Source organism: Neophocaena asiaeorientalis, unplaced genomic scaffold, assembly GCF_003031525.2.
Source record: "Neophocaena asiaeorientalis asiaeorientalis breed wild unplaced genomic scaffold, Neophocaena_asiaeorientalis_V1.1 scaffold45, whole genome shotgun sequence".
NCBI classification, from domain to species: domain Eukaryota; kingdom Metazoa; phylum Chordata; class Mammalia; order Artiodactyla; family Phocoenidae; genus Neophocaena; species Neophocaena asiaeorientalis.
The window spans coordinates 8,066,685-8,189,746 of NW_020174642.1; the positions used below are offsets into that span (position 1 = coordinate 8,066,685).

Sequence of the window (123,062 nt, forward strand, 5' to 3'; positions counted from 1 at the left end):
ATACAGCAGGTTCTTATTAGTACCACATATTCTTTATCCATTCATCTGTTGATGAACATTTAGGTTGTTTCCATATTTTGGCTATTGTGAATAGTGCTGCTATTCTATGAACATAGGGGTGCACGTATCTTTTCGAATTATAGTTTTGTCTGGATAAATGCCCAGGAGTGGGATTGCTGGATCATATGGCAACTCTATCTTTAGCTTTTTGAGGAAACTCCATACTGGTTTCCATAGTGATTGCACCAATTTACATTCCCACTAGCAGTGCAGGAGGGTTCTCTTTTCTCTACAACCTCTCCAGCATTTGTTATTTGTAGGCTTCTTAATGATGGCCTTTCTGACCTGTGTGAGGTGGTATCTCATTGTAGTTTTGATTTGCATTTCTCTAATAGTTAGTGTATACCTCCTTTATATCATATACATGGCATTATGTTGGAGTTTTTTATTTTGAAATTTAGGTATGTAGTAAGTTACATTATCTATAAATTTAATTTCAGAAAAGTAAAATAGACATTGCAAAATAATTGTTACTCATATGCAAAATAATCTTTACTCATATGGCATTGCATTTGAAAGTGTAAGAGCCTTTAGACTCTCTGCTTCTGATTGTCCTTTTAGCTTTAAAATATCTCTGTGTTTCCCCCATTCCACAGAGTCACATGTGGCTTCGGAAGGAGATTTGGCAAAGGGAAAAGAGAGGAATCCCCCAAACTGTTTAGGTATGTTCAGGTATTCATTTTGTCTCTTCCCATCTGTTGTTTTTCTTAATTGGATATTTACACATTCCTTGGAAGTTTTTTGACCGCTAGAGAATTATCAGTGATATCAGAGCCTCGTGGTAATTATTGTGCTGGGCTTGACATTGTGTTTTTGCAAAATGTGTTTCTGCTGGTGCTGAATTCAGCATTTACGTGCAGCAAAGGTGCCACTTAAAATTGGATGTGGGTTCCACTCCTGCCTAGGATGGAGAAAGCTGGAAAGAACATCACCCAGACGTCCATGAGAAGAAGCCAGATAAGCTACAAAATCATAGCTTTTCCTGAACCCATCAGAGGGGTAATCGAGTAGCCTGAATTCCCAGGGGGCAGAGTCTCTCCCCTGAGAATAGTCAGGACACAAGTGCTGCATCAGAACAGAGAGAAAGTCACCTCGGCCATAAAAGTGTTTCAAAGAAATCAGCAAAATTTTGACTAGTCATTACAGGCCTAGTGTGGACTAGCATGGTAGCAGAAAGACTCCCAGACATCATGGAGCTCGCACTCATCCCCAGACTCTCTCCTATGGAGCTCCACCTGGGACTCTCCAGGTGGATTGGGTGTGGGGCTGGAAAGAGCCTCCTTGGTGATGCAGGCCTGCAGACAATCTAGGTATCATTGCAGGGGTAGAGTGGGCAGGAAGTTGGGGGGAGGGTCAGGAAACCCCACCCTAAGGCCTGATCCTTCACTCAAAGCCTTAAGCTTCTGGAAGAAGAGGCAGTGGGATCTGTAGCCTCCAAGGTGCAGGTACACACCCATTGCTGCTGAGGGAAGGAGAGAAGACAGACCCTCTACCCGGGAGAGGGGCAGAGAAAGCCGTGGGCCCGGAATCCTACACACGCTACTAGGTGGGTAGGGAGCACTCTTGTGTAGGACTCCCTGAAGATACAGAGCAGCTTGACCTTCATGGGAAGAAGGCTCAGGGTTACCCAAAAAGCTCCACCCTCAAGTCCCAAGCACACAGGACCATCTGAGGCTGATGCTGGGCTGGGTGACAGAGATGCCGGGCACATCCTCCTGCCAGCCCAACAAGTACTGAGCAGCCAACAGCAGGCTGCAGGGGAGGGAGCGAGAGCTGCCAGAAGCTCAGGAAACTCAGAGAGGCAGCTGCGCAGGGCTGGGTGAAAGCTGAGGATGGGGCATGAACACAGAGGAGAACCTTTCTGCACTCCAGCCCCGACCTGAGCACAGAGCATCTTAGGGAAGTCAAGCCTTTGGTTCCATGAAGGTAACTGGATCAGTCAGCTTGGGCTGCCATAACAAAGGGCCACCGACTTGGGGGTTTGGAACAACAGAAGTCATTTTCTCACAGTTCTGGAGGCTGGAAGTCCGAGATCAATGTGTCAGCGGGGTTGGTTTCTCCTGAAGCCTCTCTCCTTGGCTTGCGGATGATGGCTGTCTTCTCACTGTGTCCTCACGTGGTTTTTCCTCTGTGAACATGCATCCCTGGTGTCTCTTCCTCTTCTTATATGGACATCAGTCAGGTTGGATCAGAGTTCACTCTTTTGACTTCATTTAACATTTATTATCTCTTTAAATGTCCATCTCCAAATGCAGTCATGTTCTGAGTTACTGGGGGTTAGGGCTTCAACATCTGGCTTTTGGGGTGAGCAATTCAGTCTACAACAGTACCAATAAAAAAAAACCAAAAACTGAAACCCAGTTCGATCCTAGCTAGATTTACTCAATTCCTCACACTTTAAAAAAATCACCTGCCATTATATTATAAATTCTTTCCCTGTTGCTGTACAATCTTTGTAGTTACCATGTTTAATGGCTACATAATATTTTTCTTCATGTGGTTTTGTCATCCTTATGCTCCTTACTGTTGTTGCACATTTTAAGTTAGTGCTGTATTTTTTTGCTTCAAGTAAAAATCTTTATGCACATGTTTTTCCATGTGCATAAATGATGATTTTAGAATCATCCCTTAGTATAGATTCTAAAAAGAGACATTATTGCATCAAAGGGCATAACCCCCCTCATGGGCTCCCATGAATTTAATTGTGTCTCCCATTAAATTCATGTGTTGAAGCCCCTAACCCTAATATAATAGTATTTGGTGGTGGGGCCTTTGGGAGGTAATAGGGTTAAACAAGGTCATAAGGGTGGGGCCCTAATCCGAAGGGATTTGTGTCCTTATAAGAGGACGAGGAGACACCAGAGAGCTCTCTCTCTCTCTCTGAGCAAACGTCCACAGAGGAAAGGCCATACAAGCACACAGTGAGACGGCAGCCTTCTGCAAGCCAGGAGGAAACATCACCAGGAATCAAATTTCCTGGCACTTTGATCTTGGATTTCCAGCCTCTAGAACTGGGAGAAAAAAATTTCTGTAGTTGGAGCCACCCCTTCTGTGGTATATTGCATGGCAGACTGAGCAGAATATTACAACCCATTTCCACACATGCATTACTTATCTATAAATGCCCATATTAAAAGTTAGCTGCTTTTCTTCTGGCTGTTTACATAAACGTCTCTGTGCCTACCCCTTCTGAATGGACTTTTCTGTCATCTGTAAACTTAAGATATTCAAATGCACTTCTCTCATTTAAATAGTTTTTGAAAATCTATGTCAGATCCTAACACTGATATCCCATAATTCAAAAGTATATATTTTGTAACTTTAAGCTTATCAGTAACAAAGTGGTACCCTAATTCTGACACTTATATTTCTCTTTTTTTTTAGATCATCCCTTTCGTGTACCAGGAAACAAACACATGAGCAAATGAACAAATAAGCAAAATGAAAAACAAAACCAAAAACACCCAAACGCTCCCCAAACAAAAACACTCTAGAATTATAGAAACTCATGCCTAAAGCTTATAAATATTTTTTAATATAGAGATTTTTCCAAAGTATATTTTTATACATTAATACATAAAGACTGTTACTTAAATACTTGTTGTTATGACATGATTCCTGTTCATTTAAAAAATAGAGGAAAACTTTAATAAAACATTTTTCTGTCATGTGAGTCAGCAAACACTGTGAGTGAGAGTTATATAAAAATTACAAATGAATAACTGAGGAGAGATTTACCACTGCTGGATGATTTGACTTTTAAGATAAACCCTTGATTTGCTCTGGGACATAGCTTTTCTGGAACTACAGATGTATCCTGCCAAATTTGCTTCAGAACCTTTATTTTGCTATCTTCAGTTGAAGAGTCAGTCAATAAACATTCATTGATTTTCCAAGGTTCCTTAGGACACAAAGAATAAGATACAGTTCACATCCAATTTTCAAGTCATTTGCTCGTTAAAGTCTTGTTTTAAGGCTGGCTGCTGCTTACGATGGTCTCCCTGTAGACTTGTGTTTGGGTTCTCACATGAGCTAATATTTTCTGAGAGAGAGAGATATCTTTGCTTCTTGGGTCTGTCTACTTTGTGTTTCTTCAAAGACTGGCTATTTTGCAGCCAATGTACAGGCCAGGACTTTCTGAGGACTTAGGGAAATTTTCAGATGATCCAAAATTGTCACTTAACAAAATTGGCTCATAAATTCAGTTACCTCCTCACCCAGTTTCTTGACGACACACATAGCAAAATTGATGGGGTAGGGGGAGAGTTTTAGTGTGAGTCTCCTCCCCTACCAAAGGCCAAATAAGGTGATTCCACAAGGTGGGAGTTAGGGAGCGAGAGAGGGAAGCAGGGAAGGGGTGAGCCAATGTGTGGGCATGGATGTCACCAGTCTCATCTATAAAGCCAGCGGGGATGCTGTTGACCCAGTGAGGGCTCCTTGAGGAAGGGTACGGGAGCCCTCCGAAAGAACCCCCTGAAGGACAATAGGCTGCATCACCTGTCACCTGCTCCATCCCAACTGATGGGGACATTAATTTCCTTCTCCTTTTCTCTCAGCTTCTGAGAAGACCCTGCAGCACAAATGGGAAAGACTAAAGGTGGCTGCCTGAGTCGGGAGTGGAAGGGGGCTGCAAAGTGCAAGATGAGTTTGAGGGCTCCCCTAACTCCTCACATCAGTGGACAGTGGGTCGAGGAGGTGGTACTCAGGGCACCAGAAAGCATCTGCCTCAGGGAGCCTCATCTCCCTTTTCCTTTTCCTATTGATCGATTGACTCCACAATCAAACATGCGAAGATAGAGGAGGAGGAGAAGAGGAGGACTTGAAAAAGCTCAGATTTGATGAATATAACTTTGGTACCCAGATTTGAAGACTAAGTCTTTCTGCTTTATTGGCAAACCGCTGAGAAATTGTGCAGAGCTTGCAGCTGCTTTTTGATTCTGATAATTATAAGGAAATGAATGAATGAAGAAGACCAGGGGTATAGATGAGCATGCGTCCCTTGTCACTGATATGCAAGTCGTCCTCTCCATGGTCTATGGGAGTAACTAGACCTAAAAACGAATGAGTGTAACAGGCTCTAAACTCATGCATCTTTTCAGGGCCAATGTGGGCAGGTGCAAGGGAAACGTGAAAAATGCAAAATTTAGATCTGTTCTCTGGAAAATGCACGACTCTAAGCTTCAATGACCAATGGAAGATCGTGGTGAGAGCGCGTTGGCTACAGCTGGTCATGTGTTCGGTTAGCATCAACGTACCCTTGACTTTTATTTCATCACTAAGATAAAAATAGTTAATGTCTGTCTGAATGTGACATGCCATGATACAAAGATGTAATTGATACCTACTTAAAGGATTAAAACATGGAACAGACGGCTGAAGTAAGAGACTAGATAATGTAGCATGAATTGTGTAAATGTTTGAATGAATGTTTTGAAAAGTGAGTTGTTAGCCTCATTACCAAGTAGCAAGTTTGTGATTGAGGACAGTTGACTTCAGGGAGTGGGGTCTGGAAGATTTTGCTGTTGTTTTCATATAGCAGTGAGTTATTTGGAAAAAATGCATCTCAAGGACTTTTCACATTTAGGAAGAGATAATGCTAAGAGAGGCAGTCAAGGATAGCGATACTGGGACCCCAAAGATGACTCAGAGATGGGACTGTGGTCAGCAGTCCATCATACATGTTTTCCAGAGAAGAACACATCCTTTAGGCAATTTAGAAAGAGTTGTTTTCAGAGGGCAGGCTGTTAATAATGTTGAATGAATGAGTAGAGAAGATGGTGTGTGAAGCAAGGAAGCCCAGGAAAGGTTATACAAAGACAGTGATGTGGTGGATTGTGTACTGATTCACAGTGTGAGGGAAGGAGGATTCCAAGGTGAGAGAAGTCCTTGGAAGAGGAAGGAACATTACCAGTGGGCTAGTGTGTAGCCCAAGAGATGATCAGGCAGCACACAGGTGGTCTAGGGAGGAGCAGGTTCCAGTGAGGAGCAGGCCAGGATCTCCTCACATGACATTGACCACAAATCTTCTTCCAGTCTGTAACCAAAGTCCTGAGTTTCACCTCCTGTTTTCTTGGTAGTAAGAGCTAGTCACTGGTGACCTGAGCAGAGTCTGCCTGGTCAGAGTCCCTACAGCCCCCTCCAAGGGCACAGCCAGTGATTCCTGCAGGAGGAGCTGCCTCTTTTGGGCTCATGTGCCATTGAAATATTTAAGGGGACCTCCCTACTCCAGCCTTCCTGCCCGAGGATGGAATTAGAGCTGCTTAGTCACTTTCTTCTAAAAGGCCATCAGAAATCATCTCATCACTCTGTATGTACATCTCATTTAGGTCAGTCTCCACCAGAATGCCAAGCCTTTAAAGTGGTCTTTTTCAACCCTTATTTGTGCTCCATAAATTTCTTTATATCCCTTAATAGGATTCAGTCTCCCGTCCCTTCCTTACCACTCAAAACCTTCCAGTGTATCCTCTGCAATTGAGTCTGTCATCCTCAAAATTCCCTGAACCTTCAATCTTTTCTCAGAAAGCTCCCTTCTTTCCCAGAATAAGATCTGCTCTCCCCTGAGGACACTGCCGTCCTTTTGAGTGGTGGCTGTTTCTTCTCCCATTCCCCATGGAGCACAGGTTGGGAGCTGGGGTAGCATCCTTTCTGCTTCATGTGGTTTCTCCCTGACCATTTTCTCCCTGCTTTCCTCGAAGATTCTGGCCTTTTGAGGTAATTGCCATTACCATATGAATTAGTCTTGGATTTTCCAGAGAAACAGAATCGACAGAATATATTTGTATATTTATATCTATTTATATCTCCTATAATAGGATATATTATTATAATACAATATAATGTTTTGTATATATTATATATGTTTTATTTTAAATATATAGTATATATTTCTCTCTATATATATATACACTAAAATTTACTATATATATATATATTCTAAAATATGTATATATATTTACTCTAAGGAATTGGCTCACACAATATATAGTATATATTTCTCTCTCTATATATATACACTAAAATTTACTATATATATATATATATTCTAAAATATGTATATATATTTACTCTAAGGAATTGGCTCACACAATTATGGAGGCTGAGAAGTTCCAATATCTGCAGTTGACAAGCTGCAGACCCAGGAGAGCTGATGGTAAAGTTCTAGTCTAAGTTCAAAGGCCTGAGAACCAGCAGAGCTGATTTGTGCAAGGTCCCATCTGGATCCGAGTCTGAAGGTAGGAGTAGATGGCTGTTCCAGCTTAAAGACAATGAGGCAGAGAGAAAGGATTCTTTCTTACTCAGCCTTTTATTCTATTCAGACCCTCAACAGATTAGACAAGGCGACCCATACTGAAAGGGCAACCTTCTTTACTCCCATCTACCGATTCAAAATTTTTTTCATTTTCTCACATATACCTTTACTTCTCCTGTCCTATATTTTTTTATTGGAGTATTGTTGATTTACAATGTTGTGTTAATGTCTGCTGTACAGCAAATTGATTCAGTTATATACATATATGTACATTCTTTTTTTTTAAAATCTCACCAAGAAACACCCTTGCAGACACACCCAGAATAATGTTTAACGATATGTCTGGGTGCCCTGTGGCCCAGGAAAGTTGACACATAGAATCAGCCATCACACCACACTTACTTGTCACCATCCTCAGCTCATCTTTTGGTCACATCTCCTTGCTTATTGAAGGTTTGAACACTTAGTTCATTCTTATTATCTGGGCAACCCTAGAGAAGATATTTTTATGTTTCTGTACAGTTAGGGTTTTCTGAGCAAATTTTATTGAAACTCGGGACCTGGGCTAAAAGAACAAGGCTTGGAAGATGAAGGGTGATGAGACAGTGAGAGGTTTTCTTGAGAGATCTACCTGCCTGGAGGTGTGTGTTTACATTTCAAGGTGGGGATGGGACTCAGCACATTTGCATGTCCCTGGGTTCTCAAGGTGGAGACACTCACTTCCTCTACTTCTTGGAGTCATTTATTTACATTCCAAATGGTAAGAACCCAGGATCCTTTCCAAGGGGAATTTTTTTCCCAAGGGAGTGACAAAAATTCTTTCCTTGACCAATTTCAGTTGGGCTCCTGCACATTCTCCTAGACTCATCTGTGTACTTCCTTCTAGAAGCCAGTTTTGGCAAGACCCTTGCTAAGTCAGTTTAGCCAGAAGCCCCATCCTTGATATCTGAACAGGTTCCTCATCCTCCACCATCTCCCAGATGATGTCTGATCACTCTGGGCTGCCTCTAGCAAGAGTCTTGATAGGTTAGTTTACCCAGAACCCTCCCTTACCCTTGATGTTTCCTCTCAGTAATTTCACCTCCACTGTACCCACCCTGCTCCTTGGTTGTGATTCCCAATTGCCCACTCTGTACTCGGAGTTGAACCTGGTCTATACTGAGGTCTCTTTTTCCCTTTTGCAATAGTTCTGAATAAAATTTGTTTTTTACCACTTTCCCATCCAACTTTGTTTTTTCTTAAATAGGAGATAAGTTTTAATTTTCTTTTTTAAGGGGAGGAGGGCTACGATACAAGCCATCCTATTAAACTACTCAGATGCATATTTCCATTTGCAACTGCAGTACGTGTAGGGGAACATCTGATGTAGCCTTCATTGCATCACCCCAGGGGCAAGAATTGGAGTGTGGGATGGGGAGGGGTGTGATTATGATAAGTGAGTAAAATTAATTTATTCTTTCTCTGGGGACTCATATCTACCTCCAACTTCATATGAGAAAATATAGATATTGAACACTTCACATTGTCTTCAGTGCTGTTCTAGGTTCTCAGTGATTCAACATTCATGACAAACCTACATGCAGCTCCTTCTCAGCTCCTTCATTTCCTCACTGCTCACACACAGGTTTTCTCTGTTTCACCTCAAGCACTTGCTCTTTTGGTCATTCTTTAGACCTCCGTAATTTTAATTCTAAATATATTCATCTCAAACTCCTCACTTCTTATCTTTACGTACTTAAGTCCTGTGTCCCCACAATGCGTAGTCTACACCAGGACCACTGGTTAGGGTTATGTCCTCCTTTTTCACTGAGCATTACTCCTTTGTTTTTGTTTTTTTTTTAAACACAGTTTAGAGTTCCTTGTCCTTACCTATAATCACTCCCTTGTGAACGCCCTCAGCTCTTTTCTCTTCTCAGATTTGCTTGGCAACTTCAGCCATGGCTGAAGTAAATTTTCTAACTATTTCACACCTGCTTCCAAGCAACCGAATGTGCTAGAAACAACTGCCAGCAGTGCTGACTGGTCCCACTTTGAATTCTTTACATCACCTCACGTAGTTCCTCAGCACTGCCCAGCTATCCTGTCACTTCCTCCATTCAATTCTTTCTATTACATCCAGAGAGAACTACTTCACACTTTCTCCTCTCTCCTTGGAACTGCCAATATCCTTTTGCATCAGTCAGTTTTTGCTGTGTAACAAGCAAGTACAAAAATCCCTGTACTTTCATACAACAGTAAGAATTTGTGATCGTGCCTATCGATCTATGGATCAGCAGGTTTGCTTGTTCCATGTGTCCCTTCTTATTCTGGAGGTCAGAGAAACATTCTTCTCATGACAGTGGGAGAAGTAAAGAGACCAGGCCCAGCTGGGCAAGGTCATTTCAATTCTCTATTCATCTCACATTCACTCACATTCCACTGGCCAAACTAAGTCATAAGACCAAACCCCACATCAACATGGAGATGTTGGGGGAAGGAAGCAAGTATTTGCTGAATGATAATCACTCCCAATTGATGATCATGTTTTATTTCAATTGCCAGCCCAACAGAGTCTCTGTCTGACTCGTGCCCTCTGCCTTCTCTCTTGTGATAAAGGATCTGCTGTGTCTAAACCCCACCCTCCAGAGTGCCCTGGATCCTTCTCTTCTGGTTACTGCAGGTGGCTTCCCTGCACCATCAATTTTTCTTTCTCTCCTGGGTCACCCACATCAGCAGACATGCTGACCAGCTCCCACACCAAAACATTGTCCTTCTTTGATTTTTCATCCCACTCTTGTCCCCAACTCAACTTGCTGTTCTTTATAGCGAAATTCCTCAAAAGAGTTGCCCCAAATTACAGTCCACAGTCTCACCTCCAAATTCCAACAAGCTTTTATCCTCCCGTTAGGATCACAGTGGTCAAGGTAATCAACAACCACCATGTTATCAAATCCAATGGATATTGTGGGATTCATCTTGCTTGACCCATCAGTGAGATTTGGTAGAGTTGCTCACTTCCTCCTTAAAATTTCTCATTTGATTTCCATGAGGCTCCCTTCTCACCCTCCTACTTTACTAACTTCTCTTCCCATGTTTTTTTCTTGTTGTTTGTTTAGGCTTCTTCTCTTCTTGTCATGTCTAAATGTTGGTTCATTTTGGACTGAGTCTTTGATTTTCTTCTCTATCTACAATCTCTATCTACAATCTCTCCATAGCTCTCATGGCTTTAAAAACCAGGTGTAAGCGATAGTTCCACATTTTTATATTTGTCCTTGACTTTCCCCCTAAGCTTCAGACTTGTTATCCAAATTACTACTTGGCTTCTCACTTAGATGTTGAATAGACACCTCAAGTCTACCTATCAGTGCTAAATTTCTCCCCAAGCCCACTGTTTCCCATGTCAGTAAGTGATGTCACTTGGAGTCAGGCCATCTGGGTTTGGTTCTCCTTTTCACATCTTTCATCCATTGTCTTTTTGGAAATATCCTTCAAATACATCTGGAATCCATCTATTGTCACCACTTCTGTAGTTGACAGCATAATGGCTCCCCAAAAATGTCCATGCTCTAATCTCTAGAATCTATGACTGTTACCTTACATGGCAAGAGGGACTGTGCAGATGTAATTAAGGTTGCGGACCTTGGATGGGAGATTATTTTAGATTATCTGGTGGCCCAGTCTAGTTACATGAGCCCTTCAAAGTGGAAGCAGAAGGCAAAAGGTGAGTAAGAAAGATAATATGTGAGAAGGACTCAACCACTGTTGCTGGCTTTGAAGATGGAGAAAAGAGGCCATGGGCTAAAGAATGTGGCAGCTTCTAGAAGCTTGGCACAGCCTTCATTTTAGAGCCTGAAAGGAAACAGAGACCTTTCAGGTTCTGTACCCACAAGGAACTGAATTCTGACAACTCAAATGAACAGGAAGTAAGTTCTTCCCTACAGCCTCCAGAGAGGAATGCAACCCTGTCAACACCTTCATTTTAGCATCATGAGACTGTATGGGACTTCTGACCTAAGGAACTGTAAGGTAATAAATCAGTGTAGTTTTAAGGCACTGAATTTATGGTAACTCATAACAGCAGCAATAGAAAACTAATACAACCTCCATTACTATCACCCTGTAGAAGGCACCATCATCTCTCGGCAATAGTCTTCCCGTTGCTTCTACTTTACAAAATAACCAAAGTGATATTTAAAAATATAAACTAGATCATTGCCATTATCTTGTTTCAAAGCTATTCTTCTGCTCTAAAATCTTCTCAGCACATTTAGAAAAAATTCTAAAATTTTTTTATCATGACACACAAATCTCTACATGTCTGATGTCTATGTAACTTTATAACGTTGAATTCTTTCATGTGTCTTCTCTCTCATTTTGCTTCAAAGACACTGATCTTGTAATTTCTAGAACATACCAAGCTCATCCCTGCCCCAGGGCTTTTATCTTTGCAGTAACTTTTCCCTTGAATCCTTGCTGTTTTTCCAGATATTCATCAGGTTTGTCCCCTCATTTCATCCAGTTCAATGGTAACACAGCACCTCCACGGACAGGACTCTTGGTCGGCCATATCTGCAATCATCCCATGTCCCACTCCTGCCACCTCTATTCCTTCATCTGTTATACTATTTTTGATAGCATTTATTAGTATTCAAAATGGGCATTATAGTCTCTTTCCTTTGCTAGTTTATTGTCTGTCTCTGCCACTAGAAAATAAGCTTCATGAGGGCCCCTAAAATTTTGCCTTGTGTGTTGCTGTTTTGTGCATTGTTGGCTAGAACAGCTTCTGGCCAGTAATAGGGTTTTAATATACTTTTGTTGAATGAGTGAGGAAGTGCAGAATGTAACTAGAGTATCTGAGTCTTTGAGTCAATGAATCCATCTCTTCTGCACTTCAAGGGCTTGGAGAGGGAATGGAGAGAGATGCTCTCCGTTTTCCACATGATTACTTCTTTATCAGACATATCGACACATCAGTTGGCTCACCGGGTGAAGTATCTCTGCAGAGCTTGGAAAGAAGTGGGACTAGGTTGGGCTAGCATGTTGCTCATGTTCCAGCACAGCAGAATCAGAGCCCAAGGGGCAAGGCAAACAGGGGAAGCATCTGACAGTGTTGGTCAGCTGCTGTCTCAGAAATCTGGTGCTCAGAGATGCAAGAGGCCATGGCATTTTGCTTGCTTCTTTGTTTTTTGGCTGAACTCACATGCTTTATGAATATAATGATGGCAAGAAGAAGATTCTCCTCTCCTCGCATGTACAGGATGCTCTGGTACCATGCTGTTACAGCCTGTGGGAGAAGTCACTAAGCGTGATCTTCCAATTAAGTCACACATCTAGCATCTCTCATTTCTTTTCTTTTTTTTTAAAAAAACATCTTTATTGGAGTATAATTGCTTTACAATGGTGTGTTAGTTTCTGCTTTATAACAAAGTGAATCAGTTGTACATATACTATGTTCCCATATCTCTTCCTTCTTGCGTCTCCCTCCCTGCCACCCTCCCTATCTCACCCCTCTAGGTGGTCACAAAGCACCGAGCTGATCTCCTTGTGTTATGCGGCTGCTTCCCACTAGCTATCTATTTTACATTTGGTGGTGTATATATGTCCATGCCACTCTCTCACTTTGTCACAGTTTACCATTCCCCCTCCCCATATCCTCAAGTCCATTCTCTAGTAGGTCTGTGTCTTTATTCCCGTCTTACCCCTAGATTCTTGATGACCTTTTTTTTTTTTCTTAGATTCCATATATACATGTTAACATATGGTATTTGTTTTTCTCTTTCTGACTTACTTCACTTGGTATGACAGACTCTAGGTCGATCCACCTCACTACAAATAACTCAATTTCGTTTCCTTTTATGGCTGAGTAATATTGCATTGTATATATGTGCCACATCTTCTTTATCCATTCATCTGATGATGGACATTTAGGTTGCTTCCATGTCCTGGCTATTGTAAATAGAACTACAGTGAATATTTTGGTACATGACCCTTTTTGAATTATGGTTTTCTCAGGGTATATGCCCAGTAGTGGGATTGCTGGGTCGTATGGTAGTTCTATTTGTAGTTTTTTAAGGAACCTCCATACTGTTCTCCATAGTGGCTGTACCAATTCACATTCCCAGCAGGAGTGCAAGAGTGTTCCCTTTTCTCCACACCCTCTCCAGGATTTATTGTTCCTAGATTTTTTGATGATGGCCATTCGGACAGGTGTGAAATGATATCTCATTGTAGTTTTTATTTGCATTTCTCTAATGATTAATGATGTTGAGCATTCTTTCGTGTGTTTGTTGGCAATCTGTATATATTCTTTGGAGAAATGTCTACTTAGGTCTTCTGCCCATTTTTGGGTTGGGTTATTTGTTTTTTTGTTAGCTGCTTGAGATTTTTAATCACAGTTTCAATTTCAGTGCTTGTGATTGGTCTATTCATATTTTCTATTTCTTCCTGGTGCAGTCTTGGCAGGTTGAGCATTTGTAAGAATTTGTCCATTTCTTCCAGGTTGTCCATTTTATTGGCATAGAGTTGCTTGTAGTAATCTCTCATGATCCTTTGTATTTCTGCAGTTTCAATTTTTACTTCTCCTTTTCCATTTCTAATTCTGTTGATTTGAGTCTTCTCCCTTTTTTTCTTGTTGAGTCTGACTAATGGTTAATCGATCTTGTTTATCTTCTCAAAGAACAAGCTTTTAGTTTTATTGATCTTTGCTGTCATTTCCTTCATTTCTTTTTCATTTATTTCTGATCTGATCTTTATGATTTCTTTCCTTCTGCTAACTTTGGGTTTTTTTGTTATTCTCTAATTGCTTTTGGTGCAAGATAGGATTGTATTGCTATAAACTTCTCTCTTAGAACTGTTTTTGCTGCAAGGGTAGGTTATTTATTTGAGATGTTTCCTGTTTCTTCAGGTAGGATTGTATTGCTATAAAATTCCCTCTTGGAAGTGCTTTGGCTGCATCCCATAGGTTTTGGGTCGTCGTGTCTCCATTGTCATTTGTTTCTAGGTAATTTTTGATTTCCTCTTTGATTTCTTCAGTGATCACTTCGTTATCAAGTAGTGTATTGTTTACCCTTCATATGTTTGTAATTTTTACAGATCTTTTCCTGTAATTGATATCTAGTCTCATAGAGTTGATCCCTTCTAGAGTGTTTTTAACATCATTTATTGTGTTGTTCATTGTTGCTTGTTTCATCTTTAGTTCTTCTAGGTCCTTGTTAAATGTTTTTTGTATTTTCTCTATTCTGTTTTCAAAATTTTGGATAATCTTTACTATCATTATTCTGAATTCTTTTTCAGGCAGACTGCCTATTTCCTCTTCATTTGTTAGGTCTGGTGGCTTTTTACCTTGTTCCTTCATCTGCTGTGTGTTTTTCTGTCTTCTCATTTTGCTTATCTTACTGTGTTTGGGGTCTCTCCTTTTTTCAGGCTGCAGGTTTGTAGTTCCCGTTGTTTGTGGTGTCTGTCCCCAGTGGCTAAAGTTGGTTCAGTGGGTTGTATAGGCTTCCTGGTGGAGGGGACTAGTGCCTGTGTTCTGGTGGATGAGGCTGGATCTTTTCTTTCTGGTGGGCAGGTCCATGTCTGGTGGTGTGTTTTGGGGTGTCTGTGGACTTATTATGATTTTAGGCAGCCTCTCTGCTAATGGATGGGGCTGTGTTCCTGTCTTGCTAGTTGTTTGGCATAGGGTGTTTAGCACTGTAGCTTGCTGGTCGTTGAGTGAAGCTGGGTCTTGGTGTTGAGATGGAGATCTCTGGGAGATTTTCGCCATTTGATATTATGTGGACTGGGAGGTCTCTTGTGGACCAGTGTCCTGAAGCTGCCTCTCCCACCTCAGAGGCACAGCACTGATTCCTGGCTGGAGCACCAGGAGGCTTTCATCCACACAGGTCAGAATAAAAGGGAGAAAAAGTAGAAAGAAAGAAAGAAGGAAAGAAAGAAAGAAAGAAAGAAAGAAAGAAAGAAAGAAAGAAAGAAAGAAAGAAAGAAAGAGGATAAAAGAAAATAAGGTAAGATAAAATAAAATAAAGGTATTAAAATAATTATTAAGAAAAAAAATTTAAGTAAAAACAAACAAACAAAAAAGGACGGATATAACCCTAGGACAAATGGTGAAAGCAAAGCTGTACAGACAAAATCTCACACAGAAGCATACACATACACACAAAAAGTGGAAAAGGGGAAAAATTAATATATCTTGCTCTGAGACTCAACCTCCTCAATTTGGGATAATTCATTGTCTATTCAGGTATTCCACAGATGCAGGTACATCAGGTTGATTGTGGGGATTTAATCTGCTGTTTCTGAGGCTGCTGGGAGAGATTTCCCTTTTCTTCTTTGTTCGCACAGCTACTGGGGTTCAGCTTTGGGTGTGGCCCGGCGTCTTCATGTAGGTCGTCAGAGGGCGTCTGTTCTTTGCTCAGACAGCACGGGGTTAAAGGAGCAGCTGATTCAGGGGCTCTGGCTCACTGAGGCCGGGGGGAGGGAGGGGCACGGAGTGCGGGGCGAGCCTGTGGCGGCAGAGGCTGGCGTGCCGTTGCACCAGCCTGAGGCGCGCCGTGTGTTCTCCCGGGGAAGTTGTCCCTGGATCCCGGGACCCTGGCAGTGGTGGGCTGCACAGGCTCCCAGGAGGGGAGGTGTGGATGGTGACCTGTGCTCACACACAGGCTTCTTGGTGGCGTCAGCAGCAGCCTTAGCATCTCATGCCCGTCTCTGGGGTCCGTGCTGTTAGCTGCGGCTTGCACCCGTCTCTGGAGCTCGTTCAGGCAGTGCTCTGAATCCCCTCTCCTTGTGCGCCCTGAAACAATGGTCTCTTGCCTCTTTGGCAGCTCCAGACTTTTCCCCGGACTCCCTCCCAGCTAGCCGTTGCGCACTAACCCCTTCAGGCTGTGTTCACTCCGCCAAGCCCAGTCATTTCCCTGCGGTCCGACCAAGCCCGAGCCTCAGCTCCCAGCCCCGCCCACCCCGGAGGGGGAGCAGACAAGCTTCTCGGCCTGGTGAGTGCCGGTCAGCACCCATCCTCTGTGCGGGAATCTCTCTGCTTTGCCCCCCGCACCCGTGTTGCTGTGCTCTCCTCCGCGGCTCTGAAGCTTCCCCCCTCCGCCACCCACAGTCTTCACCCACAAAGGGGCTCCCTAGTGTGTGGAAACCTTTCCGCGTTCATGGCTCTCTCCCACTGGTGCAGGTCCCATCCCTATTCTTTTGTCTCTGTTTATTCTTTTTTCTTTTGCCCTACCCAGGTACGTGGGGAGTTTCTTGCTTTTCGGGAGGTCTGAGGTCTTCTGCCAGCGTTCAGTAGGTGTTCTGTAGGAGTTGTTCCACATGTAGTTGTAGTTCTGATGTATCTGTGGGGAGGAAGGTGATCTCCATGTCTTACTCTTCCGCCATCTTCCTCAACTCCCGCATCTCTCATTTCTGATGACATTGCTGAAGTGCTGAGACATCAGGGCATGCGATGTTAAAAAACAAAACAAAACAAAACAAAGCAAAACTTATTCACAGAATAATACCTTCATCTAGGGAGGTGTGGACTTGGGTCTACATGACCAGCACAACTCCTCCAAATCACTGTGCGCTCCTCCCACCCATGTTTCAGGACCCAGTTGGCACATAAGGACTCAAGCTTTTGTAGCTTCTTCATTTACATCATGTATTTTCTAGTAGTTTTGATCATCAGTTTTTCACTATGATTGGAAAATAGAAATTTACATTTTTTTTAATTAAAAAAATACTTTGTCCTAGTCAAGTTCCTCTGCTGGTACCCTTTATCTGGGTGATGTAGCATCTTGGAGAGCATGTTAACTTTAGAATTTCTGTCTGTAGCAATCTACAGCTTAGGAGTCATGTGGGGCTGCAGAGGAGCCATGCCCTGTGATGCCTAGTGATACACCCTATCATTCATTGGAGCTTACTCTGTGCCAGGCTCTGTGCTAAGAACAGCACTTTATATGCACAATCCCTCCTCCTCCATTCTCTTTTTGATTCAGTCCAGCTTCTGCCCCCAGCACAGTATGGAATCAGCTCATGTCAAGGTCACCAAAGACTACCATTTTGTCAGGATCAAAGACATCCACATGGGTTACCTCACAGGTCCTCTTGGCAGTGTTAAATCAAGTTGACCACTTCCTTCTCTTGGAAGACTTTCTTCTTTGGTTTCCAAGTTGATTCATTTTCTTGATTTTCTTCCTCCCTCAAACTGCCTTCATTATTTCTTGTTTTTACCAGATGACATGTTGGAAAACTCCTGGTGGTTGACTGTCCTTCTTTCTTCATTTATGTTTTCCCCTCAGGTGTTTTTTTATGGTCTCATGACTTTGAATAACATCTAAATGCTGATGACTTCCAAGTTGATGTTCATCCCTGACTTCTTCCCTGAGCTCTAATCTCATATATGCAACCACCCCCTTGACATCTCTATTTCAAGGTCTACTAGGCTGCTGAACCAAAAAGTTTAAAACAGAACTTTTGATCCCTCACTATAAAATGAAAAAAAAATCTAGACATAATAAAATGAAAAAAATAATCTAGAAGTAATCTTTGCTTCTTCTCTTTCCATTATAGACACATCCAAATGCATCAGCAAGTCCTGCTAGCTCTCCCTCCACAGTGTACTTCCCCAACCCATCCACTTGGCTCATCCCCACAGCTCCCAAGCTGGTCCAAGCCATCATCACTCCCTCTCTAGACAACTGCCCTAGCCTCTTCACTGGTCTCTTTGCTTTCACTCTAGCTCCAGTACACGTCATTCTCCAAATAGCAAGGAGAGTCTTTAGAAATGTAAATCAGATAATACTTTTTCCTTTGTTAAAACTATCCAATGACTTCTCATTATGAAATGGAGCAGAACCCTATGAGGCCTTCCTGGGACAAACCCCTGGTCCCCCTGCCCCATGTCTTCTGCCTGCCTCTTGTCTGTAGAAAACTTTAGCCAAAGAATAAATTTAATCAGAGAAGTGAGAAAATTCAGAAGTGAAAGAAAATAGTTGAACAGGACAAAATAATAATAGTTTAGTCATTACACAAAGTGAAGGACTTTTAGTTCCTCCTCAAGGGCTATAGATAATATTCTGAGCCATATCCTTTGAGCTGCTTTGTAGATACTGAAACCTCCACCAGGTGGAAGAAGTTAACTACATGATGACCAGACTGTAGCCATGACATAGCTGCTCTACCTTACACAATTTCAAGAACTGGCCTCAAGGAAATGGGAAAAAACCAACCCTGGAACTAAAGATTAACTGTAGTTGAAACAATCAAGATGACATTGATCAGACCATCACCTGACCAATTTCAAGATGATTGTCAGAGCTGACTGTGATGCTGTGCATGTAGCACCCTACTTCTGCCTATATACTCCTGAAACTCCCCTTTAAAAGCTCTTGTGCCCTAATCAGCAGTGGGGAGTGGGCTATTGGACATAAGTCCAGCTTCTCTCCTGGTTGGCAACCTCTGGAATAAAGGAACCTTTCCTTTCCTACCAACGCTTTTCTCTTGAGTATTGGCTTTCAAGCAGTGAGCAGTTGGACCTGAGTTCAGTAACAATTACACTTAAGAAAAAAATCCTCCAAGCTCTCTTAATCTGGCTCTACCTTATTTTTCTGACTTCAGTTGGCACTCCTACCCCTTCATCACCCATCGACTTACTTATGCACTGGAATACCATGCTGCCAACTTCCCGGCCTACTTGTCTTCATTGGTCAATTTTGTTTCTATCTCAGGACCTTTGTACTTGCCGATCCTCTGCCTTGAACATTGTTTCCGTACATCTTCACATCACTCAAGTCTCAGATTCATATCACCTCCTCAGAGAGGACTTCCTTGCCAGCTGAGGCTCAGAGAAGTCCAGTAACTTGTGTGAGCCTGCTCCTCTAGTAAGTAACACGTTTGAGATCTGAGCACAGGTAATTGAAATCCACATCCTGTGTCTCGACCACCATCTTCTCTGTCTTTATTCTTTCATAGTAGGGGCCAGAGAACACAGTATGATGCAGGGCTTGTTGCAGAAGGTACAAGGGATGAAGGGAAGCAAAGGAGATGAATAAGGAAGAAGTGGTCCTGTGAGCATTTTTGGCAACAGCAGCAGAACTCAGTAACAGAGCAACTGGATGTTGAGTAAAATGAAGAGTAAGACTTTTAACTCCTCAGTACAGCCAAGAATAAGATGCTAGATCATAATTCATGGATTACAGGATCAGGACTACAAAACTAAACTGCTGTCCCCAACTAGAGAATATTATTTATTTCCTAGGAAAGTAAAATACAGGTAAGAACCTAACTCATATTTGTATTGTGGTTAGCGCCTTATACTTAGTTTAACAACTTAGTAAATACCCTCAGCAATTTATCACAGTGTGGTGGTTATTCTCAAGTAAGTCCTTTAGTTTAACCTTACTATTAAAATAATCCCAGTGGGGACTGGTTTGAGTAGAAATACCTAAAACTGGTGACCAACATTGTCACAGGATTGGAATTGGAAAAGACCAGGGGAATAATAATAGGACCAGTGAATGTATCAACTCTTGTGTTAGATCATTTAGGTGTTCCTTATGGGTGCATCTCTACCCCAACCTTCCTGGGAGAGAAAGACATGAGGTTTCTATAAAGGGGCCAAGAAAGGTGGTAATTTTATAAACACTCTGAAACACCAGCTACGATCTTTAGAGCATGTCCTGAGTTTAATAGTGTCCTCCCCAAATTCATATCCATCCAGAACCTGTGAATGTGACTTGATTTGGAAATAGTATCTTTGCAAATATAATAAACTTAAAATTATTTGGTCTTAAGTCCAATATGACTAGTGTCCTTACAAAAGGGAAAATTTGGACACAGAGCCATACACATAGGGAGAAATCCCTGTGAAGACAGAGGAAGAGATTGGAGTGATGCCTCTGAAAGTCAAGGAACACCAAGGATTGCTGGCAAGCACCAGAAGCTAGAAGAGCTGGAGGGATCCTCCGCTAGGGTCTCCAGAGAGCATGGCTCTATCAGTACTTAGATTTCAGAGGTCTGGGCTCTAGAACTGTGAGGGAATCTTCCTTTATATACATCTCATTTGTAGTGATTTGTTATGGGAGCCTCAGGAAACTAACACAGTGCATCTAAATAATTAGACATTATCAGGTGCTCAATATAAGTAAAAATACCCCATAATCACTTTTTTGGGGGGTTATTGTTGAACCAGCTTATTCTTATTTTAAAACGTGGTTTCTAGCAATCTATATGAACAGATGGTGCATTCACAGGGTTGTCAATAAAAACTTAAACAGGAAAACGTGAAAAGCCTCCCTCCTTTCCCTGCTCCATTTCCCTTCTCCCAGGCAATATTTTTCATTTCTTCCTTGTGTAATCTTCCAGGGGAGTTTTATGCATATACAAATCATTCAAGGGCATATTCTCCCCCCATTTTTAAAGCAAATCATAGCATACTATATACTCTGCTTTGTACCTTGCTTTTTTTCCATTCAGCTATTTATCTTGGGAAATTTTCCATATGAGTATATAAAGAACATCTTGATTTATTCTTACAGTTGCAAAAGTTTCCATTGCATGCTTGGAAAGATGATTTATTTAGCTGGTGCTCTCATGATGACCATTTATATAGCTTCCAATATTTTGCTATTATAAATGAGGCTGCAACAAATAACTGTATACATATGTAGTTTCATGTGTTTGTGACTATATATGTAGGATAAACTCCACAAAAGTAAAATGACATAATCCTAAAGGCATGTGCACTTATTGTTTATAAAAATTGTTTCACTGTGGTAAAATATACATACCATAAAAGATACCATTTAAATGATTTTTAAGTGGCACTAAATATAGTGTACATTTCAGTGGCATTTAAGTACATTCACATTGCTGTGCACCCATCACCACCGTCCATCTCTAGAATTTTTCATTTTCCCAAACTGAAACTCTGTACTCATTAAACACTAACCCCTCATTTTCCCCTTTCCCTAGCTTGGGCAACCACCATTCTACTTATGAATTTGACCACACTTGGTACCTCATACAAGTGGAATCATATAATATTGTCTTTTTGAGCCTGATGGATTTCATTTAGTATAATGTCTTCAAGGTTTTTTCCATGTTGGAGTATGTGTCAGAATTTCTTTCCTTTGTAAGGCTGAAAAATATTGCATCGTATGTATATACCACATTTTGTTTATCCATTCATCCATCAATGGACACTTGGGTTGTTCCCCCTTTTGGCTATTGTAAATAATGGTGCTGTGAACACTGGCGTACAAATATGTGTTCGAGTCCCTGCTTTCAATTCTTTAGGGTCTACACTCAGAATTAGAATTGCTGGATCATATGATACTTCCTTGTTTAATTTTTTGAGGAAATACTATACTGTTTTCACAGCAGCTGCCCCATTTTACATTCCCACCAACAGTGCGCAAGGGTTCCAATTCCTCCACATCCTCACCAACACTTGTTATTTTATTTTCTTCTTTTTTTCGATAATAACCATCTTAATGGGTGTGACATGGTATCTTACTGTGATTTTGATTTGCATTTCCCTAATCATTAGTGATATTGAACATCTCTTCAAGTGCTTATTAGCCATTTGAATATCTTCTTTGGAGAAATGTATTTTCAAGTTCTTTACCCACTTTTTAATTGGTTTGTTTATTTTCTTGTTGTTGGGTTCCTTATAATTGCATTTATATATTTAAAAAATCATAATATTTTTGTGCTATTTTTGTCAAAACATATATAACCGGCAGTAGTTATATCATAACCACTTTCCAGTTCATTAACTTAATTAAAATTTAATAAGAAGCTGCTATGTAGCAGTTACTATTCCCGGGTTGATGAAACAAAAATGAATTAGAAATCATCACTGTCTTTGCAGAAGTGGCAGATGAATAAATAAATGATCATAACAATGTTCAGTACGGGCTGCCTGTCATGGGGGAACACAAGGAGTCTTCTTGGGCATAAATTAAATCAGGAATGTCTTGGGCTCTATTGCATGAGCCCAATAGAAGAATGTTACTCTATTAGTTAGTCATATATAAGAACCATAAGAAAGGTTATTTGCAATGTCTCCATCCTAAAATGATCACTTTCCCATAAACTCTTCAGCTACAAAATGGTACAGAAAGTGTGGCATGAATCTCACCAAGTGAACATTACTAGAGTAGAGATTAATTAATCTAATTAAAATTTTCTTGAGCACTTACTGTATGCCCAATACTGGGCTAAGGCAGGGTCAGAAAAAAGCTCCTCTGATCTTCCCCATGTCTGCCTTGTACTAATGTCCACCTCCTAGGGCAGGACTGACAAAAATATGGCATGTGGCGCCCATGGTGCCTGTTGCATCACTAATTGGTGGTGGTCTTTTCCCACTTTGCATATGGCACCCATGACTCCAGGCAGACACTACCAGCCAGTAGGAGTGGGCTTTGGAGACTAACCCCATTTTCTATTTGGCTGTTGATGGTCTCTGTGTATAGGAAATTTAGGGGTTCTCTATTAATGTCTGCTGTTTCGAGGAGAGAAAAACTGGGGGTTACCGGAAGTGAAATCAGAGAGCCTATCCTCTCTGGGCCTAGATACTGGTGAGTCAAGATTGTCACCTCTTTTGTTTCTCTTCCTAAATTTATAATTTCTGTTTTCATATTGCATTTTTTTCATACAAATGTATAATTTTATTTTTTTCTTTTAGTTTTATTGAGGTATAATTGACATATATAGCACAGTGTAAGTTTAAGGTATACAGCATAATGATTTGACTTACACACGTCGGGAAATGATCACCACAGTACGTTTAGCGAACATCCATCTCATATAGACACAAAATTAAAGAAATAGGAAAAAAAATTTTCCCCTATGATGAGAACGTGAGGGTTTGCTCTCTTAACAACTTTCAAGTATAACATACAGCAGTGTGAATTATACTTATGTTGATAAAGGTATTTTTTTTTCCTACAGGTCTTTCAGAGTTTTTATTTTATATTTTTTGCATTTTAAGAGTGAAAAACTCAATGTAATTACCTCTGAAAAAAAAAAAAACTATTGGAAGGCAAGCTTTGATTTGATTGATGAGTTCACACATTTGTTTGCATCTTGTTCATCTTTCTATTCTCAGCGCCTGAGACGTGATAGGGCCTCAGAGAACATGAGCTGGATGAATGACAATTTACAGGAAGCTGGAGTCTGGAGCCTCCCCATTTGGTGAAATAACTGATGTCCAGGCAAGGAGGAAAACTCTGAGACTCAATGACTTCTCCTTGGGAAGCATCATTCATTCATGTATTCATTCAGCAAATATTCTCCCTTTAGACTAGCAGCACAATCCCCAGCCTCTTGGAGCTTCCAGGCTAGCAGGGGAGACAGATCTTAGACAAGTACACATGTAACTACAAACTGATCAATCAGGAAGGATGCAGTTTAGATGGTTCCAGAATTGGCTGGTGCAGAGGTGGGTGGGGCTCTGCGCTCAGTCACTTACTTTGCCGTCCTCTGAGCCCTGACGTAGTTCCCCTGTGGGAAGGACCAAGGGCACAGTGATCAGCTGCCCAGGCTGCTTTAGAGGCCACGGGTTTTTAAGTGTGAATGGCTCTCCTCCACGAGTGAGAGGTCTGTTATCCAACACTCTCCATAGACACAGCCAGAGGTGAGACCGGAGTGTGCTTTCTAACACCATTAAAATTTTATCTGCTGAGACTCCGGTTCCAAAGAGGCAATAAACTAAATAAGAGCACCTGAATTAAAATTGACAGATGGACCCAAAGAAGTCTCCTACTTTGTAATTATAAAAATTAGTGTAGTTTCCACTTCATGAAAATATGCACTTACAGGCTTTATTGGTTTTCATTTTATGGTGGCTTAACTAAATCTGAGCCCTTAGAGTTTGGATTTTTAAAAATTTCATGAAAATAGTGACTTCATTCTCTTCTTCTTTTTTTTTTAACATCTTTATTGGAGTATAATTGCTTTACAATGGTGTGTTAGTTTCTGATTTATAACAAAGTGAATCACTTATATATTCTCTTCTTTTTAAAGCTGCAATTTCTTTTCTCCTTTTTATGAAATGATGGGCCAGTTTCCAAATCCTCCTAAGATTTTGAGATGCTTATTCTGTTCGATTGGTTTCCTTTTTTGAGTGCTCTCTTTCTCTCTCTCTGCAAAATATAGAATTTGAACCCTACAATAAAATCCCTAAAATTAAACGCTAAAAAAAAGTTAGGGGCTTCCCTGGTGGCACAGTGGTTGGAAGTCCGCCTGCCGAGGCAGGGGACACGGGTTCGAGCCCCGGTCCAGGAAGATCTCACATGCCACGGAGCGGCTGGGCCCGTGAGCCATGGCCGCTGAGCCTGCGCGTCCGGAGCCTGTGCTCCACAATGGGAGAGGCCACAGCAGTGAGAGGCCCGCGTACCGCAAAAAAAAAAAAAAAAAATTTAGAACCTGTATTTTCTTTACTAACACATTCCATGAAGTATTTGGAGGATAAGACAAAGGATACCAACTAAAGCCCTCTCTACCAATAAGGATGTTATGAAGATCAAAATGTTTAAACATTTAGTTGTTAGTAATCTTCCTGTCACGTGACCGCAATATTGATTTCAAGGAAGTCAATATGGTTAGTTTCCCACTTGCTGTTGTACAGTCGAGTTTACCCCTTGTGTATTTTTCCTGCCTGATCGCTGATGTTTGTGGTCCCCTCATTGCTTCGTTGGCTTTGGACAGTGTTTCCCAAATGTTTCTCTCAGCATTCTCCTTGCAGAAGAGAGAGATGTGTGTCCCTGCAGTTCTGGGGGATAACCCAGAATGACTTACCAAAAACACAACATTTTTGTGTAATTTTCTATTTCAGTTTCCCACTTACCCCTATGATTTACGTTCTTATCACATTCCCACTTGTTTTAACATAAAAATGTCTATTTCCCCAAACCCTCAAGTCACACTGATGCTTTGGGATGCTGTGTTGAGCAGGTGTGCCCTACAGGGGTGTGTCTGAGGGACGGGGGGTACTTGACCCAGCTGAGCTGCACAGTGTCTGGGGATGGGATTCAGCATGAGGTGTATTGAGCTTTCCATGCAGCAGGGTAAGGAACAGACCCTGACCTTCTCTTGTTGCCCCAAGAGCCTAGCAACTGGTTGTCCTGATGGCTTTTTCAATCTCCTTCTGCATTTCCAAATGCTTTGTCCTTCCTAAGGTTTCCTTTATTATCCCAGCTAGAGGCAGAATCTCCCCTTCCTTCAAATCCACGTGGCAAAAGCAAAGCAGAACAAAATGAAAGGAAGAGACAGAATTAGATGGAAAAGGATGGAATTAGAAAATCCTTATTTTGCAATCATGACCATAATGGAGTCAGGTGAAGGTCATGGGATGAAAAATTGTTGGGGAACAGGATAGACACATGGTCTCAGAGTAACACTCCCTGGGTTATTCATTAATTACGAGGGGAAACTTCCCTTCCCAGCCCAGCCATCTGTCAGCATCAGGGTCATGGGAAAAGCTGACTTCACTGGCTCTTGCTCTGATGCAAGATGAAGGGCGCAGCATCAAATATTTAGCATTCTGGCCCAAGTTGTTTTAACCTGAATCTAACATTGAGGACACAATCAGACTCAATCAGACTGTAGGACATTCAACAAAGCAACCGGCCTGGCCTCTTAAAAAGGATGTTGCAAACAAAACAAAAATAAAAACACAGGCAAAGGATCTGTTCTAGGTAAAGGGAGGCCAGAGAGCCATGATGATAAAATACATTGCATGATCCTTGAAAAGGTCTCTGATGGCTGGGACATTTGAATACGGACAGTATATTTGATAATATCATTTATCGGTGTTAAATTTCTTGGATGTGACAACGAGATTCAAGCTATGTAGAAAAATATCCTTTTCCTTAGAAGAAATATTTGGGGATAAAAGATTTGGGAATGAAGTGTTATGATGACTTCAACTTACTTTCAAATGATAAACAAATAGGGAGGGGGGGGGACTCAAATGTTGGGAGGATTTAATTGGTGAACTGGGGTCAAACATACATAGATGTTTGTTGTAATCATTGACTTTTTCTGTAAGTTTGAAGTTTTTCAAGCTACTGCAGGAAAAACAAATCCACATATCAACATAACCATCTACAACTCTCATTTGGCAATTTTAACCTTGCATTCTAGTTGTTTCTGGGTATTCTACTGCCCCTAATGAGCTGTTGACTTTTCTAAGATGAAGTCCCATATTGTACATTCCATAGGCACCCACAGAGGCTAATTCATGGCTTTCCACACTATATGTGTTCAATAAGTGTTACTTACATGAGTGCCAGAGTACTAATCCCTTGTACACTGAGTGAATAAATGAACCTCTCTGCTACTCACCCTAGGGCAGTAAAATGTTCAGTCTCTGTTGCAAAGGGTAAGGAATTTTAACCTTCGAGGGTCATGAGCACCTTGTGAGTGCTTCTGGTATGCAAGCCTCACATTTAGAATGCCGGACTTCTTGGCCTTGAAAGCCTGACCTTCATCTGTACAAGACAATGGGATTTGTGTGTGTGTGCGCACGTGTGTGTGTCTTGTGTGAGGGTGCTGCCCAAATAAGTTGAGAGCTCTGCAATAACAATGCTTTTATAATAGAGGAGAATGGTACAAAAAGTTTCATATAATAAAGCTTTTACGAAGTGATGTTTTAAGGATATTGGGCATGAACAATAGGAAGGACATGCACATTGAAGTTAGAGCAATCATATTTTTCAGAATTACACGTTTATACAAGGTTCAGACTGCTGTGTATTTTTCTCATGTTCATTTGATTTGGGAAGCACTGGTTTATCTTCTAGAGGGGCTCGGTGATGGAGAGGAGGGGCTTTAAATCTTCACATGGCTTTAACTATGTTTTACTGAACTCATCATGGATGGGGATGGAGGCATAGTTTCTTCACTGAAGGGTCAGGTCGATTTCGGGAGACTGCTCCCCTCCCCTTAAGAGGACGGACTTTCTTCAGTGTGGTCCCTTCATGAGGCTTGGATGCTGAGAGCTTCCAGGTTGGTCTGGTTGCTGGTGGAGAAGGTTACTGCTGTTGAGACCCCAAGGGGAAGGGTCAGCATTGTCCAGGGGGTGCTCAGGAAAGCAGACTCCCCACCTCTAGTTTGGTCCAACCACCAGCCACATGGGCAGTTGACCGCCTTCCTAGCTCACCTGCAAAGCCAGCACCTTCCCAAGGTGAGTGCTATTTCTACTTGGTGACAACGTAGTTGGTCTCACCCAATGAAAGCATGTCATTCCCATTACACGACCTTTCATTGCCCCATGCAAAACAATGAGCCCTGGCATCATTGTGTCCAGGAGTGTCTGGCTTCTTCCCAGGACCAGCTTCCATTACAGGCGCCTCCTCGCTGGCTGTGAATGGGTCTCTCTTTGCCCACAGGGAGGAGGACACTGCTCTAATGAGATTGTTTTACTTCCAAATCTTCCCCAGTGATTGTGCAGTGGCAGCCACACAGGATACAATAAAGTAAGACCACAGTTCTACACTATGTATCACTCTTTGTTGTTGTTTTTCCATTTTGATTCCATTTTGATGTGTTGATTCTACTCTGGGGCATGTAGAGATTCTTCCCTTCTCTGCCCCTTTTGTGGACCAACGGGGCGGGGGGGCAGGGGAGGAGCAGATGGGTGTAATTCCTCTCTTATTCTGGGTCCCACTGTGTCCTAGTGATTGACTTCCTTGAATATTTAAATTCTCCTTTATATTCATTTATTTGAACAGGAACCTCATTTGCATGACTTGAATATGAAAGCAATACAAAAGTGTACACTGAGATGTCTTCAACCAGCCCACCTCCCACCGGCCCTGTGCTCTGCACTTGCCCTCAGTGACCATTCTCCACCACCCTCTTCCTGCCTGCTCAGCCTGGAAGCTGCCCCATGGAGCACACTGACCAGGCCTCTTGACTCCATTTAGTCAGAGGGAGATGCTGACAGAGTTTCCTGAAGTTATTCATCCTGGGTGGTTAACTTCCTCTGCTGCTTTGTTAATCCTGCCCACACTTGGGTACACAGTCTCGACAGTAAACTCTTTTCTGTTAAACCCATCTGAGTGGACCAACAGCTTGTGGTCAGACCCAGGTTGACTGAAGGGTGAGAAAGTAGGGCTCAGAGAGGCTACTCGGCTCTCTCAAAGTCACACAGCTCACTTGTGGAGCAGAGCTCTGCTATGGACTGGATACTTGTGTCTTTCCCCATCCCCAAGTCACATATTGCAGCCCTAATCCACAATGGGATGGTGTTGGGAGGTGGGGCCTTTGGGGGGTGATTAGGGTTAGAAGAGGTCATGAGGGTGGGGTCCGTGATGGGATTAGTGCCCTTATAAGAAGAGAGAAAGACATGAGAGCTCTCCCTCCACAGGCATGCACTAAATAAAGGGCATATAAGGATGGAAGAAGGAGGTGGCCCGTGCAAGCCAGGAAGCAGGTTCTCACCAGTGCCTGATCTTGGAATTCCAGCCTCCAAAACTGTGAGAAATCAATGTCTGCTGTTTAAGCCACCCATTCTGTGGTATTTTGAGGCCTCAGTAACTAAAACAACCCCAAAAGCCAGGAAGTCATGTGTTTTTGCCTGACTTAGGACACTCTGACTTCCTGAGGAGGGCATTGGGGTCAGCAGGGTTTTGGGTTTCACCATGAGATGGTCTATAATCAGGAAGAAGCCTTCGCCCTGGTGGTGGCTCCGTGGAGATGCGAGGCCATCAGCAGGAGGCTGCAGGGTGGATTCTCAGAGGGGGCAGCGATGGGGGAGGTGGAGGGGACACCTGGGCAGGGCTTGAGGACAGCTGGCCCAGGTTGGGGGCAGACTCCAGGCTGAGAGACCCGCTCATGGGCACAGAGGGAAAGATCTGTTTGGGCGCATTTCCCCTCCTTCTGAGAATGAGTGTCTTTGATCCCAGTGGGTGGCTGCACTCTGGCTTCACCTTTGCAAATCTTTCTCCTCTGCCCTTTGGTCTGTAAGGCTCGAGCCCTGGGGAGTCCTCAGTTCTGTGACCTCAAAATGTGCTGGGGGTCCAGCGGAGCAGCTAAAAACTGACCTACATTGAGGTCTATCAAGTGAAAGAGGATGTTTTTGCTATATTCGACCCAGGTTCTAATTTATTCATGGGCTGGGTGGCCTCTCAGCATGTTGCCATCTGATACGGGCTTCACCAGAGGATCTGAAAGCCTTTGACCTCCCCACAACCCCCATTTTCCATTCTCAGTGGCTGACTTACTCTTATCAAGTAAACGTTACCAGTTCAATTTTCCATCCAAGGAAAGAAAGGAAGGAAAGAAAAGGCTGGTTCTGAAAAAGGTGAAGAATGTCTCAGAAGGAGAGTTTGGAGAGAAAAGAATCACAAAGTATAAATAACACAGGAAGAGGGGTAGAGAAGCATTTCTCTCCACTGGTCAGCTCTGCAACATGAGATCTGTTAAGGTGATGAGAGGAGAGGTCGCCTTGTTTTCCTACCTGGGAACATTTTTCTTTGAGCTCTAGCAGCCTCTGAATGTGGAGAAAATCCTTCCTGACTTTGCGGTATTCCTACCTGCATTTAGAAAGCCAAGCTCTGTGGGGGGCAAAGCAGGGATAAACTTAAAAAAAGAATGATCTGGAAGGGAGTCTAGTGCAGGACCTGCTTCCTAAGGTGACCAGCCTGTCAACAGCTTCCCTTTCCACTGGGGGACGTGCCCCACCTCCTGAAGTTTTCTATAAAGGGGCCTTTAAATCTTGAATGCTCCAACAGGAGTTGGGTATGGCTGCCCTGACATTCAAGCTTCCTGAAACCCAAAGGGGAGAGTAGGGGCAGAGGAATACTTTTATCATCACCCCTTTTCTAAACTGAAAGAAATAATTATCGAGATCTTTTTAAAACACATTAATTCCCTTGTCTGAATAGAGATTGAAATTTGTTAACCAATAATTAATGTCTTTTTTACCTTTTAATTAAAAGTTAACCGCAAGTGGAAAAGTGCCAAGGAAATTTCTCCCGCTGTACCCAGGCAATTCACACACTCTGGGCTTTCCTGACCTGCTGGCCAGTTGAAGGGCCAGAAGGTGGCCTTTGTATGCAAGTGATGAGGACCTTGGGAAGCTTGAAAGAAAAGTTATTTCTTTTATGCAAAATGATGCAAAAGGTAAGGCTGAAACAAGAAAAATGAAAATAATCTCCAAGTCCACAATCCCTTCAGCTACCAATAGCAGCCCCACTTCCTTGCTTCTGGAGAGGAGAGGAAGGCTTTGTTTTGTCTTCCTGGGGATGACTGTGGAGTCATCACAGGTGACTTTCTGTAGCTTTCTCCAGCATCTCCTATAAACGGAGGACAGCTGGCCACCATGTTCTAAGGCTCCACTGGGAAGGTGCCTCCTTTTCGCTCTTCCGATTGTCACGAGCTGTCACAGATGGCATTTAACTAAAATTTCCCCAAAGGATACTGTCTTCCCATCATTGTTTATATCTTAGTTCATGGCATGTGCTATATATTCTGTCCAAGGTTGGAGGATGGGACACAAAGTCCTTACCTAGAAATTATTTTTTTTTATTGTATTTTGCACAATCCAAGTTTAACTTACGTCCTTGTAGGGTTCATACTTATCATTTATTGAGCTCTTCTTAGGTGCCAGGTGCAGTGCTAAAGCCCTGGGGTGTTGGTCTGAGCCCTGTGAAATTGCCGATATTCAACTGCAATTGACCTACGAGACCAGACGTTTCCCATGGTTTAACCTAATACCTACTTTCACTTAATCCTCACAATACGTTTATAGGGCAAGTGTCATTTAATTAATTTTTTGGATGGTGAGGAACCACAGTTCAGGGGGGTTAGGGTATTTGCTTAATCTCGCAGAGCCGGTAGGCTGGCAGAGACAGCTGTCTTATACTAAATAGCTTGCCCTATTTTGCACCTTACTTAAGGGCTTGGGAGCCGTCCCTGTGTGTTTCAAGAAGTTTGGACTGAAAATCAGTGCTTTTCAACAGGATGCAGTGCTGTGATCTGAGGAGGTACTTAAAGCAAAGTGGACAGGTTCAGAGTCACAGTGACCAGGAGGGGCCCCTTTGGCATTTACTGGGTGGGCCAGGGGTGCTAAGCATCCTGTAAAGTGTGGTGTGGTCATGACCCAGGATCAGTCATTTTGCTCCAGGGCCAGTTGCTTCCTCTTTAGGAACTTGGGCTCCACAGGGCGTCAACCCCAGGTTTCTTTGGCGTTAGGATCCAATCACTCTGAGGCTTCAAATGGGGCGTTTATTTCTGTGAGTAGCTGACAGGCTGTCTGACCAGCCCCCTTTTGAGGATGTGCTGGCTCTGCCAGGCTCAGGGAGGGCTCCTGGGGAACGTGATTCTGGTACGTGACTGCATCCCAGGCATAGTTGATTCATCCAGGGGTGTACCCCACGCTGGGCTGATTTCTGGGAAATCTGACCACATGTACACACAGAGACCGAATGTGACTGGAATCACTACACGTGAACTTGGGCTTGCAGCGGTCATCTTCCAGCCACGTGGGCCTTGAGTAGCCGAGAAGCCCAGTTTGCAGTGCAAGAGGGTAGAAGCCAATCACTAGTGCTTCCTGGTTCCCTGGCAGCCTCCACCTCCCACCCCCAGCCTTCTTTGTTCATCCTCATCTTGCCCTTGACTTCTAGGAGGCAGGCTGCTTCCCTGCAATCAATCCTCTTGGGCTTAAGCGAGCTGGATATGGTTGCTACTTTTCAAAACCAAAACAAGCCTAAGCAAGAGGACTCTCTCTGCTCTACCTTTGCACACATGGGGATGTAAAAATGAGCATGCTTCAGACTCCCTCTTTAGAAAATAAAGTTAAACTTCACGCAAACGTGAAGGTGCTCATCTAAATTTGAGTCCACAGGAGGTTAATATTTTTAGAGTAGAAAAACTTAGCTTTCATGGATCAAGGTGAATTTTCCATACTTAAAAAGGCAAATTACTTGTGACACTGAAAGCTGTTATTAATTAAAACAATTTATAAAGGAAAAATTCTTGGTTTCCCAACTTAAACACATTTTTTTTTCTTGAAATCCTTCTTTGAAATCGGTGTTGTTATTTAACTGGAAGTGGATCCAACATTCACCCGTTTATCATGTGTGGCTAATTTTAATAAAATGGACAAGCATTATTATAATTGAGCTACAATTCACAGTAAGAACATGGGTGCACTCCACATCAAATAACTATGACCTGTGAATGTTTTTCATCCCACTGATTTTTTTGTGGGCACGAGGAGCAGCTACTTCCCTTGCATTCAGATTTTTACCGCTTAAGTATTCTAGCTTAATTATCTTCAAGGTTTCATCTTCATAAAAATGACAAAACTACTTGGAAGTAATAATTTCAACATCGACTAACAGAATTATATGTGAAAAAGTTCCATCCTCAGACGCTGAAAGGAATGATGACAGCAGGAGACCTCTACACTACACTTCTTTTCTTTTTTTAATTGTAAATATCAGATCTCATTGTTATGAAAAAATAATATACTTAATTTATTTAAAAAATGGATTGTACCTGTTACACAATGGGACTCAAATTCTCAGGTCATCAGGCACTTAGGGAAATTCTTTGAGATATGAGAATTTTCTGGAACTTTTCTTCTGGAGTTGACTTTCAAGGTGGATCATCAGGAGTATATGATGGCATTTATGCATTTTTAAGCTTCCTTCTCTGCAATTATGTCTTAGTCAGAATATCTCATCTATGAGCTTAGTAACTCTGCAGCCACTGTGGGGAGAACATTGCATCTGTCCTCCCCACCCGGCCAGCTGCTTAATTAGGGAATTAAATTTTTCTAAAGGCTTTATTTCACTGAATTGAACTGAGTTTTTTTGTAATTTTTACTATATTGGTAATAGGTTCTTTGGTGGGATTTAGTATTTGGAATTATTTAAAGCAAGTGTTCATATTAAATGGAATGAACTTATTTTTTATGCTAGTGTTTTCCTGTCTTGAAATGACTAAAATGACAGGAAAGTTTTGCAGGAGATCAAATGTGGGCAACATTTTTGCTTTCATCTTGAAAGATTCTAGCACAATTTCCCAGGATCTATTGACATATGCATTAGGTCCAGAGAGTGGGCACCATATATAATTCTTTCATGACCCATTTAAATGCTGTCTGACTTAGAAGGTGCCACTGGGAATATGTTATGATTGTTTACTTTCTGTCTGCCCCTTTCTCCAGCCCTTGGGACACAGACACACGTACACACCGCCCGCCCCTCCCCTCCAAATCTTTGTCCTGAACAACCCTTGGTACAAGGAAAGGGCTCTATTAAGGGGTTTGAGGGAATGAGACAGTGGTATCCACCAGGTTATACACCCAAGAAGAAATGTGATCAAAATTTTAAATTTTACTACCATATAAACTATTATTTTTTTTCTCTCTTGAGGGAAAATAGGTGGATTGTCTGAACTCAGGGAATTGAAAGTTATATCGTGGGTGAGTAACAACAACTAAACCACCTGTTCCCTGGTATTTTTATTTCCGGATCACTTGGGGTTTCTCACGTAGACACTGTCTGAGATGCAAGACTCATTTCATCCCACATGACCCCGAGGACTTCTCCTGGGTGCTCTCGTGATCACGGGCTGACCGTGTGTAGTATTTACGAATCCTCCTAAGCCCTCTCTAGCCTCATGACGGACACTTCCCCCGATACCAGTGCGTCCAGGCATGCTATCATTACAGGCTGCCATGCAGCAGCACACACATTTTGGAGTCATGCTGCTTGTTTCTAAAAACAAGCCTTTACAGTTACTAACTGTGGGACTTCAGGAGAATTACCAATTTCTCTGAACCACAGGTTCTTTATCTGAAAAAACGAGCTTAATAGAATTCCCTACCTTATTCAGTTTCATGAGCACTAAATGTAATGAGGCACCTAAGGGGCTATCCAGGCGGGCTTTATCAGGAGGCAGAAATCACACCAGTTTTTGCTCAGATTGGAGTTGGTATAAAAATTGATAATGAGTAGAGTTGTTGACTAGGGACCAAAGGAGCAAAAAGAAAACATTAAGGTATCCTAGAGGAAGGAAGTATGGGAAGCAGCTCCCACCCTTGGGGCTGAGGGAACAAAGGGAAGACTTGGGATTATTAAAACTTAGAAGCTTAGAGGAAGGGCCTCGCGGAGCTGAGGTTCAGACCTCTGAGGATGGGGGTGCAGCGTGGCTCGGGCTGGTGTGTCTCGAAGGAGCCCGGTGAGGCTTGTTCTGCAAACGTAGGCAAAACCACCAGGGAGATCCAGCCAGGAGGAGTTGCGCTGCTGGGGTGAAGAGGTGCTGCCACCGAGAGGAACAGGAATCAAGCAGGAAGAGCAAGAAAGAAACGGGAAGGAACACATCTCTCCTTCCTCCTCCATCCTTGAAGCATCTCTCCCGTGCTCCCTCGTGGCTGACTCTGGAAACGAGTGGCTGGCCAAGCTGAAGTGTGCATTGCAGAGTCCCACATAAAGGATCGTGGAGCAGAGACATAAGAGGGAGAGCCTACTAATTCCATCCCCTTTGCGATCAGTTTCTACGAAGTGAACTAATTGTATTTTCCTGTTTTTTTGGTATATGCCAGGTGAGTTTTTGATGCCAGATGCTATGAATATCAGATTGTCGGGTGCTGGACTTTACTGCATTCTTTCAAAGAGTGTTGGGTTATTTTTCTGGCACACGAGTAGGTCACCTGTGGATCGGTGTGAGTCTTTTGAGGCTTGCTGTCAGGCTTTGTTATGTGAGCCAAGAACAGTCTTTACTCTGGGACTGGTTTAACGCTGTCACTAAGGCATGGGCCGTTGAGGCCTTGACCCCATGCCCAAGATTGCTCCTCTTTGCCTGGTGGGAACGGGCATGGTTTCCAGTTCCGTGGGACCTCCAGGGATTCTTCAGGGGCTCTTCCCCAGCTCTGGGAGGTTTCTTCCACTTTGGGATCAGGGAGTGACTTTTGCATAGATCACTGTTCAGTCCAAGATTCAAGGGAAACTCTGCAGATCTCTGCAGCTCTCTCCCTGCTGCAGCCTCTTTTCTGCTTTGCAGCCTTGCAAACCTCAGTCTCCCTGGTGCCCTTGGCTTCACACATAGTCCTCAATTCCTAATTAATCACCAGCCTTGCCTTATTTTTCTCCAAAGCCTTGATTTCCTCAGCAACAGCCACATCTCATTCTGCTGTCATTATGCTTACGCTTTCCTATCTACTTCTCGAAAGCCTGACACGCGTCTCCTTACCCTGCATGCTCGCTTCTGCAGGGGTAGCACCCCACCTCACCAGGGTGAACGTTTCAGCCACCGTGTGGCTGCACCTCAGGGGCCTCTGCGCTCCACCTGCTGCCGTTGGGGGTTCTCCTGGCCAGCTGGCCAGCAGGTGGTCCAGCTCCTAACCCCAGGTCAGGGTCTGCTTTCTCCTGTCACAACTGTCTGTGTCAGGTTGTACCTGTAAGTAGACTCTGAGGTGGAGGTTAAAATATTCTCAGGGTGATCGAGGGGGTGTCCTGTCATCATAGCCATGTAGGAGTTGTGAGTGAAAAAGGGCTGCCTGGCATATCAGTAAACAAAGGATGTCACAGCCATCACACTACTACAGCCACCCCCTCGGTGAGCCCTGAGGGAACTCAGGAAGGAGACAAATGGGCTTCCCACTGCCCAGCTCTCAGCCACTGCAGCCGCCCCCAGCTGTGCACTGTGAGGGGATTCAGGATGGAGAAAAGCAGGATACTGGCCCTAGATGGTTAAGGTGCATATCAAAGGAGTGATTTCAATGAGCCCAGACTCTTGCATCTCCCCATACACAGAAAAGCGCTAAAGTCATTAACTTGAGATATCTGGTTTTCTTTAATTAACAGTAATCTTTTGATGTTCTGACTACCTGGTCTTCGTTGCAAAATCTCCTGTATATCCTGGATCCTCCCTGACCTCTTCAGAGCAGTCCTTCTGAGTGATCTGAGATGCTGCGTCCCAGGCTTAAATCCTCAGCTTTGCCTGCCAAATAAAATGTCATTCTCAACTTTTAGGTTGTGCTTTTCTTTTTTCCAGTCGACAGAGTGAAGGCCAGGGTGGAGCAGAGGGGGCATGTGGGCTGTGATTCCAGCAGCTCCCACAGAAAGCTTCAGAGCTGGGATGGATAACCCTGCAGAATTGCCCTGAATTGCGACAAGGGGGCCAGGTCCTTGTTGGATGTGGCTGTGTCTCCGGCGTGGCATAGCGGCTTTGGGTGAGGCAGCTCCCTCGGGTTGAGAGCAGGCTTCCTGGGGGACTGAGTACAGGGCTGAGTCCATCACGACCACCGACACTCAGCAGCTGGGGAATCAAGGCTTCCGTCCTGGGAGGGTGAGGGTCTGGGGTGGCCACTGGAGCGTCCTCCATAGAAAGAACCTCAGCCGTGGTCCAGTGTCCAAGTCTGCTTGAGCTTCCATAACACAGGACCACACACTGGGTGGCTTAAACAACCGACATTTATTATCTCACTGTCTGGAGGCTGGAAGTCCAAGATCAAAGTGTCAGCAGGGTTGGTCTCCTGGGACCTCTCTCCTTGGATGTAGATGCCATTTCCTCCCTGTGTCCTCATAAGGTCATCCCTCTGTGTGTGTTTGTGTCCTAATCTCCTCTTCTCATAAGGACTCCAGACATATTAGATTAGGGTCCATCCATATGACTTCATTTCACCTTGATTACATCATTAAAAGCCCCATCTGCAAGTACAGTCACATGGGTGTTAGGACTTCAATGTATGAATTGGGGTTTGGGGTGGGGAATGGGGGGCCACAATTCAGCCTGTAACGCTGGACAAGTGGGATGGCTCTGCAGAATCACTGATTTGAAAATTTGAGTACAGTTGTTGGAGAGTGAATTGGAGGAGTTCACCTGTGTAGGAAGGAAAGACAGGGAGAATAATTAAGGACGCAACAAAGCGTGATTCTGAATGCTGTCACAGCTGCCGAGATGGGACAGCCCTCCCAGCAGGCCCCAACGTTGGCCTTCTGAGAAGGGGCTCTTTGAATACAAACACCCACTGACCTTTCCATCAAAGAGCACGCTGCAGGGTGTGGCACGCTGGCTCTGGGAGCTGCCCAGGAGGCCTCATCCCGGGGACCGACTTGGACATTTAATTGGGCTAAAAGGGACCACAGGTGATAAGATGACCTTTTCATCTATAAACAGGGAGTGATTTAAAAATTTTTTTTATTTTAAAGATTTTTTTTTGACGTGGACCACTTTTAAAGTCTTTATTGAATTTGTTACAATATTGCTTCTGTTTTACGTTTTGGTGTTTTGGCCATGAGGCATGTGGGATCTTAGCTCCCCGACTAGGGATCGAACCCTCACCCCCTGCACTGGAAAGTGAAGTCTTAACCACCGGACCGTCAGGGAAGTCCCTAAACTGGGAGTGATTTAAACCTTGAGAACAGTAGCAGCTTCAGGTAAGACTGTTGCACTTGAAATTAGAAGAAGAGACAAGAGAGAAGGTCCACAGAATCGTGGCAGAGGGGTTTGACCCATATGTGTCCGTCTCCCATATAATCCCCCTTTCTCTTCTGCTGGTGGAGCCTTTTGTAAATAAAGAGTGACCCCACCAAGGGTCAAGGTGGGGTGGAAGGTTGGATAAGTAAACTCAAGTTATTTTAGCTGAGACAGAGAGATATGGGGTGGGTGGGAGAGAAGAGAAAGCTCAAAGGTAACAAACTTGCAATGCCTTCCAGAAATAATAAAATGTACACATATATCATCCAGAGTGGCCAGTTAAGGGTGACCTCTAGAGCAGGGGTCCCGAACCCCCGGGCTGCGGACCAGTACCGGTCCACGGCCTGTTAGGAACCGGGCCGCACAGCAGGAAGTGAGCAGCGAGCGAGTGAAGCTTCACTGCCTCTCCCCGCTGCTCGCATTACCGCCTGAACCATCCCTGCCCAGCGCTCCTCTCCCACCCCGCCACCAGTCCTTAGAAAACTTGTCTTCCACTAAACTGGCCCCTGGTGCCAAAAGGGTTGGGGACCGTTGCTCTAGAGCACAGAAGGTGGGGAACCCACATGTTGGGCAGGGGCGAAGTAGCAGGGGCAAGACGGCAGCTGTGCGATATTTACTAAAACCTTGGAAGGCCATTACCGAATATTTCTATTAATCTATGTTTTTCTTTAAAAGGGCAGTAAAACACAGTCATGGAGGTTTACCACAAGTCAATCTCTTGCCAGCAATTAATTAATTAATTTACAGTAGGTCCTTGTTGGTTATTTATTTTAAATATAGCAGTGTGTACATGTCAAGCCCAAACTCCCTAATTATCCCTACCCACCTCACCTTCCACCATTCTCCCCTGGTAACCATAAGTTCATTCTCTAAGTCTGTTTCTGTTTTGTAAAAAAGTTCATTTGTATCTTTTTTTAGATTCTGCACATGTGATATCATATGATATTTGTCTTTCTCTGTCTGACTCACTTCCCTTAGTATGATCATCTCCAGGTCCACCCATGTTGCTGCAGGTGGTATTATTTCATTCTTTGTAATGGCCAGCAATTTTTTGAAATGTTTTAAAAAGTTGTCTTAATAGCATAGAGATTTTTGAAATATCTTCTTTTCTCCTTTTCAAAAGAGAAAATTCTTACACATTAGCTTTGGAAAGTGAATCTAATTTTATAGAAAAAAGAGAGTTTTCTTTATATAGCAACATTCACACTCAGTGACCAATAGGATACTTATTTGTTGGAAAGTAGTGTTGGGAGCTGACGCCATGCTGGGCGGGGTCAGTGGAAGAGTGTACTGGGTGGGATGGTGTCATTCTCTTTCAAGAGACTTAAAATCAAGGAGAGACTAGATTTGTGTAAACAGCAAACTCATGAATGAAGCATTGTGATAAAGAAATGTTTCTAGGAGAGGTTTGTAGAATTAGGTTGCATTTGCACTTTTGTAGATACAACCAGGGTAGCCTCCCGGCTCTGGACCATGTGACATCCAGAGGTTGGGATCTGGAGGAGGGATAAGAATTCAAGGCAGCAGGAAACAAGGTGGGGGATCAAAGACAGGAGCCCGCTGGGTCTGTCCATTAGGGTGGGGATGCTGAGACTTGGGGGTGGGGACCTATATTCCCCAGGGGACCAGTGTTGACTTCTGGTTGGGGAGCAGTAAAGGCAGAAGGGAGGGGGAAATCCAGCCACTGATGCTGAGCTGGCGAATCCTCCATCACGGGAGGATGGTCACATTCTCTGTCCTGAAGCCTTTCATGTTGAGGGATTAGGACGGCACTGCTGCACATGGAGTTCACAAAAAGCCACAAAAGATGAAGTGGTAGAGAAGCAAAGGTGGAGAAATGAAAGAGGAGGTGGATCTTTTTAAAACTCCCACATCTCCTGCCATTGTACGCAAGTGATGCATTGGGTCTGAAAGTCTGAGGAAAAGCCTTAGGTCATCAATATATAGTATCCCTCTAAGTAAGCCCAAAGGAAGATTTGAAAGACCGCCTGGTCCAACTTTGCACCTTCAGGCAGGATCATGCTTCCAAGAAGATGAAAATAATCTATCCATATTGTATATTTTTTCATAAATTATAGAACCACATGTCTGTATTTTAATTCAGCAAGGCTGAAGAATTCTCCCAGGTCTAATATAGGAAGCTGTAGATCTAATTCTCCTGAAGTTCCTTCAAAATTTATTTCCCAGCTCAATATATTTAGTGTATATATTTTTGCTTATGTTGGCAGATGTGAGGTTTTAATACTTCTATATTACCAGTGAAGGAAATGAGACACTGAGGAATGCAGAGGCGTAGCCAAGGTCATAGGGAAAACGATTGCTCCTGTCAAGGATTAAAGTTCTAAGCTTCTGGTTCCTGGCTTCATCTATCATGTAATATGGTGTTTGGCTGATCTGACGAGGGTCATAGGATAGGGTTGTGTTGAAGCTGTTTAAATAAGACTGGTCCATGTAAGAGTCAGCAATGTCTGTGCACATCCTAACAGGAGGTAAGGGGAGTGGGGGTAGGTGGCAAGACGGAGCCTGGGAAGTTTGGAAGGAGTAAGTGATATGTGTGTGTGTCTGTGTGTGTGTGTGTGTGTGTGTGTGTCTGTGTGTGTGTGCCCTATCACTGCTTCAAGCAGTGATTCTCAAACATGACTGCTTATCAGAACGACATGGCAAGGTTTAAAGACCATCTGTTTATTGTTTATTACCCTTGTCCTTGGGGAGTCCAAGAGGAGGACCTTTGCCATCCTTGGTCTCATGGCTGATTGGGGCACCAGTGCCCCAAGTGCATGGATGGGGCTGGCTGAGATTTGTGGGCCAAGAGCCCACCTGGGCACGTGAGAGAGGAGCACTCTGTGTCAGGGTGCCCGTGGAACTGGCCACGAGCATCGTGGAGATGTGTGGGGTGCACACGGAGATGCGTCCTGTGTCACCCGTGGGCACTGATTTCCCACGGGCAGCTTGCTTCTCCCTCTGTGGCCACACTCAGCATTGCCTTGTGTTTTCTTTTTAATCATCTTTATTGGAGTTTAACTGCTTTAAATGGTGTGTTAGTTTCTGCTTTGTAACAAAGTGAATCAGTTACACATAAACATATGTTCCCATATCTCTTCCCTCTTGCGTCACCATCCCTCCCACCCTCCTTATTCCGCCCCTCTAGGTGGTCACAAAGCACAGATCTGAGCTCCCTGTGCTATGCGGCTGCTTCCCACTAGCTATCTATTTTAGGTTTGGTAGTGTATATATGTCCATGCCACTCTCTCACTTTGTCACAGCTTACACTTCCCCCTCCTCGTATCCTCAAGTCCATTCTCTAGTAGGTCTGTGTCTTTATTCCCGTCTTGATCTTAGGTTCTTCATAATCCATTAAAAAAAATTTTTTTTTTAAGATTCCATATATATGGGTTAGCATACAGTATCTGTTTTTCTCTTTCTGACTTACTTCACTCTGTATGACAGACCCTAGGTCCATCCATCTCACTACAAATAACTCAATTTCACTTCTTTTATGGCTCAGTAATATTCCATTGTATATATGTGCCACATCTTCTTTATCCATTCATCTGTTGATGGACAATTTGGTTGCTTCCATGTCCTGGCTATTGTAAGTACAGCTGCAATGAAAATTTTTGTACATGAATCTTTTTGAATTATGGTTTTCTCAGGGTATATGCCCAGTAGTGAGATTGCTGGGTCGTATGGTAGTTCTATTTGTAATTTTTTAAGGAACCTTCATACTGTTCTCCACAGTGGCTGTATCAATCTACATTCCCACCAACAGTGCAAGAGGGTTCCCTTTTCTCCACACCCTCTCCAGCATTTATTGTTTGTAGATTGTTTGATGATGCCCATTCTGACCGGTGTGAGATGATATCTCATTGTAGTTTTGACTTGTATTTCTCTAATGATTAATGATGTTGAGCATTCTTTCATGTGTTTGTTGGCAATCTGTATATCTTCTTTGGAGAAATGTCTATTTAGGTCTTCTGCCCATTTTTGGATTGGGTTGTTTGTTTTTTTGATATTGAGCTGCATGAGCTGCTTGTATATTTTGGAGATTAATCCTTTGTCAGTTGCTTCATTTGCAAATATTTTCTCCCATTCTGAGGGTTGTCTTTTTGTCTTATTTATGGTTTCCTTTGCTGTGCAAAAGCTTTTAAGTTTCATTAGGTCCCATTTGTTTATTTTTCTTTTTATTTCCATTTCTCTAGGAGGTGGGTCAAAAAGGATCTTGCTATGATTTATGTCTTAGAGTGTTCTGCTTATGTTTACTTCTAAGAGTTTGATAGTATCTGGCCTTACATTTAGGTCTTTAATCCATTTTCAGTTTATTTTTATGTATGGTGTTAGGGAGTGTTCTAATTTCATTCTTTTACATGTAGCTGTCTAGTTTTCCCAGCACCACTTATTGAAGAGGCTGTTTGCTCCCCACTGTATATTCTTGCCTCCGTTATCAAAGATAAGGTGACCATATGTGCGTGGGTTTATCTCTGGGCTTTTTATTCTGTTCCATTGGTCTATATTTCTGTTTTTGTCAGAACCATACTGTCTTGATTACTGTAACTTTGTAGTATAGTCTGAAGTCAGGGAGCCTGATTCCTCCAGCTCCATTTTTCTTGCTCAAGATTGATTTGGCTATTTGGGGTCCTTTGTGTTCCCATACAGATTGTGAAATTTTTGGTTCTAGTTCTGTGAAAAATGCCAGTGGTAGTTTGATAGAGATTGCATTGAATCTGTAGATTGCTTTGGGTAGTATAGTCATTTTCACAATGTTGATTCTTCCAATCTAAGAACATGGTAGATCTCTCCATCTATTTGTATCATCTTTAATTTCTTTCGTCAGTGTCTTATAATTTTCTGCATGCAGGCCTTTTGTCTCCTTAGGTAGGTTTATTCCTAGATATTTTATTCTTTTTGTTGCAGTGGTAAATGGGAGTGTTTTCTTAATTTCACTTTCAGATTTTTCATCATTAGTGTATAGGAATGCAAGAGGTTTCTATGCATTAATTTTGTATCCTGCTACTTTACCAAATTCATTGATTAGCTCTAGTAGTTTTCTGGTAGCATCTTTAGGATTCTCTATGTAGAGTATCATGTCATCGGCAAACAGTGACAGCTTTAATTCTTCTTTTCTGATTTGGCCTCCTTTTATTTCCTTTTCTTTTCTAATTGCTGTGGTTAATACTTCCAAAACTATGTTGAATAATAGTGCTGACAGTAGGCAACCTTGTCTCATTCCTGATCTTAGTGGAAGTGTTTTCAGTTTTTCACCATTGAGAATGATGTTGCCTGTGGGTTTGTCATTTATGGCCTTTATTATGTTGAGGAAAATTGTTTTTCCCTTACTGCTTTTAATATTTATCCTTTGTATTTAATTTTTGATAGTTTGATGAATATGTGTCTTGGCTTGTTTCTCCTTGGATTTATCCTGTATGGGACTCTCTGCACTTCCTGGACTTGATTAACTATTTCCTTTCCCATATTAGGGAAGTTTTCAACTCTAATATTGAGAAGCATAGGTATTAGCTCTTCTCTAAATCTTTGATAGAATTCACCTGTGAAGCCATCTGGTCCTGGGTTTTTGTTAGTTGGAAGATTTTTAATCACATTTTCAATTTCGGTGCTGATGATTGGTCTGTTCATATTTTCTATTTCTTCCTGGTTCAGCCTTAGAGAGTTGTGCTTTTCTAAGAATTTGTCCATTTCTTCCGGGTTGTCCATTTTATTGGCGTATAGTTGCTTGTAGTAATCTCTCATGATCCTTTGTATTTCTGCAGTGTCAGTTGTTACTTCTCCTTTTCCATTTCTAATTCTATTGATTTGAGTCTTCTCCCTTTTTTTCTTGATGAGTCTGGCTAATCAATTTTTTTTCTCTTCTTAAAGTACCAACTTTTAGTTTTATTGATCTTTGCTATTGTTTCCTTCATTTCTTTTTCATTTATTTCTGACCTGATCTTTGTGATTTCTTTCCTTCTGCTAACTTTGGGCTTTTTTGGCTCTTGTTTCCCTAATTGCTTTAGGTGTAATGTTAGGTTGTTTATTTGAGATGTTTCTTGTTTCTTAAAGTAGGATTGTATTGCTATAAACTTCCTCCTTAAAACTGCTTTTGCTGCATCCTATAGGTTTTGCGTCATTGTGTTTTCATTGTCAATTTTTTTCTAGGTATATTTTGATTTCCTCTTTGATTTCTTCAGTGATCTCTTGGGTATTAAATAGTGTATTGTTTAGCCTCCATGTGTTTGTATTTTTTACAGATCTTTTCCTGTAATTGATATCTAGTCTCATAGCATTGTGGTCGGAAAAGATACTTGATACAATTTCAATTTTCTTAAATTTACCAAGGCTTGATTTGTGACCCAAGATATGATCTATCCTGGAGAATGTTCCATGAGCACTTGAGAGGAATGTGTATTCTGTTGTTTTGGGATGGAATGTCCTATAAATATCAATTAAGTCCATCTTGTTTAATGTATAATTTAAAGCTTGTGTTTCCTTATTTATTTTCATTTTGGATGAAAGTGGGGTGTTAAAGTCCCCTACTATGATTGTGTTACTGTAGATTTCCCCTTTTATGGCTGTTAGTATTTGCCTTATGTATTGAGGTGCTCCTATGTTGGGTGCATAAATATGTACAATTGTTATATCTTCTTCTTGGATCGATCCCTTGATCATTATGTAGTGTCCTTCTTTGTCTCTTGTAGTAGACTTTGTTTTAAAGTCTATTTATTCTGATATGAGAATTGCTACTCCAGCTTTCTTTTGATTTCTACTTTCATGGAATATCTTTTTCCATTCCCTCACTTTCAGTCTATATGTGTCCCTAGGTCTGAATTGGGTCTCTTGTAGACAGCATATATATGGGTCTTGTTTTTGTATCCATTCAGCCAGTCTGTCTTTTGGGTGGAGGATTTAATCCATTTACATTTAAGGTAATTATCGATATGTATGTTCCTGTTCCCATTTTGTTAATTGTTTTGGTTTGTTATTGTAGGTCTTTTCCTTCTCTTGTGTTTCCTGCCTAGAGAAGTTCCTGTAGCATTTGTTGTAAAGCTGGTTTGGTGGTGCTGAATTCTCTCAGCTTTTGCTTGTCTGTAAAGATTTTAATTTCTCCATCAATTCCGAATGAGATCCTTGCTGGGTAGAGTAATCTTGGTAGTAGGTTTTTCCCTTTCATCACTTTAAATATGTCTTACCACTCCCTTCTGACTTGCAGAGTTTCTGCTGAAAGATCAGCTGTTAACCCTATGGGGATTCCCTTGTGTGTTATTTATTGTTTTTCCCTTACTGCTTTTAATATTTATCCTTTGTATTTAATTTTTGATAGTTTGATGAATATGTGTCTTGGCTTGTTTCTCCTTGGATTTATCCTGTATGGGACTCTCTGCACTTCCTGGACTTGATTAACTATTTCCTTTCCCATATTAGGGAAGTTTTCAACTCTAATCTCTTCAAATATTTTCTCAGTCCCTTTCTTTTTCTCTTCTTCTTCTGGGAAACCTATAATTCGAACGTTGGTACGTTAAATGTTGTCCCAGAATTCTCTGAGACTGTGCTCAATCCTTTTCATTCTTTTTTCTTTATTCTGCTCTGCAGTAGTTATTTCCACTATTTTATCTCCCATGTCACTTATCCGTTCTTCTGCCTCAGTTATTCTGCTATTGATTCCTTCTAGGGAATTTTTATTTTCATTCATTGTGTTGTTCATCACTGTTTGTTTTCTCTTTAGTTCTTCTAGGTCCTTGTTAAACGTTTCTTGTGTTTTCTCCATTCTATTTCCAAGATTTTGGATCATCTTTACTCTCCTTATTCTGAATTCTTTTGCAGGTAGACTGCCTATTTCCTCTTCATTTGGTAGGTCTGGTGGGTTTTTGCGTTGCTCCTTCATCTGCTGTGTGTTTCTCTGTCTTCTCATTTTGCTTAACTTACTGTGTTTGGGGTCTCCTTTTCGCAGGCTGCAGGTTTGTAGTTCCCGTTGTTTTTGCTGTCTGTCCCCAGTGGCTAAGGTTGGTTGAGTGTGTTGTGTAGGCTTCCTGGTGGAGGGGACTAGTGCCTGTGTTCTGGTGGATGAGGCTGTATCTTGTCTGTCTGGTGGACAGGTCCATGTCTGGTGGTGTGTTTTGGGGTGTCTGTGGCCTTATTATTATTTTAGGCAGCCTCTCTGCTAATGGGTGGGGTTGTGTCTTGCTAGTTGTTTGGCATAGGGTGTCCTGCACTGTAGCTTGCTGTGAGTGGAGCTGGGTCTTGGTGTTGAGATGGAGATCTCTGGGAAATATTTGCTGTTTGATATTACTTGGAGCTGGGAGGTCTCTTGTGGGCCTGTGTCCTTAACTTGGCTCTCCCACCTCAGAGGCACACCCATGATGCCTGGCTGGAGCACCCAGAGTCTGTCATCCACATGGCTCAGAATAAAAGGGAGAAAAAGAAAAAGAAGGAAAGAAAGAAGAAGATAACATAAAATAAAATAAAATAAAGTAAAATAAAATAAAGTTATTAAAATAAAAAGTAATTATTAAAAAAATTTTTTTTAAGTAGTAAAGAAACAAGAGAGCCACCAAACCAAAAAACAAATCCACCAATGATAACAAGCACTAAAAACTATACTAAAAAAACAAACAAACACCAAAAAAACTGGACAGACAGAACCCTAGGACAAATGGTAGAAGCAAAGATATACAGACAAAATCACACACAGAAGCATATGCATACAAACTCACAAAAAGGGGAAAAGGGGAAAAAATATATATATCGTTGTTCCCAAAGTCCACCTCCTCAATTTGGGACGACTTGTTATCTATTCAGGTATTCCACAGATGCAGGGTACATCAAGTTTATTGTGGAGATTTAATCCGCTGCTCCTGAGGATGCTGGGAGAGATTTCCCTTCTCTGTTTGCACAGCTCCCGGGGTTCAGCTTTGGATTTGACCCCGCCTCTGCTTGTAGGTCGCCTGGGGGTGTCTGTTCACGCCCAGACAGGACTGGGTTAAAGGAGCAGCTGATTTGGGGGCTCCGGCTCACTCAGGCTGGGGGGAGGGAGGGGCACGGATGCGGGGCGAGCCTGCAGCGGCAGAGGCCGGCGTGACGTTGCACCAGCCTGAGGCACACCGTGTGTTCTCCCGGGGAAGTTGTCCCTGGATCCCGGGACCCTGGCAGTGGCAGGCTGCACAGGCTCTGGTAGGGGAGGTGTGGATAGTGACCTGTTCTTGCACACAGGCTTCTTGGTGGCTGCAGCAGCAGCCTTAGCGTCTCATGCCCGTCTCTGGGGTCCACGCTGATAGCCACAGCTCGTGCCCATGTCTGGAGCTCATTTAGGCGGTGCTCTGAATCCCCTCTCCTCACGCACCCCGAAACAATGGTCTCTTGCCTCTTAGGCAGCTCCAGACTTTTTCGCGGACTCCCTCCCAGCTAGCCGTGGCGTACTAGCCCCCTTCAGGCTGTGTTCACACAGCAACCCCAGTCCTCTCCCTGGGATCCAACCGAAGCCCGAGCCTCAGCTCCCAGCCCCGCCCACCCCAGCGGGTGAGCAGACAAGTGTCTCGGGCTGGTGAGTGCTGATCGGCACCGATCCTCTGTGCGGGAATCTCTCTGCTTTGCCCTCCGCACCCCTGTGGCTGCGCTCTCCTCCGCGGTTCCGAAGCTCCCCCGCTCCACCACCAGCAGTCTCCACCCGCAAAGGGGCTCCTAGTGTGTGGAAACCTTTCATCCTTCACAGCTCCCTCCCACTGGTGCAGATCCCATCCCTATTCTTTCATCTCTGTTTTTTCTTTTGTCTTTTGCCCTACCCAGGTACGTGGGGAGTTTCTTGCCTTTTGGGAGGTCTGAGGTCTTCTGCCAGCGTTCAGTAGGTGTTCTGTAGGAGTTGTTCCACGTGTAGATGTATTTCTGGTGTATCTGTGGGGAGGAAGGTGATCTCCATATCTTACTCTTCGGCCACCTTGAAGCTGTCTCTGCCTTGTGTTTTCTAAAACAGACACAACCTCACAACTTATTAACAAGAGATAACTGCTTTACTAAAGATACCCTGGGGAATGAATAGTGTTAAACTGTGTGGGACATGGCAAACACTGACGAAATCCCCTTTAAGGTCCTTCTAGCCTTTCCCCAAAGGTCCTCTCCAAGTGCTTGCTAGGTTTTCTATATGTTTGCTTGAGTCACCATAACAAAGCACTGCAGGATGGGAGGCTTAACCAATAGAAAGTTACTTTGTCTCAGTTCTGGGGGCTGGAAGTCCAATATCAAGGTGTTGGCAGGGTTGGTTTCTCCTGAGGCCTTTCTCCTTGTCTTGTAGGCCATCTTCTCTCTGTGTCTCCACATCTTCCCTCTGTAATGGGACTGTGTCCAAATTTCCTCTTCTTATAAGACACCAGTCCTATTGGACTTGGGACTGTCCATACGACCTCATTTTACCTTAATTACCTCTTTTAAGACCCTATTTCCAAATACAGTCACATTTGGAGTTACGATGGGTTAGAACCTTGATACATGAATTTTGTGGGGGACACAATTCAGCCTATATCATCATCCATCCATAACCTTTATACACCCCCCTCCCAGCTTGTCCCAATCAATTGCATGCTCTACTCAGTAAAGCCACAGCCCATACTCTGTACACCACCAATCCTGGCCCCTCCCCTTGGGAACTCCCGTTAAAGTGTACTTACTGATCCCTAAATCTCAAGCTGTTGCAATTCTATACGTGTGTCTGTGGGAGGAGAAAATCTGTGTCTGCACCAGAGCCAGGGCAGCAGAGCACAGGCTGGTTCTTGGTGTCCCTTCTCTTGTGTCCTCTGCCCTAGCACAGCCTGCAAAACCATGGGATGCCGCCAAGGTTGCTGCTGGGAGAGCTCCCCCATTCCCTCCAGCCACCGGGTGCTCAGAATTCCCAGACACACAGGCTCCCCTTCGGAGGGTGTGGTTCTGCTTCTCAAGGGCAGGATGGAGCCCTGCTCTCCCTCCTCTGGTCTGTGGTACATTTGCGGATAGCACTGCAGTCCCATTTCTCCACCTTGACCTTCCTCTTCCCAACTCCACTTTCTAACCCACTGGGGAGTCCTAAAAGCATCCCACCTGGGCTCTCCCACGTGTGAAATTGGGAACAGGGGGCGGGAGGAAGGAGGGTGAGAATTTAAGGAGCACGCTGTCAGGGTGTGCCAGCAGGCAGATGCTTTGATAGCTTGCAAATGATTTGTGTGGTTAAGATATGTATATGTATGCATAATTTATATATTAAGTCCATTTCTGTTGCTCTGTGAAATAGGATTTATTATAATGAATGTACCAATCTTCCCATTGAAAGGGGCCTTTCTACAGACACAATTCCTACCTAAAGCTGCTATAAATTAAGAAGATGGGTTCCCACAAGCCATAGGAGACTCGTGTTTCTTGCTGCTTCGTGGTCCTGCTCACGTGTGCTCACAGGGCACAGACGAGGGCTCAGACCCAGCGCTTCTGCCTCAGCCTCCTCGGGCAGCCTATGCTCACAGGTTTTGAAGTTTCCATCCGGTGCTCATGCTGTTGATTGTATTTATCTGTTCTGGTTCCATCTTGAAATGTACATTCTGTTTCGAACACTCCCCAAAGAACCACGTTCAAGCCTCCTCTTTGATGGCGTCCAGAGGGGTTCTGTTCTCTCCTTTCACTGTGCTTTTATTCTTTGGTATGAAGCTCATCAACCCCCTCCTGGGAACTGGGGAGCTGCCAGCAGGGCCAGGACCAGGCTGGCACAATTCCGGCACCCAGGGCACACAATTTAAGGAGGCGCTGATTCTCGGGTTTGAGCAAGTGCAGCGTCAGCATGTGCATGGACCTGAGAGTGAGTGCCTCCTTAAATCTTGCACCTGCCCTGCGGTCACCACTTCTTACTTCCTCCTCCAAATGCAGGAAGTAGCTTCTGTGGATCCAACAGGTTGGGCTTCAAACAGTAGGTCACCCAAATATTCCCAGGTCCCACCAGGGCATCTGCATCCCAGGGTGGCTGCGAGGCAGAGATGGTGGGACTCCATCCCAGAGCAGTCACCGTGGGCCATTTCCAGGCAGTAAGGACAATCAGGAAAGAACAGGGAACGGGGAGAGAATTAAGATTTGCCATGATTGTTGGGGTGCAGAGCTGGGGGTGCCCACTAGAAACAGAAAGCCTGGACAAGGAGGGCATGGAGGTGGCCTGAAAACCCCCTGGGGCATGAAGTGAGGGAGGAAGGAGCCGTGGAGGAGGAAGTTGAAGGGAGATGCTGCTGAGGTGATGGAGGTGATAGAAGCCAATGCAGGAGAGTCAGCGAGACAGGGCTCTGACTAGCATTGATTCCAAGAGCAGCTGCTGATTGAATGTCTGTGTTCCGGGTGAAAGGTGAGGCCCGTGGGGCATCTGAGGATCATATTGCTGTACCCAGGTCCTCATTTATTTATCTACATGAGCTATTCCACAGTCACCACTTGGGTATGTTTGTACTTCCAGTAGGTCCTTGGCACGTGAGGAGTTACTGTTATCCTTCGGAAGATTTGCCATGAGAAGGCATCGTTGTTACCACTCTGAGGCTCCTGTGCTTGAATCTGGGCCCAGTTGAAGCTGGCAAGTTGCAGGAAGGACCAAGGAGACAGGCAGTCACACGCATCTCATTTCTGTGCATCAGCTACATTCTCATCTGTGACGTCTGCCTTGTAAAGATCAAGGGCCCACTCGGATGCTTCTCAGGGTCTTAGGAGTCCAGACCTGGGCAAAAGGATCTTCACAGCCAGGTTGGATGGGCAGATTCCAGGGTCAAAGCCATTTTCCTCCTGGTTCTTGCGAGGCTATGACACCCATAGGCAAAGCTGGGGGAGCTGCTCTCCTCTGAGGTCACAGCGTGACTCTCCAAGTCCATGACCCCACCAGGGGATGAGTTCCTGGGGTGCAAGCAGGCTGGCAGGTTTGGGGCTGGAGGAGGAGTGGGGAATGTTCAACTCTGAAGGCTGAGACTGTGCTACAGAGGATGAGGAAATGGCAGCTCCTGAGAAAACCAGGAGGAGTGTGGAACGGCTGGCACTGGCATTGTCAGAACTGGTCTTCCTTTGAAAAAAAAACCCCTTCTGTCCACCGACATTGAAAGTGCATTTTCCACATGTCTAAATCCTGTACCCCTTGAAATTATGATCAATGGCAAACCTGTGATGATCCATGTGCCTCTGACTTTGACTATTTTGTCATCTGTGGTTTCCTTCCCTCCCTGGCAGGACTTGGAGATGTGACCGAGCCCGCCTTCTTCCTTTGCTCCACTAGGTGGCCCTGGGAGCCCTCAGATATCTGCCAGGCGTTCAGACAGGTGAATGAATCTCATTGGTTCACGGGAGGCATGATGCCACTGGGCAGCCCTTTTTAAGAGAAAAGCCAGGACCGGGGAGCAGCGACCCCTGAGCAGTGCTCTCCGTGTGGCTGGTAGAGATATCGGAGCTGCTGTTACAGCATCATGAGTGAGGTGAGTGGGGCTTTGACTCCTGGAGGGAAACCTGGGGGTGAGAAGGGGCTCATTTAGGTTCAGAAAATGTAGAACACTTCGACCCTGGAACCGTTTGCTTGGGAGACTGACTCTGTTCATATCTGGGTTTGCATGGCAAGTGCAGACATTGGTTAAGTTTGCAACTTTTAAAAATTCACCTTAGGTAGAGAAAGGGATTCATTGTTTTGCTTGTGATTTAATTGTGACTTTGGAAAGTGCTTTGGGGTCTAGACCTCAGGAGAGAAAGCTGAGTGTTTTTAGTCCCTTGTGAAGATTTGCACTCTTGCAGCGTGTGTGTCTTCACATGTTTTCCTTGGTGGGTACCTGTCAGAATGTGAGCAGGCAGGCCAGCTGGCGAAAGTCAGCCTCAGAAGAGAAGTGAGGGAAGGATTGCCTTGCACGGCCATGTGGAAGCATTGCCTGTACAAACTACATCTGCAGTTAATCAGAGTAAAACCAGTAGAGAAATGCAAATTGTATGAACCACAAAAAATCTGCGCGTATGGGTCTAAGACGGGAGAAACTCTGGCTCCAATTTTCAATTGAAAGTCACTGCTCTGTATCTGTTTATCCAGAAGAGTTTGTTGGGGCAAACTGATAGCTCATTGTATTTTTTAAAAGATCCTATTCTCTGTCTTTCTTTCCAAAAAGGCAGTTTTGGGGTTGTACACCAACACCCTCTAATTCCACTTGGTAGCTGAGACAAATCCACTTTCATATCCTTTTGGCTGGCACTTAAATCATTATTTTAAAAAATCTTTTATTTTGCCTTTTTTTGACAGACGGGTGATCCTTTTTTTTTTTTGAAATCTACAGTAAAATTAACAACTTGAGAAATAAAATGCCTCTTCCCTGCTTTCATCTCTCTGATGGGTGACTTTTGATATAAACATGACAGGAAGACGGAGCAGGCAAAGCGTTATAAAATTTAGGAACAGGGTTTGGGTTGGAGCTAAGGGATCGGGCAAGAAAGAGTGCGAGCGTGGATGGAGGATGGGGAGGCAGAAACCTTCCAGCATCAGCAAACCTTCCACCACAGCAGCTCCTGTTTGCCCAGTGTCCCCAGTACCAAGCAGGGCATCCAGTAACCTTATTTGAACTTCCCCACAAGCCTGTGAAGTAGGTGCTATTATGATTCCCAATTGACGGATGAGGAAACTGAGGTTCAGAGAAGTTCAAGGTCAGCTGGCTCAAAGCCACCAGCTAGTGAAGGGCAGAGCCAGGACTTGGGTGGGTCTTGATGTCCAAATTGCGTATGGAATTTTCTGATCCGTATGAACAATGCATGCCAGAGAAAGCGAAAGAGGTGGAGAGTGGGGAGCTGAGGCCAGGAAGCTGGGGCTCTGAAACAGAGACAGGGCAATGAGAGCCAGGCCTTCTTTTCCTGAATGCTCAGGTGAGGGGCTTTCTGTAGACTGTAGAGATTTCAGTATATTCTCTGTTTGCATCAGCTCACCATACTTGCAAGTAGAAGGGATGGCCGTGTGGGGTGGGTTTTTTTTTTATACAACTTAATAGTTTCAGATAGAAGAAGGGCTTAGAAGACTGTGTAGCCCAGGGGGCTCCCTGTCTTCGATCAAGTTAGCTAAAGGGGACTCTTCGGGAGTGGGGATCCCCCCGTTGGCTCTCCCCTCTGGCTGTCACCCATCTTCAGCAGAAGCTCCTTGTCCCACGCCACACTCATGAGCTTTCGAGAATGCCTCAGCTTGGCAGTGTCACTTAACTGTGGGTCCCCAGGGAGACAGCAAACTTCCCAGAGCTCACCCATCATGAGGTTCACAACCTCGTTTCTGCTGAACATGTAATTAGGGCAGCTCTGCAGCCGTGGCCCCGCCCCCCAGCATTCCGTCAGAGGCCTTTGCGGGCTCTTCCAAGAACTCTGCCTTCTTCCTTAAATGTTGATAAAATCCCACAACATGAACATCTCACACCTTTGCCCCCCTTTGCTTCCCTTCCAGCTCTCTCCGCCTTTCTCCCTCCTCTTCACCCATCCCCCCCCACCCCCCCACGTCACGTGCAGCCCCGGTGACCAGGTCTGCGGCTCATCGGCAACGTTCTGGGAACGTGCCCCTCGGAGGGCGGGAATTTGTCCCTTGACTTAAATCTGCTTAAAACATTTAATAAAGTTGAACAGAAGCTCCTTTCTGGGTAGAGGATGGGATCTCTCCCCCCTCCCCCCTAAGCTTTTCTTTAGTTGGATGATTTCCATGTGGCTTCTAATTTTAATAATTCTCAGGCAGGGAAGGATTTCAGATGACCATTTACTTACCTGTGTAACTAATTACCCCAGAGGGCCAAAGCAATGGATTTTGTCAGACTTTACCCTGACCTCAGGATTTATTTGAGTCTGATGGGCACAGAGTTGCTGCTCCAGCTGTCAGGGTATAGTGCCGGCTGCAGAAATTCCCTAGATCACAGCTGGGCTGGGAGGAGAGGTCCCGAAAGGGTCACATGCTCCCTGGGGTGAGCTCTGTCTTTGAGTTCTTGCAACCTTTGGTGGGGGGGACTGAGTCTGGAGCTGGCTTTAAACTGGGTAACTTTACGACAACACATCTTTTTCCCCCTTGACAACGCTTTTTAGGGGTAAATGGCATGTGATTGAAAAGAGCAGCTCAAGTATAGCAAGGAAAGTAAAGTACAAATTTAGGGTAACGTGAGAGAGTGGAGGTGGTTTGCAGGGGTGTCTAATTGGCATTTCAGTATTAAAGTGTGTCAGATGTGCCTGGAACAATCTACGAGATGAGCTGGAAGACAATTTAGCTGGGATCAGGTTACAAGCTTCGGTACGTTCACTGGATCAAAAATCCAAAACACCAAGGTTGAAGTTTACAAAATGTATTCTCGTCTCTTCCCTGCCCAAGAAAGAGAAAGGCTCCTTTTTTTTAGTGACCTAATAATACCATTTGAAAAAAAGTTCCACCAACAATGAAAATCAGTTCCATCTTCTCATTCAGGTGTCTGTTTTTAAGTTGCTTTTTAAAAGAACTTATTTAGGAGAGCCAGGATCAAGATTTTAACGCATAAAGGCACACATTTGGAGAGCTGATTTAAAAAATGACACACACCATCGCCCTGTTTGTGAGAGGATGGGGGAGTTCCCGGTTGCATAATGCATCCGTTGACAGCTGTGAATTAGACTTGAGACTCCTTTGGGAAAGTGCTCTCCTGACGCTTCCCTGTTGCTGTTCACAGTCTGTTTTCTTGCATCGGCTTGGATGGGATGTTGCAATTTGGTGCCAGGTTTCTGGGCCTTTCTCGCATCCAGACATTGGCCACGACAAAAGGACCACACTTGTCAAGGCATGGTTTGAACACACCGAGGAATTTTGTGGGTCAAATCTTTAGACCCACCTGTGTATCCTTAGCACAGAATCAGAAGCTACTTGCCTGATACATTAAATCTCTAAAGCAAGAAGAAAGCAGTGGACGGTGTTGCTCTGGACAGAGATTGCAAGGGAGAGCTATGCCCACTTATATTGGGGGGCGGGGGATGGAAAAGGCTTGATTTTTTTTCCGGAAGTAGCCATTGGTTTAAAAATCACATATGACACTGGTTTAGGGCTCACCTACTTGGCTCTCAGGGTAACCCTTTGGTGAGAGAAATAGTAAGATGAAACAGGCCTAAAATGAAAATTGGTATGGTTGTGTGTTTCCTATGATGTAACAGTGAACTGAAACAGATGCTGACTGGTGAGTAATAGGTTTGCAAGGAACAGTATAATTTAGACCAGTTAAGCACGGATTCTGAGGGTAACTCTGCACAATGTAGATTTTTGCAACTGGCCCCAAAGGCTTAGCAAGAGAAGGTCAAATGAAAATGCAATTTCTTATGTAATTTTAACCTCATTTGGGGATATACCTGAGAGGAGATATAGGAAGCTCCAGCAAAATCCATATGGTTTTGCTGGATCACACATTGATAGATGCTCTCTCTACTCTAATTGGGAACAATAGGTCTAGAAAGACATCAATTGCAACTTGGGTTCGAGTTTCAACATTTCCTAAGTGGGAAGAGGCCACAGTGAAGCAAGAAACTGTGTTTGCTGGGCTGGTGATGGTAATGGATTATTATAAGATTGATTTCCCCAATCCTGCATTTCATTAACGAATGCTGTGGGATTAAGTCTCACCGTTTTTCTCTTTTGAATTCTAAGAGTGACAGAATGCAAGACGTATTTTTTTTTAGAGAGAAAAATTGAATAAATGACTCAAAATTGATTTTATTAAGGGCTTAGTGGAAGAGTGTGATCAAGATGAAGAGGAAACATGAGCTTTTGTAATGGAAAGTGCCTTGAATTTATGATGAACACGTTCTCTGCATTATTTTTTAAAATTCTAATTTCTGCTCTCAGTGCTTTATCAGAGGTGTTGTCATAGGTGGAAAGAATTCACAATTTGTTTGGGGTCTTTCTGTTCTTGGTCCACTGGGCACACTGGACTATTTGAACACCTGAATGATATCATGAACCCAAGCCTGGGGCTTCCCATTAATTTAGAATGACTTTCCAGAAAGGGCTTCATAGTGGGGGAAAAGAAAGATTTTAGGGGATGCATATGCACAGGTATATATTATATTTGACTGATATTTTTATAAAACACAGCAGTAAAGATCATGCTGTTAAAGTATTATCTTGATTTGTCTGGGCTGCTATAACAAAGTACCACAGACTGAGTGGCTTATAAACAATAGAAATTTATTGCTCATGGTTCTGGAGGCTGGCCGTCTGAGACCAGGGTGTCAGCATCCTTGGGTGAAGGATCTCTTCCGGGTTGCAGACTCCCCACTGTATCCTCACCTGGTGGAAGGGGTGAAGGAGCCTTCTGGGGTCTCTTTTATAAAGGCACTAATCCCACCCATGAGGGCTCCACCCTTATGACTTAATCACCTCCCAAAGGCCCCACCTCCTAATGCCATCACCTTTGGGTGTTAGGATTTCAGCATGTGAATTTGGGGGGACACAAACATCCAGACCATAGCAAGTATTATGTGTTGCATTTTATTTATTAGAATTATCCTACCTAGACTTTGAACTTCCTGAGTCATCCACAGACCTGGCTCCTGGTTTGGCACTTTGTAATGTTCAGTAGATTAATCTACTGGATGAATCAGTAGATTTCAGGTTGTGGATTTATCAGTTACTGTGACCAACAGACCAGCACCCTCTTCTCTAAATGTTGAGATTTGGGGTCCAGGTGAGTTTGGAGAGAAAAAAGTTCTCTCTTTTGTTGTTTATGGGTTTGGAACCTGTGTTTGCCATTTAAATCCTTTTAAATTGGAAATGGGTGCATTGTTATACATGCAAAATAAATATCTTCACAGCAGGCAAAGAAAATGAGAAAAACTTAGAAGAATCTCAATAGAAAGAACTCTTGACATTTGGGAAAATGTCAAGGAAAATAGGGAGCTGTGGGAGGGATGGAGAATTCTAATATCCTTCAGTTTGGGGTTATTCTTCATTGAGATTATTTTGATTCAGACAAGTTCTGTGAAATTCAAACAAAAAGGGGTGGTAACCTGAGGGGCAGAACCCGTGACTACCTTGAAAAATGGCTGATGTATTGAAATAGAAAACCAATTTGGCTGGTATTAGAGGCGAATAAGAAATAGTCCAAACTGATCTTTAGTAAGTTAGCTCCATATGCCCAATCATCATCAGCCAAACTGTGAATTCTGGGGTATTGTTGCAGGCGCAATATATCTTGCATACAGGAGGCAAGTTGCGTATTTAAATATTTTAATTAATGCTTAAAAATGAAGCACCAATGTTAGTACTAATTAAAACAAATATTTTAATTATAGGTGCATATTTAAATATTTCAAATTCATTTATATTTGAAATAGGAATACAGGACAATTCATATGCTAAAAGACATCAATTCGTATTTGTCCTCCTGGGAAGTAGGACATTGAATTGTGCATCCAGGATGCTGTGCAGTCTCGTGGGGTCTGTCTCCCTTTTTTTTATTGTCCCCAGGCACAAACTACTTACCATTCTTCCAGTCTTTGGAATGAAGTGAGGTATAAATAAGGAATGGGGAAACATTTTCCATTCGATTTGGTACAGGTGCCCTTTGGGTACAGATAGGAGAATGTTCTATAGCTCATTGTCTTGTGTCATAAGCCAAGCAAGCTTGCTTTGGGTACAGATAGGAGAATGTTCTATAGCTCATTGTCTTGTGTCATAAGCCAAGCAAGCTTGCTTTGGGTACAGATAGGAGAATGTTCTATAGCTCATTGTCTTGTGTCATAAGCCAAGCAAGCTTGCCACATCTGGCAACGGCCCAAACCCATCAATCCAACATCCATTTCTGGGCTGTTTTACATGAACCATTCAGTATAAGTTACACATTCCAGGCATCAATCTGCTTGAATATTGTTTGTGCCTTGCAAATAGCCCTAAATTTATGCTTCAAAAACTCACTAAATGACTTCTTGTTCCGTATCTGAAAGGGAAATGCTTGGCCATATTTATAACATTGCCAGTGGAAAAATCAAGCACCACTAAATGCCATTATTTTATATTTTACTCTTAATCTGCCACTTTTTAAATTAAAGGAAGACAAATTAGAATCATAAAGCAAGAAGGTAATCATCCACACATTGAAAACGCCCCTGCAGGACATCTAAAGGGAAGAAGCCCAAAAGTGTGAGCTGCCCCACTCAAATAGGGCAATTTTCATATCATGATGGAGCCATAAGGAAGAACAGGGGGTCCTTTGCTCTGGGAGGTTTCAGCCTCCAGTTTGAGGACACTGGTGGATTTCCTAAGACTGAAATATCTCAAGTCATCCATATTGCAATCCTTCACCAAATGGCCTGGAATGTCTTTCGAATGTTAGTTTTCAAATACTTGTTTATGGCGATTTGATAACTGAGTTTCTTTCTGGATTGACGTGAGATTACGCTTTGCTGGCTATTACAATCCAAAACTGTTGTGGAGTGGCACGGTGAAAGAAATGGTCATCTGTCCCCATAACACTGCACCTGTATCGTGGCCAAGGTTCTAACAAAGTGACTAGTTATTTTAATTTTATACGATGCCTGAGAAGAGGACCCCAGAGATTGATAATACTCATTAACATTTGTCTTAACCAAACAAGAGAGTAAAAATATAACAAGGAAATACGTTCTTTCTTCTTCCCAAGATCTTTTTGAAATTTGTTTTTTAACCAATACACTTTTCTGTCAGTCATGTGGTTAAATTCCAATATGTAAAAACTAATTAAGAAATTACACTTGTTTTAAAGATTAAGATTCCTTTTTTTTTTTTTTTTTTCTGGTACGCGGGCCTCTCACTGTTGTGGCCTCTCCCGTTGCGGAGCACAGTCTCCGGACGCGCAGGCTCAGCGGCCATGGCTCACGGGCCCAGCTGCTCTGCGGCACGTGGGATCTTCCCGGACCGGGGCATGAACCCATGTCCCCTGCATCGGCAGGCGGACTCTCAACCACTGTGCCACCAGGGAAGCCCTAAGATTCTTATATATATAATTTCCTTATTAAGTATTATCCACTGTTTCCTTAGGGGTTGTTAGAAAAATATCACTTTATTTTCTTGAGCCTGGCAAAATGGCTAATTGTACCTAGGCTTTTCTTTTCCACATTTCCGCATGCTTGTTTGATGTGCAGAAGAATCCCTGAGGCCGTGAAGTGGTCAGATTCTGAGCCCGAGAGCATCCACAGTGATGGTCTCCTCATCTGGGAGGGTTGAGAGGTCATCGGTAGGCACAGGTGTTGACACAAACCTGCCCACGTTCAAGTTGGCAGAGTGTGTTGAACCCTCTATAAAGGTCCTCTCTCTTCATGAGTCTCAAAGAGCTGTAGATGGAGATGCAACAAGCAAAACTTCAAACTATTATGCTGTAGGAACACATCCCTGAAACAATTCAAGGTGGTTTGAAATGATTCTGGTCTCTCCCTAGTGAAACCATTGCTATCCTGCCCCTTCCTTTCTTTGACTTTCTCACCATTATCTGTGGTCATTCCAATAATAAACATCCACAAGTACTTAAAAACTGACATTCAAAGCTTATCAGCTTTTGGGGAACCATTTCCTCAGTCGTCCTGCAGGTCCGTGACAGAGCAATGGAATGGTGTACACAGTGACCGTGGGTATCAGTTCTCAAGAAGAGTGATCTTCAAAGCCTTTGATAGTGTACCCCCTCAGGGAAAAAATTGGAGCATGCATGCACAATAATTTTTTATTTACTTATTTTAAAATTATTTATTCATGCTAATGTGCTCATCTCTTAAGTGCGGTTATGAAACATACCAAAAGTAAGCATTGAAAAGAATGAGAGAATGATGAAATAAGCTATACTCGAGATATCTTGCTAACTGTGATGGCTTTATTAATCTTAGTCAAAATGTCATGGCACCGTATATACTTGTGAGAGATAATTGTTGATGGAAAACGTGGAAATCTGTAGTTCAAATAGTCTTGGTAACTGATAGTCTTGGTAACTGCACTTCTTTTTTTAAAAAAAAAATTATTTATTTATTTATTTATTTTATTTTGTTTATTTTTGGCTGCTTTGGGTCTTTGTTGCTGTGCGCGGTCTTTCTCTAGTTGCGACGAGCAGGGCCTACTCTTCGTTGTGGTGCACGGACTTCTCATTGCGGTGGCTTCTCTTGTTGCGGAGCACATGCTCTAGTAGATGTGGCTCGTGGGCTCTAGAGCACAGGCTCAGTAGTTGTGGCGCACAGGCTTACTTGCTCTGCGGCATATGGGATCTTCCTGGACCAGGGCTCAAACCCTTGTCCCCTGCATTGGCAGGCGGATTCTTAACCACTGTGCCACAAGGAAAGCCCTGTGCTTCTTTTTGAGCTGAATTTGTTGACTGTGATTTTTAAGCTTGTATTGGCACTTGTGAAGATATTCTAATAGGAGAAGTGTTAGGTAGCATTTCCATTGTTTCCCTGTTGCTTTTGCTGGAAGTATTAATATCTGTGAAAATTTTATGCAGGAATTTTTTTATTCCTGTAAAAAACAGAAAATTTACCATCTTTCTCATTTTTAAGTGTGTAATTCAATCGTATGGTTTATTTACTTTGTTGTGAAACAGATCTCCAGAATTTTTCCTCTTGTAAAACTGAAATTCTACCCATTAAACAACTCCCTGTTCTCCTTCCTCTATCCTCTGTTAACCACCTTTCTATTTTCTGTCTCTATGAATTTGACTACTTTAAGTACCTCATATAAGTGGAATTATACAATATTTGTCATTTTTTTTTAAACGGGCTTGTATTACTTTGCTTCACGTCCTCAAGGTTCATCCATGTTGTAGCATGTGACAAGGCAGGAATTTTTTAAAGCCACTTACCTACTGTGGTGCGATTAGGTTGGTTAAATGTAGGTGTATAAATATAAATCCTCTTACTGGAGCACAAGGCACTGCAGTGCCGCATGTGGTGATCCTCCAAGAGCAACTTAAGAGTGAGGGAGTCATAGAAATCAAAGTCATGGTTACCAAAGGGGAAAGTGGTGGGGAGAGGATTAATGGATACATACCACTGTATATAAAAGAGGTAAGCAACAAGGTCCAACTGTATAGCACGGGGAACTATATTCAGTATCTTGTAAAAACCTATAATGGAAAAGAATCTGAAATAGTATATATATATATTATATATAATATGTATATATAAAACTGAATCATTTTGCTGTACACCTGAAACTAACACAATACTGTAAATCACTATACTTCAATTTAAAAAAAAGGGAAAAAAGAGGGAGGGTGTTCTGGACAATCCTCAGTCATGGGATTTCCACTGTCTCCCACCCACCAGATGATGATGTTGATATCAATCCAGATAATAGCTACTGGTAACATCTAATTTCTTTCTTACTGATCTTAGATCCTAAACTGATATAAATAGACATTCTAAAATTCTCTTTTCCATGCATAGTTGTAAGAGTTGAGCACCTTGCAATCCCTGAGGTGCCATCCATACTGCAGTCTGTGTCAGTGGTGCCCTCTGGAGTTGTGCAGTGCACAACCTGTGCAGCTGAACGTGGTGGCCCTGCCCCTTCCTGAGGCGCAGCTGGCCTGCTTAAAGACCATTGACCCAGAGAAAGAAGATTGTTTCTACCGTCCTGCTTAGAATTAAAGGAGGCCCTATTGTCATTTCATTCCAGGTAGTCATTTAAAATAGGGAACTGAGTGCCCCAAGGCTAATCCTGTTCAAAATCACAGAGATTCTTGAGCAAAAGTCAGGCTAGGTTTCACGTACACATTTCCTATCCTATTAAATTTCTCATTTTCTGACATATCCTGGATACAGCCCAATTTCTTTTATACCTGTCCCAATTCCATTTAGGACTTGGACATGAAACATATTAAAACTAATATTGTCCTGGATTATTTTTTTCCGAGTAAAAAAAGAACAACCACAGAAATCTTGACAAAGTTATTCTTTCCTTCACCAGGGCTTCCACTTTGTTTCTAGAGATTCACGTATCCAAGCCGACCCCCTCACCCTCTTGTACAATATCTCGTAAAGATCTCTGTTCACAAAGTTTCCTTCTGCATGGTCCAGCAGAGTTTCCTTGACTTTGAGTTTACACCAGTGGTCTTCATTCCTTGCCTTACCCTCCTTGGCTCTGTTTGAAAGTGCAAGACCATTCTAAACCCCCAAAATCAAACTCTTAGAAAATGTTTGCTCGGGCAACAGAGTCCTTTTCTATGGCAAAACCATTGCATGTACAGGCAGACCTTGGAGATATTTTGGGTTCAGCTCCAGACCAATGGAACTGAAATAAAGTGAATATCTCAATAAAGGGACTCACGCAAATGTTTTTGTTTCCCAGTGTGTACAAAATTTACATTTACACCGCACTGCAGTCTATTATTAAGTGTGCAATGGCATTATGTCTAAGAAAAAGTACCTACCTTAATTAAAAATGCTGTATCGCTGAAAAGATGCTATCATCTGAGCCTTCGGCGAGTCATACTCATTTTGCACAGTCACATCAAAGATGACTGATCAGAGATCACCATAACAAATATAATAACGAAAAGGTTTGAAACATTGTGAGAATTACCAGAATGTGACACGGAGACACAAAGTGAGTAAATGCTTTTGCAAAAATGGCGCCAGTAGACTTGCTTGACACACTGTTGCCACAAACCTTCAATTTGTAAAAAATGCAATATTTGCAAAGTGCAGTAAAACGAGATATGCCTGTTATTGGTATTTACTTACCCTCTCAAATTTCTGTTTGCCTTCTAGATTATGAATATTTAAAAGACAGAGACTGTGTCTTCTACACCCTTTCATCGCCTCAGCACATACCATTCAACCCACATTGATGGAGAATCCATCATATGTTGGACATTGTGCTGGGTGAACGGACCCCTCCCCTCAAAGAGCTTATAGGCTACTGGGGGAGACAGAGTTCACATAAAATTAACTGGACGACAGGGTCCATACAGGGTACGGGGCTACTCATTGTATAGACCAAGTGCCAGGGAAGGGTTGGTTAACATCACTGTGCAGACCTGGAAAGGGGAAGAAGGATGTGACCAGCAAAACCTTCCCAGAGAGTCAATGCTTACAAAAGTAGGGGCTCAGTACATGTTGGTTGAAGAATAACCACCATAGCTAATGGTTAATCTTCAAAGTCATATATGTTAGAACCTCATGCGAATTTAGCAATCTTCAGGTCCAATGAATGGATACACATCTATTAGGATACTATTCAGTTATCCCTTGGTATCCTAGGGGGATTGGTTGGTTCCAGGACCACCCTGCCCACGGATGGATACCAATCCAAAGATGCTCAAGTCCCTTATATAAAATGGCATAATATTTGCATATAACCTACACACATCCTGCCATATACTTTAAATCATCTCCAGATTACTTATAATGCCTAATACAATGTAAATTATATCAATAGTTGCAAATACAGTGTAAGTGCTAAGTAAATAGTTGCTAGCATGCAGCAAATTCAAGTTTTGCTGTTTGGAACTTTCTGGAATTTTTAAAAAATATTTTAAATCTGCGGTTGGTTGAATCTCAGATTCAGAACTGTCGGATACGGAGGGCTGACTGTAGTTGATTTCTAACTCCTGTTTAGTGATGTAAATTGCTTTAAACATGCTGGACATTTTCTTCATCCTTATTAATGAATAGTTGGGTTCTACTGACTTGTCATATCTTTCTTTAAAAGTGTTAAGTGAAAATAAATCTGTTCAGTACTTTGGAAGCAGATTACATGAGGACAGTCAATACGATTTTGGGAATTGTGCATATTGTGTTATTTTAAAAGTTCCATATTCTAATTGTGAGAAATGCCTAAGTGAATTTAGATATGCCTGTAATCTATCTTCTGTGAGGGTATTAACATTTGACCATGGCAAAATATCACTGCACGCTTTGTGTCTCAGAGCCCCGGGGGGCTTATTACTCATTTTATTATTTTCTTGTCTTTGGAGTTCGTTCAGGGCATGGGCTCATCCTGTATTTATAGCTCAGTTCTCACATATGCATAAGTCCTGTTCAAAATACCGAGATAATACAGTGTCACATCGCAAATATTATTTCTGGCAATGTTCTCTACCTCCAAAATGTGGGCCATTTTACTTCCTCTTGATGTCTTCTTAAAATAGATGTAGCCATTTGTCAATCTGTACTTCCACCAAATACCTCTTGCAAGTTCACTGTTATTTTTTCATCTAGATTTTGTCTTTCCCAACTTCAGAGCAGATTCAGTTCCTTTGTGGGGCACTGTTTTGTGAATTTCCACATCACCCTTTTTATGCTGAGTTCTTGCTGAGAGCCAGATTTGACTGAAATGCATGCAAGAGCTTCCCCACAGTTGAATTTTGGATGAGGATTTGGAATTCTCACCTGACACAAATATATATGCCGTGTAATATAACTGTAGGGTTACAAGTAGGGGCCTCAGGGGACCTTGCCCTGCTCCTGTGTCCCTTCAGTATTGCAACAAGGAAGCAGGACAGGGGCTGAAGAGTAGAGCAGATTCCCATCAGAAACGAGGCCACTGAAAAACAAGCCACAGCTCTGTCATCTTTTGCTCCAGTCCGCCTCTGCCATAAACCTCTTTCCAGGTGACAGGAGCTCAGAGCTGGGCAGTCTAAGTGAGCCTGCCACTGGGTGGTGGGGAGAAGACCAGTGACACGATTTGGGAGGGACAGTGAAAAATAGAAATGTGGTGCTCCATGTTGAACATGATGAAGAATTTTGAGAACGTGATGCCAAGTGTGGGCCCTTTAAATGAGGGACCCTGTAGGGGGCTGCAAGTGTCACAGGGCCACAGGGCTGGCTCAGTGAGGTGGGGGAAGGGAGGTGCAGAAATGGGGGCTGCCGATTGCCTTTTAGTGAAAAAAATAAAACTAAAAATAAAACTACCATACGACCCAGCAATCCCACTACTGGGCATATACCCTGAGAAAACCATAATTCGAAAAGAGTCATGTACCACAATGTTCATTGCAGCTCTATTTACAATAGCCAGGACATGGAAGCAACCTAAGTGTCCATCGACAGATGAATGGATAAAGAAGATGTGGCACATAGATACAATGGAATATTACTCAGCCATAAAAAGAAACGAAACTGAGTCATTTGTAGTGAGGTGGATGGACCTAGAGTCTGTCATAGAGAGTGAAGTAAGTCAGAAAGAGAAAAATGAATACTGTATGCTAACACATATATATATGGAATCTAAAAAAAAAATGGTTCTGAAGAACCTAGGGGCAGGACAGGATAAAGATGCAGATGTAGAGAATGGACTCGAGGACATGGGGAGGGGGAAGGGTAAGCTGGGACCAAGTGAGAGAGTGGCATGGACTTACAAATACTACCAAATGTAAAATAGATAGCTAGTGGGAAGCAGCCGCATAGCACAGGGAGATCAGCTCGGTGCTTTGTGACCACCTAGAGGGTTGGGATAGGGAGGGTGGGAGGGAGATGCAGGAAGGAGGATATATGGGGATATATGTATACATATAGCTGATTCACTTTGTTACAAAGCAGAAACTAACACACCATTGTAAAGCAATTATACTCCAATAAAAATGTTAAAAAAAACCTAAAAAAACCAAAACAGAGAGAGACAGAGTGCTGCAACATAATTCCATTATCCCTTTGCCATGCCTGGAGCTTTTTATATATGGTTTTCCCCTCTCCAAGTGGAGGGTTCCGGAATGGCCCACGCCTGACCATGGAAGCAAGGCGGCTTGAGGGTCTTAGCCACAAATCAGATGGAGCTTTCATGCCAGCTTCGAGGAAGCCCACCCAGGGACATGCTTGAACAAGGAATCGATGATGCTGTCTGACCCCGCGAGACTGTCATGAGGTTGGAGCCATAAAACGGATTCAAAAACACTTGGAAAGCGTATATTTTTTAAAGACCATATAAATGCTGAGCTATAACCTCAATGTGAAAAATTCCCCCGAGTCGGATTTCAAACGTCTTTACTGAGTGAGGTTGCTGGCTCTGAGGGGCCCGTTTCGTCATGAGAGTTTTCCTGCACTTAAGCCTTCCGTCCTCACCCTTTTCTCCTTGTGTGTGTGATGTCAGGGGACACAGAGGGCAGGTGTGTTATGCTTGTCCAATTAAGGGAACATTTTTGGGCTTGGGAAGTACAAAGCTCTAACCATAGTAAGAACCAGGTGGGCGGGTATGAGACAGGTTGGTGGCATGAGCTTCCTTCATTTTTAACAGCCCTGTCCCTGGAAGGCAACCTTCAACTAAATTACAGCTGGGTTTGTTTTCCAGCAAATTAAATTGTTCTGGATTTCGGAGGGATTTGAAAATAAAATTTGGAGCAGTATTACTTGTGAAGAAGGCAGAGACATTAGACTGAGCTGGTCAGTGCTTCTGGGTGGGTGGGGCCTGTGTATGTTTTGTTTTAAGTGGAGAGAGTGCTAGAATTTTCACCTCCCCAGGGGGCAGCTGATTCAATGGCCCATGTAGCTTTTTTCTTTTGTTCATTTTATTTATTTATTTTTGAAGCATAGTTGATTTACAGTGTTGTGTTAGTTTCAGGTGTACAGCAAAGTGAGTCATTTATACATATACACCTTATAGGTTATTACAAAATATAGAGTTCCCTGTGCTCTACGGAAGGTCCTTGTTGTTTATCTATTTTTTATATAGTATAGCTTTTCTGCTGTCTTCTAATTTCTAATTCACTTCTTGAGCTGTGACAGCTGATTTAGGACAAAGCCTTCCCCTCTCTTCCAAAAGTATAAAACCTCAGACTTCTACCATGTTCTGAAGCTATTTTTGTTTTACTTGAGTGGGGAAAAAATCCCTGGCTGCTTCTTTATTACCAAAAAAGAAAGACTCTAGCTTCTGAAGCCTGGAACAGCCCCCTTTTGGAGAAGCCCACGGAGTAGCAAGTAGGGCTGAGTCAACGTCTGCACTCCGTCACAACAAGTCAACGTACAGGGACCGAGCTTTGGCTTTTTCTTAGGAGGAGTGTCCAGGCAAGAGTTTATGAAGCTAGTTAAACATGTGAAAATAAATCGGGACACCCAGACAGAGTGAATTACGGAGAGAGAGCTGTCTGCAGGGTCCTGGAGCCCTGTTCTAGCATCTCACAGATCCCTGGGGCTTCCAAAGATGGCCCAGGCAGGTTGAGTTGACTGTGGCTGTATATTGACCTCCACGTCCTTTTATTCAAGCTCAGACTTGGGGAGAGTCTGCCGATTGGGTGAGAGGCACACACGATGTAAGGGGGTCACTAGGTCCTTCCAGCTTCCTTCCACCTTCCTTCTCTGGTCATCGTCTACCCTCCTCCTGCATCTTCTCTTTCTAGAAAGAAAATAAATCAGTGATTTATACCAAACACACAAATGCATCCACAGCAGAAACAGAGGCTCAGGGAACTTCAAGTGAAAGTAACAACAACTAACAGGCAGAGGCTGCAGAGTTTATGAAAAAAAATGAACATGCAGCCCAGTATCCTGTCTTTGGATTCTCATCACAGCCATGTGAAATACATGCTTAATTTAATCGTATTTATTTTAATTCTCCACGAAGAAGAAACTGAGCAGGTGAAGAAGCAGCTGAATGAAATCACTTGTTCAGGGTCCTTCAGCCACATTTGAGAGCTGGGTTTCCTCTTTCCTCAAACTGCTGAGCCCCGTATGCCTCCGTTACCTTAACTTACTGCAAGTTGAATACGATGGAAAAGAAGGAGGCATTTGTCTTTCCAAGCCTCTTTTACCATTACTTGTCAGTCTGACTTTTTTCTAGGGACCACATCTAGGTAATGTGACTATTTTTATCTCATTGAATTCTCACAACCGGATGAGGTCGGTGTATTGTTACGCCCATTTTATAGAAGCAGAAACTGAGGCTCAGAGAAGTTAAGTGTTGTGAGCAGGGTCGCACAGCTGCTAAGTGACAGGGCTGGAGAGCCTGGACAGCCTGATTCCAGGGCTCTCTTTCTTTTCTTTTTTTAAAGTCAGGTTTATTAAGGTATATTTTATATATAGTAAAATTACCCTTTTTAAAGTTGTACGGTGGATGAGTTTTGACATGTTTACAGTCTTACACTTGCGATATAGACTCTCAGACTCCCAGAAGTTCTTTTGTTTCCCTTTGGAGTCAGTCCCCTGGCTCTACTCTTAGCCCCAGAACCCAGGTTCTGCAGTATCACACCTTAAATAAAAGTAAGCCCAACTGGTTATGCAAGGTGTTTACAGTGTCTAGAGAATAGCACGATCCCATAGTTGAAAATAATTTAAATCGTATATTGCAACAATTTCCAAATGGTGCTTTACAGTTGAGAGCTGATGTATTAGAAATGTAAAAAAAAATGACCAGGGAGGGGTGACAATCCGGGTCCTTGTCAATCACTCCAGGGTCTCACAGAGCAGACAGGGTATGCTGTAAAGTAGGGGGTGCTCAGCTTCGGCACAGCAGCCTCAGCACAGTCTCCATGTGGGTGTCTGTCCTGGCCCTTAAACTGACGCTCAGCATCGCTACCTGATCCCACTCGTGGGGCCTGGTTCTGGCCAGGCTTCTGTGACCACGCAGAAACCAGCGAGGAGCTTCCAGCCAGCAGGGACCCTCTGCCCGTCGCTCTGCCCTGCATCACTGTCGGCATCCATGTGGCTGCAGACAAGGACGTCCGCGATGCAGCTGGGAAAGCCCTGGCTCTGGGCTGATTCTGGGTCGTGCCGTGTGGTTTAAAGAGAACACTTACCTTCTTTCGAGCCCGAGACAGCATTCTGCCTCCGTGCACTTCGGGGTTCAGGAGGGAATTCAGCCCCCTCCCACAGAATGGCACACCCATGGAGAGCAGGCACCCAAAGTGATGCGGAAGGAGGACGCCCCTGTGCTCTCTGGGACCAGGTTCCAGGGCATGTGGGGCAAGGCCAGTGCAGAGCTTTCTTCTATGTGCATCTAGAGTTCAGCCCAAGTGGAGGACTCTGTTCTTTGATGTGCTGCTTATTCGTTTGCCAGGACTGCTGTAACAATCCCCACAGACCAGCTGCCTTAAACCGTAGAAGTATATTTTCTCTTGGTCCTGGAGGCCACGAGTCCGAGGTCAAGGTATCAGCAGGGTTGGTTTTTGCTGAGGACTGTGAAGGAGAATCTGCTCTGGGTTTCTGTCCTTGGCTTGTAGATGACATCTTCTCCCTTTGTCTCGTCATACTGTCCTCCCTCTATGCATGTCTGTGTCCAAATTTCCCCTTTTTACAAGGACACCAGCCTATTGGATTAAGACCTGTCTTAATGACCTCACTTTAACTTGATCACCTCTGTAAGGACCCGATCTCCCAATCAGGCCACTTTCTGAGGTCCTGGGGGTTAGGGCTTCAATTCTGGGGCCACACAATTCAACAAATAACACTGTAAATGTGGTGGTGCCTTCCACCCAATTTCAAAGACCATTTGGAACCTTCCATGCCTTTCATTTTCAAGGAGAATTGACAGCAACACATGTGTCATCGTGACTCTTTGTTGAGCTAAGTTGAATAAATGAAGCAAAGTGATTTTATTGGCATATTTGAGATACGTGGAATTGAAAATTTAGAGGTATTTACTGTAAATGAATTTAATAGGACATGAACTCATCCCACGATGAACTCATAGGACTCATCATCACATCTATAAAATTAGAGGATCCCATACAGAAGCCGTTACATAGCAAGTATTCTTTAAATTGCAACCTTTACCTGTTGTGAAATTGTATGGGTGGTATATGTCATTTTTATAAAATGGAGGCTATATTTATGTATGTCCACACAGAAAGAAATGGGAAGCAAATACTCTGCAATATTTCAAGGAAGATTACCTAGATTAACTCTGAATAGTTAGATTATAGGTAGTCTTTTGCTTTCCTCCTTGTGTGTTTATTTTCCAAAATTTTCTTTTCTTGGAAAAGAAGATGGGCACAGAGGAGATTTTTAAGTGTAGAAAATACTAATTTAAAATATATGGCTATAGGATAAAGTATAAAGCAAATTTCAATAAGGCAAACCACCAATCCCTAAAAATGAGGGATCTTTTTACCATAAAGGTCAGGATGAAAATGCTAGAAGCTGAATATAGTATTTAAGGCGGAATTATTTGTCTTTCAGAGGTGAAAGCAGGGGGCGGAAGAATTAGGAGGAATAATAAAGGTTAATGCGTTTGTCATGCAAGATCCTGTCATTTTCTTTTTAACCAACTTTTGGGCTTTCTTTGAAACCCCTGCAGCTGAAGTTCTCTTCTGAAATTGGTTTCTACACCTTTAGGGATTAAATTAGTGGATTTTTTGAATACTCAGTTTTTGGAATGTTACCAGGAGAAATATAGATGATTTTAAAATACTGGTGGCAAGAAATTAAATCAATTCTGTCCTTATCACAAAATGCTGGCAGAAAAGACTCTTCTGCTCTTCAGATAGATTCAGGGCCTTTGATTTGGAAGGGGCCTTTCATGGTGTGCCTTTGAAGTCACTGAGAAGCCACTGGTTTCATGACTGTGGTGGCTCTGAGCACCATCAGCTACCTGCTGGCTGACCCAGCTGTTTATCTTATTTCACTGCACGATCGCTGTGATTTCCCATCTCTGTCCATTTAAAATCTGATATTTCATCTAAGACACTCACGATCTTTCGTCAATAAAACATTATATATAATGCTGTAGAAACACGCCTTAATGTAATACCATAGGAACATGCCTTTTTTGTTTCTTTATAAACACAGTGATCAAAAAACACCTCAGAAGGGTGGGCTGAGATCTTTGGGGCTTGTTCTCCATCTTGTCATCTCTCCTGTGAAGGATATTGACCCTGGTAAGAATATGCAGTATCTGAGCCGTCACGGTCCCTGTGTCCCTTCTACGCCAGACATGCAGATAGGTGTTTTTCCTATTATTTATGACCCATCTGAGGCTCTGCTTGTCACGATGTTGCCATTTCAGGGGCTCCAGAATCCCTGAACCCATTAGCAATCTGAGTATCAGGATGAAACAGCACAAAAGGAAAACAGCGCCACGTAGAAAAATAACTTCAGAGGAAATGCATCATCAGGGGATAGACGGTGTGAAGTAGCACTTGCTGAACAAGAGCTTCCAAGCCGCCCTGGGGAGGGGATGGACTTTTCTTTCCCTCTTTTGCCAGATCTCTGCAACTCCTTGGTAGACAGAGTCCAGCAGAGGCCAGATGTTGGGGACAGAAGATAAAAGGTTAAAAGACGCCTTGAAACATGTATTTTCCTTTCCCTTGATACAGAGATGTCATCCACTTGATATTGCCCAATAAATAGTGCCTCTACTGGAAAACTCCTTCACTGATGGACAGATGGGGAGAGCACACTTGCTGCATGTCAGGTCCCTACCTGTGACAGCAGGAGCCAGAGGTTAGCATCTTTCCTTCTCAGGAGGGAACAGAGACTCGATAAGGGATTTCCCCAGCCATGCCCAGCTGGTGGGGTCGCTGGGACTCATGGTCCTCCACAAGATGTGGAACCCTCCCCTTGCCCTCACCCACCCCAGTGTGAGTTGGGGACCCTTTTCCGTGCCCCTGATCTTGGTCATCTTTGGTCAAGCTCTTACCCACCGTATGAGATGGTTGGTTTAGTCTCTGTCCCTCTAGGTTGTGAGCCAAGCAAAGTCAGAGGACGTTCCCTTCTCCTGGGGACCCTCAGGGCCCGGCCCAGTGCCTGCTTCATAGAAGGAAAAGTAAATTTTTAGTCCAGGAGCGAGTCACCCCCCGGGTTGCTTCCGGGCCTCTGTCTGACACTAAATCCGTGACCTTCACTGCCCATGGTTTTGTGCATTGGTGAATGTACCTAATTGTAGCACCAATGGGGTCAGACACACTGTAACGTCCACTCTGAGCTCAAAGTATAGGAGGAAATAGATCTGAAGACGATCTATTGTCTACGTGCCGGAAAATGGGCGTGGCCTCTTCCACTAGTGAAACATCTAATATGAACGGACCGTCCGTGACTTTGCAACTTGGTGGAAAAGAGCCACCCAGCCAAACTGATATGTGAGTGAGGCACCTCTCTCGTGTCACTTGAGGCCCCTGTGGGTGGCCGGCTGGCGTGGGCTCCGCAGACTTCAGGCAGGTCTGAAGTGACAACGTGTCACCTCCTGCCCACACCGTGCGTCCCCACCTCCTTCCCCAGGGCGTCCTCCTTGTTCCGGAGCAGATGCCAGGTTGGAGACGCGGCCCAGACTAGAAGCATCAGGAATTAAGTTCTGTGGCGCGTGTCTTGGGTCAGTGCAAGATGGGAGCTGGTGGATCCCGGGACACAGTTCAAGCATTGCCGGAGGGTGCAGGCTCGGGGTCTGGGTGCGCCTGGCGGTGCCAGAGGGATGACGAGTCCTCACGTGGGCTGTCTGGGCCCCACTCCCCCACTCCCGCCTCATTACTGGCACCTCCCTCCCCAACTGAGTTGTAGCACAAACGGCTCTTGCCTCAGGCTCTGCTTTCTGAGAAACCAAACTGACCAAACTAAGACATGTTCCTTGTTATTTTCCTGTAGCCCTTGGTGCAAGGGGGCTGTCAGGAAAAATCACTTCAAAAGTCATACTTGTAATGATTTAAAAGCATGATTTAAAATCATACTTTTTTTTTTTTTTTTCGGTACGAGGGCCTCTCACTGTTGTGGCCTCTCCCGTTGCGGAGCACAGGCTCCGGACGCACAGGCTCAGCGGCCATGGCTCACGGGCCCAGCCGCTCCGCGGCATGCGGGATCCTCCCGGACCAGGGCACGAACCCGTGTCCCCTGCATCGGCAGGCGGACTCTCAACCACTGCGCCACCAGGGAAGCCCTGGGCTCCTTTCAATTGGGGTTTTTATTAAACTCTGTAATGCTATCCTTGTATTAGTTAACATCACCGAGGAAGGAAACCTCCCTCCCAAGACCCGTGGGAGTTGCCAGGTGAGGGTTTAAGGGCTGAGGACCCAGAGAAGGCCTCTCCCGGCCGTTGTTCTGCCTTATTCCCTCACATCACCTCACAACTGCTCTGCAGACTCCCCAGCATCATGCAAGCCTCCAGCTTGTGCTGCAGAAGAAGGCGACTCCAATGCTGTGTGTAACGTTAACTGCTTGGGCCGTGTCCTTAGATGGGGACCTAGCATTTCCTGATGGTGAAATGGGCGTGAGATAGAAGGAGGGGGTTTTAATGGTGATGCATTTTCTCTTGAGTTATTTTTCTCTGTGGTGCTGTCTTCTTTCCCTCCATGTGGAAATCTCCCCACCTGCTGGGGTGGGACTTCAGGAGGATATTGGGGGAGGCACAGGCTCAGTGGTTCCCAGGGCAACTCTGGAGCCAGTGCTTCTGGGTTGGAGCTCAGGCTTTGCCACCTCCCTGCTGTGTGACCTTGAGCAAGTCCTCTGTGCCGGGGGATACAATGTGTAGAGTGATGCTGACGAGGACCGTGGTGCTACCTACCTGGTTAGGGATGCCGTCAGAATTCACTGATGCCCAGGACCACTTGGGGCATGTCTGCCTTTAGCACCTCGACATCCAGCCTGACTCAGACCCTGTCCAGGTACAGATCCAAGGGAATTTCAGCCACCTCACCTGGTGATAAAAAAAAAATCATGTGTGTTGACTGCTGTAGACCCCAGGAACAGGAAAGCTATTGGATATTCCCCCACTGCTCTCAGCCTTGCCTTAAAAATGTCTCCAGGTCTCAAAGAATTCTGAAATGAGGTGCTTTCAAAGACTACATTTTTCTTTGTCAGGATCATTTTCTGATCCGCGACACCATCTCCTTATGACATCTATCAGCTTCATTTTACCTTCATCATATAAGACCTGATCCAAAACCCCTATCTTAGAAATCCTTAAAAATGAACCCCTCTTCTCCCCTGTGCACACTTCATCTTGGTGTTCTTTAGGTTTCTAAGAGGTGATCTTTTATGGAACGAAGTATTCACAACATTTGAAAAATGTCAGTGTTTAAGGTATTTAAAGACAGTGGGGCTGGGTGTGCACCTATTTTGTACTTCTATGCCATTGAATTTGACTTTATTCAACTTTAAAACCCCGTCCTTTTATTCCGAGGAATTCACTTTGTTTTCTGAGTCATCTGTGAATTATGTGAGGAAGGCTGGAGGGGTTAAACCCTGGAGCGGTTCAGCCCCCAGGGGTGGCTGCTGTGCGTCTAGTTTGATCTTTCACGATGGTGATCAGATTTCCATAGAGCAGCGAACTTACCAGCTTTGTGTTTAAAGAGAGGAGACCGAATAAGCACAGGCAAGAAGAAAGTGGCATTTTTACTTGCAAATCGACTGTATTTAAGAAAGGTGTAATTTGGTTTAAATCAAGATGATGTGTATTACAGGTTGAGATTTTAGATAATGATGCCATGACGTGGGGAGCTCAATGGAGTTTATTGATGATGAGTTCATGTTTGGCCAGATGCAGCCTTCTTCCTCTGCGGGAACATGGGCAGGTCTGGATTCTGAAAATTCAAGAACTTTCAAGTGAAATACGAAGAAAGAACCCACACTTATCTAGCCTTTCCTTCCACTTCCTGCCAGAGAAAGGTGGTTTTTCTTCTCAGAACGAGGCAGAGCACCCCCGTGACCCCGTGAACTCCCCCGTGGGTGGGAGTTTGAGCTTCTTGTTGACTGAGATGGGGTGTGTGTGTGGCGTGTGTGTGTGTGTGCGCGCACGTGCGTGCGCGGCATGTGTGTGGTGGGGTTGGAAATAAACGGGAGACTTGGCTTTGCCTCTCTCTCGAGTTATCAAATGTACCAGGTAATAAACGTACACAGGGATGGTTAATTTTGTTCACATAAGTCTGTATCATTCATTCACCCTGTTTATTTACACTAATCAGAACTTGAAAGCAAGATTTTCCCAGATGATCGGGCTTCTGTTAATCAAGTGTTGGCCAAGGACCTGGGAATTTCTCATGACAACACAGAGCAATATTGGGAACTGATGATTTTTTTTTTAAATATTGTTTTTAGGCTGAAGTCTTAGACCCAAATATAAATTTTAAGGGAACACTTATCCCTGGTGGAAGTCATCTATATTGATTTTCTCCTTGGTCAGCACCTTGCCTCTCTTTCCATGATCCCATCAGATAGTTACATAACGATGACAATTCCTGAAAGACACTGACCTTGGCAAGGAAGTCCAGTCTCCAGTGGTAACTTCCATCCAATTAGCTACATGACCTTGGACAAATCAAGCTCCCTGCCTGGCCTCATTTTCTTCACCTGAAATTTAGAGACTTTACAATCACTTTATTATTTTTCAACTCGAAGCATATTTTCTGATAATGACCAGAAAATTGGATTAATGAAATACTTCTCTCTCTAAGGAGAGAAGTATCATGTTAATTAATTAAAGACAGTTAATCTTTAATTAACATCATGTTAATTAAAGACAGTCGCTGGGTAAGCTTCAAGGAAACATGCTTATATGTTTGCATATACAATACAATGCACATAGCTCCCCAGACCACATATCCAGAGAATCACGCCCAAAGGTTCAAGACTAACCATAATATATTCATACTTTTGGTCGACCTGGTAAAATGAAAACACACAGCTGTTATCAACATAAACACGGACAGAAAAGTAACTCAACAATAGGAGAAACTCTTGACATAAGATTTTTTAGTTGATTCCAATTTATTTGAAGATGAGGCATTGAACATAGTGACTGGAACAAAACTACAGCCGTGTAGTGGTTGACAAAAGGGACAGCTCTGATCTTCTCACAGCTGGCACAAACTCTTGGCTGTTTCCCTCATATTTTTGATGCTGTTCTGATCCATCAACAGTCTCCTCTCTGGTTTCCTTGTGACTAGTGAACTGCATGCATAGAGCAGTGGATCTGGTCCGGTGGGGTGGTGTTCTGTGATGTTCCGGTGCATCCTTTCATGGGCTGATCTTTTCCTGGTCTCACGAACATCATGCTTTAACCATCTGAGCTAAAGTGACACAGAACTTGATATAGTGCAAGAGGTATTTGAAGCAATAAGAGAGACAAAAATAATCCTGAAAGTGTCTGATAACAATTTCTTTCTTTTTTTTTTTTTAACGCCTTTAGCGACAAGGAGCTGGGGCAACCAATGGAAAAGACAAGACATCTGGTGAAAATGGTAAGACCCCATGAATAGTCCAACTACTTAACTTTTGTCCCATGGGCATGTGGCAGGTGCGGATCATAACTTCCATCCTGATCGGCTACTATATACGTCTGCACTTTGGTTTGGAGTGGATTTTAGCAACTCAAAGTAAGCACCGTGGTCTGGTTTTACAAAGAAAACTGAGCTAAATGCGGTGATGAGAACACTTTCCCTCCCAAAGGAGGACTCCCATTTTGGGCAACATGATTACAATGCAAATATTGTTCTCTGTTTTCTTCATTAGGGTTGGTGAGAATCGTCCGAGTTGTTGTGAGGATAAAATGAGATCAAATGAGAGAAGCGCTTTGAAAACTGTGAAGGGCTCAACTTCACAGGAAAGGAGGGTTAAAACTCGCTTCTCTCTCCCTCGTACACAGAGCGCGGTGCTGGACCAGGGGAGGTCCTGGATCAGTGTCACCACAGGGATTCACCAGCAGATAACAATAATAGCAGAGATCAGAGCATTTGCCTCCTGGATTCCAGTCTCCACCTCAGCCTTAAATTGTAGGAATGATCATTAAATTTTATGGATGGGGAAACAGACTGGGAGCAGAAGAGCTGGGATATGGCCAGGAATGGGAAGAGTGTGGACTTGGAAAGAGACAGAGCTGGGAGGAAGCCCAGCTCCCCAGCTTTAGCGGTTGTGATAGAGGGTGACTGGTCATAATAAAAAATCGCCAAGTAAGTGCCGAGGGTTAGTTATGGTTCTGGTGGGGTTAGGTTCTGGGTGTTCCTACTTTTTCTTAGTTACAAAATGAACACACTTTTTATGGAAAACTACTCCTGCTTCCTGCTGAATGGAATTTAGGCTGGTGTCCATCCAATTGTGGATAATGCCAATCTCAAATACCAGCTGTAAAAATTCCTTAGAGCCCTGGAAACAACTTAGGGTCCTCAGTCATGAGTCTGAGTGCGGCCTGAACAAGACTAAGGTACTAGAATCTTTCTCTGTGGTGCACTCATCTGGGGCCTTGCTGACTCAGCTGCCTGTTTGGCACCATCGTACTGGACAGGGTCTCTGTGGCGGTGACCACTGGGATGAAATGATCATTATATTAATAAGCAGAGGGATTGGTGCCCAAGAATGTCCTGATCAGACTTGGGGGATTGAGGAGGGTGGGGGAGGAAATAAATTCTTTCATAAGCCTTTCACGATGCCCACGGCTTTTCTCTTCTTCTCTGTGTGGGTTGTGGTGGGGGTGGGTTATTAGCAAGGAGGTCAGGAAGCAGAGAGGAGCAAAATGAGAACTGCTCAAACAGAGAAGGAAGGACTGCCACACGGGTGCTTCCCGGTTTGCTGGGTTCACAGATTCATATCCATCTCATCATTGGAGTTCACATCCATGGAATCTGCCAACCTTGGAATCATTGAATTTAGAGTCAAAAGGCTTCCCAGAGATGCCCTTGTGCGGCAGTTCTCAAACATTTTCCTCTCACAACTTCTTTCCATTCTTAAAAATTCTTAAAGACCCCTAAGAGCTTCCGTTTTTGTTGGCTATATCTATTGATGGTTCCCACATTAGAAATTAAAATGGAGAAATTGTTAAAGGGTTTACTTATTCATTCATTAAAAATAAAGTGACAAACCTATGACATGTTAACATAAATAACATTTAAAAAATAAAAAGTAATGATATTTTCCAAGACAGAAAAAAAATTTAGTGGAAGAGTTTTGTATTTTTGCAAATCGCTTTAATGTCTGGCTTCATGGAAGATGGCTGCTTCTCCATTCAATCTGTTGTAATATCACGTGTTGTGTAGCCTCTAGAAAATTCTATGAGAATTTTCTATGTGCACCTATGAGCAGATGAGATTTTAAATAGCTACTAATACTTTAGTACCACTAAAAAATAATTTTGATTTTGTGGGTTCCCTCAAAGGAAGGAAGTGCCCCCAGGGTACCTCATCCACACTTTGAGAACTGCTGCTCTGGGTAACTCCCAGGTCATACAGGAGTTATGGAGTCTGAGATCAAGCAGAGTGGTGACCAAGGCAAGACTAGGCCCTTTGTGCTTGATACCTCTGCAGCGCTGTTTTCCCCCACGGGTCCTTCAAAGCAAGTCTACACGCTATGCTTTGCACCAGAGGGAATTACCAGCTGTTATAGAAGACACTACTTTCTGCTATTCTAAGGCATGAAATTTCCTTCAGATAAAAATTGATCCACTCTAGTGAAAATTGCGTATGCCTTTTCTGGAGGTATAAAAATTAATAGAAAGAAAAATATTCAAAGTGCTGTGGATAAAACTTTTCTTTATGTAATTCTAGATATTAGAGGATATTCATTTTTGAATAGAAAAAGTTAGAGATTATTTGATAGCTATAAAATAAAGGTGCTGTATACATTCAAATTGTTATTAACATGTTCTGTCTTAATTTCAGATAAAACTGCTCATGTGTGATATACGTACATGGTATTTTATTATAATATTAAGTTTGTGCTTTTGCCTCTAAAGATGGACAAAGACAAAAGTCAATAACAACCCAACAAAGACTGGGGTAAAGATTTCTAGAAATGGTCTAAAATATGTTTTCCTAAAAATCTAAGTTGTGTAATTCCTTATTCTTAAATTCATAATATGAGACAATCATCTTGGAATTTCTGTTTTAACCTAATATTACATTCCATTGAAATTCAGATTATTTTACTCTGTCATCACGGGTATCTAGAGAGATCTTTTATCTAATGTATATTTCCTATTAATACAAATGAAGCTGCCTACACATTTGGAAGGAACAGGGACCCATGAGAGCAGAAATATAAGGCGTAGACTATCAAAATGTTACAAGGTTGGGATAATAGTCAATTAGTTGTAAAATGAACATCCCTCAATTTTGTTAGTTGACTACAGGCCAAAGTGTTCTTATTTCAAATATTATGAATTTATTTGAGATCTGTAACACAAAGCAATGAAGGCTATGGTAGTGAATTATGGATGACTTGAAATTCTAAATTGGATCAGAGAAGACACAAGTCAGATACATTAAAACCCCAGCGGGATCTAAAGTCTTGGGCTCTGCTGAAATTTTATTATATTGAGTATTATCTCAAAAGAGCCATTGGCTGGGGATCTGGATTCTTTTAAGATGTATTTTTGTGTCGCTGTTGTTGTTGCCGTGGTATTTGACACATATCCACCCCGTACTATCCAGAACAACCCTGAAATTGTCCTGATTCTCCAGGACACCAACTTCTGGATACACAACCCAGCAAATCCGGATGTTCCTCATCTCACCTGCAGCGTGAAGACATTTTTTTTTTTTCAGAAATATTAGGGTTGTATTATGTTTTAATTTAAAAAATAAATTCAGGGCTTCCCTGGTGGCGTAGTGGTTGGGAGTCCGCCTGCCAATGCGGGGGACGCGGGTTCGTGCCCCGGTCTGGGAAGATCCCACATGCCGCGGAGCGGCTGGGCCCGTGAGCCATGACCGCTGAGCTTGCGCGTCCGGAGCCTGTGCTCCACAATGGGAGAGGCCACAGCAGTGAGAGGCCCGCGTACCGCAAAAAAAAAAAAAAATAAAATAAAATAAATTCATTAGGATCTTGTTGGTTCAGGGATTTTCATTCCTATATGAACAAAGTACCCTTGTGATTTGAGTAGTTTAGGCTAAGGACTTAATTTGTTTCTAGATATAATGCCCTACTTGAGTGAAACAACAGTTCAGACCTCCAGTTACAGTTCATCTGCTACATTAAATTCAAACATGTTTATAAACACAGACACTACCATCTGAATCTAGATTATTCACCAGTCATCACCAGTTTGGACACAATCAAAAGATTTTTTGGTAAGACAATAATTTCACTGGGTCTCTTGATTTATATCTTGATAGTCATCTTTCAGAGAGACTCTAAGAGTTAAATTCCTTTATTGACCTACAAAAATAGGAAAATACTGGAAGTAGAGTGGTTGCTGGGAGACTTCCAATCCGAAGGAAAGATTATAAGTAATAAACTTCTGATGGAGCTTACTTTCAGAGCTTGGAGGCTTACCGAAGCTAAATTGAATTTCTAAAACTGGAATGGATTTCTTTTGACTTAGTGAACTGTGATATATTTGTTTCCAAAAGTCTGTCTTTGGAGGTGAGAGGCATGTGGACATACCTGAGTTTGATAAGAGAATCCCCACCCCCCGACCAAATCCAGGCTGTAGGTAAATGCCCAGACGGAAGGTATCATTCTGAAATACAATGGGGCTCACCGCCATTGTAGTTTCTTTGAGATGTGAGTAGCCAAGCAAAAACTCAGCACCACTTGAATAGGTGCTTCTTCTTTGGAAAAGAGGTCATGGCTTGAGAAATTTCTAGTAGGTGTGGGATTGTGCTAGGAGCACCTAAGATTTGGTTTGCTTTGATATGATTATACAATTACTAACAATGAATAAGATCAAATGTTGTTGTACTGGGTACTCTCCTCTCCTTGCTTTGAATAAAACTAAAAATCATACACATTTAAGTTTATCTCACCTTTGGATTTGAGGGAACACACACACACACACACACACACACACACACACACACACACACACACACACAGAGTAATTCTGTTTTTCTGCTATCAAGTAGGTAGAGAGAGATTGATTCAGAAGGACCTGCATTCATAGGGAGAGAGATACACTAGCATTTATCTGAGCCTGACTTTTCAAATAAGAAATAAAATTCAAATAGTTATTCCCAGAGCACTTTACACACCGCCCACCCCCTCTCCCCCTTGGCTCCAGAGCACGCAGCAGACGCCCCATTTTTTCCCTGTGGTGTTCTTGATGACCTTTCTATGCCTACACATCGACTTGGGCAGATTGTCTGGGGGTACATTTAGTCTATCACCTCTCCTTGGTCTGTGGAAGTGTGTGGGGCAAGGTCTTGTGTGCAAGGATGGAAGATCAGCTTGGAGTAGAAAGGGACTGCTTTGGGGCCGGGAACAGAAGGGGACTTACTGTGTGTTTACTACCGCACCCAAGAGAGAAGTTCAGTTCTGGCAGGAGGTGCTGCCGGGCTGGTCTGGTTCCCTGGGCCCAGGGAGGTTAGGATGGAAGGCAAGGGGGGAAATGCAATTTCCAGAAAGGCCATGGAGGGATCATCTCCTGTAACTGCCTGTGGTGGACACATGACTCGGTTCTGCTTCAAATACCAGATGGGATAAATCAGAGTCTGAGGCTGGAAGGAGAGAAATTGGATGTGTGTCGGTTCTGCAGGCTGCTCAGGGCTCTGGAAGCCAGGGGGGCTGTGAAGCTCTCCTCCACCCTGAGGATGTAATATGCCAATTCTGCATGAATCTCAGTACGAGTTTAGGTGGAAACTTACCGCGCTGAGCCTCTAAGCCTCTTCAAACAGGGAAAATGGTAACCTCGAATGTTGAGCTGCCACGGGTCTCAGAAATGTGCAGGTTAAACTTTCAGAGACTGCGTCTGGCTGTGGGAAAAGCACCCCCCTGAAGTAATCAATCACTAGGGTGTGCAACGATTCCCAGGCCAAGAAGCTCTAAATCGGTTTCCTGTTAGAGCGCTAAAACCTGCATGAAGTCTCGAATTCACCTGGACTGATGTATTGTGTGTACTGCCCTGAATTCCAAGTCACACAGAGCTTTAAAGGTGAAAAGTCAAACGGCTCTGGTCTCTGTCGGGGGTCACCTGGCCCTTTCTCCCCTTCTTTTTCTGCATTTGAAGTAACAACAAAAAAAAAAATTCGAAACAAGAATGGGTGAAATACGAACACAGCTTCCAAATACTATTAGCAGGACGTGCCCTTTGTGCTATTGGCTCTGAACTCTCTAAAGAATCTCTGTTCCGGAAGGAAGATATGGATACACATGTTTGCTTCTGATATTGATCCAGATGAGGAAGGAATGAAACTGGAATTGCTTATGAAGCCTGGCTTTTAATCAGGGTATCCACACACACCTGATCAATGGGTAATATCGTTCAACAAGTGAGTCGATTCTTTGTGGAGGTTATTTTAGGGATTAGTGCTGACAGGGAACTTATTACTGCCAATCTTAGTTACAAGGGTGATCTCCCCCCTTCAGGCTGAGCATTATAATAACGTCAACGTGCTAGTAATACCTTGGACAAACACGATGCTTCTAATTCAGTGTCTTTGGAGTAAACATGCATGAAGCACTGTTAATAGACATGGAGCTTTTTACCTGCTCTTGGTTATAATTCCTACGTCTTTAGGCATTTGCATAGTTTAAAATGCTCTCACACACAACCGGTTCCGTGGCTGACTTGGGAAGTGGGTAGGGGAGGTGATGTCAGGCCAAGTTCCTTGAGAAGTCAGGTGATAGGCCCCAAGGTCACCTAAATCACAGGAAAGACAGCAGGTCATCTGGACTGCCATCTAAACACACCAGCTTGTCCCCAAGTTCGCTCTCTCCTGAGTTCTCCTTGATGGGGAGTCTTGGGTGTAAACTGGCCGCTGGGGTGGGCTGTGGTCTGAGCCCATAGAACTGAAGGAAGTTAACAGACTTACACCTTGGCCAGGCTGGAAACCGTAGTCTCGTCAGCACCGTCATTTCATCAGTTTAGTTAGCTGTTCTCTGGCAAAAAGGTGTGATCACAGACTAATTACAGGGACAGCCCTGCTAATTTTCAAAACTAAAAAACTGAAGCGATATTCTAATTTGTAGACTTATCTTTATTTCCTCTTCCCTTCCCTCCTCTCTTCCTGTCTTTTAGAGATTATATGTTACAGCTTTAGACCAACTGAAGATAGAATTTTGTATCATATGGAGAAGGCCCATATGCTTTAGCAAAAATAATGAAGTTATAAATTATGCTAAAAGAATTGCCACTCAAGATCTTTTTAAGCCTATGAAGTAGCTTGTACCAGGAAAATGATGATCCGTCTATCCTTTGCGCCAATCAGGAGATAGGAATATTTCCTATTCTGCTTATCAGTTATTTGTATGGACGTAATGCATCTCAAGTACTTGAATATGTTTTGCTCTTTTAAGTAGATGATACATTCATAATTTTATTTATAGAATTAATTTGCACAGCAAACAGCTTTTCAGAAGAGAGAAACAACTAGAATTTCAGCCTGAGCTACATTTCAGCCTAAGATGGTTGAAATTTGTAGGGTTCCTATCAGTGGGTGTATCTGTGATTACAAAGGCATGTAGAAATCCTTTTGAGCAACAGAGTGAGCTGAATTGTCTTCAAAGACTGGACCTCCTCTTAGGCTGGACCTGCTGTCTTATCTGAATTGTGCAGGGAAAGGAAATCTCCGTGTCTCTGTGATCATCTCCTGGCATCCTTAGAGCACCCACAGAACTCACTCAGACCCGAGGGCAGAAGTCTCCCTGGGTCTCACCGGAAAGTTCTCTGCCAACAATTCTAGAACGTCATTGTGGGGTGAGCCCCGGGGAACTGTTGTGTGTTTCTGTAAAATCCACGCTACACGATTGATTGGTTTCGTCCAACATTCTTAATCAGTAACGAGTTGGAGTTTCCAATCAATTCTGATTAATTGCCATGATTTGGCCCTGAATTCAGACGATTCAGTCAAGAAATGGTGCTATTTCACTCCAAGTACAATTTTTTATTCTCTCCTAAGTGGTCCCCTCGTGCTCAGGAAGTGACCACTTTTCACTAACTTTGGCAAGCTGAGGACAGACTGGCTCTGAGTCCTCTTTTAAAAAAACTTTTAAATTGAAGGATGACTACTCTACAATATTATATAAATTACAGGTGTACAATAGCAATGGACATTTTTAAAGGTTATACTCCATTTATAGTTATTAGAAAATGTTGGCTGTATTCCCTGTGCTGTACAGTATACCCTTGTAGCTTTTTTTACACCTAGTAGTTTGAACCTCTTACTCCCTTATCCCTATATTACCCCTTCCCCCTTCCTCTCCCCACTGGTTACCACTAGTTTGTTCTCTATATCTGTGACTTCTTTTCTGTTACATTCGCTAGTTTGTTGTATTTTTCAGATTCCATGTATAAGTGGTATCATAGGGTATTTATTTGTCTTTCTCTGTCTGACTCATTTAACTCAGCATAACACCCTCCGAGTCCATCCCTGTTGCTGCAAATGGCAAAATTTCATTCTTTTTTATGGCTGAGGAGTATTCCAGTGTGTGTGTGTGTGTGTGTGTGTGTGTGTGTGTGTGTGTGTGTGTGTGTGTGTGTATCTCACATCTTCTTTACCTGGGATCCTCTTTTTAAGAGTGACTTCAAAACGTGATAGTGGGTTTAGCTGGCCCTGCTCTAAAAGCTAGTCTAGCAGACCAGCTGCATCAATGTGGCTTTGCCTCACAGAGGGCAGGTGCCTCCCACTTTGGGGGGAGGCAGGAGAACAAAGGCCGCGAATCACCACAGTGGAGTTTGTCTCGAGGTTGGCATGGTGTCACCCAGCCACAGGCTCTAGAAGATAAACTCCTATAAGCTCATCCTCAGCTGTTCTCTGATTGCTGCCTCTTTACATCTTTGGCTCTCTGCAAAGGACAGGGCTGGCTGTATCAGTTGTAGGGTCCAGGGAATATTGAAAGCATGGGCTCCTTCTTAAAAATTATTAAGCAGATCATTCAGTCCAGCCCTGGCTCTTCTGAGTGAGGGTTCCTGCACACATTGCCTGCCGTGCAACCAGCCCGAGGGGTGCCACAGACAAACTCCTTTTTAAAAACAATTCAATATGTATCATTCATTTCACAATATGTTTTTTTCCCAGCACTTTCTAAATTGCTACCCTGGTTTAAGCACAGCAGATAGATAATGGGAACTTTTTAGTATGAAAACTGATTTGCATCTAATTAATTCTCCAAGTAAGGGGTGTAAAACTTCCCTTCTCTTTATATGTTTCCTTACCTTTTAATGGCCTTGGTGAGTATTCCTGGATCACTTTGTATATTGGTTGTGACTCTGTAGGATTTCTGGTTTGGGTTCTGGCTTTGAAGAGGATTAGAGATGGCTACAGAGTCTTCGGCTGGTGGAGAGGGAGTTCTAAATCCCCTCCTCCTGCTTTGGGGCAGCTGGGACTCCTCAGGCCAATAGCGCACAGCAGAGGGGAGGCCTGTGAGTTTCCGGGCTGGGACCTTTGGAAACTGGCAGTTTCTCTCTGGGAACGTTTGCTGTGGGAGAAGCCAGTTGCCACTTAAGAAGTCCTGCTACCTTAAACCATCATGCTGTGAGGAAGCCCAGCTAGTTCGTGGGGCAGCCATTTGGAGAGATGCCCACCCAGCCAGTGACTGTGCCAGCTCTCCCCACCCGGCTGACAGATGTGTGGGTGAAGGTCCTCGGGTGACCCCAGCCCCAGGGCCTTCTGGCTGCAACCATGTGGGAGTCTCCGTCCAAGAGGAGCTCAGCTGAGCTTGCCAACCTACAGAACTGGGGCCAAAGAATACTCAGGTCTTGTGCCTAAGCTGCTAATTTGGAGTGATTCATTCCCTGGGAATAGTTAACCGGGACACACGTGACCCACTCATCTTTGCTAACCCATCGGTTGCTTCTCCTTCACTCACTCCACCCTCCTTCAAGTGTATCCTGGATCATTTTCTTTGCTGGTTAGTATAGCATTCCTTCAGGATGCAGACCTTTGCGTCCTTAATAACCAGAAAAGGGATGCTGCAAAACACTCTGGACTCTAGCTTGGTTTTGCTCATTCATTCATTCATCCATTTATTCAGGAAATATTTGTTAAGCACCTAATATATGTTGGAGATGGTACTCAGAGCTGGGGATGCGATACTTTAGAAAAGCAATGCTGGGAGAGTGAGGTCGGATGTCCTTAGTAACGAATGTATCAGTCATAGTCCCGGGAGGAACTAGAGGGCACCTTCCATGTGAGTAATTCGAGGAGAGTTAACTACCAAGGGACCATTTGCAAAGGTGCGTGCAGGGTTTAGGGAAACCCACAAAGAACAGCGTAGCACCTCAGACTAGAAACCGCAGGGCCTGCAGGGAGGCAACAGAATCCAGAGAGGGCGCTGTGTGCAGAAGCAGCCTGACAGGGGCTGTGGTCTTCTGAAGGACATAGCTAAGCCTCGGGCAATTTTGCAAACTTCTAGGGTTGCCAGATTCAGCAAATAAAAATATAGAATGCCCCGTTAAATTTCAATTTCAGATAAGCAAAAGCAGAAAAAAAAGTATAAGTATATCCCATGGAATATTTGGAGCAACTTACACTAAACTTTTTTTTTGTTGTTTATCTGAAATTCAAATTGAACTGAACAGTCTGTATTGTATCTGACAACCCTAGCAGGGAAGGAGGCAAGGGAATAAATACCCAGATCTCGTTCTGTCTGTCTTCCGATTGCCTCTAGGACCACCCTTGGGATGAATCCAACCAAAGCCACAGCACAATGGTTAGGGAAATGGTGGAGAGTGAATCAGGAGGGGCGAGAGGTGAGAACTGCCTTGCATCTTACCTCTGCACTTCTCCGACTGGGCTGTGGGCCAGGTCACCCGTGCTCCTCTCAGTCTTCCCTAATTAAAAATGTAGCCTGTTATACTGTAAGTGATTGCAGCTTTACAAAGACAGAGTAGGAGTGATTTTTGTACCCAAATTCTGGATTGGTTTCAGGACAAAAATAAAAGGAAAGAAAAGAAAAGCAGTCCATCAATATCATCCTTTTATTTTAACTGCGGTGTTGTTGGTTGGCTTAATAGTTCTAAAAGAAGGAAAACTGTCAGACCTTTTGGGAAAGGTGACATATTTGACATTCTTAGAGCAATTAGGCTGTCCCTGTAAAGGTTAATGTGTGTTCACACAGTCAGTTTTAGCCTCCCAGCTCAACTCAGGTGTCATTCAAGGGTCAAGGGAGGTGGCCGGAGATGGGGGGTGCTTACCGGGAATGCAGCCAGGACGGGGGTGAGGCTGGACGCATCTCAGTCCAGTCTCAAGAGAAACCCTGATGGAGAGGCCAGCCAGAAATGGGGGTGGGAGGAAGAGCAGGCCTGGTTCCCCCCTGAAGTCAGGGTTATTGGGACAGTAGGGAGAGGACAGCAGCTTACAGCCTCCTGGGGTTTGGGGCCACCAGGGCCCAAATAGGGATGGGGCATGGCCAGGCCCCCTCCAGTGAACTGGGGCTGGAAGCCACACCAGTTTCCAGAAAAACTGCTTTCAGTGTGCATGTGGGATCTACTGTGTCTTTGGATAACTCAGCCAGCCGCCCTTGCCACCAGAAAGGTGGGAGAAGGGGGGCTGCCAGGACTCCAGGTGTCCCCCGGGAGACCTGGACAAACTTCCGTCTGGCCTGGGGCAGGAGTATTGATCTGGGATGGACGGCACCGTGCTCTCCCAGCCAGCACTGCCGATTAGAGATGCTAACCTTTGCCTTCCCTGTCCTGGGGAGGCATCAAAGAGCAGATTTGCTTTCATTTTGGTCCCTCTTGGATTCCTGGGTCCCAGAACTTTGAATTCAACTTCAAACTTGTGACTGTGAGATCAGCTGCTTAAAAGAATATGAGAAATGACCATCTCTTTCTTTTAATTAAGTATAAACCAGAACCCAAATCTTCATCCCTCCCCTTCCCCACACAACCAGGGTGATTGTTCTTTCGGGCACCATGGTGAAGATATTTCCCAAAGAAATGAGGATTTGAGCCCCTTTAATGTAAGCCAGACTTTGAAACTTCAAGAGGGAAGAAGCAAGACTGTGGGATCATTGAATTTAAAAGATAATTATTTACAGACTTCACTTTTTCCAGCATTAAGGTGAAAGAATATTTATTATTATTATTTACAGAAATTGCCACCTAAGAGTGAGAAGGCCAATTACTTGCATATTATTAGATTTAATTTAATAAGACATTAAAAATTATATTTTTCTTGAAGATTACCCCCTGTCTCTCAAACAGCGAACTAAAGAATAGATGCTTCTTATCAACCCTCTGGGATGCTTTTGGGTTCTTGCTACAGCTGTCCTGTTCCATCTGCCACTTTCCTTCTTCCTGTTGGGATCTGGAATTGAGTTGACCAGTGATCAGCTGAAATATGTATTGATTCGACAGAGCCAGACCTGGGGGGCCGCAGGGGAAGGACGGGAAATGGACAGATGACGAGATGGCCTTCCTCACAGTATTTATGAGAGCACTCCTTCCAGGAACTTACGATTATGCGAAATGGAAGCTCGCTCTATTTCTGTGCTTGGCAAGTGGCTTCTTCAGTCTTTCCAAAGCACATTCTTTTCTCTCTACCCTTTCCCCCGTCCCAGACCCTGAAGATAATTGAAAAATTGAACTGCGCTCTGGCATTCATTTAGAAAGCAAAATCTCCTCGGATGTCAGAGGGATGCTTTCGTGGCTTTGGTGCTGATGCGAGGGAAGTCACTCTCCCTTTAGACTCGTCCAATCACAGTCAGCTCACAGAGCCAAGCATCCTACGTGGCAGGGCCCATTTCCCACAGCACAGTGATCACCAATCGTGCTCATCACAGCGAGATGAGGCTTCTCGTCTCTGGCCTTCCTTAGGCTTCGCGGTTTCAGAGTTTCAAGGCAAACATGAACCTCTTGGCAGTTTGAATTGATATGCACTCACCAAAATTCAATTTCTCACCAGCCCATAAAGACCTTGTTTTTATAGTGAGCTTTAAAGATGAGCTGGGTCATCAGACACAGCCCATGGCAATGCCTGTTGTAGATGACAGTGCATTTTCTGGCTGCTCTAAATGTTCCTCCCAGGTAGTCGCGCTCAGTAATTGTTTCCTAGGAATTTCAAAAGGAATAGAGAAATGTTTAGCATCAAATTTTTGCTGGGTCTATCCATGGAAGAGCTGACACCACATCTGCCTCCTCTGCAGAGCTTTTCCCCTTTCAGTCGATTGCTTTTAAGGTTCTTTACTTTTTAGCCATTCCCCTGATCGCAGAGCTTCTGAACCTGCTTGGCGGCATGGTCTGGCCTGAAAACCCCTTCCGTGTCTCAGTTTTCTTGTGAAGCGGGCGGGGGAAGGGTGAATCCCCAAAGTTTCTGGTCCCTGCCATTCTATGGTTTGGCCATTTGCTGGTGGCTCACTCACAGTGAATCATTTCACTTTTTTGGTCCCCATGTCCTCTTTGTGGGACGATGTTCTCTTTGGACTCTTGTCTAATTTGGCTGCATTCTGATTCTGTCTCTTTTCTGTACGCATCGAGGGAATGTTGCCAGTGAGTCCAAAGAAGAAATGAGATGCTATTTCTTGGTGGAAGCAGTAGAGGGGAAAGAAGGTACAGTGGACAGAATCTGAATCAGATTGTCACTGGCTGTGGACATGTGATAACTAACGTTAACTATTTCAACAAAATGGGTTAAAATGGAAAAATACGGCCTTTTATCTGGACAAACTGCATTTCCGAACGTGGCTTATTTCCGTGGATGTTTCTGTGGTGTTCATTCAGGTTGACAACGAGGCTGCCCGGCTGGGGACTGGCCTCCAGGTGAGGACAGGCGTAGACAACAAGAGTCCATGCATGAAAGGGACACAAAGAGGTGGGTGGCCTCCTAGGGCAAAAATGGGCGCACCTGTGCACATAAAGAGGCTGCTGTCAGTGCTCCCTTAACCCCTGAAATTAAATTGTTCCTGTGATTTTGCAGCCAGAAGGTATTGCAATTTTCTTTTGAAACTTTATAACCATTTCCCTTGTGGGCCAAGCAATGCCACCATTTGCCCTGCATCACTGGAATGGTATGTGAGGTTGTCAGCGGTATACCCTCCCCAGCCCCATGGCAATTGAATATTGAGTTGCAGCTACTTCTGGAAAATGTCTCACTTGCATTTTCTATCAATCCAGCCCATTGACATCTTAAATGACAACAAGGCGTGCAGGAACGGCACTATAATTTTGAAATCATGCGCTAGGTTAGTGTAGGGAAGGCTAGCGTAGGGAAGGCTAGCGTAGGGTCTTTGAAGACATTGTGAGCGAGCTGCAGATAAGATGTTCAGCCTTTCAGTCTTTTTCTGTTCACACACCTCAAAGGTGAACAAAACAAAACAAAAATTTTGCCAATTCCATATCTGGGCTGGAAGCAGCCTGCTAGGTTGCCCTGGCCATTCACAGCTGGCAGAATAGAAGTCCCTGCTGTGTAGATTTTCAGTTCAGCTTAAAATGACTTTAGTGAAAGGTCAGATGCTATGGCTCTGGGAGCACATTGTTCTCGAGCACACGGTTAGACTTTTTCTCCCCCTAGCATTAGACTGTTAGACTTTTTCTCCCCCTAACATTAGACTGTTAGACTGTTAGACTTTTTCTCCCCCTAGCATTCTATCTAAATTGGTTTCTCTCATCAGTTTCTTGTCATCAGCCTCTACTTAATGCTCCCTTGAGCTGCTGCCACCAAAAATGCATATTTTTTCACTGCTTCCATTTTTAATCTAGACAGGAATGCTTCTGCTACCTCCGTTGATAATTAGAATACTTCAAGGGACAATATTTTCATGCTGGTCCTTTGAAAAATTATGTGTTATTAAAAATTTATTTCAAAATTAAATACTGTTTTGATTATGTTGCCTGACACTGGAAATTGTTTTCTTTTTGGAATTCTTGTAAGAAAAATATTCTGCTTTATTTTTGGTCTGTAAGAACTTCTGGATGGGGAGAGGGGCCAGATGGTCTCCGTACAAAGTTCAAGGCCTTGCTTTCCTGTCACAGGGTCACATAAAACCCTGGTTAAGCAGGGCTCGTGGGACCGAGCACAGCCCACATCTGGATTCTTCCCTGGTGTTCTTCACCTGAACCAGTAGAGAGGACTCTGGAGCTTTAGCACATTTCCACTTACCTGGGAAAGCACTTCTTATTCATTTCTTCTTGGGATTACTCGTCAGAATGTTATCATTAAACAATGCTTAAAACTAAAACCCAAACTCTACTGTGAGCTATTCCTCCCGAATCTGAGACGCTCTGTGTGATTGAACTACCTCGCCCAGAAATCACATCACTTTATTCTTCCTTGGGTGTTTGATTTTATTCTCTTTTTACATATATGTGAACCCATCTTCCTGGTAAGTAGAATAACGAAGCCCAAAGCTTAAAATGACTCACATCTAAAAAGCTCTTTCCAACAAATCAGCAAGCACTTAGTCATGGGCTCTAAAGATAGTGTCACTTTAAAAAAGCAAACAGAAGTGATGTGTTTTTGCCTGAAACCTACAAAATAAGGTGCGGAAGGAAGACTGACACTGTGGGATCAAGAGACCAGAATGTGTTGAGTCTAAACCCACGGGCCGGCAGTTCCTGGAGCTGAATGTGCATCTCTGTTGACTTGTAAAGACGCATTTGTGAACAGAGGCTCGCAACTCGATGCAGAGCCCGTCCCTGTCTTAGGACATTTGTGAAGCACAAGGTGCATCACCAGATGGGGAAATCAATGCTGATGGCAGCCTCGGGTTTAAGATGTTGAGCTGTAATGGGGATTTATCGGTCTGGCTGCAGCTGGACCTGGTAGGTACCGAGCTCTGGCTATGCTTCACAGACCTGCTTTCAAAGCTTTGCTCCCGAAGTCAAATTCTATATACACAATGGACACATCTGCCCAGTGGTCTTGTGCGTCTAAGAAATCTTGTAATCCCTGAAAATCTGCCAAGGAAAACACCTGTCCACCTGGGTTAAAGGCGCAGGTCTGAAGAGCTGGAGCGGTATGTGTCAGGGGAGAGAGCGCACCACCTTGCTCAGCTGCTGGCGGGGGTGGGGGTGGGGGATCCAGGAAGGATGCAGAAGCACCTGTGACGCTGCTGGAGAAAGGCCTCTCTAATCTGTCAGTGCCTGCTGCAGAGAGCAAAGGGGAGGAAAAGAGAACCCCGGGTCCAGAGTCTGAAAACAGCTTTGGTCCCTCTCTGGCGTCCATGTGATGATTTTCCAACCCACAATGCTGTTTGCTTTCCACATCATTCACAAAGCTTGGCTAATTTCACGAGAACCCTAAGGCTTGTCTGGCCTTTGTCCTCATCAGCTTTTCTCCTCCGGCTTGGAGTTCTGGAATGCATTCCATCTGCCTTAGCACCTACCTTCCCCCCACCCTTTTTTTTTTTTCACTTTTTATTTTATATTGGAGTATAGTTGATTAACAATTTTGTGTTAGCTTCAGGTGTACAGCAAAGTGATTCAGTTATACATACCCATGTATCTATTCCTTTTTAAATTCTTTTCTCATTTAGGTTATTACAGAATACTGAGCAGAGTTCCCTGTGCTCTAAAGTAGGTCCTTGTTGGTTCTCTATTTTAAATATAGCAGTGTGTACGTCAATTCCAAACTCCTTTACCTATCCATTCTCCCCACCATTATCCCCTGATAACCATAAGTTCCTTCTCTAAGTCCGTGAGTCTGTTTCTGTTTTGTGAATAAGTTCATTTGTATCAATTTTTCTTTTTTAGATTCTGCATATAAGCGATATCATACTATGTTTCTTTTTCTCTGTCTGACTTAACTTCAGTCAGTATGACAACTTCTAGGTCCATCCATGTTGCTGCAGATGGCATTATTTCATTCTTTTTTATGGCTGAGTAATATTCCATTGTATATATGCACCACATCTTCTTTATCCATTCTTCTGTCGATGGACATTAAGGTTGCTTCCATGTCTCGACTACTGTTTACAGCACTGCAATGAACACTGGGGTGCATGTATCCTTTCGGACCATGTTTTTCTCTGGGTATGTGCCCAGGAGTGGGGTTGCAGGGTCATATGGTAGTTCTATTTTTAGTTTCTTAAGGAACCTCCATACTGTTTTCCATAGTGGCTGTACCAATTTACATTCCCACCAACAGTGCAAAAGGGTTCCCTTCTCTTCATACCCTCTCCAGCATTTATCGTTTGTGGATTTTTTGATAATAGCCATTCTGACTTGTGTGAGGTGATACCTACCTTCCCCCTTTAAATCAAATTCTCTAGAATGATGCAGTGAGGGGAGTTAGAAATTCGATGGGGTCAAGTGAGGTTTTTTAGTATTAATTAGGTGCATTAATGCTGCTTTGAAGCTACTTGAACATGTCCCGTGATTATGATTGCATTTGACTTTTCTTTCTATTTCAAACTTGGGAACTTTAGAAAATTCTCTATATTGGTGAAATTTTCAGAGTTTAATCCTTTAAAGCTGGTATTTTGAAGTTTAGACGCTGGGGCAAAAGTGAGTCTGAGAAGGTTCCACCCTTCTGAAGTGGTAAAACCAGGTAACATAACTGAAAGGAAAACCCTCCAATTATTTCAAAGCTCTGAAAGGAAGAGAAAAAAATGGACCTGAGGCAGAATGGAAGGAGTGGGCCAAAACCTGGTTGGGGAAAATGCCTTCCTAGGAGCTCCACCTAGCTCATGTTCATTTCTTAAATTTTCAAGCACTTGAAAAGCTACATACTTTCAAAAGCTAGAAGGGGAAGGGTATGGCGAGAGAAGCTGATGCCCCATGAGGAGAAAAGGAGAGATGAAGCAGGGAAACCTGCGAGTGATGGTTGGCAAAGGTTACTGGATATGCAGGCAATATTTCTGTAAACATCCTCTGAGGTTTTTAAAGTATTAAGTGCTATAAAGAAATGGCCAGCCATATCAGAAATTGGACAGATGTATATATCAGAAGAACAAGCATGTAGTTAAGTGAAGACAATGAAGCCATACTATGCACAGGGATGTGTATTTGAATTTGTTATCAGCTTGAAACAAAATGCTTTTAAATAAACTATACCCTTATAAGGACATATGTGTAAGTAGATGAGGTTTATCTATAAGAAGATGAAACTCTAAGACAACAATGGCTTAAACAAAAACGGTTATTCCTCTCTCATACAAAAGGAATCTAGAGGTAGGTAGTTGAGGGCAGTCAGGATAATTTCAAGGAACATCAAGCATCTGTACTACTGTTTTGCTATCCTTAGCATAAGGCTTATGGTCCAAAATAGTTGCCTGAGCACTAGCCATTTCATCTGCATTCCAGCTAGTAGGAAGCAGATAGGAATAAGTAAAAAGGGCAAAGGGTTAGCTTTCCTTTAATGAGATTTCTTTCTTTCTACCACATTGCACTGATCAGAACCTAGGTCACCCAACAGTAAGGAGGATAAAAAGCTTATTCTGGTTAACCATGTGCCCAGCACCAAATCAGGGGTTTTATAACTAAGAAAAAGGGGGTCAATAGAGGCAAGAAGTCAACTCGGCCACAACACATTTCTACTAGTGGAGTTTCTTGAGCACTTACATACCTGGCTGGCTTGCATGGAGGACAGGTCTAAGGTGTTAGATGACTCATAAGTTCTCCACATTCCCCTTACCCCTAATCAGCTTGAAGTCTTCAGAGTGTGAAGGAGGGAAAACTGTGGCTTTTCTGAGAGGTCTGCTATTAAGTGAGTTAGCTGCTGATTCCTGGGAAGGAATTTTCACCACGTACTCCGAAGAGGAAAGAAACATCTGACGTGTGATCCTCGTGTCCAACAGGTTCTTATTTACCTACTTTCATTCAAGTTATTCTCCAGCACATACTAAAGAATTTTCTATGTAAATAAAATGAAAGCCTGCTATCTGATGTCATCCCTTTCCTTACACAACTTCCCTCTCCTCCCACAGCCCCACATAAGCTAGGTGTGCCTGTAGGAAGGAGATGGTGGCACAGACAGCAGAATCCACTCTTGCTAGATTCAGCTGAAAGGGGTTTATTACAGGTTAGCGGTGCCTTGCAGAACTTCTGGGAGGCAGAGAACCCAGCCCTGGCTGTGCACAGCCAGGAACAATGCATACAGAAACACTCAACCACACGGCAAGTTCTTCCAGCAGAAGCCCTGCTACTGCTGCTGCTGCCCGGCCCTTGGCACTGGGCACAGGATGCTTGATGTCTGCCAACTGCCCTGGCGAAACTCTGTGGATGCCTCTGCCTCTGTGTCTGCCGGACGGGGCCTCTTCCTATGTTTGGTTGCCTCCGCTGGGTTCACTTCTGCTTTCTCAGATCCTGCCACGCTGCACCTATTCGGCTGGCCCTTCACCTGGGTGGCAGAATTCTGCTCCCAGGACACCTGTGGTGGAGGGAGAAGGTGGAAAGAGAGGGTACTGGGCAACCCAGCCTGTAGGCCCCCATCTATTACCACCAGGGGATAACCCTGAATTTGTCATTGCTCTTTACACATTACAAAGCAGCCAGTGCACACTCTCTTGTAAATGTCTTGAGACAGAAACAAGCCTTGATTCATTATCACGCCCATTTCAAACACAGGGGAGGATGTGAACCTCAGAAAGGCAAATCTGACCACACTCAGTCAGTTGGAGCTTGAATTTGAGGCTTCTCTAGCGAAGCTGTTTCTTATCATACCTCATCGGCCTTTATTTTTTTCCTAGAAAATGGAGGCATTTTGGCTAGTGTCATGAGTTGAATTATATGTCCTAAAATTCGTCTGTTGAAACCCTAACCCCTAGTGTTTCAGAATGTGACATTTAGAAATATGGCCTTTAGAGGGGTAATGAAGGTAAAATGAGATCATTAGGGTAGGCCTTAATCCAAGATGCCTGGTGTCATAAGAAGAAATCAGGACACAGGTACACATAAAGGGAAGAGCGTGTGAAGACACAGTGAGAAGACGGCCGTCTACATGCCAGGGAGAGAGCCCTCAGAGGAGCCAAGCCTGCCCACACCTTGACCTTGAACTTCCAACCTCCAGGACTGGAGCCAATAAATGTCTGCTGTGTAAGCTGCACCGTCTGTGGTGGTTTGTTAAGGCAGCCCTAGCAGACTAATACAACTAGGAAACCGATTTTGCCTTTCCAATAGAAAAACTTTTTCCAACGATATTTATATCTTTTTTTGGTTCTCTTCCTAGACTTAATGAGTTTGGGGAAATTTTTGATCTCACCAGTGCTTATTCTTTTCCATTGATCCCCACAGATGTGCACTTATCTGATTACCTAAATGCCACAGCTGAGTAGTCATCTGAGCAAGGTGCATCCAGGTAGGGGTCAGAGAAATGGGATTATGAGAGAGAGAGGCTTTATATTACCAAAGCCTGATGTGAACAGTGGAGGCTGTGGGTTTCAGAATGCCTCTATTTTAGGACAAAAGAGAATTTCTCTCTCTTGGAAAAAGCTGTAAGTACCAAAAGGGCGCTAACTTGGTAAATGCAAAGTTAGGAGAAATGGGAAATGTGTTTTCATTTGATGCGAGAGAGAACACTGCAGTTGTGGAAAGCCACCCCCTTGCCTGCCGCCGCTAATGCCTGACCCTGCTCATTAGTCTCTGCCGCTTAGCACAGAACTGGAAAATTGCAATTCTCCACACTAGCAGCCTCCGTTCAATAAATCCTGAGCCAGCGGGCAGGAGCGAGAAATCGCCCAGAGCTCGGAGCTCGGAGCTGGCTTGCTGGGATTCCACGCTCCCGCCCAGCAAGGGAGGCACTTGTTTTAACTCAGGAACAACTGGCTGAGGATGCTGTGGCCTCTTCCTGTTCATTTCCAGCTTTTTAAAGAATGTGTTGTCTTTGTTTTTATTGGCGTTTCATGAAATGGCTGCTCTGTGTCAACATCGTGATGAACTAGGTATACCAATTTATTTTTATTATTATTTTTTTCCCAGGAGGAATTGACCTTTTCCCTAACACTAGCTACCTTGTTCTCTGGATGTATTTTGATCCAATTTGAGGCTTAAAGGATAAACATTCCAATTCTTGCTTTTCTTATTTGTCCCTTTACTTTTCCTGCCTGGAGGGCTGGGTTTGGATCCTTATGAAGGAAGCTATGCTGGCTGTCCTTGGGACACTCGGTGGTAGCCCTGGTCCGGAGAGGGTCAGTGGCCAGCTCTCAGAGTCCCCAGGAGCCCGAACACAATGTGTCAGTTAGCTTATATGTATCAAGGGCAACCCAACTGACAGATGTTAATTCTTTCCAAGTTAACATTATACTTTGAAAGAAGATAGGACATTCTAAGAAATTTGGCATTAAAATACCCCATTTGCAGGGCGTACTAAGTTAAATGACGGTTATTTCTTGATGGCATGCTAAAATTTAGGTCCTTTTATAGTACGCTCTATGCTTTGCCTCCTAATCAAGGCAAACTCCTACTCAGGACAATTATATCCCAATTTACTGCTTATGTGCAAATTTCTGATCTACAGGATTAGGCCTTAGGAAGTAATATGTTTCTAGAAAATAAATCCTAGCATATGGAGGGTTATAAATGTGTAAACGAAAACCTTTACCTGTGTGTGTGTGTGTGTGTGTGTGTGTGTGTGTGTGCGCGCACAACCCCTGTGTTCACGAATTACTGCCAGTATCTTTAGGCAATGACTTTGCCTCATTGTAAACAAATGTGAGAGTTCCTTTGATCAAGCATGGTGGTTAATATGATATATTTTGGAATGATGCTGAATTTCCAACTTTTAAAATCATATCCTGAGCTGTTGCAGGATCCAGGAGTAGCTCTGTTACAACCTGGATGACTACATGTCTGTTAATTTCTACAGAATTTATGCTAATTATTTGAAGTCTGCCACTTTGATGGTAACTACATGGATGAAGAATACTTTTTCAACAAGTGAAGAATAATTTTTCAAAAAGTGTTTTCTCATTGGTGAAAGGCCCCCCCCCCCCAGTCTGGGCAGGTGGGTGTGAGGTTCACTTTGGGTTCGGGCCTCCTCCCTCCACTCTGTCCCCTTCCCAGAGACATTACCTGGCCACCTTAAAGCATGCACACTCGCTCTTCCACTCAGCACCCTGCTTTATTTTTGAAATTTCTGAAATTCTAATACTTATCCGTGAATTTACCTTTTTATTTTCTCTTTTCCCAGGAGAGCAGGGTTTTGTGCTTGCGCTCTGTTTTCTCACAGCCCCTAGAACAGTGATGGGCCTGTACGAGGCCTTCCAGGTCATTTGCCGAACGACAGAATTTGGTATAAATTCTCCTGGACCACCTAGTAAACAGGCAGATTTTAGCTGGTAGACGGTACCATGTGTTTAGACTTGGACTATTTAAGATTTCTTTTTCCCCCTAAGCAACATTAACAGGTCCATACAGAAGGCTGTCATCTTGGCCTCTGTCTAAGACCCTGAAAGTAACAACATCCTGGGGAATAAAAACAAGACCTGGATTCTGAATCAGCCCATGGCCAGCACTCACTGGGTGCTCTTGGGTGAGGCACCTTATGGTCTCTGAGCCTTTGTAAAATGGGGACGGTGGATATCCCCTGCAGCTCTCATAAACGTTTGCAAAAGCCAGACAAGGCACAGAATGCAAAGTTACTTTGAAACCTAGAGAGCCCCAAAGTTAGATTAGGTCTGAATTGTGTCTTTCCCCAAATTCCTATGCTGAAACCCTGACCCCTGCCGCCCCCCAACTGCCATTGTATTTCAGAATGTGACTGTGTTTGGATATAGTGCCTTTGAAGAGGTGATTCAGTTAAAATGAGGTCATCAGGGTGGGTCCTAATCCAATCTGACTGGTGTCCTTATAAGAAGAAGAAGAGACCCCAGACCATGTGAGAACACGACAAGAAGGCAGCCGTCTACAAGCCAAGGAAGGAGGTCTCAGGAGAAACCACAGCACCTGACACCTTGGTCTCGGGCTTCCAGGCTCCAGAACTGTTGTTTCAGGCACCCAGTCTGTGGCATTTCATAATGGCAGCCCTACTGGTTAATACAGCTGCTCAGTAAGAAATTTTGATGGGCTGTATGAATGATCCGTGTTTATCAGTTCACACTCTGTGTTTATCATACAAAGAGGATTGTAGTCTATCAAACCGTTCTCCCATTGGATGGATTTTCATGACAACATCATAGACTTGTCATATCCATTTGGGATTGTCTTTACCCGGTAGCAGTTCCTTCCTTTTACATTTATGATTCTCGATTTTCCATTTGCCATCAAATGATCTGTAAAAGAAAATCCACTTACGTCTAGGAAGGAAGATCCATTTAATGCTCAGGGAAGACTGGTTCTTAACATAACGACATCTTTAAGAGGGGCTACCTCAACGTTTCTCTTATCACATAATAAAATGAAAACCAGCAGGGCCATTCCCTGTCTCAGTTTCTGCAAGGAAAAGGCAATATTTCAGGAAGATGGTGTAAGGAATACCTAGAGTCGTGCAAAGTATAAATCTGAATAAGACTGGATGTTTTCCTGGTGGGGAGGTCATGGCAGTGCTGAATCCTGAGACATCCCAAGCCCCAGGGAGCACCATTTCTTCATCAGGCTGGGGCCATCGGCAGTGCTCTGTGTTGTGCCTGGGTTGTTTGATGAAGTGTCTTCCCAGGGAGGAAAGTCTAATTGCTTGGGACGCTTTTGCAGCTGTGCCTTTTGTTCTCAGAGAGAAGATAGGTGGGGACACGGACAGATGGATAATGGGTAGGTAGACGGATACTGTGGTGGAAACAGTCAGCTGTCCCGCCTGATAGGTTTTTTTGTTTGTTTGTTTGTTTTTTTGCGGTCCGCGGGCCTCTCACTGTTGTGGCCTCTCCCGTTGCAGAGCACAGGCTCCGGACGCGCAGGCTCAGCGGCCATGGCTCACGGGCCCAACCGCTCCGCGGCATGTGGGATCTTCCCGGACCAGGGCACGAACCCACGTCCCCTGCATCGGCAGGTGGACTCTCAACCACTGCGCCACCAGGGAAGCCCCCGCCTGATAGGTTTTAGTCCTCACCTCCTCAGTCTGCCTCATGTCTCTGAGACCAGATGCTCCAGGCAATGGGCCTGAAGGTCTGTGGGGGGCCCTGGTCCACGGAACATGGCAGTTGGGGTCCTACTCACACCTCCTGAGCTCTACGGTCAGGAAGTGGGTTTTCCTCTCATTCTCCAGGGGAGTTGGCAATTGCTATCTTTTTGTATCACACCAGTGGATTGGAATAAATAATCTGTTGGCCATTCTCCTGGTAAGCTTTAGAACTCCTTCGTGGAGGGACATACAGAAATGATCAAATTCCAGGACCCCAGACAGGTACAGGTGATAAGGACTGCTCAGTCCCCGGGAGTTTACAAGGCGCTCAGGCTCAAAAGCCACTGCCAGGAACCGTGCGGGATATGTTTTGTCCACGTCAGGCATCGGGACCCTGAATAAAAACGTCAGGTGCAGCCCACCCAGTGCAGATGTGAGCGGCAGCAGAGGACAAGCGGGGTGGCTGCAGGGAGATCTGGAAATGAAGACGGCTCAGGTCCCCTGGACAGCTCACCGAGGTCTACTGTCCCTTCTGATGGAGAAGCTGTGCAGAGCCCGGTGCCCTCAGGGCCTCCCAGCGGCAGGGACTGGCACTACCTTTGGGTCTTCTGCACTCTCGCAGGTGTCTATTCACAGGACCTGGGAGTCCTCTTTAGGTGGAGGAGTCTCTGTGCTTTGTGCTGCTGAGCAGGGACCGTCCCAACAAACACAAGCCCAGCAAATGCCACAGGCCACCTGAGGGGCCTGATTCCTTGACGCCCCTGCCGGGCTGTGTTTGGCGGTTGCATGGCCAGCCCTGCTGGACAGCATCCCTTCCCCTTTGCGTTGGGGCCCAAGCATCCATAAGTCTCACCACTGAGCAGATGCAGGGCCCTGGCCGGGCTGGAGAACCACGTGACTGTCCACGTCCGTCTCTGACGTAGCAAGGCCTGCCCGTCACAACTGGGCCTGCATGCAATTTACACCATGGCCTGGATTTGCACATGACACTGGTGACTAGTTGCAGCAGGCTTTTAAAAAGTTTGTTTAAAAATTCTTTTGGCCCTACTGTGCGGCTTGTGAGATCTCAGCTCCCAGAGCAGGGACTGTCCCTGGGCCATGGCAGTGGAAGCCCAGAATCCTAACCACTAGGCCACCAGGGAACTCCCGGAGCAGGCTTTTAAAACAATATTTTTACTTCTCCATTTTTGAGATGAGCAAACTGAGACTCAGAGAAGCTAGGAACCTTCCTGAGAGCCACAGAGCAGGCAGGGACACCCCCAATCCACCTCGCCTTGACCCACAGCCCTGCTTCTGCCAGTGGCCTCATCCGGGCCGGGAGGGTCTGAGGGTTGGGAAGGAGTCAGCTCCATCCACCAGGGGGCTGGAGGGCTCTGCCTGATGTGAGGCCTGCCTTTTGTTTATTCTCTGACATGGTTCTGGTGGCAGGCACTGCTCTGGGCATGGAGGGGCTTAGCCCACCCGGAGCTCCCTGGCATGAGAATCTACCAACAGTGGGAGTATAGGAAGATGCCCACCTCTGCACGCCTGGGCACCCCTTCTCCCACCAGGGCCCTGACCATCCCCTAAAACCCTTTAGACAACGCTTCCTGACGTCATTCCAAGTGGCCACATTTTCCATCCGAGAGAGGAATCTCACCTCTTCCTCACCATGTCACCTGAGGTCAATGCCCCACGGAGGCTTTGCCGTGACACCTCCCAGTCTCCTCCTCGAGAGGCCACGTGGTGGAAGAGGGGCTGAGGACCCCCTGCCACGTGGAAATGAAACGGTTCCCACCCAGGGTGAGTGACTTGTTGTAGTCCTCCAGGAAAGGCCTGCACTGGACAGCCGCCTACCTTATTGATTAACGGACTCACTTGCAATCATTGGTTACTCATGGAACACCTACTATGTGCCGAGCCCTGGCTGAGCCACTGGAACAAGGCAGGTGATGTCCCTGCCCTTACGGAGCTCATGCTGTAGTGGGACAATGGACCACAAACTAGAGAGGAGAGCAGGAAGTAGAATAAGATAGTGATCGCCCCAAGAAGAGCCACAATGCGGTGGGGGGAGGGGATGGGGTGCACACCCTCCTGGGGCCCTTCCTGTCCCCAGCGGGCATGGCTGAGGTCCTACCTTTGGGTCTCAGCTGCTGCTGGTGGTAGGCATCTCTCCCCTGCCCTGGAGTGACGGGGAAGGGAGGCTTTCGTATGGCCACCCTGCACCCTCCGTGGTCACCATCACCCAAGTCATGGGAGAAGAGCCTTGGCAGGCAGCTTGATGACTGAGATTTCTGCAGGGCCAGGGGCTCTGGGCACTGGCAGTGGTCCCTCAGATGCTCTCCTCCATCATCCCTTCCCTCCTGCAGAGTCTGGGGTGCTCAGAGCTCTGCTTTTCTAGCTCCCAGGACCACATGGACCCATCTCCAGGCCCTCACATCATTTGCATTGAACACTGTGCCACCGATTCTAATTAGCTGTCCCCTCTCCACCACAGTCTGGGTCCCCCTCCTGCTTTGCACGTCCCTGGATGGCTCAGCAGGAGTAACCATGGCAGACCTTCCCCAAGGAATGCTTGACGCTACAAAGTAGAGAGAGTAACGATTCCTGAAATATTAGTGGTTTCTTTTTTAAACACTGGAATACTTTTCAAACGAGGGAGAAATCGATAAATCACTTTTGGCTGAAGATATTAGTTGCAGATATAATTGTGCAATGCATTTTTATGACCTGCCCTTACTGTCTCATTATACATTCCCTAAATATACATAATTTTCCACATCTTCATTCATCATGTGTCAAAAAATAATATTACTGTTTTCTTCCATTATTGTAAAAGGGAAAAGATAAACCAGGGTATTCAAAAGCTTCAGGCTGCAGCAACATTTTAAATCTGAAAAAGAAAGCTCCCATCTTCTGTTGAGTCAGAGCTCATTTTCCCCCTTTGCAATCACGGTACAGTAGATGCAAGGGTTCCTCCGGGAGGACAGGGGCTTGGGTCTCCAAACCATCTTATGACAATCTTGGTACAGAAGCTGCTGCTTCTCCTCCCTGCTGTGGGCAGGTGAGCTGGAGCCATCACATTTCAGGTTTGCTAGATATTTGCACTTTAGTCCCGGGCTCATGTGATAACATTAGTGAAACATTTTTAAAGGATGAACTTGAGGTTCAGGAAACTCCTATCCCTCCTAATGGCCCTGTCCCTTAGAGAGTCTCTGAAGAAAGGGCCCTGCAGTGTGGAGTAAAATGTGATGGCTACCCGATGCAGTAAGAGACAATCCCACTATTCTCCGTATCATCTGGGTTCTCATGGGTTAAAAAAGATTGCCCCAAATAGTCCCTGGACATTGGTGCACTCAAAATCTCTGCATTTAGGGTGCTCGGCAGTCAATCTGGGATAGAGGAAAACAATTCTGCTGATTTAGGTCATGGACCGATCAGTCCGGCAAGGCTTACAAAGCTAGCATCCTCTCCTCCCAGATGGAGGTGGGATTGGAGGGCTCCGGGCAGAACCTGCTTAATCTCTGGGAAAATTGAGAGGAGCCTGCTCAAGGACCTACAAAGGAAATGTCACACAACCAGATGCATCTCTCTCTCTCTCTCTCTCTCTCTCTCTCTCATGTATCTACTTATTCTATCATTCTATCTATCTATCTATCTATCTATCTATCTATCTATCTATCTATCTATATCTATCTATCTATCTACCTGTCTATCATCTATCTATCTTTTCTAACTACCTAGCTATCTAGCTAGCTATTTATGAGAGGGAGAGAGAGAGAGAGAGAGAGATTGTGTGAGAGAGAAGAGGACAGAGTAAACAGGAGAGAAGGAACCTGTCTCGCATATATTCCCAGTGTCCTCTACCCTCTATGCTGGGGGCACTGCCTGAATACTTTCATCCAAGGGCACTAAGACAGGCATTGAGGAGATGGACCACATTTAGGTTAAGTGATGAACTCAGGCTGCCTGGTGACAAAGTCAAGGAATAGAGCCTCGTCCCTGCTCCCTGGCTGGGCTTCCTCTCCTGCCTCAAGTGCCCCCAGTTTTCCCATCCCCAAGCTAGACGTGCTCTTCACACTGTCCGGCCCCTTTGCTCCAGGTGTGAGCCCAGGGTGGCAGGGTTGCTCTCTGTCCAGGTGCCGAGATGGGTTCCGCCCCCAGTTCTTCCTGGAATTAACCTCAGGACCTTTTTTGTTACTTCATCTGAATCCAAGTAGCTGGATCTCAACTCTGCCTGCATCTTGGAATCACCTGAGAGGCTTTTTTTAAAAGTAGGGCTGTCTGGCCCTACCTGCAGGGATGCTGATTTATCTAACTTGGTCTTGTTCTCAGGAGCTCTTCTGCTGTGGCCATACAAAGAGGCAGCCCTGAGTCTGGGGTGGGTCCTTGTGTCTGTATTAAAAAATAATGCCTTTGGGACTCTCCTGGCAGTCCAGTGGTTAAGACTCTGCGCTTCCACTGCAGGGGTCATGGGTTTAATCCCTGGTCCAAAAAAAAAAAGCAAAATAAATAATGCCTTTAATGATTCTAATGATTAACTTTCACTAGACCGAAGGAGTGATTAGAGGGTTTTATTTATCTGTTTGTTTTCAGCATTTAGCTGGAAAGGTCACAGCACACAGGGACAATCAGCACAGGTGATCACTTTGCTTTGGCTTGTATCCTATTTTCAATGATCGTAACCGTGAATGAGTTCAATCCTCTGCTTTAGCAAAAAATGCAAAGCCTACCTTGTTGGAACAAAATGTAAGACTTGTGAAAGTCCAGCTTGACTGTGAAGGTCGAATGGTGTCATCCATCTGTGACGATGATAAAAACAGAAGCCCTAATTCAATAAGTAAATCTCATTGGTAATAGAAGGGTGTGTGCACAGAAACTTAGCGACATTTTTAGCTCCAGTGGTTGTATCACTGGGTCCATATCTGTAGCACTATTTAAATTGTATCTACATGAGAAACCAGAGGAAAGTAACATCATTGCTAAAATTTAAAAAGAAATTTTAATTGAAGTATAGTTAATTTACAGTGTTGTGTGAGTTTCAAGTGTACAGCAAAGAGATTCAGTTAAACATATATATATATATATATATATATATTCGTTTTCAGATTCTTTGTCATTACAGGTTATTACAAGATATTGAGTAGAGTTCCCTGTGCTATACAGCAGGTCCTTGTCGTTTATCTATTTTATACATAGTAGTGTGTATCTGTTAACCCTAATGTTAAAAGGGGCCACAAGAACAGAAAATCATGCACAGAAAATATCTACGATGTTGCGACTGTGTCTTTGAGTTTCATCGTCCCTCCCTCACAGGGGTAGAGGCCAAGCAGCCAGAAGATGCTTCTTCTGAGCTCGGAGGAGGTTCAGGACGCACTCCACGGGCTTGTATTTTGCAAACTAGGTCTTGTACTGGGGGTGGTGACACGTGGTGCCCCGGAGGCTTTGTTGATCCAGAGTTGCTGTCCGTCTTCCTGCTTGCAGCTCAGTGATTGCCTTATGTTTGTGTTTTTCTTGCTCCAGATGGGCAGAAGAAGGTTCAAGAGGAGTTCGACATCGACATGGATGCGCCAGAGACAGAACGCGCAGCAGTGGCCATTCAGTCTCAGTTCAGAAAATTCCAGAAGAAAAAGGCTGGGTCCCAGTCCTAGCGGGAGAGCCCCTTCCTAGTCTGCCAGAAGTCACCACCTTCAACCACCCTGTCAAAAAATTAAAAGAACAACACCTTCGAGGGAAATCATCTGCCCACGATACCCACGTGCACCGCAGTCCCGCAATGCATGTACAGAGACCCGTGATATTTATACCCTTGTAGGAAGGCATAGACTATGCAATTGTGAGCGGCTTAATATCTGTTTATCTCCAGTATCATTCCTCTTGCAACTGATTATTTTCCTTGATGTTGTAATAAAATGGAGTTGAGATGCATGATTCAAGTGTCTGCCTCCACTTCTCCCTTTATATTAACTTGGGAAGTTACCGTTGCCAGAAGTAAGGCTAGATGTCTATTTTCTTCTCCCTCTAAGAGTTAGAGCCGAAACACGGGGGGTGCCTTCTGTGAGGAGCTTTCCTGCTGAGAATGGAAGATGCGTTCTCAGCTGTGCCTGTCTCATTTGGAGAGTTCTAACCTCTGACTGGCGATGGCGGTGAATTTTCTTCTTATGATTGGATTAGAGCCCTGGATCCTGGGGTGCTAGAGAGTCAGACTGTTCCCTGGGGAATTAAGACTCCTCCAGGAGAACAAGAAGGGGGAGGGCGATGCATCTGTTTAGGGGCAGTCACCCAGGTTTACACAGCAGACGCATTTTGCATTTCGGAGCTCCGCAGGGGATGCCCCCACTATTGAGGGCCGGTCTGCCGCTCACCAGCAGCTCTCCGTACCTGGGTTGCTCCAGGGCCAGGTGGCTCTCTGGTCTGCCCTCCCATCCCCCTCCACAGCTCCTGACACCCCTCAGGGAGTGAGTTGCCACCTGTTAGGATTATTTAGCACATCCTGCAATTTGGAGAAGCTGCAAGTTCTCTCCCATCCCATCTCTTCCTCTGCAAACCTCGTAGGTAAATCGCTTCCCACACCCTAAAGGGTAGGCAGGGAGGAGAGGGCTGTCACATGCAGAGAACACTCCCTCGAGTCAAGAGCCAGGGGCCGGGGTGAGTGCCTGCCTTGGGGCCCCAGGTGGCAGGAGGCCCCCGCCCCCGAGACTGGTTGTTGGTTTGAGCTTTGCCACATGAGAACCTGATGTGGAAGCTGCATTTCGTCCTCATCCCTTTTCCTGGACAGTTCTCTGGGGCTGCTAGGGACGGGGTGAACTCGGGCTCCTCTGATGGGTTTCCAATTAGACAAGCACCAGTTAGGATCATTGCAGCACTGGCAAGCAGCCAGGGCTCCTTGGGACTCCTGATGGCCTGTGGTCCCCACTGAAAAGAGGACAGTGAGTTGAGGGAACTCTCCATAGAAAGCTTCATTAGACAGCAGGAGTATGAATGTGATGTAGTCTTCTTTGGAGTACCCTGGAGCACCAATGTAAAGAAAGTTGGGAACAAAACAAGTGCTTAAGGAATTCCAGTGAATTCCCTCTACATCCCATCTCACAGCAACCCCATTGCTCCCTAATTCTCTCCAATATTTCACATAAAGGAAGTGGGATATCCCCTTGCTGGATGTGTCTGGACCTGATGGCCAGCACAGTTCAACAAATCTGGAAGCAAATCTGGTTGTATAGTGAGGATGCTCCCCCAAGAGGGGACTTTTCGTGCAAAGCAGGGAGTCCTAGGGAGGGGTTCTTCCCCAATATTCTAAGGGACAGGAAACTCTCCCTCCCTCCCTGACAAATCTCCATGGGAGCAAAAGGAGGGGAGTGGGGTGAGGGCTGTGATGTTTGGAGAGACCCCTCAATGATTCTGATACACCTTCATTCCAATCACAGGACAAGGGTGTATCTTACTTCTTGTGAACCACAGGGATGAATTTAATTTTTTACTTCCCAGGTGGATTCATGAGAGTCTAAAACTCCAGCCAACAGCAATGGGGGGGGGAGGACTCCAAATGTGCCTCCCTCTGCATGGAATTGGGTGTGTTGGGTCTATGGGTTCGTGGAGCCAGAGGAAAGAGCAGTGGCTCATGGCTCCCGCCTTTGGAGGGCCTTTCTGCTCCCGTGGGCTGCAGTGCTTATTGCAGAGAAGAGGATGGAACTTTCCTCTCCAGGGTGCACCCGAGCTGGGCTGCACATGGTGTCAGTTGCTTTTCATGCATGTTTATTGAACTCCTACTACATGTATGTACTTGGTGCTGTCACGGTGCTGGCAGGCTGGTGGGGAAGAGGCACAGATAAATAGACAGTAAAATGGGGAGATTCATACTGCAGTGCAACAGAGAGAAGACAGCTCATCCAGGCTTGGAGAATCATTCAAGTCTTCCTGAGGAATTGCCACCCTCAGCAGCCATCTGAAAGACGGTGGGAGTTGTAGTTAAATAGCCTGGGTTGTTGGCTGGTGGAGGAGAGTCAAGACAAAGCCCAGGAGAAAGAGGTGCTGAACTTTGCAGACCTAGAGATACGATGTATTAGCACACTCCAGCTTGGGGGGGGGGGCGGTGTACTGCTACCCAAACTTGGTCAGGCCAGGAGACAGGACCCCAGCACTTGGGACTTGGAACTGGATTCATCTCTGCCCTACAAGTCGGCCAAGTGACCGCAGAGAAGTTTACCTTGAGCAGGTGGTTTCCTTACCATCAAGGTGATGATAAAATCTTCTTGGCAAGGTAGATGGGAAAATGTTAAGGATTTAAAATATATCATTGTGGGTGTGTGATAAATGGAAGATTATTAATGATAAACCATGAGGTAAAGAGTCAATCATCACCTCCATCACCAGCACGCTTTTTCTTGAGTCAACCCAATTCATGGGACTCTGTTTCTCTTTGCTGTAGCCAGCTGGGCCAGTGGTGGGCACCTGACCCAAGAGGTGGGCTCTGACAATCCGAATCTTTTCCTCATGAGTTTGAACCAATAGTCATGGGACCTGAGCCAGTTAATGGGAAGGAGATATTGAGTAGGGGCTGAAGCTGGTATTGTGGCAGGTTTAAAGCTGCCCAAAAAAATCTTAAAACAAACTTTTTTTTTTTTGCAAGAAGCTGCAAAAGTTCATGTGGAGAGAGATGCAGGGGGATGCATGAGAGGATCCAAGACCCAAGATATATGGATCCACAAGAGATGGGAGGGAAGCCTAGGTTGACTCATTTGGTTGAAATGAGCAGAAACCCACTCACATGAAATAAAAAAAGAAAGAATTATTCGGGTCTCACAGACATCCAAGAATAGAACATTCAAGACATGCAGGAAAAAAATAAAATGCCACGGACAAGCAGAATTACAGGAATTTATAACTAAACTGGGGTACAGTGAGGGAAGAATTGATGTCTTTATAATATTGTCCTTAGAGTATTTTATGACTTTCAGTCAAGTTTTATAGTTTTCTTCATATAGGTCTTGCAGATTTCTTTCTGTTATATTTCTAGGGATTTCATAGTTTTTTTGTCCTTCTAAATAGAATCTTTCCCCAAAGTGTTCTCTAGTTGGTTTTGCTGTTTTCTAGGAAAACTACTGATATCTGTATATTTAACTCATTAACTACTCATCTTACTGAACTACATAATATCTGATCATTTTTCAGTGGATTCTTTAAGATTTCCAAACAGACAGTCTTACCTATGATCTGTAATTAACAATATTTTTTCTCTTCTTTTCTATTATTTTTAGCTTCTTTCTTTGTTCTTTCTTGTCTTCCTTATACTCCATCCTTGTGTTTTGAGGGAGGCGTAGGGATTTTTCCATCTCAAGTGACAGTGAGAGACCATCTCATGCATAAGGTAGGCATCTCCATAGGTCATTTAATTGGGTTGTTTGATTTTAACTTCATGGGGTTGTCTTTTCTCAAGTCTTGGAAGCCTAGTATTGTACCTTTGAATGCATACATTTTGTATACCCTGAAGTTTAACCTTGATAAATTAGTATAATTGTAGGGGAAGATTAGATAAGGGGAAGGAGTTTACGATTAGAGTTTATTTAGAACTTGTGTTTAAGGTGAGGATTCATATTAATGGCATGTTAAGGAGTTTTCACTTGACTCCAATTCAAATCATGGATGATCCAGGTGGGGTTTCTCAGTCACTGTGCAATGTCCAATATCCTAGCTTGGGCTGCTGTAATATAATACCATAAGCTGGGGGGCTTAAGCAATAAATATTTATTTCTCATGGTTCTGGAGGCTGGAAGTCCAAGATCAAGGTGCCAGCAGATTTGGTTCCCCAGTGAGGGCTCTCTTCCTGGCTTGAAGACGGCATCCTTCTTCTTCTTTTTTTTTTTTTTTTGTTCTTCTTGTTCTTTTTAAATTTATTTTATTGAAGTACAGTTGATTTACAATGTGTTAATTTCTATTGTACAGCAAATTGATTCAGTTATACATATATATACACACACACATACACATATATACATATATATATGTGTGTATATATATACATTCTTTTTCATATTCTTTTCCATTCAGTTTATCACAGCATATTGAATATAGTTCCCTGTGCTACACAGTAGGACCTTGTTGTTGATCCATTCTCTATATAATAGTTTGCATCTGCTAACCCCACACTCCCAATCCGTCTTGGCAACCACCCATCTGTCTCTAAGCAGACGGCCTCCTTCTTGCTGTGTCCTCACATGGTGGAGAGAGAGAGCTCTGGTGTCTCTTCTCCTCTTGTAAGAGCACCAATCCCATCATGGGGGTCCACCCTCATGACCTGTTCTAAACCCTGTTACCTCCCAAAGGTACCATCTCCTAACATGATTGCTTTAGGAGTTAGGGTTTCACCCTATGAATTTTGGGGGGGCACAAACATTCAGTCCACAACATCCACCTTCTCAGGGGCAGGGCTCACCAGCTCTCCCAAAAGTCCTTTACCGTAATGTGATTGGACTGAATAACACACTGGCCTTGCTCCACAATCCCACTGATCGACCACCTGGCTCTGATGTGTTCTCATTGCCACTGTTTCCTCTCAGTTGCTGCCTTGACGTTTTCCTCACAGCTGTGACAGTGGACTCTGCTCAGTGCCACGTTGCCCTTTTGGAAATAGTTTGTTCTTTTGCTAACAGATGCTTAATTGAATATTGGTGACTGTTGCTTTGTTTTATGTGACCTCCCTGGGAGTCAGGCATGGGTCTGCAGGGCAGGGATAATGATGGGTTTGCATAGGGCCCCATCAGGGTTTATGGATAAAACGACCAGAGGATTGTCAAAAGTACAACACTGAACTAGCCCTCTCTCTGCTCCTTGCCCTGTAAAGCAGATGTGAATATGAAGATTTTGAATCCCCGAAGCTGCCATTCTCATTATTTCTATGTGCCAGTGTCGCAGGGTCTCTGCTGCTTGAGAGTTTAGAAAGATGCCATCACATGAGTTGTGACAGCTCACAAAGGGTGGGTGGATGGAGAAGGACTTCTCTGTTAGTGTCTTTTGGGTTTCAGGGAGGGTTTTTTTTTTACAGCCCCTCAACTAACGAATCATTTCCTAGCCCACCTGCGAAATGACCTGAGGAGTTCCAGTGAGATGACGGTCTTGTCCCAAGCCAGGCTGTCATTGACTTATGAGATGGATTCCTGCACAGAGACACCTGGTTGCAGGTGAAAGCACAGTTACACTGGGAGAAGTTTTCCCTTCCATGTTCTCATGTGTACCTTACCGATGCCAGAAACATCACCCTGACTACATGTTTCCCTCTGGTACTGCCACGGCCACCTGCGCCCTAGTCCTCTAACCATCCACTGTGCTGTGGAAGCCACACACGGAGCATATCCAGCTCGAGACAGGAGAGCTTGTGCCTCACTCTCTAATGATCCACTGGTCCAAAGGTCTGGGTTGACCTGATAACTGGGAGAGAGCCTCACCACTCACACCGGGATCACTTCACTGTTCCTCTGATTCCTCTACTTTGCACCCACTGTTCTCTTTCTAGAACATTCCCCTGTAGCAGCCAGAGTATTCTTTTAAGAATGTGAATCTGCTTGTGTCACCTTTTCCTTGTCTTATTGCCCCCACACTTAAAACCTTGCACCAGCTTCCCTGTGCTCTTAGGATAAAGTCAATCTCCTTGACTTGCCCTCTCCCCTCATTTTCTGGATATTTCAGTCTGCCCCTCAGTCTCTGCATCCGGTTACCTCCTACCATGCTTTAGTTCTGAGCTGACAAGTTACCTTCTGGAGCAGTTGAGGTAAAACTAACTGCTGGAAGAGCTCAGCCCCCAGATCCAGGAGACGACACCCAGTAGAAGCTTATTTCTTACTCAGTGCAGAGCCTGAGGCAGGTGCTCTGAGCTGTGGCAGTCCTCCTCATGGAAGATGGCATCAAAAGTTTGTAAAGGGCCAGGCCCAGAAATGACTCAAAGCAGTTCCACTGGTCTGAACGCAGGCACGTGGCTACACCTATTTTCTAGGGAAGCAGGAAATTCGTCCACTTGTGTGCTCAGGAGGTGGAGGAAACACGCCACTGTTTCTGGTGCAACTCCTCCCCTCACACCCCCACCCCACACATAAGGTCCTGTTCTTGAAGGCTCTTATTACAGCTTCACTTTCACATGCATTTATGTGCTTCTTTGATCAGTGTCACATCCTCTGCTCAGCTCCGTGAGGTCAGGGACATCCATTTGATGGCAAGTTGGCTTGCTAAATATTTGCTGGGAGAGTGAATGAATAAATACATATCTATGTTGCATATAGTCTGAAGAAATCAACTCCCATTGTATTTGAGGGCATGAAGATCCATATTTGAGAGACATAAAGGGACCCTGTGTTTTCATTCAGTCAACAGCCAAGTAAGACCTTGATTTGGTCAGAGTTCAAAATCAGCCTTCATGCTTCATTTTTCTTTCTTAAGAGGGTCTTAGAAAGGCAGTCATGTGGTGGATTTTTTAAGTCAGCCCAGCTGACAATGCGTAGACATACAATAGAATCAGGATAGATGGGCACCAAGACATGTACATTTCTAGGACACTTCCTTCCAAAAAATGAAAATAAAAAAGCAAACAAATCCCCAAGCCTGTGGTGGCTGCAAAGACAGCAGGTGTCTGTACACTGCAAATCCAGGATCCTGCTTAGCATATTTTCTGTCATTCCTTCCATGTGGAATGAAGCTCCTCCTCTCAACCTACCCTCTCAGGGGAGCAGACTGCCCTGCACCTGTGGTCAGCAGAGCCAGGCTTTGGCTCCAACTCAGTTACTTCCACCGGTGTTGTCCTGGGCAAGAACCATAACTTCCACTGGCCTCAATTTACCCCTCTGTAAAGTGGGTATAATAAAGTCCCCAGGGTGGTAGGGAGGGAACAGAGTCCCTTCTGTGTGTCAAGCTGAAGCAAGCCACTGAGCACTTTATACATATATTATCTCATTGAATCTTATTAATCTTATAAAGTAGGTGCTTTATCCCCATTTTACAGATGAGAAAACTAAGGCTCAGAGAGGATCAGGAAATGCTTAGGGTCATGCAGTTAGTGAGGGGTGAAGTGGAATCTCTCATCTGTGTCTGACTTGAGAGCCTGGGGTCCTTGACATCTGTATCACTCAGTACGAGGCATCAAATACCAATTTCTTATGCACATAGGGTGGCTTTAGGGGTCTACAATCTTTAGTGGTCCCCATGATGCCTCCCTCATTCATTCAAGCCCTTAGGAGTTCCTTTTGCCTCCGAATTCCAACAGGGGTGGTAGATAAAATAATGGCCTCCAATGATGCCCATGTTCTAAGCCCCAGAAAATATAAATATGTTACCTTAGATGGCAAAAGGGCCTCTGCAGATGTGATTAAGTTAAGGATCTTGAGGTAGGGAGATCATACTGGTTGTCTGGGAGAACCCAACATAAGCATGGGGTCCTTATCAGAGGGAGGCAGGAGGATCATGTTAGAAAAAGATATGATGATGGCATAGAGGTTGGAGTGATGCCCTTTGAAGACGGAGGAAGGCGCTGTGAGCCAAGGAATGCAGGTGGCATTCAGAAGGTGGAAAAGGCGGAAACAGCTCTTCCACCAGAGCCTCTAAAAGGAACTCAGCCCTGCCCAAATCTTGATTTTCAATCCTTAAGATGCAATTTGGACTCCTGACCTCCACAGCTGTAATAGAAAATTTGTGTTATTTCAAGGTACTGGTTTGCTGTATTTTGTTACAGCAGCAATAGGAAATTCATACAGTGGTGTTTTCTGTGCTGTATCTCTTGTACCTTAGCACTTGGTGTGGTCTTGTAACTTACCTGCTATGCGTGTGTTATTATCGCACTAGCTAATGGAGAATCCCTTGGCAGGGGGAGACCACAGTTTACCCCTCTCCATAAGGACAGTGCAGACACATCAGTGCGTCGAGTAGAAATCTGTTGAGGTCCAAGATGGTGGCCCAGTGATGAGGCCATTGAGATGACCGGCAGATCACCGTGTCACCAGGGTGGGTCTCTGTGGATGGAAGCTGCATAGCATCGTCACACCCATATTTTCTGTGGGATCCCCCAAGGTGGGAGCTGTTGATGGCTGAAGTGACCTGGCAGCATCATGGCATCAACAACTGCCAAGACCGCAGAACTGTGGGCAAAGACCACATATAGGCGTGTCCTGCTGCAGAGGTTGGCCTGGGGCCAGCGCTGGCTGTCATCGCAGATCTTCTCGTGGTTCAGGTGTTGCTCAGGCTCTTTTGTGCGTGATCTGTTTGCAACCCAGCTAGCTGGCAGCCTTTGCAGCACTATGGCACTGTGCCAAGCTGACGAGCACAGTGGCCATGGGAATGGCTTTGCTGCTGCAGAGCTGTGAGTGGGGAGGGGGCAGTGCAGACTCTGCAGCATTTGTAATTTTCCCCCAGCATCACCGCCCTCCCACTGCAGTGTAGCTCCAAGTGCATCCTCCTGGTGGAGCTGAATGTTGGATGGGAAAGCAGGACTCGGGATCCTTTATTAATGTGATAACCTCCGAGGGGGTGTGTGATGGTGATTCCAGGGAGCTGTTTGTGGAGTGTGTTTTGTGACTGTCTGGGTCTAAATGAACTTGCGGGCTCTCAATCCAGCACTCACTCACTCGGTCCTCTCACCCCCATCTACCGCTCCCTTATGTGCCTTCCTGTTCATAAACCAAAAAGGGTTCAATGCTTCAAGCCACCGGGGGTGGGCCGGAGGTGGGATCTCATCCACCCCCGCATTTCATAAACAAATAAAGCAAGGCTCCGAGAAATGGAGTGGTTGGTCCATGGCTGCACCACCTGGACCTGGCCCAGAGTCCTAAAGGGCCAACCCACAAACAGGGCTGATTCAACACATCCCCGACTTTCCATCAGAGACACGAGGCTGTGCTTTCCTCCAGCCAGGCCTCAGGAGGCCCCCTACTTGCTAGGCTGCACAGTCTTTTGCTAAAATTCCCTGGGAATGGAAGTGGAAGATAGCTCGGAAGCAAACAAATATGGTGCCTCTCCATCACTATTATAGTCCAGCTCTCAGAAAAGCAGAGGGTAGGGGGTGGCAGTCAAGATTTGAGTTCAGCTGCTTTAACCAAGACCCCCAGTAAAAGTGGCTCCAACAACAGGCTTGTCTCACCTGTGACAGTCTGGGTGAAGCCTTCCAGGGCTGGCAGAGCAGCTCCTGGGATCAGAAACACGTTCCTTCTGTCTCATTTGACTCCATCCTGAGGACCTGCCCTTTCCCTTCTGGTTTAAGATGGATCACCATGATGTCCACATTCCAGTTCCAGGAAGGGGACATGGGACAGACACCTGGGAGGATGGATATAGAGGGGTGGTACATTCTCTGCCACACAAGGGTCACCTTTGGTGGTCTAACTACGGAGATGGGCATCGTCTATGGACCAAGTTCCCTGGACAGTTGCTGTCTGTCCACTTCTCTTGGTATGTCTGGTCTGGAGAGTTGGGATTGATGTGGTGAGACAAATGGTCTGCGTGTCTCCCGTGTCCCCTGGCCCTGGTCACTCTAGTTAATGCTTATGGCCTCCTGCAAGCCTCTGCTACTCCCCGGGGGCTTGTCTCAGCCTGCATGCAGGTCTCGGTGGTGATGGGGCATCACTGCTACTCAAGGCAGTCCCTGGCCAATGCCCAGTGGGGGGCTAGAGGACAACCATCCTGGCTCCCTTGCTCCTCAGGTGGGGTCACTCCGAGGCTGTACCATCCTGCCTTCCAGAGATCCTGGTGGAGGTGACCCCCAATAGCACGTAGTGACCTGCTCGACTACATGCTCTTTATTGGCTTTACTCCCTTCCTGCCTCATGTCAGCACTTCCCCGCCCATGCTCCCTCTGATAACCAACCCGTCAAACCACCTTCATCCAAATCCTTGCCTTAAAGTTTGCTTCTGGGGGAATCCAAGCCAAGACTGTGAGACAAGGGAGACGTGTGGGCATTTTTAGCCAAAACTCCAGGTTCCAAGAATTCTGGACCACATGGAAGATATGTTTTGTTTATATTATACGTTTTACAACCTCCTTTTATGAAGAAATCAGCTTCTTAAGAATTAAAAAATGGGAAGAATTGACTTATGTTTCTGGAGCAGCATCACGCGCTTCATCACTGGAACTTCAGCCAAGAAACCCTCCCTCTTGTCCTTGGGAATTTCCTGTGAATGCTCCTCTGCTTTTTCAGGTCAGAGAACAGGAAATTCAGGTCGTTTCAGGGATGCTGCCTTCTTTATCGATTTGTTATGACTTGGCGCTCAGGTCTCTGGGACATGGCTTCTGCATCTCAGGATGAACAGGGGTAATGCTCTCTGCATGTGTGTATCCATCCCTCCCCCCAGGGATGCTCCCCAGGGCCCACTCTCCCTGCTCCTTCCAGATGTCCCCTTCCTTGTTTTTGTGGAGTCTCGCTCGGCCCCCTTACCCTCCAGGCTGCTCTTCAAATGATCCTCGTTCCCTTGCATTTGGTCCAGTCTTGTTCCCTCAAGGCCCTCTGCCAGAGGGTTACTGCTTTCCAGGAGGGTCCTTGATGCCTGTGACAAATAATTCTCTGATGGACCCAAGATCTAGGCATCCTGGCTGCACAGAACAGAGCCTGTCTCCCTGCACCTATGCTGTCCTAGGACCATGATAAGCTGTTCCAGTTAAAATCAGTTCCATTTGGGATGACACGGATTGCACTGTGGCCCCTCAGAATTTCCTGAACACCATCTCTCCTCTTTTCCTGTAATTTCTAAGCCCCAGGCTATGATTCCCCAGTTTTCTTAATGGACGATCTGACAAACTGAGTTGTCTTCTGGACAGATTATACCATCTTTATCTTGCTTTAACCTGGATGCCTGAGCAGTGTTGGCTCAGTCCTGTGTGTGCTCCTGGGTTGGTTTTGGCCTGAGACCACACTCCTCCTCTATGTGAGGTCTCCCCAGGACATCATGTCAGTGTTTCTCCATGGGGTCCTGGACTTGACAGCCCTGTTCTGTAATAAGGGGTCTGACTATGTCTCTGAGCCAACAATAGCTCCAGCAGGTTTTGGGGTTAAGGTGGGACCAGCAGAGTTTTGAGTGCAACTGAACGAGAAAGACCCAGAACTTTTTTTTTTTTCTTTGGCAATGACTGCCAGGGAATCCCAGAACTTGATATACCACTGGGGGTGAGGAGGGAGAACCACTTGCCTCCTCTTCTGTTCAACTTTCCTGCTCTTGGGTTGCTCTTCCTTTCTGTCTCACCTGGATTCCTACTTTTGCTCTCTTCATCATAATAGTTGTATTGCTCAGGGTAATTAATGCTAGCTGCTGTAACAAACAACCCCATATCTCAGCAGTTCAGTATACAAGAAGCGTGTTTCTCACTCCTGTACAATCTGATGAGCACTGTCAGCTCTCCCGGGCAGCTCTCCACCCAGGTGGTGACTCAGGGATTCAGGCTCCATCTCTTGGGTGAGTCTGCTCTCCTTGGGTCATTTGCTTGTGAGAGAAAGAGCTTGAGTGCTTACCTGGTGTCTTAGTTTCCTAGGGCTTCCATAAAAAATTGACACTAACTGGGGATTGAAAACAACAGAAATTTATTGTCTCACAGCTCTGGAGGCCAGAATTCAAGATCAAGATGTTGGCAGGGTTGGTTCCTTCTGGAGACACTGAGGGAGAATCCATTCCATGCCTCTTTCCTAGCGTCTTGTGCCTCTGACAATTCTTGAGTTTCTTGGGCTGTAGACACATAACTCCAATCTCCGCCTCTATCTACACTTAAACCTCTTCACTGTGTATCTGTGTTCTTTCTTTCTCTCTCTTTCTCTTTCTCTCCTCTTACGAGGATACCTGTCATTTGATTTAGGGCCTACCCTAGACTCAAGGTTATCTCATCTCAAGATCTTTGACTTCATTACATCTGCAAAGACCCCTTTTCACAGATAAGGACATCTTCACAGGCTCTGGGGGTTGGGGACTTGGATATGTCTTTTTTGGGAGCCACTCTTCAACGCACTACACAAGGTTTGTTTTACTGTCAGCCCTAGAACTGGCACAAGAGTTCACCCACATTCCATTTCCCAGAACTAGTTGCACAGTACAGCTCTATTTGCAAGGGAGCCTGGGAAATATAGTTGTTCTGTTTGCTCAGAGGGAGGAGACAGAGGTGGTGGGCATCTGGCCAGTCCCCAACGTTGGCTAATACTCAAGGGAGCACTTCCTCTGAGCCAGGTGCCCTGCTAAGGGCTTTGCAAGGACAATCTCATTTTAATCATCTTAATTCTCACAAGAAACTTCTGAGGTTGATGCTCTTTGTTATCCAGGTAAGTAAACAGAAGCACAGAGTCCTCTGAACAATGTCCCATGTCATTTGTAAATGGGAGAACTGCTGTTTTCATCTGAGCAGACTGTTTTCAGGGTCTGTGCCTTTAGCTCCTATGACAAGGACTCTAGCAGCCCTGATGCCTGGCTGTTGGTCTTTGTGGGCACAATTGTTACCTTCTCTCACACGTCCCCTAGTCTGTTCTCAGACCCGTACTCATCACTGGGCACTGACTTGTCTGGAGCAAAGTGCTTAGAGGGTGACATGCTCTTTCCTTCACTCTGGAAAGGGTCTCATCTTTCTTCTCCCCACAATGACTTGTTCAAGGACACCTCAATGGACAATGATGAAACAGCCAAAATTCTTACCGTCTAGGTCCGCAACCGGATGACATCAATCCACGAGGATGACAATGCAGATACCCCAAGTTGATTGAAGTAAATGTTAACAAGATCATCTGTCAAAGAAGAAAAGCTGGCTAGTGGAGCATGATATGTTCCTCAAGCACAATTATTGACCTTCGGGTGAGAGGACACTGAAAATTTATTTCTATTTTGGTTGCTCACAGAACTGCATTTCAGCATCTCTAGCATAATCTGCATCAACCTGCAAAACGTCAGTTGGCAGCTTGTTTGAGGTGGATCCAAACTACCTTGTCTGAATAGAGCCATGCAGCATATCTGTAAGCAAAAGGGCCTTGGATTCATGGAGGGTGGGGAGGAGGGGACCAGGGTTACTGTCTCTCTCTCTGCTGTCCTGTCTGTTCTGGAAAATTTTCTGCTGGCTTGCAGAAGTCCAAAGAGCGAAAAACATGCTTGTGTAATTTTGTACTTCATTACGATTATTGATCCAGATCTGTCTTGTACACATAGACACAAAGAAATAAATATTTGTTTAAGGAAATAAAGTCCAGGAGAGGAGTGAGATTGAAGGAAGGGTAAGATTGAAAAAAAAAAAAATCCAAGAGAAAAATAAAAGGGAAAAAGAGGAAGGGAAGAGAAAAATAGGAGGAAAGAAAATAATTTCCCTCTATCTTGGTTTTGAGGTAAGAGAGAGTACTTCTCCCCATGCCCTTGACAAAGGCAAAGTTAGGGGACATGCCTGCTAAAAGATATGGCAAATCTGCTCTCAGTTACTGTAGATGCAGTAGATTTCATCCTTGGAGCTGGAGTGCCGTGGCCCATCCATGGATGGGGGAAGAGGGCACCTGAGGGTCTGAGTTGGCATCAGTTTACTTGGTACATGCTATATAGCAGGCATTGTATCAATTCTACAGGAACATAGAGAGAATGATGTAATTAGGTACAAATCTTTCTTTCATGTCTGCTTTGATTAAGCATGATGTTAAGACATGACCATCTGTCAGCAAGAAGCTTGATTTTTAATGGATGTGATGGACATGCCCACAAAGAAGGTAAAAGTGGCGTGGTCTCTGAAAGACACATAGATGAAGAATGGGAAGGGAGTGAGATACATTTCAACCCAAAGAATCCTTTGTGGCAAAGTATGGGTCTTGAAGAACACACAGAAATTGGATGTGTGGAGATAAGGAAAGGGACATTCCAACAGGGGCAGCCACAGAGGCAGGAAAACGCTTTTTGGGATAATAGCAGCTGTTCCAATTTGGGAAATGCATAGGGAGCTTGGAGTGGTGTGGTGGGATTGAAACCTGAAAAGGTAGGTGAAGGCCAGGCCAGATTACAGATGGCCACCGGGGCAGGGATGGCTAGCTGTTCACCTGCCTGTCTTCTTGTCTTGGGCATGAAACCAGGCTACCCTTCTCAGCCTTCCTCACACTTAGCTGTGGCCATGCAACTGAGTCCCAACCAACAGAATGGGCAGGAGCCACATGCCAGAAAGGGGAGCGGAGACTATAGGTGAGTAGAAGGTGAGCCTGCCCAATTGCATTACCACTTCCTACCTTGCCAGCTGCTGCCACCACCACCACCACCACCACCACCACCACCACCCCCACCACCACCACCACCTCCACTACCATCAACACCAACAACACAACCATCACCACTATCATCACCACCATCATCACCTCCACCACTATCACCACCATCACCACCAACACCATCACCACCACCACCACCACCAACACCTCCACCACCACCACCATGACCACCATTGACACCACCACCACCATTATCATCACCACCAACACCACCTCCACCACTATCACCACCATCACCACCAACACCATCACCACCACCACCACCACCAACACCTCCACCACCACCACCATGACCACCATTGACACCACCACCACCATTATCATCACCACCATCACCACCACCACTACAACCAGTAGCACCACCTCCACTGTCAGAACCACCATCACTATCACCACCATCATCATCACCACAACTACTGCCATTACTGCTGATAGGAGTTTCAGGTGCACACACTGTGCCAGGTATTGTTCTAAGTACTCTCACGTTTTCTCTCATTTAACCTGGGCATTGACCCCATGAGGTAGGCACTATGATTAGCTCCATTTTGAAGATATATTTAAAACCATTTGTTGTGTTCTAGACCTTAGGGATTTTAACTTATCTATAGTTTTGAAGTTCTTTGAGATCAATTCTTAAATATTGGTATTCAGGTAATAGTTTAGGCTTTGTTTTCTTAATCATGCTCATCACAAATCTTGCAGCCTTTCACTTAATCTTGAATTGTAGACCAAGGTTTTCAAAGGTAAGCACATTCATCTGCAGAGAGTAGAAGAAGGGAAATATTGAGAGGGAGGCAAATTCTCATATTCCATTTAGAAAGTCCACATGTAACATCTGAAACTGAAATGCTAAGAGCTATATAAACATTGTTTCAATCAATTTTGGTATTTTCATGATTATGACTGTGGAGCACAGGCTCTGGATGTGCAGACTTAGCGGCCATGGCCCACAGGCCCAGCCACTCTGCAGCACGTGAGATCTTCCCAGACCGGGGCATGAACCCACGTCCCCTGTATCGGCAGGCGGACTCTCAACCACTGTGTCACCAGGGAAGCCCATGTCATTGCATTTTCTTTCCCTGGAGCTAATAACTGCCTAATTTTTTCTTTGCTTAGGTTTCATGTACTTATCACTATTTTAATCCCAAACTTTCTACCAAAAGTGTATCTATCCTCAGTATATTCAAATTCCTCAAGTCATCTGTATTTTCCTTCATTATTTTTTCTACATAGTCCTCCATCTTCTTGCTGCAATAGGACGACAGAACAACTTTCATACTGGCTTGTCCATCTATCTACCACTCAGGTACTCAACCTTTCTGCTGTGTTGGGGCTCTTGTCTTCTGATTCTCATCTGTTACTCTTTCTTGGTTAACTTCTTCATGTTGATGGAATGTATCTTTGGGTTCCTACTAAGACAGAGTGCCAAAAGATATAGTTTTTGAGACCATGCATGTTTGAAGATGTGTTTTTCTTAACTCTTACAATTGAATGATAGTTTGGCTAAGCATAAAATTCTAGGTTGTGAATAATTATTTTCAGATTCATATATTGTTTTTTTCCCCATCTTTAATGATACATAATTTACAGACAATAAAATTCATTCATTAAAAGTATATAGTGGAGAAGAGGAACCAAGATGGTGGAGTAGAAGGACATGCTCTCACTCCCTCTTGTGAGAACACCAGAATCACAACTAGCTTCTGGACAATCATCAACAGGAAGACACTGGAACTCACTGAAAAAGATACCTCACATACAAAGACAAAGGAGAGGCCACAGTGAGAGGGTAGGAGGGGCACAATCACAGTAAAATCAAATCCCATAACTGCTGGGTGGGTGACTCACAGACTGGAGAACACTTATATCACAGAAGTCCACCCACTGGTGTGAAGGTTCTGAGCCCCACGTCAGGCTTCCCAACCTGGACGTCTGGCAAGGGGAGGTGGAATGCCTGGAGAATCAGACTTTGAAGGCTAGTGGGATTTGATTGCAGGACTTCGACAGGACTGGGGGAAACAGAGACTCCATTCTTGGAGTGCATACACAAAGTAGTGTGCACATCAGGACCCAGGGGAAGGAGCAGTGACCCCAGGGGAGACTGAACCAGACCTACCTGCTAGTGTTGGAGGTTCTCCTGCAGAGGCAGGGGGTGGTTGTGGCTCACTATGGGGACAAGGATACTGGCAGCAGAAGTTCTGGAAAGTACTCCTTGGTGTGAGCCCTCCCAGAGTCTGTCATTAGCCCCACCAAAGAGCCCAGGTAGTCTCCAGTGTTGGGTTGCCCCTGGCCAAACAACCAACGTGGAGGGAACCCAGCCCCACCCATCAGCAGTCAAGCAGATTAAAGTTTTATTGAGCTCTGCCCACCAGAGCAGAGCTCAGTAAAAAGTTTACAGTCAGCTCTACACACCACCAGTCCCACCCATCAGGAAACTTAACACAAGCCTCTTAGATAGCCTCATCCACCAGAGGACAGACAGCAGAAGCAAGAAGAACTACAGTCCTGCAGCCTGTGGAACAAAAACCACATTCACAGAAAGATAGACAAGTTGAAAAGGCAGAAGGTTATGTACCAGATGAAGGAACAAGATAAAACCCCAGAAAAACAACTAAATGAAGGGAGATAGGCAACTTTCCAGAAAAAGAATTCAGAATAATGATAGTGAAGATGATCCAGGACCTTGGAAAAAGAATGGAGGCAAAGATCAAGAAGATGCAAGAAATGTTTAACAAAGACCTAGAAGAATTAAAGAACAAACAAAAAGAGATGAACAATACAATAACTGAAATGAAAACTACACTGGAAGGAATCAATAGCAGAATAACTGAGGCATAAGAACAGATATGTGACCTGGAAGACAGAATGGTGGAATTTACTGCTGTGGAACAGAATAAAGAAAAAAGAATGAAAAGAAATGAAGACAGCCTAAGAGACCTCTGGGACAACATTAAATGCAGCAACATTCGCATTATAGGGGTCCCAGAAGGAGAAGAGAGAGAGAAAGGACCATAGAAAATAGTTGAAGAGATTATAGTTGAAAACTTCCCTAACATGGGAAAGGAAATAGACACCCAAGTCCAGGAAGCACAGCAAGTCCCATACAGGATAAACCCAAGGAGAAACATGCCAAGACATATAGTAATCAAATTGGTAAAAATTAAAGACAAAGAAAAATTATTGAAAGCAGCAAGGGAAAAATGACAAATAACATACAAGGGAACTCCCATAAGGTTAACAACTGATTTCTCGGCAGAAAATCTACAAGCAAGAAGGGAGTGGCATGATATACTTAAAGTGATGAAAGGAAGATCCTACAACCAAGATTACTCTACCCGGCAAGGATCTCATTCAGATTCAATGGAGAAATCAAAAGCTTTACAGACAAACAAAAGTTAACAGAATTCAGGGCTTCCCGGGTGGCATAGTTGTTGAGAGTCCACCTGCCAATGCAGGGGATGCGGGTTCATGCCCCAGTCAGGGAGAATCCCACATGCTGTGGAGCGGCTGGGCCTGTGAGCCATGGCCACTGAGCCTGTGCGTCCAGAGCCTGTGCTCCACAGCGGGAGGGGTCACAACAGTGAGAGGCCA

General features: G+C 44.3%; 1 protein-coding gene across 1 annotated transcript; it reads left to right on the plus strand.

Moving 5' to 3' along the window:
- The first annotated feature begins 51,062 nt into the window (after positions 1-51,062).
- PCP4 (Purkinje cell protein 4) lies at positions 51,063-105,180 on the plus strand. Its single transcript, XM_024758340.1, has 3 exons — positions 51,063-51,144; positions 75,666-75,717; positions 104,773-105,180. The coding sequence occupies exons 1-3, from the start codon at positions 51,136-51,138 to the stop codon at positions 104,898-104,900; spliced, it is 189 nt and encodes a 62-aa protein (XP_024614108.1). The 5' UTR covers positions 51,063-51,135; the 3' UTR covers positions 104,901-105,180.
- Positions 105,181-123,062: the final 17,882 nt, after the last annotated feature.

Excerpts from the sequence above, each read along its gene's own strand:
- PCP4 (XM_024758340.1), top strand. Across the intron at positions 75,718-104,772 it reads CAAGACATCTGGTGAAAATG|ATGGGCAGAAGAAGGTTCAA; the intron begins GTAAGACCCCAT and ends TTCTTGCTCCAG.